This window comes from Thalassophryne amazonica, chromosome 11 (genome assembly GCF_902500255.1).
Source record: "Thalassophryne amazonica chromosome 11, fThaAma1.1, whole genome shotgun sequence".
Taxonomy (NCBI): domain Eukaryota; kingdom Metazoa; phylum Chordata; class Actinopteri; order Batrachoidiformes; family Batrachoididae; genus Thalassophryne; species Thalassophryne amazonica.
The window spans coordinates 20,617,708-20,761,886 of record NC_047113.1 but is presented as its reverse complement, the minus strand read 5'-3'; the positions used below and the strand labels follow the sequence as shown (position 1 = coordinate 20,761,886).

At 40.7% G+C, this 144,179-nt stretch overlaps 5 protein-coding genes and 1 long non-coding RNA gene across 11 annotated transcripts in view; 3 read left to right on the top strand and 3 right to left on the bottom strand.

Annotated features, from left to right (window-relative positions):
- The first annotated feature begins 4,627 nt into the window (after window positions 1–4,627).
- Window positions 4,628–5,477, top strand: map1lc3cl (microtubule-associated protein 1 light chain 3 gamma, like). The gene is made up of 4 exons (XM_034181865.1): window positions 4,628–4,790; window positions 4,882–4,937; window positions 5,043–5,149; window positions 5,267–5,477. The coding sequence occupies exons 1-4, from the start codon at window positions 4,733–4,735 to the stop codon at window positions 5,475–5,477; spliced, it is 432 nt and encodes a 143-aa protein (XP_034037756.1). The 5' UTR covers window positions 4,628–4,732.
- A 13,103-nt stretch (window positions 5,478–18,580) lies between these two features.
- Window positions 18,581–62,888, bottom strand: ehd1a (EH-domain containing 1a). The gene is made up of 6 exons (XM_034181141.1): window positions 62,202–62,888; window positions 44,508–44,605; window positions 27,319–27,560; window positions 21,502–21,672; window positions 20,045–20,209; window positions 18,581–19,727 (listed from the first exon to the last, which is right to left on the bottom strand). The coding sequence occupies exons 1-6, from the start codon at window positions 62,588–62,590 to the stop codon at window positions 19,194–19,196; spliced, it is 1,599 nt and encodes a 532-aa protein (XP_034037032.1). The 5' UTR covers window positions 62,591–62,888; the 3' UTR covers window positions 18,581–19,193.
- A 23,109-nt stretch (window positions 62,889–85,997) lies between these two features.
- ubxn1 (UBX domain protein 1) lies at window positions 85,998–92,683 on the top strand. 4 transcript variants are annotated; one of them, XM_034181872.1, is made up of 10 exons: window positions 85,998–86,100; window positions 86,553–86,617; window positions 86,718–86,771; window positions 88,799–88,926; window positions 90,862–90,946; window positions 91,148–91,339; window positions 91,544–91,595; window positions 91,658–91,765; window positions 91,849–92,032; window positions 92,113–92,683. In XM_034181872.1, exons 2-10 carry the CDS (start codon window positions 86,559–86,561, stop codon window positions 92,151–92,153), a joined length of 903 nt encoding a protein of 300 aa, XP_034037763.1. In that variant the 5' UTR covers window positions 85,998–86,100; window positions 86,553–86,558; the 3' UTR covers window positions 92,154–92,683. The 4 variants fall into 4 exon arrangements, with proteins under 4 accessions (XP_034037763.1, XP_034037765.1, XP_034037764.1 ...); XM_034181874.1 differs by having other exon boundaries at window positions 86,006–86,100; window positions 86,556–86,617; XM_034181873.1 differs by having other exon boundaries at window positions 86,043–86,128; window positions 86,556–86,617.
- Window positions 92,684–92,929: 246 nt separating this feature from the next.
- On the bottom strand, window positions 92,930–132,311 carry si:ch211-114c17.1 (pre-mRNA-processing factor 39). Of its 2 annotated transcripts, none has more exons than XM_034181870.1 (15): window positions 132,232–132,311; window positions 118,874–119,112; window positions 118,671–118,796; window positions 117,891–118,009; window positions 112,943–113,110; window positions 108,718–108,898; window positions 108,433–108,537; window positions 107,146–107,263; window positions 106,889–107,043; window positions 106,617–106,743; window positions 105,403–105,674; window positions 96,832–97,016; window positions 96,634–96,708; window positions 94,940–95,108; window positions 92,930–93,404 (listed from the first exon to the last, which is right to left on the bottom strand). In XM_034181870.1, the coding sequence occupies exons 1-15, from the start codon at window positions 132,287–132,289 to the stop codon at window positions 93,333–93,335; spliced, it is 2,169 nt and encodes a 722-aa protein (XP_034037761.1). In that variant the 5' UTR covers window positions 132,290–132,311; the 3' UTR covers window positions 92,930–93,332. The 2 variants fall into 2 exon arrangements, with proteins under 2 accessions (XP_034037761.1, XP_034037762.1); XM_034181871.1 differs by having other exon boundaries at window positions 106,889–107,022.
- A 5,347-nt stretch (window positions 132,312–137,658) lies between these two features.
- The window catches only part of ganab (glucosidase, alpha; neutral AB), an 80,674-nt gene continuing 74,153 nt past the window's right edge, over window positions 137,659–144,179 (bottom strand). For both annotated transcript variants that reach the window (XM_034181867.1, XM_034181868.1), the window contains 8 exons: window positions 143,735–143,978; window positions 143,394–143,458; window positions 142,973–143,049; window positions 142,739–142,813; window positions 141,375–141,488; window positions 141,160–141,269; window positions 140,953–141,053; window positions 137,659–139,400 (listed from right to left, as the gene is read on the bottom strand). In XM_034181867.1, the coding sequence (XP_034037758.1) occupies window positions 139,291–139,400; window positions 140,953–141,053; window positions 141,160–141,269; window positions 141,375–141,488; window positions 142,739–142,813; window positions 142,973–143,049; window positions 143,394–143,458; window positions 143,735–143,978 (896 nt within the window). In that variant the 3' untranslated portion in view covers window positions 137,659–139,290. The remainder of the gene's footprint in view (window positions 139,401–140,952; window positions 141,054–141,159; window positions 141,270–141,374; window positions 141,489–142,738; window positions 142,814–142,972; window positions 143,050–143,393; window positions 143,459–143,734; window positions 143,979–144,179) is intronic.
- LOC117520564 overlaps window positions 141,499–144,179 on the top strand; it is a 22,730-nt gene continuing 20,049 nt past the window's right edge. The window contains exon 1 of the long non-coding RNA XR_004563687.1: window positions 141,499–142,311. This is a non-coding gene — a long non-coding RNA (uncharacterized LOC117520564). The remainder of the gene's footprint in view (window positions 142,312–144,179) is intronic.

Here is a 144,179-nt window from a genome sequence, read left to right as displayed (position 1 = left end):
GTGGTCTTTTCCTAATAAACATGTATCCCTTGTAAAAGGGTTCTGATATTTACATTATAAAACCAGCAATCATATCCAATTATGATTTATCTCTCTGGCAGAGTAGGGTCAGTAGGCCAGTAGGGGAAGCTGGGAGGGAAGGCTGAAGGTGTACAGCCCCGGCCCCATGACAGTGACCAGTCACCAGTGTCCTCACACCTCACTATCACTGTAGGCAAAGGCCCCATCACCCTGGAAAACTCTCATTTGGTGCCAAATTTCCATAAATGTGCAGTTGTAAAAAATCCTTAAAAAAAGCCCTGAGTCAAGTTCCGTGCTTTCAAACTCAAAACATACTTATTTTTCTGCTGTTGCAAATTGCTGATTCTATTTTTGGTTTTCATCCATTTTTAATATTGGACTTCTCAAAATTTTACTCCACTAATGATGTTTTCACCCCTGTTTTTTGTTTTCTTTCTGTTTGTGAACAGCTTGGAGCCCACAATTTTTCATATATCGTTATGAAATTTTTTTTTACCAAAGAGTCATATCCTGATAGGCAAGAACTGATTCATTTTTTAAGGTCATAGGTCAAAGGAAAAATCTTGGAAACTTGGCAAAATCCCTATCTTTAACATTGAATGAATTTTCAAAAATGTATAACTCCAAAATTCTTTCACATTTCTCAAAACGAAGACCTGAAAGTTCAGCTACAATTTGCCAGAAAGTACATCTGAGATGCAAGCCTGGAGTTTATGTTTTGGTGAAAGAAAATCCTCCTCTGTACCACGTCATAATACAAAATGCAAAACGTGCATTAAGCCTGTAACTTCTTCTGGGGTGTCTTGGTGTCTTTCCTCACTCTTTTCCTTCTTGCACAGTCGCTCCGTTTTTGATTATTTACAGGTATTATAACAAAGTGTTCAATTACTTATGCAACCTATCATCTAGGCCTTTATATTTTGTATTAATTTATATCACGTTGTAGAGATTTGCTTTGAGTTTGTGTTTAAGGAAGATCATTTTAGAAATTTTTGTATTGAGAAGGCTGGTTTACTTTTGTATTTGAAATGCCATAAACAAATGAAAATATGTGAAATACCAAGGGACCGAATACTTTTGTAAGGCACTGTACAAAGTTGTTATTTTCAGGCCCAGTGCCCAGATTATTTGAGTACCAAAATGTATTTGCGCTTGTCTGTGCACCCATGGGCACGCTGGTGTGTGGTTAGTTGCATTGCAGGTGCGCTGCTATCATGAGGCAGCAGAAGGTGATTGCTCTATAGAACATCAAAAATCCACTGTTACATCTAGTGTTTGTGTCTGTGGTGCAATATTCAGATACACTTTACACAAGTGCGGACACTCTACATGTACTCAAGGATGAGCATGAGCGTTCATCCACCTCCTCCTTCACACATCAAACAAAAACAAAACTGAACTGAAAAATTTTTAATCAAAAGTGGATTGTTATAAGAAAACAAAAAACTTTGATAATTCTGGTTTCTATCATAGTTTTGTAAGCAGGGAACACCATATGTTCTGTGAGCAACAGGGGCATGGGATGTGGAGATGATCAGGTGGTTGGCAAAGGAGGAGGAGGTGTCACAGGAATGAGGCACTCAGTTACTACACCTCAGGGAGCTTTGGTGGATGAGTGGTGTTCCCGTTAACCCTCTGGGCCCGACGCCGTCGTATACGATGGCTAAGATGAAGTTTTACTAAATTAGAAATACGTTTTTAATGATATGAGATAGAAACGCACTCTTTTTTTTTGGTGAAAAGTTAACTCAGCGGACTTTCAAGCCAGCCATCCACCATCTTTGTACTCCTCGTAGAAGCTGTGTGATGACGTGTGCAATGTGAGTGTCCAATCGTAATTGGTTCACTGTCACATGGTTTTCCAAAATGCAATCGTAGGGCAGATTTACCTCATGTGATAAACCAAAGATTGTTTTTAACAGTAATGTGCTACTAGTTGGCCCGTTTGAATAGCCCCCTGGCTGCTGGCTCCAATGCGCCCCACGCCATTATGCACAGCGATCAGTGAAAGTCATCAGAGGGATCTCACGTGCTCAAACAAAGAGTGTGTGAGTTTCAGAGATGCTCCACTAGTCATTACCTGTGAATGTTATTGAATAAACCTGTGGCAAGCTCTCTCGCTCTGGCATAAAGCACTGTTTACCATATCAATGGAGCGGGGGGGGGGGGGGGGGGGGGGGCGCTCCTCAGAGTGTAATGCTGCATTTACACATAACGACGACAAGTCACAAATGCCATGGCCGTTGATCACGAATGTGATGATTCGGAGCAAAGTGTCAGGTCTCCTCAGGAACTGCTGCAACCTGTTACAACCCGTTACGATTAATGGCACGTGTTACTGGAGAATTATTAGGAAGCATTACGCACGGTCAAGAATAATGTTGCGTGCTATTGCGCGTAACAGCACATCGTTAAGTTCTGTCACGTTGTGAACAAAGTGAATTGTCTCCACACACACACCCATAGTCATCCAACCGAATTCAGATCGCTCCAGTTTTTCAGAAGAACTTTGTGACTGCATGCGTAGTTGGACTCTGTGCCATGGAGTGGCGCAGAGAGGAGGAGGAGACGGACAGAGCCAGATGTGTGGCTTCATGTGGCTCTCGTCTCACGCGTTTTCCCAAACATCAGGCACATGCAGAAGATGGAAGATTTTTTGACAGACAAAAACATGCTCCACGAATATCAAGAATATCACGCACCAACACGCACTATTAAGAAACCTATTTAGATGCGTTAAGTCATGTTAAGAATGTCAGGAATGTGTCACGAATGACAGAAAAATGACATTCATAACACGTCTTGCTTATGTGTAAACGCACATTAAGGAGCCAAAGTGGGCCAAAGTGTGAAAGCTGCTTTCAGAGCAGGACATAACATGTTGTGAAAGTGACGTGACACGGACCCACAACAGGGGGCGTTAATGAACGGACAATGGATAAGCCAAAAGTAACAATTTAATGTTGTGAATCGCACAACAACATACAGACAATAACAATATGGTGGACTGTCAATCATACACCAGGTGACGTGTGGGCAGGCTCGACGATAGAAGACGCCTGGCGAGAGAAGAGCTGGATCCCCACACAGCTTCCACCACCAACGGAGCTGAAGAACACTGGAGCCGCCAAGCCCTGCGCCCCAGGTGGCCGCTGTCTTCAGCAGTCAGACCCGGTACTGCTGGCAGAAAACAGAGACAGTCCAGATGAGTGTGAGTTCGCACACTCAGTAATCCCACAGTCAGTGTTTAGTAAAGGAGGGAGAACCTCCACCTCCAATCACACACTCGTGCAGCTCCTGTTTAACCACTTATCTTGGTTTGGGGTGTGAGGCGAAGCCGTCGCTGATCACACCAAACGCCAATCCCACAGATAAGGCAGAACACCACAGGATAACGGCTGCAAAAGAAGTTCAGGTTATCACTCAATGATTTGAGTCAGCAGAGAAAGTTACCTGAATGGTAGCTGATTTCTCGGCGGGGAGGTGGAGTTGCAGTCCGGCCTTTATGGTGGTGGTGATGAGTGACAGCTGTCACTCCTGGTTGCTCCGACGCCCTCTCGTGCTTGAAGCCCGCACTTCAAGCAGGGCGCCATCTTGTGGTGGTGGGCCAGCAGTACCTCCTCTTCAGCGGCCCACACAACAGAACACTCCAAAACACAGTAGAAGTAGCAGTTTGTGATGTGACCTTTGTGTAGCGCAAACAGAAATTGCTTTCAGATGAAGACAAACAAAAGGCATAGACCATTTTGTATATATTGATCAAAATGTCCATTTGTGTTTATTGTTAAAACCTTTTTGTTGTACAGTATTTTATACAAGACCCCAAATTACCTTTATAAAGTGTCAAAACAGTTGTTTATTATAGTTTGCTGTGTGTTTTGAATAAATGTGTGTGGAAAATTATTTCCGCTTTACTTTTTCCTTTCTTATTTCTGATTGTAAACCTTTATTACACTTATAAAACACCACTATAGCATATATATTCTGAAAGTACAGGTTGTCCTGAAAAAAAGAGACAAAGAGACATAAAACTTGACTGTGGGATGCAGGGAGAGCTGTTAACAGCAATAATAAAACATTTATGCCAGGCGAGTGAACTGCCCAAAAACTGCCCTCAGACCCCAGAGGGTTAATGATCTGCTTATGTGCAATCCATTTCACCACCAGAAATCCTCTCACTTCTTTCACCTACTGAGTTTGGTATCTAAACAGAAATGCACCTTACATCATGCTCGGATTACGTGTTGAGTAAATAGCAAAGGAGAGTTGGACACACCCCAAATACACTTCTGCAATGCAAGTTGTGCTCTGTAGCTCATCATGATAGGGCTGCGTGTCTGAGCATGTGGACGCTCACCTACCAATAAGTCAAATTTCAGCCTGAAGAATCTCATTTGAGATTTCCATGGTCCATGTCTGCATACCTGCTCGCACATGTTGCTTGGTGGTCACATCCATTACCCGTCTTTACCCGTCAATATCACGTGCAGCTGTGAGATGACCCCTATGTGTCGGTCTTATTTGCACCAATAGTGAGGGCAACAACAAATACACACACAGAGCGTCCATGTACTGGTCACCGGGATGAGGACTGTGCATTTGTTTGTTGGTATTTGAACTCCTCCCAGCTGCAGCTCCTATAAAACACCAGTGTAAGAAACACCTCTCTGGGTGGTCACCAGCTCTGTGCACAGCACCCGAAGCCACCAACATGGCTCCTTTTCAGAGATCTATAGAGATGATGCCCTTCAAGCAGAGGAAATGCCTCGGTATGTTTCACGTTTGATTTATGTAACTGCTCCGTCTGGCTGCACTAATGGCGTCTCTGTTATAGTATCTGTCTGCTCTGTTTTTCTTCAGCAACAAGAAGAGATGAAGTATGCAGCATCCGTGCTAAATTCCCAAACAAGTTGCCTGTGAGTGGATTTTATTTCTTCTGTATTGTCTATAATCAATAACTGTTCATTTATTGTGTGTGCGGCTACAGCTCCAAGTAGTCATAGATGTCTTTTTGTGTCCAGGTGATTGTAGAACGTTATGTTTGTGAGAAGACTCTTCCCCTTTTGGACAAGACAAAGTTCCTGGTTCCTTATGAGTTGACCCTGGGTCAGTTCCACTGCTTGCTAAGGTAACAATCAGTTAAACCCGCTGGACTCATGGATCCTGTCACTCATCCTTTTCTTTATCAGACCAGCTATTCCTCTTTATCATGCTCACCTTCAGGCTTCCCTTTTCTTTCTCTCAGGAATAAGATTGCTCTGGACTCGAGCCAGGCTTTGTTTCTCCTGGTGGCAGAGAGGAGCATAGCCTGCATGTCCTCCAATATGGGGGAGGTTTACGCCCTCCACAGGGACGCTGACGGCTTTCTCTACATCACCTATGCCTCACAAGAGACGTTCGGCGCAGATCAGACTGCAGCCATGCTGCCCTGCCAAACCCAAGATGACAGCAACTAAACTGAACTTTGACCTTCTGTGGTGACAGCACACAACCAAATTGGAATAGTGGACACAAACAAACAAAATCAGCAAGCTGAGCCAAGAAGATTTTGGATTTGGTTATGTTTTTAGCCCCTCATGTCATTGAAACCTTGTGGACTCCATCCATTTTTGTAAATGGCTTTTGGAGCTGAGTTTGAACAAGTTCAGATCCTCCACAGTCATGAAAAATGATTTTACAAAATGTTGTGTGTACAGGTTTTTATCCCATAGGAGCAGGTTAGTATGTATCTTTTGGGAACAACTTATCTTTCACACACATGATAATTATGTTGTGAAAACAAGTTTTCTTGTGTGAACAAGTTGTAATGAAACTTATATGGGCTTAATCTTATTCTTATATGGGCTTGTTAATATAATTATGTTGGTCTCTTGGCTTAATTGTTTTGTTTGCACAATAAAAGTTAATTATTTTGTGGGAACAACTTTTTTTTATCTTGTGCATGCAAGACTGAGGGAACAAATTAAATATATTGTTTATTTTGTGGGAGCATGTTACTGTACTTTTTTTGTACATATGACAATCATGTTGTGGGAACAAGTTATCTTGTATCAACATGATGACAATCTGGTTAGAATTTATTATTTATTATTATGAGCACAACACAATTAAACAGAAGGAAAATTTAATATGCTGTGCAAAACAATGATTATCTTGTGGGAATAAGTTATTATCCTGTGTCCACATGATGATTATCTTGGAATAAGTTATCGTGTGTCCACATGATGATTATCTTGGAATAAGTTATCGTGTGTCTACACAATGATTATTGGAATAAGTTATTATCCTGTGTCCACACGATGATTATCTTGTTGGAATAAGTTATTATCCTGTGTCCACATGATGATTATCTTGTTGGAATAAGTTATCGTGTGTCCACACGATGATTATCTTGTTGGAATAAGTTATTATCCTGTGTCCACACGATGATTATCTTGTTGGAATAAGTTATCGTGTGTCCACATGATGATTATCTTGTTGGAATAAGTTATTATCCTGTGTCCACACGATGATTATCTTGTTGGAATAAGTTATTATCCTGTGTCCACACGATGATTATCTTGTTGGAATAAGTTATCGTGTGTCCACATGATGATTATCTTGTTGGAATAAGTTATTATCCTGTGTCCACACGATGATTATCTTGTTGGAATAAGTTATCGTGTGTCTACACAATGATTATCTTGTTGGAATAAGTTATTATCCTGTGTCCACACGATGATTATCTTGTTGGAATAAGTTATTATCCTGTGTCCACATGATGATTATCTTGTTGGAATAAGTTATCGTGTGTCTACACAATGATTATCTTGTTGGAATAAGTTATTATCCTGTGTCCACATGATGATTATCTTGTTGGAATAAGTTATTATCCTGTGTCCACATGATGATTATCTTGTTGGAATAAGTTATCGTGTGTCTACACAATGATTATCTTGTTGGAATAAGTTATTATCCTGTGTCCACACGATGATTATCTTGTTGGAATAAGTTATTATCCTGTGTCCACATGATGATTATCTTGTTGGAATAAGTTATCGTGTGTCCACACAATGATTATCTTGTTGGAATAAGTTATTATCCTGTGTCCACACGATGATTATCTTGTTGGAATAAGTTATCGTGTGTCTACACAATGATTATCTTGTTGGAATAAGTTATTATCCTGTGTCCACACGATGATTATCTTGTTGGAATAAGTTATTATCCTGTGTCCACACGATGATTATCTTGTTGGAATAAGTTATTATCCTGTGTCCACATGATGATTATCTTGTTGGAATAAGTTATCGTGTGTCCAAACGATGATTATCTTGTTGGAATAAGTTATTATCCTGTGTCCACACGATGATTATCTTGTTGGAATAAGTTATTATCCTGTGTCCACACGATGATTATCTTGTTGGAATAAGTTATCGTGTGTCTACACAATGATTATCTTGTTGGAATAAGTTATTATCGTGTGTCCACACGATGATTATCTTGTTGGAATAAGTTGTCTTGTGTGAGCAAGTTGTAATATAACTTTAGCTTGTTAATAAATTGTACATATATAATTCTTATCATGTTCCCTCAAAATAATAGTCTTGTGCCCAAAAGATAATTATCATCCTGACATCCTGACAGAAATTCCCCTTTCTTGACATAATTATTATTAGTATAATTCCTTCCCCTTGTGCAGGATGAATACATAACGAAAAGAGTTCATCAGAGTTGTGCAATGTCCAATTTTGTCAAACATTTTGTGCAATATATCTTCCAGTCATTTCATATAAATTTGTTGTATTTATTGTAAAAAATTGTTTTATTGATTTCTATTTTATACTAACACTTTCTGTAATTGTGTATTAAACTGACCACTGTTTACTGTTTTTGTATTCTGGTAAAATAATTTCCTTCAGGATAAATAAAGTTGATCTTTATCTTTCTTTATCTATTCTAATTATTTCTATAAAGTAATAAATTAGATACATTTTTCTTCATGTTTTGATTTGGAATAGAATTTGCAGTGTTGCCGATGCATTTGCATGTTTGGAAATCAAAGCTGTTTTAAGGATTCTGAGCTTTACTCACTTTTTTAAACACACGATTATTTTGAACATGCCTGTATATGAGTTATTTACTGATGTGAGCTTTTGTCTCTTGAAGCTGTATATGTGTAAATTTCATTCTTATTCATATTTCAGAAGTGTTTGCGTGTGTGTGTGTGTGTGTGTGTGTGTGTGTGTGTGTGTGTGTGTGTGTGTGTGTGTGTGTGTGTGCGTGTGTGTGCGTGTGTATGTGTGTATGTGTGGTGGTCATGGGCGGGCCGGGGGGCGGGGGGTGGGTGTGATGTCCAGATGTTAACATTTGTGGAATCAACTGTTCAGCTATGAATGCAATGAAATTATTTCAACAAAGAGCCATTTTTGTGTTTTTAATGTGGATGATTAATCGATGAATTGCAATGACATTTGTGTGCAGTTTTCCTCTTTGCACGGACTTCTCATTCCTCACCTACATCTGAGAAGTGACACGTGTTTCTACGTTCATCTGGCTGTAGTCTGCAAGGGTCAGGAGGTCATACAGAGAGGAGACACAGATGAACGGGTGGAGCGATTACACAACCCCAAATCAGAAAAAATTGAGAAGGTATGCAAAATGCAAAATAATAACTTATTAATTCATTTTTTAAAAATTATGTTCTTGTTTTTTCAATTGCTTTCATTTTGTTCAGGTCACCACAGCGGATACAGTGTGATACACATTGGTACTGTATTTGGCACAGGTTTACCTAAGTTGTATTTGTAATGCAAGTGGAATATGGCTTTGCATTGCCTTGTTGGAAACTGAATGGACCTTTCTGGAAAATAACTTTTCTTGAAGGCAGCATATGTTGTTCTAAAATCTCAATGTACATTTCTGCATTAATGCTGCCACAGAAGTGTAAATTACCTTAGCCAAAGGCACTGACACAACCCCATACCATGACACAGCCTGGCTTTTGGACTTATTGCTATTAACAGTCTGGATGGTCTTTTTCATCTTTGGTCCAAGCACAGTGTGTCCATTGCTTCTAATAATAATAATGATAACTAGAAGCACTCAGAGAGTGCAAACCTCCGCCAAGGCCATGGGGTCACTGACACCATAACATCTACACGCCATGGAATCAGTGAACCTAAAAAAGTCTAACAATGATGTTTGCTCAGTAGTAAAAAAAAGTTTCATATGCTGTGACTGGATAGCATGTATCCTTAGCGCTTGGCATCACAATTTATTGCAACTTGCACCATTCCCAGAAGCTACTGTCATCTGAGCACTGATATTGTGAATTTTTTAACATTTATGAAACACTTCTCTAAACAGCCATAGGGTCACTGACCCTAAAGAGATTCCCTCCTTGGCACAGTGATCTATTTCTTTTTGTCTGTTTCTCTAAAATTGTATATAATAATCATTAGATTATTAATATATAAACAAAAATAAATTTAAGAAATATTACAATTTGAAAACAAATGCACCCGAACGTGATGACAGCTGCAACTGCTTAATGCTAACTTTTAACATTGAAAATGCCATAGACATGCTAATGCATTAGCATCGGGATCCGGATCGTGATCTGGATCACCACCAAAATTTAATCACTTGTTCCTCTTGTCATTTCCAACCTCCTTGGCGTAGGTCAAAAATAAATTTAAGAAATATTACAGTTTGAAAACAAATGCACCCGAACGTGATGACAGCTGCAACTGCTTAATGCTAACTTTTAACATTGAAAATGCCATAGACATGCTAACGCATTAGCATCGGGATCTGGATCACCACTAAAATTTAATCACTTGTTCCTCTTGTCATTTCCAACCACTCCACAAAATTTCATCAAAATCTGTTCAAAGCTTTTTGAGTTATCCTGCTGACAAACAGACAAACAAACAAACAAACCCGACCGAAAACATAACCTCCTTGGCGGAGGTAATAAAAAAAGATCTGGAATACTGAATCGTCAGACAACAATACACATTTCCAATGTGTCATGGTCCAACTAGGTGCCTCTGAGCCAAGATAAATTGCTGCTTCGGGGCTAGGTTAACAAAAGCCTTCTTTTTTTGCACAGTAAAAAAATTTCAATCTTGTTTGTGAATGTACCTCTGTTTTGATGACAAAGGTTTCCCAAAGTTAGCCATTGTCCATGCGGTTATATCAGCTATTGATGAATGACGGTTCTTGATGCAGTGTTGTCTGAGGGATCAGACATCACAGGTGTTCAGCTTAGGCTTGCGCCCTTGCCCTTTACACACTGAAATACCTCCAGATTCCTTGAAACACTTACTGATATTATGAACGGTAGAGGGAGAAATATGTCAATCCTGTCCAGTCGTTCTTTGAGGAACACTGTTTTTAAACATTTTAATAATTTTCTCAAGCATTTGTTGACAAACTGGAGCTCCTCTACCCATCTTTGGTCAGTCTTTCGTGGATACTGCTTTTGTATCAAATCATGATTGCAATTACCTGTATGAAATAACATTTCATGTTCTTTTAAACCACATTACTAGCTTTAAACTGCTCTTGTCCAAACTTTTTTCAAATATGTTCCAGGCCTGTACAAATGTATATTAAATAAAATTAAGCTGATCACAGCAAGAATGAAATATCTTGGGTTCATGCTGTCTGCAACACAACAGAAGTCAAAGTAAATGTAAGACTTGTTCTGTTGTTTTGCATTTTCTGTACTGTCCCAACGTTTTCTGATTTGGAGTCATCTTTAGACAAAGACAGGCAGATACAACTCTCAAACTTTGAAGAGAAAAAGGTAGAAAGCATCAATGTGCAGAAGAATCACAGAGTTAAAAAAACAAAGGAAAAGCTTTTTTCCTCAAACGGTGGACAAAAGGAAGGGGGAGGAAGAGAAACTGTGGAAGATAGTGGTGTACTGAAGGAGGAAGGCAGGAAAAGGGAAGCAGGGAGAAGCGAGATAGTCAGTGAACACACAGTCATCCACCCAAAGTTCACACCACCATGAGCATTTCAGCAGCTCTGTGCTAAAATATATCACCATCAGAGAACATTTGGTTCCAACCTGCTGCTAAAAATGCATTTCAAAGTTCACTTCAGCACTTCACTGACTGTTATGAAGTTATGAAGTGAGTTCTAAAGCTGAGTGATTACAATCTAAATGGTGTTATGGATCATTTGCAGCATCATCAACAAATTAAAGATGAAAACAGAATAAGAGAGGAAAACATGTTTTTTTAACAGGTATTTCTTGTTTCAAATCTATCTGCATTGGTACCAAAAGTAGGATAATATTAAATTATTTGCTTTAATTAATTAAAAATTGAGACAGACTTACATCAGCCGTGTCCTTGAACAATATAACATGTGAGCAGATTAATTAAACTTGACATGACTATTCCAGATGATGACTTTTTGAAGCAGATTTGTCAAACATCAAACGCATCTAAAATGTAGCCCAAATAATATTTTTTCTTGTATAGATCCACAACCAATAAGGCTAGAGAGGTGATGCAAAGCTTAAAACACATGAACTCATTTGGCATTATGTGGTTTTAGGAACATCATGAAATGACATCACTATAGAACTAAAAGTGCATTTCCTGGAACTCATCTCAAGTCCCTCAACACTGAGGCATGTACATACATGCTGGATTATGCCAAGAACTAGAGACATTTGTCACAAAATGCCCTGCGCGCAGTACTATTTTCCATGTAAAGTGCAGTAATATGTACATGTGTGGGGTAGGTATTTGGCTGATGTGTTTGATGTAAACTGGGATACACGGTGGAAAAATTGGAGATTGACATTACATATGTATTTATTTAGAGGACGTGGCTAACAGTGACCATAAAAAGTCAGTAGCCTTCAAACAAATGCAACTATTAGTAATTTTTTAAAAGTAGGTCAAGGTCGTCGGCCTTCAAATCCATGCAAAGTACTCCTCCAAGGCAGGTACCCACCAAATATGAAGTTTTTGCAAGCAATAGGTGCAGAGGTACATTGTGGTGAACAAATTTCAGGCAAAGGATTTGACAGGTGTGACCATTGGTGACCTTAAAAAGTAGGTCAAGGCCACCGACCTTCGAACCCATGCAAAGTACTCCTCCAAGGCATGTACCCATCAAATATGAAGTTTCTGTGAGCAATAGGTGCTGAGCTACGATGCGGCAAAGGATTTGGCAGTTGTGACCATTGGTGACCTTGAAAAGTAGGTCAAGGTCCCCGGCCTTCGAACCCATGCAAAGTACTCCTCCAAGGCAAATACCCACCAAATATGAAGTTTCTGTGAGCAAAAGGTGCCGAGCTACATTGCAGCGAATGAATTGCAGCCGGACAGACGGACAGTGGGATAAAAAAAGTATTTAGTCAGCCCCTGATTGTGCAAGTTCTCCTACTTAGAAAGATGAGAGAGGTCTGTAATTTTCATTATAGGTACACATAGGTACACAAAATGATAAAAAAAAATTCCAGAAAATCTTATTGTAGGATTTTTAAAGAATTTATTTTTAAATTCATTCATTTCATTCATTCATCTTCTACCGCTTAGTCCAATTAAGGGTCGCGGGGAGCTGGAGCCTATCCCAGCAGTCATAGAGCGCGAGGCGGGGTACACCCAGGACAGGACGCCAGTCTGTCGCAGGGCCACAAATAGACAAACAAACACAGACACACCCACACACAAACCCACGGACAATTTTAAAGATTCCAATCCACCTAACCCGCATGTCTTTGGATGTGGGAGGAAACCGGAGGACCCGGAGGAAACCCACGCAAACACGGGGAGAACATGCAAACTCCACACAGAAAGGCCATGGGAATTGAACCCATGACCTTCTCACTGTGAGGCAACAGTGCTAACCACTAAGCCACCGCACTGCCCTATTTGTAAATTATAGTGGAAAATAAGTATTTGGTCAATAACAAAAGTTCAACTGAATACTTTGTAACATAATCACATAATCTTTGTTGGCAATGACGGAGGTCAAACGTTTCCTGTAAGTCTTCACCAGGTTTGCACACACTGTAGCTGGTATTTTGGCCCATTCCTCCATGCAGGCTGTCACTGGGCAACACGGACTTTCAACTCCCTCAACAAATTTTCTATGGGGTTGAGGTCTGGAGACTGGCTTGGCCACTCCAGGACCTTGAAATGCCTTTTACAGAGCCACTCCTTCGTTGCCCAAGTGGTGTGTTTGGGATCATTGTCATGCTGGAAGACCCAGCCGCGTTGCATCTTCAATGCTCTCACTGATGGAAGGAGGTTTTGACTTAAAATCTCACAATACATGGCCCCGTTCATTCTTGCCTTAACACGGATCAGCCGTCCTGTCCCCGATGCAGAAAACAGCCCCAAAGCATGACGTTTCCAACCCCATGCTTCACAGTAGGTATGGTGTTCTTGGAATGCACCTCAGCATTCTTCTTCCTCCAAACACGACGAGTTGAGTTTTTACCAAAAAGTTCCATTTTGGTTTCATCAGACCACATGATATTTTCCCAGTCCCCTTCTGGATCATCCATATGCTCTCTGGGAAACTTCAGACGGGCCTAGACATGTACTGGCTTAAGCAGGGGGACACGCCTGGTACTGCGGGATTTGAGTCTCTCTCTGCGTAGTGTGTAGCCTTTGTTACTTTGGTCCCAGCTCTCTGCAGGTCATTCATCAGGTCCCTCCGTGTAGTTCTGGGATTTTTGCTCACCATTCTCATGATCATTTTGACCCCATGGAATGACATCTTGCGTGGAGCCCCAGATCGAGGGAGATTATCAATGGTCTTGTATGGCTTCCATTTTCTTACAATTGCTCCCACAGTTGATTTATTCACACCAACCTGCTTGACTATTGTAGATTCACTCTTCCCAGCCTGGTACAGGTCTACAGTTTTCTTCCTGGTGTCCTTCGACAGGTCTTTGGTCTTGGCCATGGCTGAGTTTGGAGTCTGACTGTTTGAGGCTGTGGATAGGTGTCTTTTATACAGATAATGCGTTCAAAAACGTGCCATTAATACAGGTAACAGGTGGAGGGAAGAGCTTCTTAAAGAAGTAGTTACAGGTCTGTGAGAGACAGAAATCTTGCTTGTTTGTGGGTGACCAAATACTTATTTTCCACCATAATTTACAAATAAATTCTTTAAAAATCCTACAATGTGATTTCCTGGATTTTTTTTTCTCATTTTGTCTCTCACAGTTGAAGTGTACCTATGATGAAAATTATAGACCTCTCTCATCTTTCAAAGTTGGAGAACTTGCACAATGAAGGACTGACTAAATACTTTTTGGTCCCACTGTAAGTTGAAACAAGTGTCAGTTCTGACCATCCTTCACTGTGTAACATGTTGATCAGTTATTACAAAAGTGACAGGAGGCACCGAATTGATCTGGGTGGAATCATGAGTGAGCATGATGCATTACACTGCTGAAATTGAAAGTTGCTGCCTGTCTGTGATTCAGGTGCTGCACAACAGCTGCAAAGTAAATGTAGCAACAGTAGAAACACCAGCATAGTCCCACGGTGCACCTGTAATAACATGTTCAGACACAAGAGAGCGCCTCTGGACTTTATCTGAGATGAAATCTCTTGGGGTCAATACAGCTGGGACACAGCAACTGTGCCAAATAATGTGGTGAGTCAGTGAAGAATGTTCTTGAGCATTCTGAAAGAATGAGTGAGGTGACGACAGACATATGACTCTCCAGGCTGGCTTGAACCCAGAATTTACGATGGGGAAAACCGCTTTTGAGTGATATTCACAGTGAGGGCCCTCATCTAAAGCTCAAAGATCATGTTGAGAAAGGAACATTTACTGAATTCTTGGCTCTGTGCTTGTCACCTTGTTTCTATTGAAGCAAAAAGAATACATTCAGGGTTGTTCCATATCCTTATACAGTAGTGTTCAGAATAATAGTAGTGCTATGTGACTAAAAAGATTAATCCAGGTTTTGAGTATATTTCTTATTGTTACATGGGAAACAAGGTACCAGTAGATTCAGTAGATTCTCACAAATCCAACAAGACCAAGCATTCATGATATGCACACTCTTAAGGCTATGAAATTGGGCTATTAGTTAAAAAAAAAAAGTAGAAAAGGGGGTGTTCACAATAGTAGTGTGGCATTCAGTCAGTGAGTTCGTCAATTTTGTGGAACAAACAGGTGTGAATCAGTTGTCCCCTATTTAAGGATGAAGCCAGCACCTGTTGAACATGCTTTTCTCTTTGAAAGCCTGAGGAAAATGGGATGTTCAAGACATTGTTCAGAAGAACAGCGTAGTTTGATTAAAAAGTTGATTGGAGAGGGGAAAACTTATACGCAGGTGCAAAAAATTATAGGCTGTTCATCTACAATGATCTCCAATGCTTTAAAATGGACAAAAAAAAAAAAAACAGAGACACGTCGAAGAAAACGGAAAACAACCATCAAAATGGATAGAAGAATAACCAGAATGGCAAAGGCTCACCCATTGATCAGCTCCAGGATGATCAAAGACAGTCTGGAGTTACCTGTAAGTGCTGTGACAGTTAGAAGACCCCTGTGTGAAGCTAATTTATTTGCAAGAATCCCCCGCAAAGTCCCTCTGTTAAATAAAAGACGTGCAGAAGAGGTTAGAATTTGCCAAAGAAGACATCAACTGGCCTAAAGAGAAATGGAGGAATATTTTGTGGACTCATGAGAGTAAAATTGTTCTTTTTGGGTCCAAGGGCCACAGACAGTTTGTGAGACGACCCCCAAACTCTGAATTCAAGCCACAGTTCACAGTGAAGACAGTGAAGCATGGTGGTGCAAGCATCAGATGCTTGCACCAAAAGCATGCTTTTCTCTTTCAAAGAGAAAAGCATGTTCAACAGGTGCTGGCTTCATCCTTAAATAGGGGACACCTGATTCACACCTGTTTGTTCCACAAAACTGCCGAATTCACTGACTAAATGCCACACTCCTATTATTGTGAACACCCCCTTTTCTTTTTTTTTTTCTTTTTTTTTTTTTAACTAATAGCCCAATTTTATAGCCTTAAGAGTGTGCATATCATGAACGCTTGGTCTTGTTGGATTTGTGAGAATCTACTGAATCTACTGGTACCTTGTTCCCATGTAACAATAAGAAATATATTCAAAACCTGGATTAATCTTTTTAGTCACATAGCACTATTATTCTGAACACTACTGTATATATCACATACCAGGTATCATGGATCAGTTTGGATATGTCAAAATACTTGAAGAGGTCATGTTGCCTTATGCTGAAGAGGACATGCCCTTGAAATGGGTGTTTCAACAAGACAATGACCCCAAGCACACTAGTAAATGAGCAAAATCTTGGTTCCAAACCAACAAATTAATGCCTCGCTGATGTGAAGAAATCATGAAAAACTGTGGTTATACAACTAAATACTAGTTTAGTGATTCACAGGATTGCTAAGAAAAGCAGTTTGAACATAATAGTTTTGAGTTTGTAGCATCAACAGCAGATGCTATTATTGTGAACGCCCCCTTTTCTACTTTTTTTTTTTTTTTTTTTACTAATAGCCCGATTTCATAGCCTTAAGAGTGTGCACATCATGAATGCTTGGTCTTGTTGGATTTGTGAGAATCTACTGAATCTACTGGTACCTTGTTTCCCATGTAACAATAAGAAATATACTCAAAACCTGGATTAATCTTTTTAGTCACATAGCACTATTATTCTGAACACTACTGTACATGTCCTCATCTAAAGCTCAGAGATCATGTTGAGAAAGGAACATTTACTGAATTCTTGGCTCCATGCTTGTCACCTTGTTTTAAGCAAAAAGAATACATTCAGGGTCGTTCCATATCCATATAGGTGAGCATGCAAATTAACTTTTACTGATTTTGATTTTATATTACAAAAAGTACACATACAGGCTTTTGCATTTTTATCATAAATAATTTAAAGTAAGTCCCTTCAGCTGCTCCCTTTCTTCACCCGGTAGGTAGATCTGCACGTTGGGTTTTGGCACAAATTTTACACCGAAGTGCTTCCTGACACAACTCCACATTACATGGAGTACTGTGGCAGGGGTGGGGTTTGAACTGGGAATCTTCCACACAGAAACCAAGCACACTAACCACTTGGCCACAACCTCCGCACAAATAATTTAAAGTGTTTTTTAAAAAATAATGATTAAAAAAAATGAGCCAGAGGTTTGTGCTCATAGGCCACAAACCTCCACCAACACAAGTCTCTAATTCCACAAATTTTTTACCTTGGAAAACATTTTCAAGGTCAAAGTCCTGTTAGAAGTAGCTTTTCATAAGCTAAACCATAATACAAAATATAGATCAAAATGGATTTTCAATATGAAAATCAAGTATCTGCTAAATCCACAATATGGATCAGACGCAGATGAAACTTATGTCTATTCACTGAGAGTGCCTGGAGTCTTTGGAGCTCATTGTCACAAATGAGAGTGATTGAGGCACTTTTGATTGAGATATAATGCAAAATGTACAACAAATGGGCTTTTCTATATTAAATTCAAATGTCCACAAAATCCACAATACGCCTCTTTTTCAGGTGATAATGTCAGTCTGCACCTCTTTCAAACATGAGTGATTGGGGCACGTTTGATTAAGATAAAATGTAAAATATACATTAAATGGGGTTTTCAACGTTAAATTTAAATTGACACAAAATCTGTGATCTGGATCAAATCCAAATCAAACTGCCAGTCGATAAAGGATACCAACCTACATAACACTTAAATATGAAATATGAGTTTTTGAAAATCTGTTCAATATTAAAGGATAGGGATTTCTTTTTTCCAATTTTCCAATATCTTTCCTGACCTTGAAAATTGAATCAGTTCTTGCCTATCAGGATATGAATCCCCTGTAAAACTTGCATAACAATATATGAAAAATTGTCAGTTACAGGCTGTTCATAAACAGGGGTGAAAACATACCATCCGCCCAACTTTGTCAGCAGAGGTAATTATGAATTCCAGAAGTACTCCATGATATCACACAGACAAATCAGTTGTTTAACAGGCAGTTGATGAATTCAAATGTGGAAGCTTAGAGATGAGTACTTTTTTGTAGACACTGAATCTACATCTTGTTTGAATTATGTAAATAGATGGAAGAGTCAGTCCGGTTTCCAGGTTCCAGTCAGGTTTAACAAGCTCATGCAAACTGGTTAGTCTGTAATAACCTTTAGCTTTATTCAGCAGACTATTCACTTGAAAGTGATGAAGTTCTGTTTATTGAGCTTTGCTCATCACTGCCTGTGGACTCAGATCTCCTCCACGTGTCCTCCACAGAATCTCAGATTCTTTAGTTTACTCGTCCCTTCAGCCATTTATAACGAGTAGAGTAATCATTAATTTTAAAAGGTGACTAATTTTATGAGTGATTTTTTTTCTCCTCCTCCTCAGACATTGACTGGTTGCTGCTGTGGTTCCGGCCTGCAGAGGGCAGTAATGAGTATGTTTAACTCCTAAAAGAGGCATTTCAAAATAAAAGCCTTTAACGTCAGCTTCAAACACAAGTGAAACTCCAACATGAGTCACAGATGGTAAATACAGACGTGACCACAATTAAGAAGGTAGAGAATTGACTTTTATTCATCTAGCTTAACAATAAAATGCAAAGCACTTGGAGAGTTAACAGCAAGGAAATAGAAAAATAAATTCTAATAGCTGTTTCATTTCCTCACTCTCCAACTAGACAGAAGGGTTTTATTTCTTTGGATCAACATATTAGACTGAATACTTTTAAGACACCTTTTACACAGGATGCACAAATCCATCTTCAACCTGTCACACAACCTTCAACAACCATGTGAATCAATTCATGATCCAGTCATGTCCTTTAAATACATTGCAAATAACTCCCACTTTTTATTTTTTAATTAAGAGATACTTGAACATTTCTTCACTAATGCACAAACTGCACCATCCTCCCAAACCATCAGAAACCCCCAGTCTCTCTCTGGTGGAAAAGATCACAGCTAATCTCATCACATGTTTCAGAAAGCCTGGAGATAGGTTGTTCTTTTTTTCCTCCCTCTCTCTCTTTTTTTTTTATATGACGATGCCCCTGCTGTTCACGCTCAGCTGAGGGCTGGACTTTAGTCTGGAGAGTCCTGAGTAAGCACTGAAGCAAAGCGCTGATGTGGCTGGGCTCCAGGCTGCTCCCCTCCTCTCCAGATCACTAAGCATGTAGCGCTGTCCCGCGCTTAGATGGAGGCACTAGGTGTTCAGGCAGTGAGGGAGGCAGCTCATGGCCCTCCAACTTCACTTTGATCAGGTGGTTGGCCAGGGCAAACTCTTCATCGTCAAGAAGGCCATCTTTATCCACATCTGCAAGCTTCCAGATTTTTCCCAGGACTGTATTGGGCAGCTTGGACTTCACCATCTCCTTCTTAGCTGCAGCACCAGTCACTTTCCCATTGATTGGGGACAGGGTGTAGAAAATCTCATCGTATGTAGGCTTATCACGACCGACCACCCACTCCAGCTCATCGATACCTTCGCTGGCACCCTCACCATAACCGTGGCCAAAGGGCCCGCCCATGGTTCCCTCAAACGCGCCGCCCTTGACGGTTTGGCTGGGCATAGCAGCTTCCTCCTGGCGTACCACAGCCATGAGCCGAGCAATGTCGTTTGCGAGCATGTCCTCCACTGCCTCCATCAGCTTGGGCTTCAGTGCAACAAACTTGGAGAAGTCCTGGCCAAGTAGCTGGTCCTGAAGGGATGGGGGATATGGAAAACAGGAATTGGTGATAGAAATAGATCATTCTTCAATGGCTACCAATGGGAGTAACATACGAGAGGCAGGATTTCCTGGTAAACCAGGAAAAATAAATCTCATCCTTGTCCTGAGTCATCACAGAGAGTAAGGACAGGAAAAGAGCATAAACACGCAAGGATAAAGTCAGGATGGTCACTTTGTAACACTTACTGCTACCGTGCGCAGAGGACAGTCAACATCATACACCGACTCTTAAGATCACATCACTGCTGGTGTCTTATTGGCTTCTTTATAGCCTGATTTATTCTCACCTGCATCTTGGTAATTTTGGGGAAGTCTCCAGGTGAAATCTGGTGCTCCTTCTCAATCTTGTGGTAGATCTCTCCAAGGTTTGCGATTAGCTCCTTTTTCTTGTTGTCCTTTCCAAACACACTCGGCATCTCCTTCTTCAGGGAGCTGATGATGTAGGCGTGCACCTAAACACCACGTAAAAAAAAAAAAAAAAAGTCAATATGCAGCTGCTAAAGAGGAATGATTTTTGCTTCAATGAAAACTAAAATGAGCATTCTGAGAAGTCAACATCCACACCTTTGACACAAATTCATGTGAACTACTACATTGGGACCGAGTGATACCACAATATAGACAATTATGTGTGGCAGTAACATTGGATTAATTTGATCTAAAATTGAGGCTCTTTATCCTTGATTAGCACACAGTGCTTCCATCATATTCATTCATAGTTTTGAAACTATTTCAATTAAACATGCAACTGAGCAAGGTCACCGGAGGTCAAAGGTCATGTGACAAATAGAAACTTCATATTGTGTTTAAATGTAATGATAGCTGCATCTTTAACCAATTCCTTGAACTGGTCATTATAAACTTTCACTGTGGGTGGTGGCAGGCAAGTGGTTACTGCGCTTGGTTCCAGTGTGGAAGGTTCCTGATTGAAACCTCACCCCTGCTACATTTCTCCATGTAATGTGGAATTGTGTCAGGACTCAGGAAGGCCATCCGGCGTAAAACTTGTGCCAAATCAACATGTATATCCACCTCGGATCTGCTACGGAGATCCAGAGTGAAAACAGGGAGCAGCCAAAGGGACTTACTAGTCATTATAAAACTTTCACTATGAATAAGGTCTGGGTCAAAATCTTGACCTTCAAAAGATTTTTCTCAAAACTCAAGTCACTCGGTCTGAACTTGACCCTCAATCAATCCACAACTTTGGTGTCAATTGGATCCAAACTCAATGACTGAAAACAATACCACCACATGCACTAATAAAATAAATACCCACTAAACCCCATGCGTTTGTGGCAACTACTAGAATGCTCTGATAACCACACAAGTGGACATCTATTCAGACTCCACAATTATGTTGAAATAATGTTTTCTTCACAGACGTGAAATAAAAAGAAAAAAAAAAATCAGTTATGTGAACTGAACAGACAAATTTTAAAAAGGCACCAAAGGAATCGAAATGACCAAGATTTCACATTAGTCACAAGAACAGCAACATTCTGTTTTGGTAAGTGCATGTTGTTTCACATGCACTGCTGTCGTCACTTCTGTCTGTAGCCAATTTAGAAAGTACAAAACCGTAGTTACATAAAAATGGGACTTTTGTGTGCAATTCTCTTTATACAGACAAAATGCTGCCAAAAGAAGAAGTCGTAATTTAATTAGATGACTAAACTCATGCAGCATTCAAACAAGACTCCTTCAGGGGGGTCTTTTTAAATGTGATTTTGTTGATGCTGACCTTGGCAAGTCGGGCACGTTTGATGAGGTCGTTGAGTTTACGGAGAGCCGCGTTACGTGGCAAAGACTGAATGTCCAAGAACAGGTCCTGCTCCTCTGCTTCAAACAACTTTCTGTTGTCTGGGACCAATAGGGGCTGAGCCCAGAATGACCCGATGTACACACGCACTACCTGCAATAAGATTTACACGAGTCAGATTATGCGCCACAGTCAAGCAGGTTGTCCATTAATGCCTGCACACAAGGGGAAATTATTTCACATGTAACACTAAATCTAATATTTTATATACATAAACAAAAATACATTTAGATACAAGAGTTACAGAACACTTCACAAAGTAATAAAGGAGGCAGATACTGAACCAACAATTATTCAATTAGTTTCAAGTTGTAAAGAGGCATCAGAACACAATGCACTCTCAAAGTCAATGAATAATTCTTCAAAGTGATCCAAAGGTTTCTTTGCAACAGGCTTATGAATATGGCCTTGGCTCAAACATTAACTAAGAAAATAAATCAAGTACAAGATGTGGAGTTAAAGTGGTTTCACTCGGAAGAGGATTTTCCACTTGCAGGCTGCAGTAAAAACAAGCTGAAAACCAGGGTCCATATCCACGAAGTAGCCTAAGGCTAAAAAATAGCCCCCAGTGACATTATTCTAAGAAAAATGTCAGAATTCCTCAAATTCTTAGAATTTTCCCTTGGTAAGATAAAAATTGTCCGCAAAGCCCCTCAGGCCTTAAGATAGCTCTTAAAGTGCCAAACTGGTAAAAGTAGGGAGGAGGACTTTTAAGAAGCCCAAGAGTATCTTAAACAAAGAAGATGGCAGAAAAGACAGAGGAAGGAAAGATAGATATTCTACGTATGTAGGATGACAGTGAGTCAGTAACACGCGACCGGCTTGATCTCTGTAATTACGGTTGTATGTAAAAGTTTTGGCACCCCTGATGACTTCCATGATTTTCCATTATAAATCACTGGTTGTTTGGATCAGCAATTTCAGTTAAATATATCATATCATCACCTTCCTAAAATAATGGCCTAAGTCATATTTTCCAAAACATGACTTGGGTCATAATTTTTGATAATGATATATATTTATGTTCTCTAATGTCATATACCAACACAGAGCAGAGTAGCTACCTAAACTCTGTAAGGGAGTTAGAGTATCTTGTCAATAGTTTTACATCCTCATTGAAGACAACTTTGGATGCTGTAGCTCCTCTGAAAAAGAGAGCTTTAAATCAGAAGTGTCTGACTCCGTGGTATAACTCACAAACTCGTAGCTTAAAGCAGATAACCCGTAAGTTGGAGAGGAAATGGCGTCTCACTAATTTAGAAGATCTTCACTTAGCCTGGAAAAAGAGTTTGTTGCTCTATAAGAAAGCCCTTCGTGAAGCTAGGACATCTTTCTACTCATCACTAATTGAAGAAAATAAGAACAACCCCAGGTTTCTTTTCAGCACTGTAGCCAGGCTGACAAAGAGTCAGAGCTCTATTGAGCTGAGTATTCCATTAACTTTAACTAGTAATGACTTCATGACTTTCTTTGCTAACAAAATTTTGACTATTAGAGAAAAAATTACTCATAACCATCCCAAAGATGTATCGTTATCTTTGGCTGCTTTCAGTGATGCCGGTATTTGGTTAGACTCTTTCTCTCCGATTGTTCTGTCTGAGTTATTTTCATTAGTTACTTCATCCAAACCATCAACATGCTTATTAGACCCCATTCCTGCCAGGCTGCTCAAGGAAGTCCTACCATTATTTAATGCTTCAATCTTAAATATGATCAATCTATCTTTGTTAGTTGGTTATGTACCACAGGCCTTTAAGGTGGCAGTAATTAAACCATTACTTAAAAAGCCATCACTTGACCCAGCTATCTTAGCTAATTATAGGCCAATCTCCAACCTCCCTTTTCTCTCAAAGATTCTTGAGAGGGTAGTTGTAAAACAGCTAACTGATCACCTGCAGAGGAATGGTCTATTTGAAGAGTTTCAGTCAGGTTTTAGAATTCATCATAGTACAGAAACAGCATTAGTGAAGGTTACAAATGATCTTCTTATGGCTTCGGACAGTGGACTTATCTCTGTGCTTGTTCTGTTGGACCTCAGTGCTGCTTTTGATACTGTTGACCATAAAATTTTATTACAGAGATTAGAGCATGTCATAGGTATTAAAGGCATTGCGCTGCGGTGGTTTGAATCATATTTGTCTAATAGATTACAGTTTGTTCATGTAAATGGGGAATCTTCTTCACAGACTAAAGTTAATTATGGAGTTCCACAAGGTTCTGTGCTAGGACCAATTTTATTCACTTTATACATGCTTCCCTTGGGCAGTATTATTAGACGGTATTGCTTAAATTTTCATTGTTACGCAGATGATACCCAGCTTTATCTATCCATGAAGCCAGAGGATACGCACCAATTAGCTAAACTGCAGGATTGTCTTACAGACATAAAGACATGGATGACCTCTAATTTCCTGCTTTTAAACTCAGATAAAACTGAAGTTATTGTACTTGGCCCCACAAATCTTAGAAGCATGGTGTCTAACCAGATCGTTACTCTGGATGGCATTTCCCTGATCTCTAGTAATACTGTGAGAAATCTTGGAGTTATTTTTGATCAGGATATGTCATTCAAAGCGCATATTAAACAAATATGTAGGACTGCCTTTTTGCATTTACGCAATATCTCTAAAATCAGAAAGGTCTTGTCTCAGAGTGATGCTGAAAAACTAATTCATGCATTTGTTTCCTCTAGGCTGGACTATTGTAATTCATTATTATCAGGTTGTCCTAAAAGTTCCCTAAAAAGCCTTCAGTTGGTTCAGAATGCTGCAGCTAGAGTACTGACGGGGACTAGCAGGAGAGAGCATATCTCACCCGTGTTGGCCTCCCTTCATTGGCTTCCTGTTAATGCTAGAATTTAAAATTCTTCTTCTTACTTATAAGGTTTTGAATAATCAGGTCCCATCTTATCTTAGGGACCTCATGGTACCATATTACCCCATTAGAGCGCTTCGCTCTCGGACTGCGGGCTTACTTGTAGTTCCTAGGGTTTGTAGGAGTAGAATGGGAGGCAGAGCCTTCAGCTTTCGGGCTCCTCTCCTGTGGAACCGGCTCCCAATTCAGATCAGGGAGACGGATACCCTCTCTGCTTTTAAGATTAGGCTTAAAACTTTCCTTTTCGCTGAGGCTTATAGTTAGGGCTGGATCGGGTGACCCTGGACCATCCCTTGGTTGTGTTGCTTTAGACGTAGACTGTGTTTCATAATTGTTGTATGGCCTTGCCTTGCAATGTGGAGCGCCTTGGGGCAACTGTTTGTTGTGATTTGGCGCTATACAAGAAAAAAGTTGATTGATTGATTGATAACAGACACACACAGTAACATTTGAGAAGTGAAATGAAGTTTATAGGATTTACAGAAAGTGTGCAATAATTCTTTAAACAAAATTGGCCAGGTGCATAAATTTGGGCACCCGACAGAAAAAAAAAAACATCAATATTTAGCAGATCCTACTTTTGCAGAAATAACAGCCTCTAAACGCCTCCTATAGCTTCCAATGAGAGTCTGGATTCTGGTTGAAAGCGTTTTTTCTTTACATCTCAGGTTTGAAGGTTTCTGAGCATGGACAGCCCGTTTAAAACCACACCACAGATTTTCAATAATATTCATGTCTGGGGACTGAGATGGCCATTCTAGAACGCTGTACTTGTTCCTCTGCATGAACGCCTTAGTAGATTTTAAGCAGTGTTTAGGGTCGTTGTCTTGTTGAAAGATCCAGCCCCGGCGCAACTTCAACTTTGTCACTGATTCATGAACACTGTTCTCAAGAATCTGCTGATACTGACTGGAATCAATGTGACCCTCAACTTTAATAAGATTCCCAGTACCTGCACTGGCAACACAGCCATGCAGCATGATGGAAACACCTCCAAATTTTACTGTAGGTAGCAAGCATTTTTCTTGGAATGCTGTGTTCTTTTTCAGCCATGCATATCGCCCCTTATGTCCAAATAACTCAATTTTAGTTTCATCAGTCCACAACACCTTATTCCAAAATGAAGCTGGCTTGTCCAAATGAAATTTAGCATACCTCAAGCGACTGTGGCATGTACGCAGAAAAAGCTTCCTCTGCATTACAGCATCTCTTTGTGCAAAGTGTGCTGTATAGTTGAACAATGCACAGAGCCACTATCTGCAGCAAGATCATGTTGTAGGTCTTTGGAGCAGGTGTGTGTGTGATTTTCTTGGCCTGCCACTTCAGGCCTTATCTAGTACTGTGCCTGTGGTCTTACATTTCCTCACTATGTTCCTCACAGTGGAAACTGACAGCTGAAATCTCAGATAGCTTTTTCTATCCTTCCCCTAAACCATGATGTTGAACAATCTTTGTTTTCAGGTCATTTGAGAGTTGTTTAGAGCCTCCCATGTTGCCACTCATTAGAAGAGATGAAAAGAGTGGAAACCTTTGCAAATGGCCACCTTAAATACCCTTTTTCACGATTGGAGTCACCTGTGTAAGGAGGTTAAGGGTCAATGAGGTTACCAAATCAATTTGTGTTCCAATAATTAGTGCTAAATGTATTCAAATTAATAAAATGACAAGGGTGCCCAAATTTACGTCCGTGCCCAATTTTGTAAAAAATTATTATTGCACTACTATTCTGTAAATAGTAGAAACTTACATTTCTGATCCAGACAACCAATTTATAAAGGAAAATCATGAAAATTATCAGGGGTGCCCAAACCTTTGCATACAACTGTATTTTATGTTAATTTACTGTTGTAATGTACTTATAAGTTGTTTAGGTTCTTGTTATCATATACACATATCATTTTTATTATTGCTATTATAATAATTGGTATTATTAATATTGTTATTTTCTTTTACTATTACTTCTATTTTGCCATTTGATTCTTAAATGGACCACAATGTAAATAAGTGTTTTCACTTTCTTGTGCTATGCATGTATTTTTAATGTTACAATTATATTATGTACTTACAATGAACTTACTAAATAAACTCACATGCACGCACTCTTTCAATAAATAGATATTCTGCATGTAAGTGAAGTACATTCAAACATTTTCAAGCTGTGTAACAATTCATTTAATTCTGCTGAGTTTCATCATCATGACAAATTATTTTCACGATTACATTTCTTAATACAATTCACCTAATATGATCACCTAATGGTTGATTTCACTGTCCATTCAGAACTAGGAGCGAGCACATTTTTTTAAATTTATCCTCCCCTTTCTGTGACAGCCAATCACAGCTCTTAGAGGACTACATCATACCTAGCAACGGGGTCAACCTTGCCTCTTCACAAAGGTAGGAGTTTCTGTCCACTCAGATCTGCTCTCAGACACCTCTTGGGTGTGTCTTAGGTTGAGAGTCCTTGCCAGGATATTTTAGGCTAAGTTAGGAGCTCTTTGAGAGGACTTTGAGATGCACCGAAGATACGGACCCAGATTTTTGGCATCCTTAAAACCTGATACCATTTCAACAGTGTCCTTTTGACTGATCTGAGCAAACCTGCTTAAGGCAGCTTTATTTTCATCAGGTTACACTGCCTCACTATACAACATGTACAGAATGATGCAAATAAATAAATAAATAAATATGTAATAATAATGCAGGTCCTTCCAGACATTCTTTCATTCAGTCAGAAGGTAGAAATGTTTGACATTGTGAAGAACATTTATCTGCCCTTGGGGCAAATTCAGTGAACGGCTAACGTGCATTAAAAACAAAAAGAACTGTCAAAGCAATATTTCAAAAGTTGCTCTTTAACCTTACTTCAGGCGTGTTTATGATTTTTCCCAGCGACCACATCAGTGCTCCATACACCCTCATCAGCTGCTGAGTACTGATCTGGTCAGCCTTGTTCAGTACCACACGCATTTTATCCTCGTGGTTCTTCAGAGCGCGGATAACTTCGGAGAACTCGTCTGAAATGTCTAGCTTGTGTGCATCAAAGAGGAGGATGATACGGTCCACGCGCTCAGCAAACCACTCCAGCACTGCAGCAAAGTCGTACCCTAGAATTGGGAGTGGGAAAAAAGCGCATGTTTAAAGTGAAAAAACCTGATCCCTACAAATAGGATGTTCTGTTTTCCAGTTATTACAGCTGATCCACTTTTCCCTTGTTATGCACCAACTTTAACAGGAAACAAGCAGAACTGCATCAAATGCAATGGAAAATTGATATTACAGTCTATATATATATATATATATATATATATATATATATATATATATATATATATATATATATATATATATATATATATATATATATATATATATATATATATATATATATGTGTGTGTGTGTGCGGGCGCACAATACCAGTACAGCGCTAACAGACTCCACTCAAATTAATATTTTCTTATTCACTCACACCCCAGTAGTACGTTTCAGCTGTCGTCGGAACGTACCGCTACGCAGCAAATAACAGACCATGCTCTATCGTCATGAATATCAACAGCACAGCAAACTGATCCACTGGAGATGTATTTAGGCATTTCATTGGCTGCACACCTGAATAACAATCAGCTTGTAGGGAGAGATGGAAAACTTGTGGAGTGGTGGTACTTGAGTACTGGGTTGAGAACCACTGACCTAGTTTACATACTAGAAAATTTTGACTGATCCCATATGAACCCAAGGAGGACGTACAGCTGATGGACAGACAGCAAATCATCAGCAGAAGTTTAAATATAACGCAATGCTAAAATACCCACGGCCATATAAGTATCGCCTTCTTTATAATTTGCAGCTGTTTAATTGCTATCTCAGTGCAAAGTGTGTGTATATATATAGGGCTATATGTAAAATTATACATTTATTGTCTTTACATTAATTATTAAGATCCCATTGTCTTATTTACAATATGTGCATGTTCAATAAAGCCCCTCTATCAATCAATCAATCAATCAATCATAAACAATATATATATTTTTTTAAGTTAGTTTTATATGTAAGACTTAAACAAGGACTGCATTATACGGTTTGAATGCACAACGCAGAGTCTAAAACACCACAACGCGAAGCCATGGTCCCACATAGTGAGCTAACACAAACATTTATTTAAGTTAACTTTTTTGTGTTCTCTTCTTCTTTCCCGTCTTCAATCTTGTCCAGTTCGTCCGATGTTAAATCTTTACGCCGTTGCTTTTGCTGTTCTTCTCGTTTGCTCTCCTCCTTTCCATTCCTCAAACGTTTTATTTTGGCCAAAAATATTAAAATTCACTTGGAAATCCATGTTTTATCACGTTTCTGTCATTCACCTGTCAAAACACAGCTGATCTGCGCCAACTGATTTGCGTGTTGCTATGGTGACAACCAGAGCGCAGTGATATTAGTGACTTAACTTGCCGAACTACGTGTGCGTATACACGAAAATAATGCACGCCAGTTAGACATGGAATTCTCACTGACCATGGTATAAGACAAAATAAACGGAACATGGAAACAAATTTTTATGGAAATCAGTATACAGAGGTTTTGCAGCCCTGCTCTTAAAATAAGTCAAGGTTAGCCATCTTTGAACTTATCCAAAGTCTGGGTGCCAATAATGTTACCTGTGATTTTTAAGACTGACAGTTAATTGGGCAGTGCAGTCTCGTTGTGGGGGGTGGAGCGGTTTATTACCGAACGACCCCCCCCCCCTAAAAATAGGTCCACCCTGCCTTCACTGCGCATGCGTCATTTCGGACCACAGCAGCATGTCTGAGTCTGACTCTCTACATCCAAAGTGATCAAAGGGAATAATGTTATTATTAACCATCAATTGACAAATTAAGTCTGTTTAAGCAGAAACGAGGCAATAATCTCATTTCACTATTGACGCACCGAAATGACGTAGGCGCAGCTGCATGCCAGACGCCTGCCGTGCTGCTGCTGCGCTCTGATCGGCCCGCAGTCTTATTATGAAATAATGATGAATTTATGTGGAAATGATTGTTGTTCCAAAGCTTCAGATATCTGTCGATGAGATAGATGATGACTGCAGTGCAGTTTGAAACAGAAACGAGGTGATAATTCGTGAACTGCGGCTGACTCTTAGAAATGACCATGCTGACGCTCCAAAATGACGCATGTGCAGTGAAGGCAGGGCGGACTGTTCGGTCGGCAACACCAGCGCGCAAATATGTCGAGGCGGTTGTGCAGGAGAGAGAACGCAGCTACTCTGGCTAGGTGTGTAGGCCAAAACTTACTGACATGATCTCTCTCATTTGCCTTTTCTTCCCTTCTCCACTGGGAAGTGAAAAAAAAACAAAACTACTTTTTATGACTGCTTCGTGATTGCAACTGACAACAAAACAGCACACCATCTGCAGGTGTGAGGTGATGCTGTGTAACTTCAGGCTGTCCCTGGAAGTGGTCAAATCCCACGATATCACGCAGGGGTTCAAACAAGACTGAAGCTGCCCTGTAGGACTGGATTTATGCTGAGCACCGACAGACGGACAGACGCAAAGTCTTCGCAGTACCCGATGGATATATTTGATGGCCTTGGGCAAAAAGCCTACTCTTGAGTGATTAGAACACACACACAGTTTTGTTTTGTTTTTTTTTTTTCTTTTTTCCTGGATCTTTGTTTTAAGTTGTTGAGGAGAGAGAATTATGATTTTGATTAGCTGATGTCTGTGTCACGTGACCAGAGACGAATGCAGCTGCTCTAATCATTCCACACAATCTGTGACAGATCTGCTGCAAAGGCATTTCAACTTTGCTTTGTGCCCGAGCCCTTTTACACAAAAGAGGTACAAACAGACAGACTGGGGGGGGGGGTTGATGTCAGAGCAAGTCCACTTGTGTGCATGACATGTGAACATTAATGGAGTTACATGAGTTAAAAGTGAAATATTTTAAGTCCAAGATTCCTGTGAGAGCCGGCAGAATATATTTGCTCATGCTGTCCAGTGGTTAACATTTCTCTTCAGGGAAACAGGCAGCTGGTCAAGCAGTTATAGCGCACAGCAACAGCAGCTGTGTTTCAAACATGCATCAGCAGAATAAATTTGAACAGTTCCTCTTAGAGGGCAAGAACTTTAATAGAGCTATAGGCATGTCTGAGAGCTGTATTACAGGGCCGTATATAGGAATGTGAAAGGGGGGGTTCAAATCCTTGAGTTGGGGGTCCAGTGGGCCGCAGGGCCCCCGGTGGGGTCGAGGGGCAACGCCCTCGTGGGGGGCTCAGGGGGGCAAAGCCCCCCAAAGCAGAAGTTTTTGAGGATTTCGAGGGGTAAAAAGCTACATAAATTTCATTTGAAACCCAAAATGTATCATTTTAGGAAATACATTTTTATATACAAATAGTCCTTGCTTGGGATTGGATCAGTTGCCATAAGAACCACCCAGGAAGAACCAAGATAACATTAATGCAAACTTTATACCTGCCTGTCAGTTGCGTAAAAAAAAAAAAAAAAAAAAATCACGCATGCGCACAAAGGTTCAAGCTTGGCTGATGCAAGCGCACATGATTCAAATCCATATAGTTTTTGCAAAAAATAAAAAGGTCGGATAGTTTTCTAACAGACCTCGTATTTAGCGGTATTAATATTCGCGTTTACATTATGAATATGTACGTATATGTACGTTATGTATTAAAATAGCGGTATTTAATTTGGCGACCTTGTTTAACTTGCAAAATTCGCATAATAAATCCCACACGAATATTTGCACCTTTACAGTATTTGCAACAGGAAGGAGAAGCTCCATTTATTTCTCAGCTTATACATACAAACATGTTTTTACAAACCAGACAAGTGTAATTGTGTGTCTACATGGGTATTTACAAGCCTACTAATCTGTTTGATATCAGAGGAGGATAGGGACCAGGGAGCAAAAATTCTCAACCCCCATGGGAAAAGTTTATCTAGCAGTTTCCCCTTTCATCACTTAAGGGATTACTCTGGCAGAGGAAATTGAAACGTGAGGGTGTGTGATAATAGCTGTGTAACAGTTAGTGCTTGTTGCTTATTATCAATGAAAAGAAAATACATAACGTTGATATCCAGATCAGAAAAAAATCAGCAGGGGAAAAAAAATAAATAAATAAAAAAAAAAAAAAAAAATCAGCAGAATTCTCGGTGGGGGGGGGGGTCGGTTGAACCCCCTGAACCCCCTCTATATACGGGCATGTATTACACTATAATCTCAGGAACAATCACTGCAGTTATGGTCTGGCCATCTACACGTTTAGTAATGTGCAGATGGTGGTTGGCTCTCACTGCGGTATTGTATCACTTCCTGTTCCGGAGCACAGCGGTGTTTTGCTGTATCTGTTAGCTGTTTAATCTGCGCAGTTAGATTGATCTAGTTAACTAGATAACGATTTGTTTCACAGTGTAATCTTCACGTGCCTTAACTAAAGCACTCCTTCTGCTGAATCACCTAAATTATTTACACATTATTCACTTTGTGTGTTTTTAGGAATCCGCTAGCTTAGCGCAGCTACTAGCTCTTAGCCGGTTTAGCATGGCGGCTTCTCCTGTCTCTCCCGCACTTTTCTGCTCTGGGTGTGAAATGTTTAGTTATTCCTCGGCCTCCTTTAGCAGTAATGGTACTTGTAATAATTGTAGCTTATTCGTAGCTTTGGAGGCCAGGCTGGGCAAATTGGAGACTCGGCTCCGCACCTTGGAAAATCCTACAGCTAGCCAGGCCCCTGTAGTTGGTGCGGACCAAGGTAGCTTAGCCGCCGTTAGTTCCCCTCCAGCAGATCCCGAGCAGCCGGGAAAGCAGGCCGACTGGGTGACTGTGAGGAGGAAGCGTAGTCCTAAACAGAAGCCCCGTGTACACCGCCAACCCATTCACATCTCTAACCGTTTTTCCTCACTCGGCGACACACCCGCCGAGGAACAAACTCTGGTTATTGGCGACTCTGTTTTGAGAAATGTGAAGTTAGCGACACCAGCAACCATAGTCAAATGTCTTCCGGGGGCCAGAGCAGGCGACATTGAAGGAAATTTGAAACTGCTGGCTAAGGCTAAGCGTAAATTTGGTAAGATTGTAATTCACATCGGCAGTAATGACACCCGGTTACGCCAATCGGAGGTCACTAAAATTAACACTGAATCGGTGTGTAACTTTGTGCAAAAACAATGTCGGACTCTGTAGTTTTCTCTGGGCCCCTCCCCAATCGGACCGGGAGTGACATGTTTACCCACATGTTCTCCTTGAATTGCTGGCTGTCTGAGTGGTGTCCAAAAAATGAGGTGGGCTTCATAGATAATTGGCAAAGCTTCTGGGGAAAACCTGGTCTTGTTAGGAGAGACGGCATCCATCCCACTTTGGATGGTGCAGCTCTCATTTCTAGAAATCTGGCCAATTTTCTTATCCAGGGTTGGGACCAGAAAGCAGAGTTGTAGTGTTATACACCTCTCTGCAGCTTCTCTCCCCCTGCCATCCCCTCATTACCCCATCCCAGTTGAGACGGTGCCTGCTCCCAGACCACCAATAACCAGCAAAAATCAATTTAAGCATAAAAATTCAAAAAGAAAAAATAATATAGCACCTTCAACTGCACCACAGACTAAAACAGTTAAATGTGGTCTATTAAACATTAGATCTCTCTCTTCTAAGTCCCTGTTAGTAAATGATATAATAATTGATCAACATATTGATTTATTCTGCCTTACAGAAACCTGGTTACAGCAGGATGAATATGTTAGTTTAAATGAGTCAACACCCCCAAGTCACACTAACTGCCAGAACGCTTGTAGCACGGGCCGAGGCGGAGGATTAGCAGCAATCTTCCACTCCAGCTTGTTAATTAATCAAAAACCCAGACAGAGCTTTAATTCATTTGAAAGCTTGACTCTTAGTCTTGTCCATCCAAATTGGAAGTCCCAAAAAACAGTTTTATTTGTTGTTATCTATTGTCCACCTGGTCGTTACTGTGAGTTTCTCTGTGAATTTTCAGACCTTTTGTCTGACTTAGTGCTTAGCTCAGATAAGATAATTATAGTGGGCGATTTTAACATCCACACAGATGCTGAGAATGACAGCCTCAACACTGCATTTTTATTTATATTGTTAGACTCGATTGGCTTTGCTCAAAATGTAAATGAGTCCACCCACCACTTTAATCATATCTTAGATCTTGTTCTGACTTATGTTATGGAAATTGAAGACTTAACAGTATTCCCTGAAAACCCCCTTCTGTCTGATAATTTCTTAATAACATTTACTCTGATGGACTACCCAGCAGTGGGGAATACGTTTCATTACAGTAGAAGTCTTTCAGAAAGCACTGTAACTAGGTTTAAGGATATGATTCCTTCTTTATGTTCTCCAATGCCATATACCAACACAGGGCAGAGTAGCTACCTAAACTCTGAGTGAGATAGATTATCTCGTCAATAGTTTTATATCCTCATTGAGGACAACTTTGGATGCTGTAGCTCCTCTGAAAAAGAGAGCCTTAAATCAGAAGTGCCTGACTCCGTGGTATAACTCACAAACTCGCAGCTTAAAGCAGATAACCTGTAAGTTGGAGAGGAAATGGCGTCTCACTAATTTAGAAGATCTTCACTTAGCCTGGAAAAAGAGTCTGTTGCTCTATAAAAAAGCCCTCCGTAAAACTAGGACATCTTACTACTCATCACTAATTGAAGAAAATAAGAACAACCCCAGGTTTCTTTTCAGCACTGTAACCAAGCTGACAAAGAGTCAGAGCTCTATTGAGCCGAGTATTCCTTTAACTTTAACTAGTAATGACTTTCTTTGCTAATAAAATTTTAACTATTAGAGAAAAAATTACTCATAACCATCCCAAAGACATATCGTTCTCTTTGGCTGCTTTCAGTGATGCCGGTATTTGGTTAGACTCTTTCTCACCGATTGTTCTGTCTGCGTTATTTTCATTAGTTACTTCCTCCAAACCATCAACATGTCTATTAGACCCCATTCCTACCAGGCTGCTCAAGGAAGCCCTACCATTAATTAATGCTTCGATCTTAAATATGATCAATCTATCTTTATTAGTTGGCTATGTACCACAGGCTTTTAAGGTGGCAGTAATTAAACCATTACTTAAAAAGCCATCACTCGACCCAGCTATCTTAGCTAATTATAGGCCAATCTCCAACCTTCCTTTTCTCTCAAAAATTCTTGAAAGGGTAGTTGTAAAACAGCTAACTGATCATCTGCAGAGGAATGGTCTATTTGAAGAGTTTCAGTCAGAGTTTAGAATTCATCATAGTACAGAAACAGCATTAGTGAAGGTTACAAATGATCTTCTTATGGCCTCGGACAGTGGACTCATCTCTGTGCTTGCTCTGTTAGACCTCAGTGCTGCTTTTGCTTTTATTACAGAGATTAGAGCATGCCACAGGTATTAAAGGCACTGCACTGTGGTGGTTTGAATCATATTTATCTAATAGATTACAATTTGTTATTGTTGAAGTTATTGTACTTGGCCCCGCAAAATCTTAGAAACATGGTGTCTAACCAGATCCTTACTCTGGATGGCATTACCCTGACCTCTAGTAATACTGTGAGAAATCTTGGAGTCATTTTTGATCAGGATATGTCATTCAATGTGCATATTAAACAAATATGTAGGACTGCTTTTTTGCATTTGCGCAATATCTCTAAAATTAGAAAGGTCTTGTCTCAGAGTGATGCTGAAACTAATTCATGCATTTATTTCCTCTAAGCTGGACTATTGTAATTCATTATTATCAGGTTGTCCTAAAAGTTCCCTGAAAAGCCTTCAGTTAATTCAAAATGCTGCAGCTAGAGTACTGACGGGGACTAGAAGGAGAGAGCATATCTCACCCATATTGGCCTCTCTTCATTGGCTTCCTGTTAATTCTAGAATAGAATTTAAAATTCTTCTTCTTACTTATAAGGTTTTGAATAATCAGGTCCCATCTTATCTTAGGGACCTCATAGTACCATATCACCCCAATAGAGCGCTTCGCTCTCAGACTGCAGGCTTACTTGTAGTTCCTAGGGTTTGTAAGAGTAGAATGGGAGGCAGAGCCTTCAGCTTTCAAGTTCCTCTCCTCTGGAACCAGCTCCCAATTCGGATCAGGGAGACAGACACCCTCTCTACTTTTAAGATTAGGCTTAAAACTTTCCTTTTTGCTAAAGCTTATAGTTAGGGCTGGATCAGGTGACCCTGAACCATCCCTTAGTTATGCTGCTATAGACTTAGACTGCTGGGGGTTCCTATGATGCACTGAGTGTTTCTTTCTCTTTTTGCTCTGTATGCACCACTCTGCATTTAATCATTAGTGATTGATCTCTGCTCCCCTCCACAGCATGTCTTTTTCCTGGTTCTCTCCCTCAGCCCCAACCAGTCCCAGCAGAAGACTGCCCCTCCCTGAGCCTGGTTCTGCTGGAGGTTTCTTCCTGTTAAAAGGGAGTTTTTCCTTCCCACTGTCGCCAAGTGCTTGCTCACAGGGAGTCGTTTTGACCGTTGGGGTTTTTCCGTAATTATTGTATGGCTTTGTCTTACAATATAAAGCGCCTTGGGGCAACTGTTTGTTGTGATTTGGCGCTATATAAATAAAATTGATTTGATTTGATTTAATGTCAAAACACTGTAATTTCTGGAATTAATTCTGGCAGCCCCGCAACTGAATTAAAATTTGGCACAGTGGCTCTCGGAGATAGGCCAGTGCTACTGACTTCAATTTAACAGCAATCAGACCAGTGCCCTAAAACTTCTTAGGGTGTCATGTAACCACTACTGGTATGAATAATTCTCCAGTTATGTACTGTGACCTGCAAAAACCATTGAACTTGCTGATTTAAAAGTAGTACCCGGTTTAGTGGGTTTTGTCCATGTCCATAGCATTTCTCCTCCCAAGCCCAAGTGTCTTTTTCAGCTGCTCTAAATGAAAATGGAGCATATGTGACAACAAGCAGCTGCCTCCAGAAAACCCCGGAAGACTCATTTTTCAGCGCAGAGCAGCTTTGGTTTTTTTTTGTGCACTAGCGGCAAGCATGTTTAAATTTAAAATTCCTCAACTTTTCAGACAGCCGCTGTAACATCATTGCACATCACTTCCTTTTCGGGAAACTTGGGGGAGAAGATTATTAGTGCTGATTTGTCACTCAAAATCAATCACAAAAGAAACAAATTGGATGCTTTGTTTTGGCTGTGGGCAAGTACTTCTTAATTGTTGTACATTATAAGATGGTAGACAGCTGTTTATAGTTGTCAATGAGGAGAGTTCTCCCCTCACAACCACTAAAAACACAGAAATTGCCAGGAAGAAAGCATTTCTGAGTGCTCTCAGCACTTATCCTCTTGGGGGGGCACCATGGTATATAGACTCAGTGCTTTATATTAAGCCAAATTTACTGAATTTTCTGTTTACAATAGAGGCCAATTGATACAGATTTTTTGTAGGGGGGGGGGGGCCATTCGTGAATGCCACAAATCTTTTTTAAAAATTCAAGCAGGACTTAAGAACAAATTTGTTCTTAAGAATAGTGCATGAATGAGGCCCAATAACCCAAAGCACACAGTCAAGATATCAAAGGAGTGGCTTCAGGACAACAGCCAGAGCCCAGACCTGAATCTGATTGAACATCTCTGGAGAGATCTGAAAATGGCTGTGCACCGACGTTCCCCATCCAAGCTAATGGAGCTTGAGAGGTGCTGCAAAGAGGAATGGACAAAACTACCCAAAGATATGTGCACCAAGCTTGTGGCATCACATTCAAGAAGACTTGAGGCTGTAATTGCTGCCAAAAGTGCATCAACAAAGTACTGAGCAAAGGGTGTGAATACTTACGTGCATGTAACTCCTTAGTTTTTTTATTTTTAATAAATTTGAAAAAAAAAAAAAAAAAATTCATTCTGTTGTCATTATGGACTGTTGTGAGTAGAATTTTGAGGGAAAAAAAAAAATTATTTACTCCATTTTGGAATAAGGCTGTAACATAAAATGTGGAAAAAGTGAAGCGCTGTGAATACTTTCCGGACTTAATGGATACAGAAATACAGCTTTCTAAATCACGTATTCCACAGTGTTGGATTATTTTGTTTGAGCAACCAATCACGTTGCTTTCACTCTAATTAGCAGTTACCGTGTCTCATCACTCAGCATTTCCATGAAAGAGACTTATCTATTTTAATCACAAGTAGCTGGTGGCATATCGACAACTATTCTTTGAACAAATATGAATGGTAGCTGATCGCTTTTCCTGAGTCTCTCGTAGCTAATGTGGCCAAAGGATCCCAGGCATGCATGACAGCACTGTAAATAATGCTGATGGAGTGTCTTCTGCTCAACAATCTACTTAATGACACCATTTTGAACAGCCTAAGTGTTTACTTCCATTGTTTAATTCAGTCAAATAAAATATTTCATATTGGTAAAAATAATGCTGATACCGATATGTTTGAAAGGTTAATACTGGCCAATATTATTGGCCATCTGACATATCCATCGGGCTCTAATCCACACACTTCATAAGGTGTGGAAATGGAGAAAATGCCTGTCAGAAGCAACCGAAGCCAAGTTCATTCTTCTGATCAAAACAGGAACAAGCTTCTCAACAATTGACTCGTAATGTTACAGTGGAGGCTAGGGATGCTGAATGAGCAGGAGGCTAATATAGTAAATTGCTAACTGTATTACTGTAGGGATGGGAATCACTAGGAGCATCAAAATTCAATTAGAATTTACAGAGATGAGATTATAAAATGATTAGACATCTTGAAACATCTTTCCCCATCCCATACAAGATCCCCCCAGTGTGTGACTATTTAGTACTTTTTAAAGCCAAGTACAGGAGAGCCCGTTAACTTATGCACACGTAAGTCGAGATTTGGCTTTACTTGTGGTCAAGTTGTGTGCCGCGAAAATTTAGACTACCTATAAAAGTAAATTTTGATTTGACTGTTTTTGCAAGGGATCGTCAGCGATGAGGGCGGATGATTCTGTGTGGAAGATTCCTGACGATTCAAAGTTTTTGGATGCGACTCTTTAGCTCCTTACTGCCAGTTCAGATTGGGCCAGAATTTATACATGCACCTGACACACACGGGACCACCTCACATGTGGCAGGCGCGTGTACAAATTCTGTGGCTGTAACAAAAGCGATGCAAAGCAAATGTACATTACTGGCTAACACCCCCAAGTAAAAGTACAAATATTTATACATGCACCTGACACACACAGGACCGCCTCACATGTGGCAGGCGCGTGTACAAATTCCGTGGCTGTAACAAAAGCGAAGCAAAGCAAATGTACATTACTGGCTAACACCCCCAAGTAAAGTACAAATATAGGTTTACATAAGGAACATGAAAAGTGCTCGGTGAGTGGCTAGCACCTGTGTTCTTACCCAACACTGAAATTAACATTTTTAAAAATCAATATGACATTTTTTGCCCCCAACCCAACACCAATAATAACAATTCATTTTTTTATGATTCTTTTGTTACTAGTAAAGCATAATGTACATACATTTACTTCAGTAGAGATCCTCCATGCTACCACAGACTTCTAATAATACTTAAGCTTGTTCAGGGGCAACAAGAAACTCTTCAGTAAGTGATTTTAACTTGCCCTGTATGATTACATTTTCTAGGATCTTAACCCATTTGCATTTTTAAGTAAATACTGGGCCGATTAAAATAACTTTTGTCCCGATGGAAAAGAAACCCAAGAACATTGAAAGATAGAGCCCAGGTTGAAAAATCCCAGCGTTTACCTTAAACTGCACTCAATGTACATATTGTTGTTCTTCATATTTATTTTAAAAAAATGGCTGTGACAGATCTGACTCACACACTTTGCTATCAAGCCTGAAAGTACAGCCTGAAATAATAAACCATTTCCTGGAGCCCAGAAACCCAACAACCACCGATGTCCTACACATGCATGTTGCATTCTACACATACAGTATGCCTGTCACGTGAGCTGCACATCCTGTGAAGTCCTGCATGCAAGACGGCAGACAATTGGGTTTGTGCAGAAACGGGGATTACAGATATAAAGATAGTGAGCACATGCTTAAACAATATGAGTGTCTATAGATAAACTTCAAAGTACTCGTATGTCTACACATGAAACCGTCTAAAGTGTAAGGCAACAGATTTAATTTCCATCCTGTCTTTCGAACAAGTCACTACACATGCCAGTTTACTCACACACACACACACTTTATTACAGGCGAGTCCGGACCAACGTCTGGACTGAACTTCAAAGTTAATCAGGGCGAGGCCATGTATCACATTACTACCGGTGTGGCTATGAAATGCCATACAAAAGTTTCAGGAACATTTAATATAACCCAAGCTTAAAATAATTGCTCAATATTAATTATTTATACAGAAGACTACTATGGCTACTTTCCCTTAAAAGAAATAAAATTTTTTTTAATACAACTACATAACTTGTTCTTGATGGTCTCCCGTGTATTTAAAAGGGGTTAACTGCAGCTGTTTGTGGTATACTTAAGACAGTACACCTCCAATTAATTATAAAAGGGCTTTGGAAATTAAATGAGTTAGTTGAATACACATTTAACTAGTAGTTTTGCTGAAACACCAATTCGAGGGAGGAACTCATCAAAATTCCACAATAAATTCAATTTATATCGCGCCAAATCACAACAGAGTTGTCTCAAGGCGCTTCACACAAATAAGGTCTAACCTTACTAACCCCCAGAGCAACAGTGGTAAGGAAAAACTCCCTCTGAGGAAGAAACCTCAAGCAACCCTCTGCTTGGGCCATGCTACAGACATAAATTACAGAACAATGCCTAAAATATTTACTCAGCACTGTGTGGTCTTGCATGAAACACTGTTTTTGCTCTTCAAACTACCAACAGCAGTTATTGCATAGATGGGTACAGAATGTGACATGGGGTGCAAATAGTGAAATTATACAGAACACTGTGTGCATGGTCATATGTGCGAAACGTACAAGTGCCACGAATGCTGTCAGTAAGATTCTGCTCTCAAAGCTGTTTAACAGAACACATTCCCTGAGCTAATCCTGTACACAGTTGCAGTCGGAGGTTTACATACAGGTGATATGGTCATATAATTAGAATGATATGGTCATATAATTAGAATATCATGAAAAAGATGATTTATTTCAGTAATTCCATTCTAAAAGTGAGACTTGTATAATGTATATATTCATTACACACAGACTGATATATTTCAAGTGTTTATTTCTTTAAATTTTGATGATTATAACTGACAACTAATGAAAATCCCAAATTCAGTATCTCAGAAAATTAGAATATTGTGAAAAGGTTCAATATTAAAGACACCTGGTGTCACACTCTAATCAGCTAATTAACTCAAAACACCTGCAAAGGCCTTTAACTGGTCTCTCAGTCTAGTTCTGTAGGTTACACAATCATGGGGAAGACTGCTGACTTGACATCTTGCCTGGGCTAAAGACAAAAAGGACTGGACTGCTGCTGAGTCGTCCAAAGTTATGTTCTCTGACGAAAGTAAATTTTGCATTTTCTTTGGAAATCAAGGTCCCAGAGTCTGGAGGAAGAAAGGCGAGGCACAGAATCCACGTTGCTTGAGGTCCAGTGTAAAGTTTCCACAGTCAGTGATGGTTTGGGGTGCCAGGTCATCTGCTGGTGTTGGTCCACTGTGTTTTCTGAGGTCCAAGGTCAACGTAGCCGTCTACCAGGAAGTTGCAGAGCACTTCATGCTTCCTGCTGCTGACCAACTTTATGGAGATGCAGATTTCATTTTCCAAAGGACTTGGCACCTGCACACAGTACCAAAGCTACCAGTACCTGGTTTAAGGACCATGGTATCCCTGTCCTTAATTGGCCAGCAAACTCACCTGACCATAACCCCATACCCCCATGGGGTACTGTGAAGAGGAAGATGCGACATGCCAGATCCAACAATGCAGAACAGCTGAAGGCCATTATCAGAGCAACCTGGGCTCTCAAACCAACTGAGCAGTGCCACAGACAGATCGACTCCATGCCACGCCGCACTGCTGCAGTAATTCAGGCAAAAAGGAGCCCCAACTATGTATTGAGTGCTGTACATGCTCATACTTTTCATGTTCATACTTTTCAGTTGGCCAACATTTCTAAAAATCCTTCTTTGTATTGGTCTTAAGTAATATTCTAATTTTCTGATACTAAATTTGGGATTTGCATTAGTTGTCAGTTATAATCATCAAAATTAAAAGAAAAACAGTTGAAATATATCAGTCTGTGTGTTATGAATGAATATACAAGTTTCACTTTTTGAATGGAATTACTGAAAATCAACTTTTTCATGATATTCTAATTATACCACCAGCACCTGTACACTCATCATGGGTATGACTGCCATGTAATTTTTAATGAACTGTTCTTTTGCCAGGGTGGAATGATTGTACAGCATATATCATTAGTAAAAAGCAAGTCCCTTCGGCTGCTCCCTCGTTTTTTCATGAGATCACCACAACAGATTGAAGGCGGATCTGCATGTTGATTTGGCACAGGTTTTACGCCAGATGCCCTTCCTGACGCAACTCCACATTACAGGGCAGGGGTGTGGTTTGAACCGGGAATCTTCCGCACTGAAACCAAGCGCACTAAGTACTTGGCCATCATTAATAACTAAAAAAGCAACTGAGCACACAAGTTTGAATTTATTTTGGATCATCTCTAATCCACACAGGGTCAAAATTACTCATACAAGTTCAAATATACACTTATTCAGTTATTTTTAATAAGTGGTGCTGAAAGTTCTACAATGTCTTAACATGACAAGGCCAAGGTCTATTAACTCCTCATTACTGATCATGATTGATAACAACCAGTAGTTTCTCTTTGCCAGTATATAAAGGATGTGTTTGATAGCACTTATTAGTCTGACCAATACTCAGAACAATGGGGAAGTCCACAGAACTCAGTAAAGATCTTAGAAGAACAACTGTAATTTTATAAAACTTGGGAAGGTCTCTGAGCCATTTCTACACAACTGCACATTCCAAGATCATCAGTTCAAACAATTGTATTCAAGTACAAGTTAGTCAGATAGGACCCCATGCTATGACAGATCCCGGCTTTTGTACTTGTTGCTGATAATAGTCTGGATGGTCCTTTTCCTCATTGGTCTGGAGCACACAGGAGTCATTTCTTCAAAATAAATCAATAAAATAAATAAAATAACATAAAAAATCTGGAAACCTGTTTCCCCTGTGTAACATCCAACCCAGATGCCTCTGAACCCAGAGAGGTCCAAGCTGCTTCCGGACAAGGTTGACATAAGGCTTCTTTTTTTGCACAGTAAATTTAAGTGGCATCTGTGAATGTAATGCCATACTGCAGTGCTTGGCAAAGTCTGACTGGTGGTTTGTATGTCACATGACATGGATTATTCATACCATTTGCCATTGTGTTCCATTTACCATGCAATTTTAGTGCTATTTAGTATTCAATTTTGGTGCTATACATTTTGTGCTATTGTACGCTGTGACCATTGCGCAGACACACTAGCACAAACAGTGCTTAGCAGTTTATTGACACTGCTCATTCTTTCAACACAAAAGAAAAAACACACCGTAAGCAGTCTGGAGGCATTTGCAATAATCGCTGGGACGTCTTTATCCAAGTCAGAACTGGTGTTAGATGAGGAGCTCAACAAATTTCTGTCGTGAATTTTCACTGGACTGAGAAAAGCAGACAGCATGTACACGGCATCAGCAGTTTTTGAGCTATCTGACTGTTTTTTGCAAGTTGACCGAGAACAATTTTAGATTGGACTACTATTTAAAATTCATGTTGGACTGTTTGGAACCTCTTGACGTCAAAGGACCTTAGTGACGTACAAATTTTGTTTATCCAACCATAGAGCAACTCATTAATATTAGCAACTAAGGTACACAAAAGTTAAAAAGAAACCTTGTGTCTAATATTAGGACCTATTTGAGCTTAAAAAACCATCAGGGGTTGCTATGCACTTCTTAAAATACAAATTATAATATTAAACCAAACGCTATATTCTGAGGAGATTCGGTTAACGGTGACCTCTTAGCCTTTCCAGTCTCCATATAAAGCATTCAAATTCTCTAACTTTACCCCCTCTCTCGTTGTGTCATGCGGGAAATTTGAGTCAAGACAGTGTATCACCGCCCAACATGAGTGATGCTCTGATGGAGGGGAAGGGGTGTCTTGGGAAATTGCCTATGTTTGCCGTTTTATTACACTTCCTTTTCCGATACATGTAAAACTGCAAAGCTGGATGTATGCTTCTGGTAAAAGAGGCACAGATTAGGTAGAAAAAGCAGAAGTTATATTACACATATGTTCAGTGTCCTTAATAAGAAAATGAATTAATTTTAAAAAGTTTTTAAAAAGCATAAGGGAAAACTGAATAAACCGCATATGTGTCAATTCTTAAAATGAAAAATTTGACCAAATAAGCAACATAGAAAAAAAAAACTTTGACTGTTGGAAATTGTGTCAGTTTGTCCAGAGGAAGGCGCTCAAATGTAAGCACAAGACAGTTGCCATTTATTTTACAGCAACACGAGACAAATGGTCAACATGCCACCAACTACACAGGTTCAAAACAGACGAGAAGTCTGATGAAAATGCTGAGCAACATGACACAGCAATTGTCAATTCAAGTGAAAGCAGTGTGATGTATGCTGGTTGTTGGTTCATAAGAAAATTCATATTTCAAACAAACAAACATCAAGACTCAACTGCATGTCATAAGAGTTCAACACCAAAATGTTAGGAATAACTGCCTTTTTTATGTATATATCAGTAGACATATATGTTTTGTAAATGTTGTACTTTCTAATATCGGTATCATAACACACTGCCCTCTAAATAAATACAAATCCATATCAGTCAAGCTCTACACAAATGCTTCATATCCAAGTCTGTGCAACTTCTCAGGGGCCATTTTGAATACTGCCCGAGAGAGTCTTCATCAGCATTTAATTCTCAGTTCTTGAGCAGAGAATGTAGCTGTGTTTTTTTTTTTTTAAGTAGGTATGAGTGAATGAGTCTGGCAGACCTCTGCTTATCCGCTGTTTCTCCCCTGACAGGATTCCAGGCGTATCAATGATACTGATGCTCTCCAGGACAGGATTCGGCATCTGTGCACACATGAACCTGTCAAAAAAAAAAAAAAAAAAAAACACACACAAGAGGAGAGCAAAGAGAAGTGAAAGGAAAGAGCAAGGACCATAAGAGAGAAAGTTGAGAACATGAGATAGGTTGAAAAGAAGAGCAGCAAGGCAAAAAGAACAGTAATAATGGTGAGTGTTTATCCACAAGTTTGGCATTAAAGAGACATGTGTTTCCTTATACACACCAACAATGGTGGTATACGAGTATGCAGTAAAAATAATAATTTAAAATAGAAAAGCATCAATCCAGCTTACATAAACAAAGGGTGCAGCAAAAGCCCAAATTTTCCAACACTTACAGTTACTAACTGCTCACATTCAGAAATAAGCTTAATAAAATGGTGTGTGTTTGTTTCCAACATACTTGCATAGTTTTTTTCCCCCCCAAAGAAAGCTGTGGGAGTGGGACTATCTTTTGTGTGTGTACGCATGTTTGTGTGTGTGTGTGTAAGGAGTACAGTTGAGTGAGACTTTTGAGTTATGATAGGTGACGTATGATATATGATTATTAGGGAAACATGCTGACAATACATCAAAAAAGTACATTTCCAGTGTTGCACAACAACCTCCTGAAACACTGCCGTTTCAACTTTATTCTACAAGAACCAGGTGTGTGAATTTTTTTTTTAGGCACCTCACAATTAGATTATGACTCAGAGGGCGGTAATTCAATTATAAAATTACTGATGCATCTTAGGCCATGTAATCAATATCCCCCTCAATTTTTTTTTAAGACCCTAACATGCATGGGGGGAGGGGAGGCGAAAATGTTGGCAAATGAAAGCCTATGGTACCCCAAGCAGCATAATTTTTTTTCCCCCCACAATGTGAATTTTGATGCATGAGTGAGAACCGCTGGTCCAAAATGTAAACATACATCAGGTATGTTATTTTCAAAATAAATAAACAAATGAAGCAAAATAACACAGAAAGCATGCAATTGACTTTTTAAAAAAAATACTTTGATCAGTATTTATGGATTTTATTATTAAATAAGTTTTAAAAAAAACACGGTGATCAGTTACTCCATCAGAATTTTCTTCACTGTCATCATTATCTAAAGTATGACAATCATTTCTACATTTGCACAGATTTGTGCAGGGAACATTGTTTTGCAGACATGTACAAATGTCTACATCTCTGCATTTAGTAGTTTTTTTTTTTTTTTTTTTTTACAAATACCACTGCAATATGCAAGTTCCATTACATCATGCAACTGCATAAAATCACAATTAACTTGAAATCAATTAGCCATGAGATATGGTATTCCAATTATGCAATTGCTGAGCAGTAAAAACAAAACAAAAAAATTGGCTAGAGGTTCCCCATGCGTACATATAAATAACTAAACGAATGAATGAGGGTGGCACGGCGGCTTCATGGTTAGCACTGTTGCCTCACAGCACAAAGGTTGTGGGATGGCTTCCCACTCTTTCTGTGTGGAGTTTGCATGTTCTCTCCGTGTCTGAGTGGGTTCCCTCCGGGTGCCCCGGCTTCCTCCCACATCCAAAGACATGCATGTTAGGTGAATTTGAAACTGTAGGTGTGCAAGTGTGTTTGTCTACATGTGGCGTCCTGTCCGGGGTGTGCCCTGCTTCATGTCTACATGTCTAGCAGTAAAGAGAAAAAAAAAAAAAAAAAATCATTATAGTATACCTATGAATTAGAAACGATAGGCTGTTTGTGATCGTGAATATGTCTTTCATGATGTCAATCGATGCATCAAGTAGTGGTCTATTCTAATTTCTTTGAATATCAATGTGGCATACATAAACAGAATTTACAGACAAAAACAGCATATCTTCATTGTTTTGTATCACCATGACCAACACGTTATATTAATACTTCACAAGCTTCAAAAACAGCCACCCAAGCAGACATAGCCAGTGATACATCACTATATATATATATATATATATATATATATATATATATATATATATATATATATATATATATATATATACACACACATACATACACATACACACACACACACACCATATATAAAAACTTAAGCTCACATGAAATATTAAGCTTACCTATGTAAAGAAGCTGCAGCTTCTGCTTTTCCCTTGCTTTTGATGCTCTTTCTAGTTCTTTCAACCCGGTCTGAGTCAGTAAAGCTTGACTAGCATGTCTTCTGTAAACCACCATTGTCGAGTATTGGAGATGTATTATTATTATTATTATTATTACTCAAGTGTGCCAACATGGCCAGGAACGATTGGATAGATCCATTCAAGGCTTAGCGGGTATTTTTGAACATGTAAACAATGAATTACAAATCTAAATTACTTCATTAATGCACCCAAATATTGCATGTGAGAAGAAACTGAACATTTCCTGTAATATTCTCTACCAAATATGGTAGAGGCATCAGTCCCATCGTTAGGAGGGACAGCTACCCTGTCATTAGGAAGGTGCTAATTAAAGCAATTGTTTAGTCACCAGCCAATAGCAGTCTGCCTCTCGGTAGGAGGGGTGTGGTTAGGTCTAAAACTCCAGCTTTTGTGGCTTCTGTTTGTTCTTCTCTACAAGGGTCAAGACAGAAGTCAGACTACCAGAGCAAGAATTTTAGCTGAGGAAGCTTCTGCGATTTGAAGCGAAACGTCCTCCCATCAAGCAACCCAGTCCAGTCAAAGATTCAAGCTTCTCTACTATGGAAACCACCTGGACAACTGAGAGCCTTCACAGAAACATCTACCAAATATGCAAAAATCATGCCCACCCTTTTTATAGGTCACGCAAAGTCATAATATATTGAGTCGGCTCGGTGTCTCTTTTATCCCCCTCACAATGTGCCTACTTGGTACTTTTCAAATCTGAGTGCAGTGGATCCGGAAAGTATTCACAGCACTTCACTTTTTCCACATTTTAACGTTACAGCCTTATTCCAGGATTGATGATTTTTTTTTTAACGCAGTGCTCTACACAAGACTGCACTACTGTACACCATGCCTATGCAATTGTACGCTACCCTACACCAGTCTGGCGAAATATTACTTTAGGTTCTTTATCAGTACATACCTACATTGCTAGATTTTACTCATCCCACTGAACTTTGCTAGCAGTGAACTTTCAAAACCACATAAGAGGCAGGCCAAGCTTCCCCTGCGTGCAACATTTTTTTTATGACGCAGCCATTCCGGTGTACCTGATACACAGCACAATGTAACGATACGCAGGCCCAGTGTGAAAGAGGCTCCACTCTTTGGATTATTACCACTCCAGAGCCAAAAATAAATAAAATGTCACACTCATCTGCAGCTTCTCCCCATCTTTATGCACATCTCATCACAATGTGCATGCACAGTGGCTGTGCTGCACTAACGCACTGCTTTCTTCTGTCAGAATAATTAAAACAAGAATGTTTATGTTAATAGTGACACTTTGATGCACTATCGCTTTGCTGACATTTAAAATGCAGAAACCATTGAACGAGACATCTGTTCTCATCTAGTGCATGCAGAATTTTAATTGCCGCTGAGGTTCAGAGGGACAAACTGCACACATACCCTCCACCACAATGTGGTGCCCAGTACAAATTAATTGAAAATAGTTTTGTAGACGATTTTAGGTGATCAACCATGATATTTGGCAAATAATCTGGATTCTTTCTTAGCCTTTTATGTGACAACATGAGTCTACTTTCAGTAGAACCACCAGCATGTTGACAAAGGGTGACGATAGAAGCAGACATTTTCTTTTGTGGTACAAACAAGCACTTTGTCACATAACTCTTGTTTAGTTTGAGAGAGATATAAATAAATATTAATTGCAAATTTCCTTAAAATATCATGATATAATTTTGAGGCTATATCACCCACATTATAAAGCATGACGTGGTATTGAATAAGCCTACGTTGTACCGTTTGAGACAAAGAAAGGGATTGTTAAGACACCCTGCAGCTCAGAGTACTGCTTCTCACCCCACTGCTCACTCACCCACACTAAACCAATATTCACAACATGAGCTCAAAGGCACCACTAGGTCACAAGACCAAGAGAACCTTGCCTTTACATTCCTGATACAACCACACAGATACACCACAAATCCTCACAGTAAAACACATGCAGGGATAGGGGAAAAATCCCAAGGAGAAAGAACATCATACATACACAGATTACATGCATGGCCTTAAATTGCACTAACACTGACAGCCAAAGATAAACATCAAGGCTTTGTCCTTTCTCTCTCTGTCAGTGGTGTAAGATATCCTACTGGAATTTTGACACTGTTTTTCCACTAAGCTATCTATTCCAAAATTTCCACACAGGAAAAGGAAGGAAAAAAAATGTTTAAAATAACGTGAGCTGTTATTCTAAGAAATGTAGAAGATTCAGGCATGAGAAAGACCTGGAACAATGTACAACTGTCATCTTTCCTGGGCTGCAATCCTGGCAGGCTGCTCAGGGTTAATGAGCAATATCAGATCTGTGCTAGGATTGAAAATGTATCACCAGTTTATGACAAAGGTCTTCTCCTGCTGCACCTCTGACCTGTTCTCACACTATAACCTCAACTTCCACAAAGAGGAGGAAACAGGGTAACTGGTGGTAGTACTGGGTGGACAGGAAGGTTACAGTTGTGGCATTTCCGTGTGCGTGTGTGTTTGCGTACATATTTACCCATATTTGTGTTTGGTTGTTAGGTGTACACTCTCCACAAGACAGTTCATTCATCAGCCACTGCATCGCAGTGAAGTGCAGCGTCAGTGTTGTGGGTTAACAGCACAGGACAGGCCAGGGTGGGTCAATAAGGAACTTATGCTTTGCTGACTCTGGTTGTAATAGCTCAAAGAGAGCACACAAACAAAGTGAGGTCCTCAAACTGCAGACCTGAGACTCCACTAACTGAGAAAACTGCTGGACAAAGTTCAGAATCAACTCATAAAATTGGCAGTGCCTACGTTTGTCAATCAAGGGCCATAACTTCGCAAAAATGTGTCAGTCTTCTGCAATATTACAATATGCGTATTACCAACCTATAACAAGGATTTGATCAAGTTACATGAAATTCAAACTACAAATGTGAGTGAAATTGATTTCAGACTGAAGGCACCCAAGCTTGAAACTGACAGTGTTAATCAAGGGCCATAACGCTGGTAAAATGAGCCCAACTGGAAGAATATGAAAAAATGCGTATTACAACCGATAAGGATGTGTACCATGTTACATGAAATTTAAAGTGTGAGAAGTAGAGCTGAAACAACTAATCGAATTAATCAATTAAAATCGATTAAAATAGTTGTCAACTAATTTAGCCATTGATTAGTTGCTAAATTTACCGCAAATGTTTAGTTTCTTCCATATAATCAACCGAGCTTTGCTTTGAATCTTGAACCAATGAAGGAGTGCTTCGAGCTGCTGCTTCATTGGTTTCATTTGTTTTATTTCTCTTTATGGCTTGCCTCTACTGGTGGTTGGCTCTCACTGCGGTATTGTATCACTTCCTGTTCCGGAGCACAGCGGTGTTTTGCTGTATCTGTTAGCTGTTTAATCTGCGCAGTTAGATTGATCTAGTTAACTAGATAACGATTTGTTTCACAGTGTAATCTTCACGTGCCTTAACTAAAGCACTCCCTCTGCTGAATCACCTCTAAATTATTTACACATTATTCACTTTGTGTGTTTTTAGGAATCCGCTAGCTTAGCGCAGCTACTAGCTCTTAGCCGGTTTAGCATGGCGGCTTCTCCTGTCTCTCCCGCACTTTTCTGCTCTGGGTGTGAAATGTTTAGTTATTCCTCGGCCTCCTTTAGCAGTAATGGTACTTGTAAAAAGTGTAGCTTATTTGTAGCTTTGGAGGCCAGGCTGGGCGAATTGGAGACTCGGCTCCGCACCGTGGAAAATTCTACAGCTAGCCAGGCCCCTGTAATCGGTGCGGACCAAGGTAGCTTAGCCGCCGTTAGTTTCCCTCTGACAGATCCCGAGCAGCCAGGAAAGCAGGCCGACTGGGTGACTGTGAGGAGGAAGCGTAGCCCTAAACAGAAGCCCTGTGTACTCCGCCAACCCGTTCACATTTCTAACCGTTTTTCCCCGCTCGGCGACACACCCGCCGAGGATCAAACTCTGGTTATTGGCGACTCTGTTTTGAGAAATGTGAAGTTAGCGACACCAGCAACCATAGTCAATTGTCTTCCGGGGGCCAGATCAGGTGACATTGAAGGAAATTTGAAACTGCTGGCTAAGGCTAAAAGTAAATTTGGTAAGATTGTAATTCACGTCGGCAGTAATGACACCCGGTTACGCCAATCGGAGGTCACTAAAATTAACATTGAATCGGTGTGTAACTTTGCAAAAACAATGTCGGACTCTGTAGTTTTCTCTGGGCCCCTCCCCAATCGGACCGGGAGTGACATGTTTAGCCGCATGTTCTCCTTGAATTGCTGGCTGTCTGAGTGGTGTCCAAAAATTGAGGTGGGCTTCATAGATAATTGGCAAAGCTTCTGGGGAAAACCTGGTCTTGTTAGGAGAGACGGCATCCATCCCACTTTGGATGGTGCAGCTCTCATTTCTAGAAATCTGGCCAATTTTCTTAAATCCTCCAAACCGTGACTATCCAGGGTTGGGACCAGGAAGCAGAGTTATAGTCTTACACAACTCTCTGCAGCTTCTCTCCCCCTGCCATCCCCTCATTACCCCAACCCTGTAGAGACGGTGCCTGCTCCCAGACCACCAATAACCAGCAAAAATCTATTTAAGCATAAAAATTAAAAAAGAAAAAATAATATAGCACCTTCAACTCCACCACAGACTAAAACAGTTAAATGTGGTCTATTAAACATTAGGTCTCTCGCTTCTAAGTATGTAAATGGGGAATCTTCTTCACATACTAAGGTTAATTATGGAGTTCCACAAGGTTCTGTGCTAGGACCAATTTTATTCACTTTATACATGCTTCCCTTAGGCAGTATTATTAGACGGCATTGCTTAAATTTTCATTGTTACGGAGATGATACCCAGCTTTATCTATCCATGAAGCCAGAGGACACACACCAATTAACTAAACTGCAGGATTGTCTTACAGACATAAAGACATGGATGACCTCTAATTTCCTGCTTTTAAACTCAGATAAAATTGAAGTTATTGTACTTGGCCCCACAAATCTTAGAAACATGGTGTCTAACCAGATCCTTACTCTGGATGGCATTACCCTGACCTCTAGTAATACTGTGAGAAATCTTGGAGTCATTTTTGATCAGGATATGTCATTCAAAGCGCATATATGCAGGACTGCTTTTTTGCATTTACGCAATATCTCTAAAATTAGAAAGGTCTTGTCTCAGAGTGATGCTGAAAAACTAATTCATGCATTTATTTCTTCTAGGCTGGACTATTGTAATTCATTATTATCAGGTTGTCCTAAAAGTTCCCTGAAAAGCCTTCAGTTAATTCAAAATGCTGCAGCTAGAGTACTAACGGGGACTAGAAGGAGAGAGCATATCTCACCCATATTGGCCTCTCTTCATTGGCTTCCTGTTAATTCTAGAATAGAATTTAAAATTCTTCTTCTTACTTATAAGGTTTTGAATAATCAGGTCCCATCTTATCTTAGGGACCTCATAGTACCATATCACCCCAATAGAGCGCTTCGCTCTCAGACTGCAGGCTTACTTGTAGTTCCTAGGGTTTGTAAGAGTAGAATGGGAGGCAGAGCCTTCAGCTTTCCGGCTCCTCTCCTGTGGAACCAGCTCCCAATTCAGATCAGGGAGACAGACACCCTCTCTACTTTTAAGATTAGGCTTAAAACTTTCCTTTTTGCTAAAGCTTATAGTTAGGGCTGGATCAGGTGACCCTGAACCATCCCTTAGTTATGCTGCTATAGACTTAGACTGCTGGGGGGTTCCCATGATGCAATGAGTGTTTATTTCTTTCTTTCTCTTTTTGCTCTGTATGCACCACTCTGCATTTAATCATTAGTGATTGATCTCTGCTCCCCTCCACAGCATGTCTTTTTCCTGGTTCTCTCCCTCAGCCCCAACCAGTCCCAGCAGAAGACTGCCCCTCCCTGAGCCTGGTTCTGCTGGAGGTTTCTTCCTGTTAAAAGGGAGTTTTTCCTTCCCACTGTCGCCAAGTGCTTGCTCACAGGGGGTCGTTTTGACCGTTGGGGTTTTTACGTAATTATTGTATGGCCTTGCCTTGCAATATAAAGTGCCTTGGGGCAACTGTTTGTTGTGATTTGGCGCTATATAAATAAAATTGATTGATTGATTTATCTTAATGTTTCCCAACTAAAACCCTAAAGAACATATGTCTGTGAGAAATATTTACCTTTTTATGTTCAACTGATCTGTTATGGTCTTCTGAAACAGTTGATAGATGTACTTTATACTAACGCGTTAGCATGTCTATGGCATTTTCAATGTTAGTTACCATTAAGCTGCTGGCATTTCAGGATGTTTGTGCATTTGTTTTCTGTATAATAATTAATAGCTCAGCATTTGTTGTTGTAAAAGAGTCAAATGTATTACAAATAATATTTTTAATTTATTTTTATTTATATATTAATAATAGCAATAATAATAATATTAATAATAATAATAATAACTAATAATGCTACAATACAATTTTAGAGAAAGAGACATGACTCACATGTGTCATTGTGAAATGACCACAGTTTACAAGTTATACAGAGAATGTTGCACATATAATGAGTCAGGCTACAGTTTTTGATTTAGGTTTTATGGTTAACTGGTTATGCTATTGCTCATTTGCGGCAACAAAAATACCTTTTTTCACCATATATTTTATAGCATTTATATGTTTCAATGTTGTTTTATGGCAACTCACACTCAAAGCAATGTCATTTGAAATAATTATTTTTGTTCTTTATTAAAAACTGTTTTATTCTTTATTATTTTATATTTCAACAGCCAAGGGACATTTGACAATTTTTTTGATTTTTCAAGTATTTTAAGTTTTCAAATAATGTTCTGTTGTTAAATAAAGTGATGGAAGGACAGAAAAATTGTTTCCCTGGCACTTTTAAAAAAAAATTCCCCACGAATCCAATTAATCGATTAATCGTGTCAAAACCCCATCAGATTCATTGATGATCCAAATAATCGTTTGTTGCAGCCCTAGTGAGAAGTTGATTTCAGAACGCTTATACCTGTTTTGGGTGGGAGGGACAGACTGACCTTGCCAAAACATAATCCCCCTTGGGGCCTACAGCCAGCGGGGGATAATAACTGGTTATAGAATAAGACAGACTTATCTGAGCCTGGTCATTAAAAGCTAACCTGCATCTACAATAACTGGGTAAAGCGTGATTCCACGGAACTGCTTCACACACAGAACCCAGCCCCTTTCAACTTAAATGTATTTTCTGTTTCACTATAAAGCAGCCATCTACTCTTGATAAGACCTTATAAGTTAAAACTCAAATCAGTCAACCTATGAACACTAATCCAAATATTTCTGACATTCTCAAAAAACTGGATTGCCTGAAGCAAAAAAAAAACAAAAACAAAACGAAACAAAAAAACAGCTCGATCCCAAAATGCATCTAGATGGTGTTCTTGACAAAGAATGAATGTACTGGAGGCCTGCCCTGACGTCACATATACCACAAATCATTGCACATCCTGTTGCATATAATGTGTTAGAAAAAGTTTTCATTACACCAAAGTAGCTTGCTTAACCCTGGCTACAGTCTGGGACAAACATACAGGCTTAATTCAAGAGTCTGACAATGCAGCAGGACCACTCTCAGCAGTTTGACAAATGATGCTCCGAAGGACAATGGACTTTATTTACAATCTTATCCATTTCCCCCTTTACTCCATAATAATCTGCAAGGTCGGCGCAGACTGTGAAACCCAACACCATCAATCAAATCTATGACATTTCTGAATAGAACTGATGCAGTTTGGCAGTTACATCTGAACATTCCACATAGTGAGGAAAGAAATTTCAATGAGTAATTATTAAAGGGTCAATTGTAGCTCCAAGTGGACTAGCTTCAGCTCAGTTGATCACATGGCTGTAGGAGACACCAAATTTACATATATTGAATGTTTGAGTGCACTGGTAAGAATATTTGCATGAGTCGAAATATGGAACAAGCCATTTAACAAGGCATTAGCCGAGGTGAATGGTACATAGACCTTTGGAGCACGATTACTTGACACTAAACTGGTAGCGCTTCAGTCAATTTAAGATACAAGTTAAGTGGTAAATGACTGCACATCTAGGTATTCACAGCGCTTCACTTTATCCACCTTTTTTTTTTTTTTTAATGTTACAGCTTTGACAATTTTTTCCCCTCAAAATTCTACACACAATTCCTCATAATGATAATGTGAAAAAAGGTAAGAGAAGTTTGCAAATTTATAAAAAAAAAAAAAAAAACCTAAGAAATCGCACGTACATAAGTATTCACAGCCTTTGCTATGAAGAGCAAAATTGAGTTCAGGTGCATCTTGTTTCCACTGATCACCCTTGAGATGTTTCGACAGCTTAATTCGAGTCCACCTGGGGTAAATTCAGTTGATTGGACATGATTTAGAAACATTTCTGCTGCTTTGAAGGTCCCAATGAGCACAGTGGCCTCCATCATCCATAAATGGACATTCAGATTCACCAGGACTCTTCCTAGAGCTGGCTGTACATCTAAACTGAGCAATTGGGAGAGAAGGGCCTTAGTCAAGGAGATGACCAAGAACCCAATGGTTACTCCATCAGAACACTGGCATTCCTCTTTTGAGAGAGGAGAACCTTCCAGAAGGACAACTATCTCTGTAGCAATCCACCAATCAGACATGTATGGTAGAGTGGCCAGACAGAAGCCACTCCTTAGGTATAGGCACATGGCAGCCCACCTGGGAGTTTTCCAAAAAGCACCTGAAGGACTCCGAGACCACAAAAAACAAAATTCCCTGGTCTGATGAGAGACAAAGATTGAACTCTCTGGTGTAAATGCCAGGCATCATGTTTGGAGAAAATCAGGCACCATCCCTACAGTGAAGCATGTTGGTGACAGCATCAAGCTGTGGAGATGTTTTTCAGTGGCAGTCATGACTGAGGGAAAGATGGATGCAGCAATGTACAGAAACATCCTGGATGAAAATCAATCAATCAATTTTTTTATATAGCGCCAAATCACAACAAACAGTTGCCCCAAGGCGCTTTATATTGTAAGGCAAGGCCATACAATAATTATGTAAAACCCCAACGGTCAAAACGACCCCCTGTGAGCAAGCACTTGGCTACAGTGGGAAGGAAAAACTCCCTTTTAACAGGAAGAAACCTCCAGCAGAACCAGGCTCAGGGAGTGGCAGTCTTCTGCTGGGACTGGTTGGGGCTGAGGGAGAGAACCAGGAAAAAGACATGCTGTGGAGGGGAGCAGAGATCGATCACTAATGATTAAATGCAGAGTGGTGCATACAGAGCAAAAAGAGAAAAACAGTGCATCATGGGAACCCCCCAGCAGTCTACGTCTATAGCAGCATAACTAAGGGATGGTTCAGGGTCACCTGATCCAGCCCTAACTATAAGCTTTAGCAAAAAGGAAAGTTTTAAGCCTAATCTTAAAAGTAGAGAGGGTGTCTGTCTCCCTGATCTGAATTGGGAGCTGGTTCCACAGGAGAGGAGCCTGAAAGCTGAAGGCTCTGCCTCCCATTCTACTCTTACAAACCCTAGGAACTACAAGTAAGCCTGCAGTCTGAGAGCGAAGCGCTCTATTGGGGTGATATGGTACTACGAGGTCCCTAAGATAAGATGGGACCTGATTATTCAAAACCTTATAAGTAAGAAGAAGAATTTTAAATTCTATTCTAGAATTAACAGGAAGCCAATGAAGAGAGGCCAATATGGGTGAGATATGCTCTCTCCTTCTAGTCCCCGTCAGTACTCTAGCTGCAGCATTTTGAATTAACTGAAGGCTTTTTAGGGAACTTTTAGGACAACCTGATAATAATGAATTACAATAGTCCAGCCTTTCTGATTTTAGAGATATTGCGTAAATGCAAAAAAGCAGTCCTACATATTTGTTTAATATGCGCTTTGAATGACATAGACAAAATCTGCTCCAGAGTGCTCTTTGACCTCAACCTGGGGTGACGGTTCATCTTTCAGCAGGACAAATACCCTAAGCACACAGCCAAGATATCAAAGAAGTGGTCTGAGGACAACTACGTGAACATCTCTGAGTAACCCACCCAGAGCCCAGACCTGAATCTGATTGAACATCTCTGGAGAGATCTGAAAATGGCTGCGCACCGATGTTCCCCATCCAACCTGATGGAGCTTAAGAGGTGCTGCAAAGAGGAATGGGCAAAACTGTCCAAAGATAGGTGTGCCAAGCATCATATTCAATAAGATTTGAGGCTGTATTTGCTGTTAACAGAGCATCAACAAAGTATTGAGCAAAGGGTGTGAATACTTATGTACATGTGATTTCTTAGTTGTTTAATATTTGAAAAATTGCAAAAAAAAATAACAAACAACTTTTTTTTGCATTGTCATTATGGGTTGTAAGTACAGTTTTGAGGGAAAAAATGAATTCACTCCCATTTGGATTAAGGCTGTAACATAACGTGGAAAACGTGAAGTGCAGTGAATACTTTCTGGACGCTCCGAGCGGCCATCGACAGGCTGAAACGACCAGATCATTTCCAAAGTGAAGGCTGTGTTGATCCGGGACATCGTGTGACTACCAGAGAAATAGCAAGGAGAGGTAGACATAGCACTTTTTCGGCACATTCCACTGTTGCAGGAGATTTTGTAATGAAAGACGTGCAGCAGAATTCGCGCGTCAGGACGGAGCCGCGTAATAGCGCAGAACAAAAAGCACCTTCGTGTTGGAAGTCTCACAGGACATGCCCAGCTCTTCCACCATTCGGAAGATTCAGACGGCTTTGGGTGGCTTTTCAGTCGAGTGAGTATCCGAGAAATTGTGGAAGAGCTGAGCATGTCACAACATGTCCTGTGAGACCAACACGGAGGTGCTTTCGTTCTGCGCCATTAGCGGCTCCGTGGTGAATTCCTCCGCTCCCGTTTTCATGACAAAAACTCCTTTAACAGTGGAATGTGCCAGAAAAGTGCTGATGCCCACCTTTTCTGCCATTTCTCTGGCCAGACGACGTCCCGGATCAACACAGCCTTCGCTTTGGAAATGATCCAGTTGTTTCAGCCTGTCGATGGCCGCTGGCGCGCCCTCAGCCACTGTGGGCCGTCTTTAATCCGGTTGTAATGCTCCTTAATCTCTGTGATGCCCATAAGATCTTCGCCGAAAGCCATCTGAATTTTCCGAATGGTTTCCACCTGGCTGTCTCTCACAGTTTCTGGAAAAATTTGATGCATTGCTGCTCCAGCCGTTCAGACATTTTCCTCACAATGAAAATCCGACGAGGGGGGAGTACCAGTGCTCACTCAAAGCCTGCTCACAGGCGAATGACGCAACCGACAGGCGTGAAAAAAAACTCACGCATGCGCACGACGGTTCAAGCTTGGCTGATGCAATCATACATGATTCAAATCCATAAGGTTATTGCAAAAAATAAAAAGGTCCGATACTTTTCTAACAGACCTCGTATTTAATTAAAAGTTAAAAATAAATCTAACATCTTTCTGTGTAAATATCTCATGTTACAACATGGAGACCCGCAGCTTATAGACAACTGCGGCTTATTTATGTACAATTTATTTTTTCTTTTTAAAATTGGTGGGTGCAGCTAATATTCAGGTATGCTCTATAGTCCAGAAATTACGGTAAATACAACTCACCCGTGCACAGCCCTGTAACAACAAACGTCCTGTACCGAAACAGTTCAATACAAATACATGTATTGTTACACCCTTATATATATATATATATATATATATATATATATATATATATATATATATATATGACATTTTTCTTGTCTTACAATGCATTTATTTATCTAGTATTATTATTACTAATATTATCTTTCTTATGTTAGAGGTCGAGAATGTTGTTGTTATAAATATAATAACTTACACAGATTGCTTTGGAGTCTCTCTTTTTTTAAATTATTACTTATTGCTGTTGACTGTTTTTTAATGTGTGTGGGTTTGTGGGGATGCCACCTGGAATGGGGAGGGGGGGGGTATGTGGGTGTGTTTTTGGTATGGAAAAATGATAAAGTTGTTTAACAAAAGGAGGGCTTCTTAAAGAAAAACTAACACATCTGTGAGAAACAGAATTCTATACTTTTTCCATGCAATAAAATGCAAATTAATTATTTAAAAATCATACAATGTGATTTTCTGAATTTCTTTTTTAGATTCTGTCTCTCACAGTTGAAGGGTACCCAAGATAAAAATTGCAGACCTCTCCATTCTTTGTAGGTGGGAAAACATGCAAAAAATAGACATTGGATCAAATACTTATTTGCCTCACTGTATGTCAAATCAAATGTGAACGAGAACTCCATGTCACACTGTCTGCAAGTGATTGGTTTTCCATGTGCAACACACAACAATCTACAACTAGCTCGAGAAGATGGGGAAAATTTGGATGGGGGTGGGGGTGGGAATCACATACACTTTTTCATCACCCCACAAAAAAAAGACTAAGCAATTACAACAACAGCAGAAATCCTGGAGAGGATGTTGACATGTGGACGCCAATCACTCTTTTGATCATGTGCAAGAACACAAGAATTTTGGAAGAATGTCATTCAAATGAAGGGGGAATTTCAAAACATAAAAATACCCAGGGACCCACGGATTGCATATCTGGGTCTTATACCTGGTGAAATAATTAAAAAGAAAGATACTTACCTTTGGCCTCGACAAGAAATTGGCTGAAAAGCGACACCCCCCACCCTCCCCAACACTAAGACAATGGCTGGATATTGTTAAGGAAATGTATATCATGGACAAATTAACTTTTTGCTGGAGAATCAGAAGAGGAGTTTGAACAAAAATGGCAGAAATGGACTGCATTCAAGACCAAATTTCAGCCACTATGGACTTAAAAAAAGAATAAGAATAATACAACAACATACTTTTGGAGGGCAGTATGCATTTTCAGAGTCCCTCTGTCTATGCCCAGTCGCCCAAAATGACCGATATTCGCCTGAGTTAATGTCATTTCAAAACGCACGACACCCCACAAATGTATACATAAAAAGTTGGCTCACTTTAACTTTTGTCGTGTTGGCTGGTACCGCGCTGCTCTCCAAATTCGCCAGGGCGTCCTCATCAAGCTGGCTGCTTTGCCTGCTGTTCACTGTCAGACTATCCATGATAAAAATCATCCGGAATATCCATATTGGGACCAACACACACTTCTCGCCTTTTCATGTTATCGTCTGCGGACAGTTCTTGGGTTGCGCATGATATATCACTTTATGCACATCGGGCGGGTATTGGGATACCCGCCTGTTACTGCGGGTAGGTATGGACAGGTAGTGTAAATGTAAATCTATGTTACCGGCCCAGCAACGCCTCAGTAAACGATAATAATGTGGAATACATCCCCCAATTTGTTGCTGTTTTTGTGTTACCATTGTTGTTCTACTGTTTTTGAAAAATAACTAAATAAAAAGTATTTAAAAAAGTTATTTCCTAACAATAAATAAATAAAAATCAACTTTTACAACAATATGCGAAACACTGAGAGCAACAAATGGAAATTTGCCATGTCTGGTATGACCACAGACTATGTTTTGGGTTTTTCCAACCACCCTGGTCCCATCCAATGTTTGCTTTCACTTTGAAGGCTTGCACTTGATCCCCCCCACCCCCCACCCAGCACCTTCTTTCCATTGCCTCTTCCTCATCCGAGTCTATACTCACCTCCACTTCTGCCTCTCCCTTTCTCCTCACCAGTGTTTCTTGGCTCTGGTGTTTTGGAGAAAAATGTCTATTTGACTTACTAGCCAGCACTCTTGCCTCAAAACAAGAAGGTCATGAGATTGCTTCCCTCCTAGTCCTTTCTGTGCAGAATTTGCATGTTCTGCCTGCATATGTCTGCTCTGGGCAATTCCGGGGGGGGGGGGGGGCATTTTAACTGTTTAAGCTCCAACTTAATTGTGTTTTTGTTTTTCTGTTAAACTGAAAAGTTGTATTCACTGTTAAAAATGTCTTTTTTGTTGTTGCCATTTGTTGTTTTTTTCCCCTCAGTAAGGATAGCATGTTTCAAAGGTCAACAGTAATAGAATATATTTTGAAAATGCATAAAAAGTTTGGAAGTGTTTACAATAATTCGACTTGAGGAGCAAGGCTTTGCACACTTCCTGAAGTCTTGCGCAACAGTAGAATTCCAAAATGGTCCATGTCCAATTCCATAATATTGCTGATTCACACACACTTGTGTTGAGCATATAACCCAGTAATGTTAATGACTGAAGAGCCAAGTGGATAAATATATCATCTAAATAAATCTCCAGCTCTGTTGAACAAATGACTTATCAGGATGTGTGCCAATGGAAGCTTCTCTGGAAGTCTCCAGGTGTCTTAATATCTGTGTTCTTGAAAGAGCAAGTTTACATTGCAACTGAAGCCTCAAAGAACACAGCTTGCTCATGAACTACTCACCTCTGAGCAAGGTGGACTTTTTTAAATCAGCCATCAGTTGGTGCAGTCAGTGGTAGCCAGAAAACCTGCATCTAATTGTGCTATATAGCACAAATCTGGAGATCTCAGCTAGACCATGATTCACAACAAACTGCAATATGGTGACATTCCACTCAAAACCTGCCACACAGTAGTACACCTGCTGACTCAGCAGCAATGCCAAAACTGCTAAAAGATAGAGACAAAAACCTTTAATCTGTTGTGATAAGCTTTTATAAGACCTGCTGTGGAGTGGGAGGTGTCTCCTTGGGGAGCTAATGGCGAGGCTTAACATAACCAGAACACAAGACCTGAGGACAGGGCAAGGTCAAAAGTGTTGCTTGGCACCATCAGCTGCCATTTTTCTGGTTGAGAAGCCACAATGTGACACAGGCACAAAACATCCTGTCAGGACTGACAGTCAGCTGTTTAAGGGAGGAAAAAAAAGTGGCTAGAGGGGTGGTGTCCAAAGTATTCAAGAAAGGGCCAACAGGGTGTAGGTGACTTCACTGATGAACTCATCCCATTTGCTCAAAGTGATGCTAATCGGTGAAATCACCTGCTAAAGTCAGTGGCTGCAAAAAAAAAAAACCTTCCAGGCCCTTTCTGGAATACTACGGACACCACTGGTCAAGAGGTAGGGAGAAAGGTTCAATACTAACCTACAGGTTTTGATCCAAAGTGAAACAAAAACAGTTTCACAGACCTGACGGAGCCAATGATGTAAAATGTTGGAAAGATCCAGCGGTTGTTTTGTCGTACACAGGCCGGTTCATTTGCTTTGACACTAAAATTCTCTCATGTAGAGATGATGAAACATGGGGAGAAAGGCCACACACGCTTGGCTCACAACCTAGGAAGAATATTGTGTAACAGTATTCATTCAAGTGCACTACGTGTTCGAGTGTGTAAAGAGGATGTTGGTCATGTCTACTAATAAGACTTACTGGCATTTTGACAGAATCTCTCTCCCACACACACGTGTAGCCAACTGCTCGGTGTTAAGCTCTTTAAAATGTTCTGGTAATTTGTCACTGGCTTTACCTGTTGAGGAACGCGTTACCAAAGGCGTTCAGTTTGCGGAAAGGCTTCTTGGGGTCGACTACCAGAGCGTTCCCTGGTATCACGCCCTCCTGCTCGCCGTGCATCACCGCGATGAAAGAGTCCGTGGTCGGCTCGGGGCCAATGCGCATACCGGGGAAGTCCTGTTCCATCAGGTGCCGGATGAACGTGGTCTTCCCGGTGGAGTACTGCCCCACCAGGAGAACCATGGGCTTGTTATCGAAGTCGGCATCTTCGAGCGCAGGGGAGTGGAAGTCGTGAAATCGATACGTGTCCTCTAACGGGAACAGTTTGGTCCGGTACAACCGCCGCAGCCCCTCCGACACATTCTGGAACAGCTCCGGGTCTTTCTTCAAGGTTTTTCTGAACATTGTTATTTATCTGCCCTCGGACACGAAAGTGCCGGTGTCTCTGGAAGGAATACGCGTTGTTTAATGGTGTGGATGTGTCACACCGTCAAGCAGTTGGGATGAAGCGACGCTATTTTTTTTTTTTTTTTTTTTTTTTTGGGCGAGGTCTTAAGTTTTTGTCTCCACCCTCCGCTAGCTAGCGAGTCACATACAGGAAGACCTTTTTCTAGACGGAACGCTTTATTCCACAGCTTCACAACGGCAGCTTTACGGGTTAATGATAACGTTTGTCTATGAACTAAACTTTTATTTGTAGTTATATGTTGCCTACTCACTGTAAATCCGTTAGCTGATGGTTACTATTAGCTAGCTAGCTTACCTCCCGGTGACTCCCGGAAATATAGGGGGAATTTCACAATAAAAGCTTACTATAAAGTTTTATTCTGTACAATATGTGGTTTGAAATGATATAAATCTTTTGTTCTACTGATCGTAATCGCATTTTTATTTGCCATTTAATTGGTGGATTGTTTAATTCGCAGTCCTGCTCCTAATTGCACCAGTTAAATATATTGTCCCTGATCAGGTGTGTTCAGTCAGTCAAAGCTGGAATCTTTTGATCAACTGGGTACACCTGATTTATCTTATTACATGTTTATCTCATTACATGTGGTTATGGTCACACATGAAAACATGATGCCCAGAGGTCTTCCAAGAATAGGACTGAGATTATTTAACTGCCAACAAACAATTCTCAACCATTGTGGTGGTTTAAAAAAAATTGAATTTTGATGTCCAACTTCTCAGTTGTAGAAGTTTGTCTATTTTTAAACATGTCCTTTATTTTACTTAATTTTGCACTAACTCGTTTCTATCATAAAGGATAGTAGACAAGCTGTGCTTTTTGACTTTAGACAAGATATCTAAAAAAAAAAAAAAGACTAAAAACATTTGTGGGGTCATGTTCTGCGTCTTAGGAAAACGTTCAGTAAATTTTGCTGGTGATCGGAATCTGCATTAAGGTGTTTATTTTTTTATCTCTTTCTTTAATATTGTCTTTACATTTATTATCACCTTTTTCAATAACTTTATGATGTCACAAAGATCTATAGATACCTGCCCTTCTGCATTGTTGGCAGAGGTATGTGGTCTCGTGAGTGGCCCCTTGAAGTCGTAAGTGTTATACAACAAATGTAACAATGTTTTAACTATTTATAAAACATGCCGAAAACCTGTTTATGTCAGTTTATTATATTTTTCAATTTTTGTGGTGCAAAGCCACCATTAAAATGTGTTAAATAGTCTTCATACTTAATAAACTAGGACTGCTTTTTTCCATTTGAGAAATATAGCGAGGATCCGCCCCATCCTGTCCATGGCTGATGCTGAGACCCTGATTCATGCTTTTGTTTCTTCTAGACTAGATTATTGGAATGTTCTATTTTCAGGGTTACCACAGTCCAGCATTAGGGGTCTTCAGCTGGTTCAGAACGCTGCCGCCAGACTTCTGACACGTAGCAGAAGGTCTGAACATATCACACCCATTTTGGCATGTTTGCACTGGCTCCCTGTCTCTGTGAGAGCAGATTTTAAGGTTTTGTTATTGACTTATAAGGTTGTTCATGGACTGGCGCCATCATATCTGGCTGATCTGGTGGAACTTTACGTGCCGGCCCGGGCTTTGCGGTCGCAGGATGCGGGACTTCTCTGTGTTCCCAGAGTGAAGAAGAAGTCAGTAGGTCAAAGAGCCTTTTCATATCGTGCACCCACCCTGTGGAACAGTCTTCCTGCGACCGTGAGGCAGTCTGAGTCTGGACATTTTTAAGTCAAGACTCAAAACCTATTTTTATTCTCTTTCTTATGGATAGTTTTGATTTTTATTAGTTTTATTCTTTTACTTCTGTTTTTATTTATATATTTGAATTTTTTATTAATTTTTCATTATTTATTCAATTTTATGTTGACTTGTTTTATGTAAGGCGCCTTGAGATGGCTTTTGCTGTGATTTGGCGTATTATAAGATAATTAAATTAAATATATTACAATTAGTATTTTTAAATGTTTTTTTATACAGTTCCTGTGCCAACAACAGACACAGTTTAAAGGTTTTTTAATATAATAGTCATTTTTAGAGTCAACTGTAGATGCTTTTGAATTATTTTTTATTAAACAGCTGAAAGTTAATGGAAAGTTTTTAAAACTAAAATGTCTGTGAGAAACTTAAAATAAAAATGTTGTTTAAAGCTTGCAATCTACAATTGCAACTTTATTGAAGATGTCTTATTGAGTTCTAAGAATTTATACACTAAATGATAACACAGTCAATCGACAGATTAATCAAAAATGAAAGTTTTTTTAATTGTCAATTGAAGCTCTAATTTACTTTGTAAACTGATTTTTATGTATATAAACACACACACAGATTTACTGACTGTAAATTGAGTTGGTAGCTGTAGGAATATTGATTAATTGATTTTGTTATGTCCTATACTCTGGCATTGCCTCCAATTGTCATCAAATACTCATATATATATATATATATATATATATATATATATATATATATAAGCGTTTTCAAGTCTATGTAGTTATTCACCAGTCGTGATGAATCAAAAAGTGGTTGATATGAGCCTCAAACTTACACTGGTTCTGGAGCTGCTTTGCATTTAGAGGTCAAAATGTCAGTCTCCATGGTCACAAGGGTCATGACTCTAAGTCTGTCTGCTCTGAATATCAGCTTTAGCTGGACCGCAGAGTACTTTCAAAAGCAAAGGTCATCAAGTCTGAAATTTAATTAGAACGTATGTAAACTGTACATATGCTCTCATCAGACTGAATAAATTGGCAGTAACTTTAAGATATGAAGGCTGAGAAAATATTTAAGGTAACCAGTGATGCCGGTAACGCGTTACTCTAATCTGACCACTTTTTTTTAGTAACGAGTAACCTAACGCGTTAATCTTTCCAAAACAGTAATCAGATTAAAGTTACTTCTCCATGTCACTGTGCGTTACTATTATTTTTCATTGTGGGTTGATAGCAGCATTAAACTTGGTCTGTGGGCAGGAGGTCGGGGTTCGACTGAACTGCCCACTTTAAGCGAGCTGTGAGCTTTTCATCCACGGTTTTTTGCAGCTCCTCGACTCGTCCTCACCTCTTAAAGCGCGGTGATCAGCACACCTGCACTGAGCAGGTGAGACATTTTTATACTTTTTTCCCTCCTTTATTTAGAATTCTGAGCTGAGCCGTTCCGTATCGTCTCGTTAAAAACAGCTGATCCTCCGCGACGCGTCAACAACTAACACTATTTTCCACTCAAATGCACCTAAACTCTCTTTCTGAGGACCACATGATGTGAAAACGCAATAAAACTTTCTTACCTGTAAATCTGGTCCTGTTTTCTGCATAAATAAATGTTATCCATTCTTTGTGCTCAAACGCCAAAGCAGGGGCGAATCCAGATGGGATGGGGGCGTGGGGGAGGGATGTGCCCCCCCACAACACCCCTAGATTAAAGGTCCAGTTTTGAAGCTGTTTTTTACTACAACTACTAATATTGCTTAAAATAATAATAACTTCGACAAGTAAAATGTTTAGAGAGAATTTAAATGTTAGAAAAATGTTAGAATTTAATAGTTACATTTATAAAAAAATGTAGGTTTGAAATTGCAAGTTTTACTGTTACAGTGCTGTCAACAGTTAAATATGAGGTCAAGAAAGAGGTCTTTATTTTACTTTTTATAAAACAAGTATTTATTTTCATTGAAGTCAAGAAAGGGTGACTATAAAGTGAGTTTTGGCAAAACAGGTATCATTGTCATGTTGACGTGGGTTGTTGTCGGCAGCTGGGGAAAGTAACTAAAAAAGTAACTAGTAATCTAACTTAGTTACTTTTACAATTGAGTAATCAGTAAAGTAACTAAGTTACTTTTTCAAGGAGTAATCAGTAATCAGTAATTGGATTACTTTTTCAAAGTAACTGTGGCAACACTGAAGGTAACAGAGGTCAAGGCCAATTGTTAAGATTTGCAAACTTTATAAAATGTATGATTTGCAGATAAAGGCTATATGCTGCATGGGTAACTTCAAACGGAATGACATAGTTTAGCTTGCTGGACCTTTATACATTCAGTGACTGTACATTACTGTTCGCAACATCAGAGACACAAGTCTGTTCAATACTGTTGCAATTTTGTTGGAAAATCTCAGGCTCTCAGTCAAAGATTTCAGTTTTTATTGTCTCTGTTTCATTTTTACATATTTTTATGAGTCACACAATAATTATTGATCTCAGTCTAAATATCTTTTTATTTTCCCACCAGTATTTAAAAAAATCTTTAATTCCTGTCATCTGATCTGAACTAGTTCGACATTATGTCAGTGAAACCTCCACTAACATGCAATGATTAACTGGAGATTTACTTTAATATTTAATAATGACAAACCTTTACACTAACCTGACCTTAACCCTAAGTAAAAACAAAGACTTAACCCTAACAGTTCATGGTTGTCCTTGTGAGGATCAGGTCTTGTCCCAAAATGAGAGATGAGCCTGTAGAGTATGACTGTAAACCACAGTGTGTCAACACAACATCATTAATACAAATGCAAACTCAAATGGTAAATGTGATGTCTTGCAATGTGCGTTTTTGTTTGTTTGCTTGGTTTTTGCACAAGTGGGTGCATTGTTTTCAGTTCCACGAGCCTATCAGGTAGTGAACATGAGTTTTGATTTGATTCAGACTAACCTTGGTGGAATGATTGAGCGTCAGGTAAGGACAGCTTTGGCAGTCGCTGACAGATTTTTCAGTAGTCGTGTCAGTCTCTTTGTGCACAGTACATGATGTGTGCCCTCTTGACTTCGTCTTTTGCTTTTGTCTCTTCCATTTATGTTCCAGTGTATTGATTTTCTAAATGCTGAACAGCCAATCGAAGTAAGCTGCCTCATCCACTGGTGCCAATGTCGTTTGACGAGTGCAGACATGTCAGCAACAAATGACACACAGGGCCTAAGATTATGCATTTCCAATAACACATTCATTTAAACCCACATCTTAATATATTAATATATATTATACTATATAATAACACAATCTAATTATTTTGTGGTAATTTCAAACTTTATTTCAAAATGTTAAACCGTTTTATTTATTCCCACTGCCTACCTGCAGCGCCTTCATTGTCTACTTTGGGAATTATCAATGTAGAGGTTGAAGCAATGGTCTTGACAACAGATGATCCTTGGTTTGATTCTCTGTCAAACAGGACATGACTATGATCGACTGGGCAAGGTCCTTAATCCTCAAGTTGGTTCCAATGTGCAGATGAGCATCTTGAGTGATAGCATGCTGGTGTGTGTGTGTGAGTGAGAGAGAGAGCGAGAGAATGGGTGAATGTGAGGTGTCACTGGAAAGCACTTTGAGCATCTGCATCGGATGAAGAAGTGGTATAGAAGTCCAGTCCATAACTTAATATGAAGTTCTGTATCAACTTTAGTCACATGACCTTTAACCTTGGATGACCTTGAAAGGTCAGTCTGAATGTCATCATTGTTCAACATAAACAGTTTGGAGCCTGTGTGGTTTATAGACAGCAGAAGGATTATGTGTTAAATATGTTCATGTGATAAACTGTTTCAGCCCTAGATAGAAATGATCAAATGTCAAGGCCACAAAGAACCATATATTTTAGTATCACTGAATCATAAGGGGGGGAAAAACATTTTGCATGGCTCTCAGATGTGTTGCAGACTCTGTGTGCCTCTTCTTGCTTTATTTCTGATTAACACAGTCAGCAGTAGGATGTTACTGTTCACTTCCATTTTATTGCAAATAGCAAATTCCACAGAAATTACACAAATGAATGAGTAATACAATGCAATTACACATGCATATTAACATTTGGATATTAGACGTGCAGCGTATACACTCCTTAGAACCCCAGCACCATGTTGGATGGCTTTAGGTGCCCCTCCACAGATAACAGCAGTTCCACTGGAAGCCAGAACTGTTCCATATGGAGATGCTGTTACAGCTGGTGAGACCCGTAGGCAGTGCTGCCAACAGCACAGAACACCACGCTGGTCATAAAACAATGGACTGGTTGCATCATTTTCTGCAGATACCTAGACAAGGAAAACAATTTGTGACTGTAAATTACTTGGTGACCAAGTGGTTAATGCACTTGGTTTCAGTGCAGATGGTTCCTGGTTCAAACCCCCCACCCCTACCACATTTCTCCATGTAATGTGGAGTTGTGTCAGGAATGGCATCCAGTGTAAAACCTGTGCCAATTCTACATGCAGATCCACCTCGGGTTTACTGTGGCGACCCTTAGTGCAAACAAGGGAGCAGCCTTAAGGACTTACTTAAAAAATATGATCATTAAAATACACACTAAATGTTCTCCTCTGATCTTTGTGTTGGAATTCATGAGAAAATTTTACAACTTACAATATTTTCTGGCTGTTCTAACCAACAAATCACAAAAGTTTTTTGTTTTTTTTTTTACACCAAACACCCTACTGTTGACGTCTGTCAAGGCTCATGCCTTATAATATATTGCTGCCACCTTTTGGTCAACCTCTTCCCTTGCTGACTCTAAAATCAAATGATTTTATTGCAGTTTTCATTCCTGAACGGTTATGTGATAATACCACCCACACCTAATAAACGGTCAGCAAAAATGTCATGAATCATATCTTTATGTTTCCTGATCTTCATATTTACTGCCACTAAGATTACAGGTTAACCTTATGACACCAATAAAATCAGGGTTGTTCACTGACTGAATGAAAGTATGTGTTTATGAGGGTGTGCCATCTCAGCAAATGATTTTTTTTTTTTTTTTGTCATGTAGATCATTAAAATGAATTTTTCACATACAACATGATATTCCTTCAAACAGATCCCTCCTTGTGCAAGCGTTATCTCTTTATTTCTCATCTTAACTTGTCTGGGCTGAGCTTTGACCCGTGGCTATCTGCTTTTGTGAAAAACAGAACCATAAAATAATTTAAGAGTAGAAAAAGTGACCTTTGCTCACGTCATCTCCTTCAACGTTATTCACCGTGTTATATTTCTCAACAGATAAATCCACAGTGAAAGTGTTATCAGTTATTCAGAAACAGACAATCTTTGCTCATTCTGGACAACAGGAATGATGAATTCTGGAATAAGGAACTGAGTTCATGTTTGAAAATGAGTTTACTGTAGCACATATGACTGAGCCCACAGCGAACACTGTTCAGAATACAAGGAATTTTATGATGTCCCGTGACATGGTTTTGTTGTTTGCAGACCAATATCACAGTGAGAATGTCGAGCCATTCTTTAGTTAAAAATCTACAAATTTAACAATCTTTTGCAGTCCTTTGTGGTTGTGGTTAAATCCTTACACATTTTGAAAGTTTCACCTTTCATCACAAATTGAACTGAGAGTCAGAGCTTTTGCTTATTTTATACATTTTCCTTGAAAGTGATTTTGTGTCTTTTATTTTATGGCTGTGTGACACCTTTGAGTCAAACCAGTGTCAGGTTCACCAATTTAGAATGATAAAACATTTCAATATTTATTAGATTATATTTATATATTTTATGACAATGAAATTGCCCTCAGTATGGTGCTTAGATTATACTTAAAGACAACACACTACCAAATTCATACATTTACAATGGAAATTAACACACACACACACACACACACACACACACACACACACACACACACACACACACACACACACACACACACACACACACACACACACACACACACACACACACACACACACACACACACACACACACACACACAGATGGATAGATGAGAGATAAGACTAGATTCAATGCACCATACTGTAAAAGCTGTAGGCACATTTAATGCTTGTTGCACAAATAATGAGAAGATGCTAAATATGTAATTACTATTTAAAAATAAATGTCTGTCCATTTGTATCTTGAAAATGTGGTTTCCTTCCTTTTAGTAATGTCTCGGGTTCTAATTCAGCAGGTTTTTGAATTATTTTATTATTTTGAGGTCATCTGAAATTGTCTTTGTCATGCAATGGGCATTAATACATGACCAAAACGTAAATAAATAAAATAGAACCAAACACACACACAGTATATATATATATATATATATATATATATATATATATATATATATATATATATATATATATATATATATATATATATAAATTCTACTCACAACACCCCATAATGACAACATGAAAAAAATCACATGTACATAAGTATTCACACACTTTGCTCAATACTTTGTTGATGCACCCTTTAGAGCAATTACAGCCTCAAGTCTTCTTCAATATGATGCCACAAGCTTGGCGCACCTATCTTTGGGCAGTGTTGCCCATTCCTCTTTGCGGCACCTGCCAAAGTCCATCAGGTTGGATGGGGAGCGTCAGTGCACAGCCATTTTCAGATCTCTCTAGAGATGTTCAACCGTATTCAGGTCTGGGCTCTGGCTGGGCCACTTGAGAACATTCACAGAGTTCTCCTTTGATATCTTGGTTGTGTGCTGAGGGTCATTGTCCTGCTGAAAGATGAACCATCACCTCAGTCTGAGGTCAAGAGCACTCTGGAGCAGGTTTTTATCCAGGATGTCTCTGTACATTGCTGCATTCATCTTTCCCCCAATTCTGACTAGTCTCCCAGTTCCTGCTGCTGAAAAAAAATCCCCACAGCATGATACTGCCACCACCATGCTTCACTGTAGGGATGGTGCCTGGTTTCCTCCAAACATGACACCTGGCATTCACACCATAGAGTTCAATCTTTGTCTCATCAGACAAGAGAATTTTGTTTCTCATGGTCTGAGTCCTTCAGGTGGCTTTTGGCAAACTCCAGGTGGGCTGCCATGTGCCTTTTACTAAGGAGTGGCTTCCATCTGGCCACTTTACCATACAGGCCTGATTGGTGGATTGCTGCAGAGATGGTTGTCCTTCTGGAAGGTTCTCATCTCTCTACAGAGGAATTTTAGAATTCTGACAGAGCTTCATGGCAAAGGCTGTGAATACTTATGTACGTGTAACATGTTAGTTTTTTTTTTTTTATAAATTTTCAAAAGCTCCTCCCAGGTGACCACTCGGGAGGAGCTCGGAGTCGAGCCACTGCTCCTCCACGTCGAAAGGAGTCAGTTGAGGTGGCTCGGGCATCTTTTCCGGATGCCCCCTGGACGCCTCGCTGGAGAGGTGTTCCGGGCGCGTCCCACTGAGAGGAGGCCCCGGGGAAGACCCAGGACATGCTGGAGGGACTACATCTCTCGGCTGGCTTGGGAACGCTTTGGGGTTCCCCCGGAGGAGCTGGAGGAGGTGTGTGTGGATCGGGAGGTCTGGGTGGCTTTGCTTGAGCTGCTGCCCCCGCGACCCGACTCCGGATAAAGCGGAAGAAATGGATGGAATTTGCAAAAGCCTCAAAAAAGCTTTTTCACATTGTCATTATGGGGTATTGTGTGTAGAATTTTGAAGAAAAAAAAATGAATTTCGTCCATTTTGGAATAAGGCTGTAACATAAATGAGGAAAAAGTGAAGTGCTGTCAATACTTTCTGGATGCACTATACAAGATATATAAAGATTTTAACTTGACAATTGCTTAATTCCTATAGAAATGTCTAAAATGTATTACATTTGATTTTTTTAATTGGAATTCTGATTAAGAAAAATCAGCAAAATACATTTTTAGAAACAAAATTATGTTGTGCATAAAACCTTTGTACAGCAGTGTTTTCTTATTTCTTTATTACAAAAAGCAGAAATCACAATTTGACTTTCATTAGTCTCACTGAAATTAAATAATAATAATAATAATAATAATAATAATAATAAAACCTTATACTCACTCAGCAGGACCTTCAAATGAAGCTGTTTCACTCATTAATGCAGGAAAGCAGAGCAGAAATTAAATAAAAATGCCAGATGACAGTGACTGAGTCAATCAAATGAAGTGGACAGGACACAAAAATCACTTTGTGGGTGGCAAGAGAAAGAGGCAGAAAGAAGCCTGCGGCAGAATGCCGGGTGAGCTTCTTAATACTGCAGGGGGGAAAAACAGAAATCAATCATTACACTTACTGTAAATGTGTAACGAAGCTGGTCATAAAACTCAGCAAATTGCACTCAGTTTGAACGCCCACAGATACAGGATAACATCATGCAATGTGGAGCAGAGCCAAAAAGAGACATCATCAAGGCCTGACCCCGCTGCCGCACTCCAAGGTGTATATGTGGTGCACCAGTTAGAATTAAATGTCTAAGTTGAGATCTTATTCCATCAAACACATTAAAAATATAATACTTTCAGATTTTTTTTCACACAACTGCAAAAAGTGTAATGCACTATTAATGACAGCCTATTTATAATTTCTTATTCAGAAGTTTTTCAAATTATTACCTTACAAAATAAGCAGCAGTAAACTTGGTGGCCACCAGACACGGGCTTTGGAAAATAAAGAAAATGGCAAGCAAGCTACATGTACCTTCAAAACCACATCGGTACCATTTAGGAAGACTAAACAACACTTACAATCCAGCCTCAATGTACCATGACCTGCAGAAAAATGGGGTAGCTACAGCCAGATAGGGGTCAACATTTAAAAATGCTCCAGTCATACTGAAACATATACCCTAATCATAAAGTTTACAAAAAGGTATAGTTTTTAATCTATGACTGAATAAAAACAGCAAAAATGTAGACAAAGTTCAGTTTCAGTTTGTATGTACAGGGGTCAAATATTAAGGTGGCTGCAATTTGAAAAAGAAGTGGTACAAATTATAGGTTGAGCTGAGATGTTTTGTTTTTTTTTAAACAATAGTTTGCACCAACTGCTATGCTTAGTTGTCACATTATGGGGTAACATAAGTCATATGTCATAGAACCCAATTTCTATAACTTTGAAGACCAAACATTCAACACAAAACTATTCCATTTTGTTAATCCTAACCTCCTGTATTCCAAACCAGTCACCCATCCAGCAGGTGACAATGTTCAGCAGATGGCAGGCAGGACCATAGGATATTGTGTGTCTGCCACAAAAAGTATTGATGTGTAAAAATTGGTCTGTGCTACCAAAGTTCACTAGATATCATACATGCCAGTTTCTTTTGGAGATGTAGGGGATTAGTGAATTAATAGTGTACTTAAAATTTAGTGACATTACGTATTTATTTATTCAGAATTAAAGAAAGTTTTGTGACTTAATCTAAATCCAATTTTGGAGCATAATTTAAGCATAATTATGTAATTTATTTATGGTTAACTGACACTGTGTTAATTGTTTTTATTTACTGAAAAGGAAAATGTTATTCGTTTATAGTGAATAGTTAAGATTACATGCACTGAGTTAAATTAAAGTTTGTTTGTTTTTAACTAAACACAGATATTGTAAAATAATTTAGTCAGTCAAATATATTTACAAAGTTAATGTGTTGTACAAAAAATGAAGTGGTTACTAGGATGAATCGCGTTATTATGTTTGTACGTTTTGACCTACTTGGGATTCCGTACTGTTGATGCCGTGGGTGTTGTTCATTGGTGAGTAGCTTGCGAACATCACTGCAAAAACGAATAAATTAACCTCTGTGTGCACTTGTACATGTGAAATACAAACATTAATAGCTTGAAGTTACGGACAATATGAGTGCTCCTGTCTGTTTTAACCGCGTTAGAATTTATGAAATGAAGTTTTCTTTCCAGTCATCAAAAGCCTCTAAACAGCTCCTTACTGACTACTTCCACCTGGTGGTGGGAATATGTAGTGGCAACTAATGTCTTAATCAATGTCCCTAATCACATCTTAAAAGTATCAAGACGTGCAGCGTCAGTTTTCAATCAATCAATCAACTTTTTTCTTGTATAGCGCCAAATCACAACAAACAGTTGCCCCAAGGCGCTCCACATTGCAAGGCAAGGCCATACAATAATTATGAAACACAGTCTACGTCTAAAGCAACATAACCAAGGGATGGTCCAGGGTCACCCGATCCAGTCCTAACTATAAGCCTTAGCGAAAAGGAAAGTTTTAAGCCTAATCTTAAAAGTAGAGAGGGTATCTGTCTCCCTGATCTGAATTGGGAGCTGGTTCCACAGGAGAGGAGCCTGAAAGCTGAAGGCTCTGCCTCCCATTCTACTCTTACAAACCCTAGGAACTACAAGTAAGCCCGCAGTCTGAGAGCGAAGCGCTCTAATGGGGTAATATGGTACTATGAGGTCCCTAAGATAAGATGGGACCTGATTATTCAAAACCTTATAAGTAAGAAGAAGAATTTTAAATTCTATTCTAGCATTAACAGGAAGCCAATGAAGGGAGGCCAACACGGGTGAGATATGCTCTCTCCTGCTAGTCCCCGTCAGTACTCTAGCTGCAGCATTCTGAACCAACTGAAGGCTTTTTAGGGAACTTTTAGGACAACCTGATAATAATGAATTACAATAGTCCAGCCTAGAGGAAACAAATGCATGAATTAGTTTTTCAGCATCACTCTGAGACAAGACCTTTCTGATTTTAGAGATATTGCGTAAATGCAAAAAGGCAGTCCTACATATTTGTTTAATATGCGCTTTGAATGACATATCCTGATCAAAAATAACTCCAAGATTTCTCACAGTATTACTAGAGATCAGGGAAATGCCATCCAGAGTAACGATCTGGTTAGACACCATGCTTCTAAGATTTGTGGGGCCAAGTACAATAACTTCAGTTTTATCTGAGTTTAAAAGCAGGAAATTAGAGGTCATCCATGTCTTTATGTCTGTAAGACAATCCTGCAGTTTAGCTAATTGGTGCGTATCCTCTGGCTTCATGGATAGATAAAGCTGGGTATCATCTGCGTAACAATGAAAATTTAAGCAATACCGTCTAATAATACTGCCCAAGGGAAGCATGTATAAAGTGAATAAAATTGGTCCTAGCACAGAACCTTGTGGAACTCCATAATTAACTTTAGTCTGTGAAGAAGATTCCCCATTTACATGAACAAACTGTAATCTATTAGACAAATATGATTCAAACCACCGCAGCGCAATGCCTTTAATACCTATGACATGCTCTAATCTCTGTAATAAAATTTTATGGTCAACAGTATCAAAAGCAGCACTGAGGTCCAACAGAACAAGCACAGAGATAAGTCCACTGTCCGAAGCCATAAGAAGATCATTTGTAACCTTCACTAATGCTGTTTCTGTACTATGATGAATTCTAAAACCTGACTGAAACTCTTCAAATAGACCATTCCTCTGCAGGTGATCAGTTAGCTGTTTTACAACTACCCTCTCAAGAATCTTTGAGAGAAAAGGAAGGTTGGAGATTGGCCTATAATTAGCTAAGATAGCTGGGTCAAGTGATGGCTTTTTAAGTAATGGTTTAATTACTGCCACCTTAAAGGCCTGTGGTACATAACCAACTAACAAAGATAGATTGATCATATTTAAGATTGAAGCATTAAATAATGGTAGGACTTCCTTGAGCAGCCTGGCAGGAATGGGGTCTAATAAGCACGTTGATGGTTTGGATGAAGTAACTAATGAAAATAACTCAGACAGAACAATTGGAGAGAAAGAGTCTAACCAAATACCGGCATCACTGAAAGCAGCCAAAGATAACGATACATCTTTGGGATGGTTATGAGTAATTTTTTCTCTAATAGTCAAAATTTTGTTAGCAAAGAAAGTCATGAAGTCATTACTAGTTAAAGTTAATGGAATACTCAGCTCAATAGAGCTCTGACTCTTTGTCAGCCTGGCTACAGTGCTGAAAAGAAACCTGGGGTTGTTCTTATTTTCTTCAATTAGTGATGAGTAGAAAGATGTCCTAGCTTCACGAAGGGCTTTCTTATAGAGCAACAAACTCTTTTTCCAGGCTAAGTGAAGATCTTCTAAATTAGTGAGACGCCATTTCCTCTCCAACTTACGGGTTATCTGCTTTAAGCTACGAGTTTGTGAGTTATACCACGGAGTCAGACACTTCTGATTTAAAGCTCTCTTTTTCAGAGGAGCTACAGCATCCAAAGTTGTCTTCAATGAGGATGTAAAACTATTGACAAGATACTCTAACTCCCTTACAGAGTTTAGGTAGCTACTCTGCTCTGTGTTGGTATATGACATTAGAGAACATAAAGAAGGAATCATATCCTTAAACCTAGTTACAGCGCTTTCTGAAAGACTTCTAGTGTAATGAAACTTATTCCCCACTGCAGGGTAGTCCATCAGGGTAAATGTAAATGTTATTAAAAAATGATCAGACAAAAGGGAGTTTTCAGGGAATACTGTTAAGTCTTCTATTTCCATACCATAAGTCAGAACAAGATCTAAAATATGATTAAAGTGGTGGGTGGACTCATTTACTTTTTGAGCAAAGCCGATAGAGTCTAATAATAGATTAAATGCAGTGTTGAGGCTGTCATTCTCAGCATCTGTGTGGATGTTAAAATCGCCCACTATAATTATCTTATCTGAGCTAAGCACTAAGTCAGACAAAAGGTCTGAAAATTCACAGAGAAACTCACAGTAACGACCAGGTGGACGATAGATAATAACAAATAAAACTGGTTTTTGGGACTTCCAATTTGGATGGACAAGACTAAGAGACAAGCTTTCAAATGAATTAAAGCTCTGTCTAGGTTTTTGATTAATTAATAAGCTGGAATGGAAGATTGCTGCTAATCCTCCGCCCCGGCCCGTGCTACGAGCATTCTGACAGTTAGTGTGACTCGGGGGTGTTGACTCATTTAAACTAACATATTCATCCTGCTGTAACCAAGTTTCTGTTAGGCAGAATAAATCAATACGTTGATCAATTATTATATCATTTACCAACAGGGACTTAGAAGAAAGAGACCTAATGTTTAATAGACCACATTTAACTGTTTTAGGCTGTGGTGCAATTGAAGGTGCTATATTATTTTTTCTTTTTGAATTTTTATGCTTAAATAGATTTTTGCTAGTTATTGGTGGTCTGGGAGCAGGCACCGTCTCTACGGGGATGGGGTAATGAGGGGATGGCAGGGGGAGAGAAGCTGCAGAGAGGTGTATAAGACCACAACTCTGCCTCCTGGTCCCAACGCTAGACAGTCACAGTTTGGAGGATCCCAAAAAATTGGCCAGATTTCTAGAAATGAGAGCTGCTCCCTCTAAAGTGGGATGGATGCCGTCTCTCCTAACAAGACCAGGTTTTCCCCAGAAGCTTTGCCAATTATCAATGAAGCCCACCTCATTTTTTGGACACCACTCAGACAGCCAGCAATTCAAGGAGAACATGCGGCTAAACATGTCACTCCCGGTCTGATTGGGGAGGGGCCCAGAGAAAACAACAGAGTCCGACATTGTTTTTGCAAAGTTACACACCGATTCAATGTTAATTTTAGTGACCTCCGATTGGCGTAACCGAGTGTCATTACTGCCGACGTGAATTACAATCTTACCAAATTTACGCTTAGCCTTAGCCAGCAATTTCAAATGTCCTTCGATGTCGCCTGCTCTGGCCCCCGGAAGACAATTGACAATGGTTGCTGGTGTCGCTAACTTCACATTTCTCAAAACAGAGTCGCCAATAACCAGAGTTTGATCCTCGGCGAGTGTATCGTCGAGTGGGGAAAAACGGTTAGAGATGTGAACGGGTTGACGGTGTACACGGGGCTTCTGTTTAGGGCTACGCTTCCTCCTCACAGTCACCCAGTCAGCCTGCCTTCCCGACTGCACGGGGTCTGCCAGGGGGGAACTAACAGCGGCTAAGCTACCTTGGTCCGCACCGACTACAGGGGCCTGGCTAGTTGTAGAATTTTCCACGGTGCGGAGCCGAGCCTCCAATTCGCCCAGCCTGGCCTCCAAAGCTACGAATAAGCTGCACTTATTACATGTACCGTTACTGCTAAAAGAGGCCGAGGAGTAACTAAACATTTCACACCCAGAGCAGAAAAGTACGGGAGAGACAGGAGAAGCCGCCATGCTAAAACGGCTAAGAGCTAGTAGCTACGCTAAGCTAGCGGATTCCCAAACAGGGAATCCGACACTAGACAGGCTGTGGAGCAGCACAGGTAACGCACGACAACAGTGCTAAAATAAAATAAAATAAAAATAAAAATCCACTGGACAGGCTGTGGAACAGCACAGGCAACGCACGACAACAGTGCTAAAATAAAATAAAATAAAAATAAAAATCCACTGGACAGGCTGTGGAACAGCACAGGCAACGCACGACAACAGTGCTAAAACAAAATAAAAATCCACTAGACAGGCTGTGGAGCAGCACAGGTAACGCACGACAACAGTGCTAAAATAAAATAAAAATCCACTAGACAGGCTGTGGAGCAGCACAGGTAACGCACAACAACAGTGCTAAAAAATAAAATAAAATAAAAATAAAAATCCACTGGACAGGCTGTGGAGCAGCACAGGCAACGCACGACAACAGTGCTAAAACAAAATAAAAATCCACTAGACAGGCTGTGGAGCAGCACAGGTAACGCACGACAACAGTGCTAAAATAAAATAAAAATCCACTAGACAGGCTGTGGAGCAGCACAGGTAACGCACAACAACAGTGCTAAAAAATAAAATAAAAATAAAAATCCACTGGACAGGCTGTGGAGCAGCACAGGTAACGCACAACAACAGTGCTAAAAAATAAAATAAAAATAAAAATCCACTGGACAGGCTGTGGAGCAGCACAGGCAACGCACGACAACAGTGCTAAAACAAAATAAAAATCCACTAGACAGGCTGTGGAGCAGCACAGGTAACGCACGACAACAGCGCTAAAACAAAATAGAAATCCACTAGACAGGCTGTGGAGCAGCACAGGTAACGCACAACAACAGTGCTAAAACAAAATAAAAATCCACTAGACAGGCTGTGGAGCAGCACAGGTAACGCACGACAACAGTGCTAAAACAAAATAAAAATCCACTAGACAGGCTGTGGAGCAGCACAGGTAACGCACGACAACAGTGCTAAAACAAAATAAAAATCCACTAGACAGGCTGTGGAGCAGCACAGGTAACGCACAACAACAGTGCTAAAACAAAATAAAAATCCACTGGACAGGCTGTGGAGCAGCACAGGTAACGCACGACAACAGTGCTAAAACAAAATAAAAATCCACTAGACAGGCTGTGGAGCAGCACAGGTAACGCACAACAACAGTGCTAAAATAAAATAAAAATCCACTAGACAGGCTGTGGAGCAGCACAGGTAACGCACAACAACAGTGCTAAAAAATAAAATAAAAATAAAAATCCACTGGACAGGCTGTGGAGCAGCACAGGTAACGCACAACAACAGTGCTAAAAAATAAAATAAAAATAAAAATCCACTGGACAGGCTGTGGAGCAGCACAGGCAACGCACGACAACAGTGCTAAAACAAAATAAAAATCCACTAGACAGGCTGTGGAGCAGCACAGGTAACGCACGACAACAGTGCTAAAACAAAATAGAAATCCACTAGACAGGCTGTGGAGCAGCACAGGTAACGCACAACAACAGTGCTAAAACAAAATAAAAATCCACTAGACAGGCTGTGGAGCAGCACAGGTAACGCACGACAACAGTGCTAAAACAAAATAAAAATCCACTAGACAGGCTGTGGAGCAGCACAGGTAACGCACGACAACAGTGCTAAAACAAAATAAAAATCCACTAGACAGGCTGTGGAGCAGCACAGGTAACGCACAACAACAGTGCTAAAAAATAAAATAAAAATAAAAATCCACTGGACAGGCTGTGGAGCAGCACAGGCAACGCACGACAACAGTGCTAAAACAAAATAAAAATCCACTAGACAGGCTGTGGAGCAGCACAGGTAACGCACGACAACAGCGCTAAATAAAAATCCACTGGACAGGCTGTGGAGCAGCACAGGTAACGCACGACAACAGCGCCCAAAAAAATAAAATAAAAATCAAAATCCACTGGACAGGCTGTGGAGCAGCACAGGTAACGCACGACAACAGTGGTAAAAAATAAAATAAAAATCCACTGGACAGGCTGTGGAGCAGCACAGGTAACGCACGACAACAGTGCTAAAAAATAAAATAAAAATCCACTGGACAGGCTGTGGAGCAGCACAGGTAACGCACGACAACAGTGCTAAAAAATAAATAAATAAATAAATAAATAAAATAAAATAATAAAATAAAAATCCACTGGACAGGCTGCGGAGCAGCACAGGTAACACACGACAACAGTGCCAAAAAAAATAAAATCAAAATCAAAATCCACTGGACAGGCTGTGGAGCAGCACAGGCAACGCACGACAACAGTGCTAAAACAAAATAAAAATCCACTAGACAGGCTGTGGAGCAGCACAGGTAACACACGACAACAGTGCCAAAAAAAATAAAATCAAAATCAAAATCCACTGGACAGGCTGTGGAGCAGCACAGGCAACGCACGACAACAGTGCTAAAACAAAATAAAAATCCACTAGACAGGCTGTGGAGCAGCACAGGTAACGCACGACAACAGTGCTAAAATAAAATAAAAATCCACTAGACAGGCTGTGGAGCAGCACAGGTAACGCACAACAACAGTGCTAAAAAATAAAATAAAAATAAAAATCCACTGGACAGGCTGTGGAGCAGCACAGGTAACGCACAACAACAGTGCTAAAAAATAAAAATAAAAATCCACTGGACAGGCTGTGGAGCAGCACAGGCAACGCACGACAACAGTGCTAAAACAAAATAAAAATCCACTAGACAGGCTGTGGAGCAGCACAGGTAACGCACGACAACAGCGCTAAATAAAAATCCACTGGACAGGCTGTGGAGCAGCACAGGTAACGCACGACAACAGCGCCCAAAAAAATAAAATAAAAATCAAAATCCACTGGACAGGCTGTGGAGCAGCACAGGTAACGCACGACAACAGTGGTAAAAAATAAAATAAAAATCCACTGGACAGGCTGTGGAGCAGCACAGGTAACACACGACAACAGTGGTAAAAAATAAAATAAAAATCCACTAGACAGGCTGTGGAGCAGCACAGGTAACACACGACAACAGTGCCAAAAAAAATAAAATCAAAATCAAAATCCACTGGACAGGCTGTGGAGCAGCACAGGCAACGCACGACAACAGTGCTAAAACAAAATAAAAATCCACTAGACAGGCTGTGGAGCAGCACAGGTAACGCACGACAACAGTGCTAAAATAAAATAAAAATCCACTAGACAGGCTGTGGAGCAGCACAGGTAACGCACAACAACAGTGCTAAAAAATAAAATAAAAATAAAAATCCACTGGACAGGCTGTGGAGCAGCACAGATAACGCACAACAACAGTGCTAAAAAATAAAATAAAAATCCACTGGACAGGCTGTGGAGCAGCACAGGCAACGCACGACAACAGTGCTAAAACAAAATAAAAATCCACTAGACAGGCTGTGGAGCAGCACAGGTAACGCACGACAACAGCGCTAAATAAAAATCCACTGGACAGGCTGTGGAGCAGCACAGGTAACGCACGACAACAGCGCTAAATAAAAATCCACTAGACAGGCTGTGGAGCAGCACAGGTAACGCACGACAACAGCGCCCAAAAAAATAAAATAAAAATCTAAATCCACTGGACAGGCTGTGGAGCAGCACAGGTAACGCACGACAACAGTGGTAAAAAATAAAATAAAAATCCACTGGACAGGCTGTGGAGCAGCACAGGTAACGCACGACAACAGTGGTAAAAAATAAAATAAAAATCCACTGGACAGGCTGTGGAGCAGCACAGGTAACGCACGACAACAGTGCTAAAAAATAAAATAAAAATCCACTGGACAGGCTGTGGAGCAGCACAGGTAACGCACGACAACAGTGCTAAAAAATAAAAAAAATAAAATAAAATAATAAAATAAAAATCCACTGGACAGGCTGCGGAGCAGCACAGGTAACGCACGACAACAGTGCTAAAAAAAAAATAAAAAAATAAAAAAATAAAAAAATAAAATAAAATAATAAAATAAAAATCCACTGGACAGGCTGTGGAGCAGCACAGGTAACACACGACAACAGTGGTAAAAAATAAAATAAAAATCCACTGGACAGGCTGTGGAACAGCACAGGTAACACACGACAACAGTGCCAAAAAACAAAACAAAAATCCACTGAACAGGCTGTGGAGCAGCACAGGTAACACACGACAACAGTGGTAAAAAATAAAATAAAAATCCACTGGACAGGCTGTGGAGCAGCACAGGTAACACACGACAACAGTGGTAAAAAATAAAATAAAAATCCACTGGACAGGCTGTGGAGCAGCACAGGTAACACACGACAACAGTGGTAAAAAATAAAATAAAATCCACTGAACAGGCTGTGGAGCAGCACAGGTAACACACGACAACAGTGGTAAAAAATAAAATAAAAATCCACTGGACAGGCTGTGGAGCAGCACAGGTAACGCACGACAACAGTGCTAAAAAATAAAATAAAAATCCACTGAACAGGCTGTGGAGCAGCACAGGTAACACACGACAAAGTTTTTCCCCTAATGTTGCAAGCAGTGTGGAATATTACTCTACATTTACTAATAAACTCAGAAAATATGCTTATTTATTTTATGCCAATTTATGTCCTGATCTGTTTTTTTATGGTTCATATATTTAAACCAACTCAAATAAACACATACAAAACTGAAAATTTTATGAACGCTATTTAATTTTGTTTTGTAATGTCAACAAATAAGAACTCTGTGATGGTGATCGGTGTTCCACTTCGTGTTGTGATTGAAACGGACAGAGAAAGTAAAGGATGAAGAGTTATCTTCTTTTTTGGGGGGGGTGGAGGTGCAGATGATGTTTATTGAACAAAAATGTCAGTCAAAACCAAACTGTAGCAAAGCAAGGAAAAAAAAATACAGGATGGGTTTGGTGTTAGTTAAATAAAATTTATTGTTTTGTTAAATTTTGTTTTGTTTTATCAGCTGTTCATCTGGTACTTCCTGTTGTGCACGTGCAGTGGGTCTGCTGTAAGGTCCACACATCACCACATGCTTCCATTCTTCCAGGATTTTTGCATGTTAGACGTCTGTCACACAGCAGAAAGTTTGACCACATTACACCCATTTTGGCATCTCTTCACTGGCTTCCTGTCCCTCTGAGATCAGATTTTAAGGTCCATATTCCATGTCCATATTATTTCCAAATAATATGGACATGTAGCTGGGCCATGGTGAGTTAGTGGTTAGCACTGTAGCCTCACAGGTTCCTTTCTTTGTGGAGTTGGCATGTCTCCTTGTGTGCTTCAGCTTCCTCCCACTTCCAAACACATGCAGGTTAAATGAATTGGTTACTCTAAATTAACTACAGTACATCCAGGAAGTATTCACAGCATGTCGCTTTTCCACGTTTTGTTAAGATCCAGCCTTATTCCAAAATGGAGTAAATTCATTTTTTTTCCTTCAAAATTCTACTCAAAACACCCCATAATGACAACATGAAAAACATTTTTGTTTAAATTTTTGCAAATTTATTAAAAATAAAATACCAAGGAGTCACCTGTACATAAGTATTCACACCCTTTTCTCAGTACTTTGTTGATGCACCTTTGGCAGCAATTATAGCCTCAAGTCTCTTTGAATATGATGCCACAAGCTTGGTGCACCTATCTTTGGGCAGTTTTGCCCATTCCTCTTTGCAGCACCTGTCAAGCTCCATCAGGTTGGATGTGGAGCGTCGGTGCACAGCCATTTTCAGATCTCTCCAGAGATGTTCAATTGGATTCAGGTCTGGGTTCAGGCTGGGCCACTTGAGAACATTTGCAGAGTTCTCCTGAAGCCACTCCTTTGATATTTTGGCTGTGTGCTTAGGGTCATTGTCCTGCAGAAATACGAACCGTCTGAGGTCAAGAGCACTCTGGAGCAGGTTTTCATCCAGGATGTCTCTGTACATTTTTGCATTCAACAATCCTGACTAGTCTCCAAGTTCCTGCCGCTGAAAAACATCCCCACAGGATGATGCTCCCGCCACCATGCATCACTGTAGAGATGGTGCCTTGCTTCTTCCAAACATGACACCTGGCATTCACGTCAAAGAGCTCAATATTTGTCTCTTCAGACCACAGAATTTTGTTTCTCCCTTACTAACCCCCAGTTTGCTCTGGTTAAGGTTAGACCTTACTTGTGTGAAGTGCCTTGAGGCAACTCTGTTGAGATTTGACGCTATATAAATGAAAATAAATTGAATTGAAATTGTTTCTCATGGTCTGGGAGTCCTTCAGTTGCCTTTTGACAAACTCCAGGTGGGCTGCCATGTGCCTTTTACTAAGGAGGGGCTTCCGTCTGGCCACTTTACCATACAGCCCTGATTGGTAGATTGCTACAGAGATGGTTGTTCTTCTGGAAGGTGCCAATATGAAGAATTACAAAGGGTCAGAATTTTAAAATCTTCCAATCATATTGAAAGGTATACCATATTATTTGTCTGATCATAAAGATTCCAAAAAGATATAGTTTGGGCTAACTATGACTGAATGTTATGGGGTAAAAACAGCAAAAAAGATGACAAAGGTCAATTTTAGTTTATACAGAGGTCATTTACTCCAATTTTGTTAAAATGTGATGCAAATTATTGGTTGAGTTAGTAGGGTTTTAAAAAGGAATACGTTGTACCATCTGTCATGTTTAGTTATCTTATTACGGGGTAACGTGTCACATGACGTAGAATCCAATGCATGTCAACCTACTTTGGAGACCAAACAGTCAGCACGGACAAAACTATTACATTTGTTAATCCTATTAGCTATTCCAATCATTTGCATCAATGTATTACCAAAATTGGCCAACTTTAACTTTTGACACCTGTATAAACTGAAATTTATCTTTGTCATTGTTTTGGCTGTTTTTACCCTGTAACTCCACAACATTTCATCAAGGATAGTCTAAACTATACCTTATTGGAGTCATTATGATCAGACAAATAATATGTGCTATCTCACTCCAGTCAATATGACAAAAATAATACACGGTTGAAAGTTATTGGTAGAATTTATGGTTATGAGGATGAATCAACTATTCAGAAAATAATCAATAGATTTGTTGAAAAAATAATTAACATAATCAGTGACAAAAAATAACAGCAGTTGTAATGCTGTGATAAATGGTGTGTGTGTGTGAGATGAAGTGTTCATTAAAATGGGGGGGGGGGGGGGCACTGGTTATCAAACAGTGTAAAAAATTATTTTATACCTGAATAAATATAGCTGTAACACTCTAGGTCTTTCGGCTTCACCTTTATTCACTTGGGGTCGCCACAGCAGATCTGAGATGGATCTGATCTGTATGATGATTTGGCGTTTTACGCCGGATACCCTTCCTGACGTAGCTCCACATTACTGGTCTGGGAACATGTTGAACATGTGTACTCAGGGCTCAGCCGCCACGCTGTAGACATGTGAATAAAACAGAAAGTCTCACGCAAAGCGCGTCATCTTGTCACGTGACTTTTTCTTTTTTTTAAGCGGTCCAAGGTTCGAATCTGTGTTCGGGAGAAAACTGTCGTCGGAACACAGTTTTCGAACCAGCTTTGGTGTCAGTCATAACATTAAGATTGTGAGGTAGAGTTCCACATTTCAGTTTTAGCTGCAGAAATGCTAATTTTAGCTCTGATGCTAACGTTAATATGACACGAAAAAGCTAAAGCACCGCTTTTATTTTTGTCAGTCTCTTCTTTCGTGAGTTAACGTGCTTGCATGTTTGACACTCCGATCAATGTGGCGGCATTAAGATGAAGAAATGTGGGTTATCGACTTCAGATTTAGCTTAGCTAAAGTTTAGCATGGTAGACGCACTGTGGCTGTTGCTAACGACAGTTGTGTAGCTGTGTGTTAAAGTGTAATTTGTGTGTGACTACACAGTGTCTTTGGGGTATTTTTTATTATTATTATTTCCTTGCTTTTCTGGACGCAGGCCCTAGATTGTGGGCCTGTATGTGCAGATCTTAGTGTAGGTTCCTCTGCTTACTTTCTTCCATGGTTTCAGCAGAAGATGGCAGAGCTAACAACACTGGAGAGCCTGCTGGAGATGGGCTTTGACAAAAACAGAGCGTGAGTGACATCACCTGTCTACACACTGGTCTAGGAAGTAAATCGAAAGAAAAACTGTCTGCCATCAGAGTTATTAATCTGCTGATTTTGGTGTTTACAGGGAGAAAGCCGTGTCAAACACAGGCAACCAAGGAATAGAACAAGCCATGGACTGGTGAGTAAATGTGATGCTTGAGAAATGGCACACTGAATCCCCCAGACAAAAACAGCAATCATCACTGACAAAAGTACAACAGTCAGCAGTTCCAAAGGGCAGTCTGTTTATTTCTTCTTCATGTAGCCTGTATGTACAGAAAAGGTCTAGAAGCATTCAGTGGTCACCTCATCCACCACACTATGGAACCACCCAGGAATCCTGTCCCTCTATGCCCAGTTCTTGAAAGTATCCGTGTATCGGCCACAGCCAGAAGAAATGTGTGGGTCAGCTTGGCTTCTCCAGCCGCTCGGGTCATCAGCACTGAGGCATGTATGTGCTGGATCAGGAACAGAGAAGTGTGCCACATGGCCAAAATATTGTAGCTGGTATTCCTTCACATTGGAAGTGACTCTCCTGAGTCTCTTAAAGTGCATATCTCACTCCAGTCAATGCTAGCTTTTAAAAAAAAATATATATATATATACCAGATTGTAAGTAATTTCTTCCAAGTCTTTAACGTGTCTCTACTTTCCAATCCCCTACCCACTACCCAATCCATGAATAAATGGTAAATGGACTGCATTTATATAGCACTTTTCCATCTGCACCAGATGCTCAAAGTGCTTTACATATAATGCCTCACATTCACCCCAATGTCAGGATGCTGCCATACAGGGTGCTCACTACACACCGGGAGCAATAGGGGACTAAAGACCTTGTCCAAGGGCCCTTAGTGATTTTCCAGTCAGGCTGGGATTTGAACCGAGGAGCTTCTGGTCCCAATGCCTTAACCACTAGACCATTACCTCCCCATGTACAGGTTAGGAGCCATAACACATCCTTGGCAAACACCAGAACTCACTGGGAAGAAGTCAGGTGCCCCTGCTTTACACAGTACGTGTGTGTGTGTGTGTGTGTGTGTGTGTGTGTGTGTGTGTGTGTAGACCGGGTGTGATGTCCAGCAACTTATTGAGGATCCTGTAAATATTCAGGATGTCCCAGAGTGCAGTCCAGACAATTGAATCAAACACATTGCAAGACTCAACAGAAGCTCAAAAGATCAACACCAGTATTCAAGCTTGAAGTTACTTACCACTCATATAGCCAGGATGCCGTTGATGGTTGGCTTCTTGGGCGTACATTTTTTATTTATTTAATATGGTTCATCCCATTGAGATCGAGACCCCTTTATAAGGGAGACCTGGATAATTATAAAGTTCACCTAACCTGCATGTCTTCAAATGTGAGAGAAACCGGAGGACCCAGAGGAAACCCACGCAAACACAGGGAGAACATGCAAACTCCACACAGAAAGACCACAGGTGGGAATCGAACCCATGACCTTCTTACTGTGAGGCAACAGTACTAACCACTATGCCACCGTGTAAAGCCCAAGCAGACACTGTGATTGTGTAACTTAAATGTCAATTTACTGAAACATCAAATATGGGTACGTGTTGCATTCAGACAGGATATCATTACAGATTCTGAGTCTCATTTGAATTCTCTCTATGTGAACACCATCCATGACGTTTGTGGAGATTACAGATTACACATCTTTATGGCATCTTGAGGAGATGTTGAATGTCACAGTATTGCATCAGATCACAAAATGTGAAAACTCTTGAACTTCCTCATGTCACATGAGTTTCTGAGAGAACAAACTGGTCCTGTTAAAAACAGTTAACATGTTGACCTTTCCGACCCGGTCAGATAAACTGTTGTCCTGTACCTCCTTCCCTCCATTTTCACTTCCACTTGTAAGCTGATTTGAGAACGTCAATATGACTCCAGGTTAAAGACACCAGCTGTACTATGATTGGCTGTGTTGCAGTGTAGAATCAGTGATGTCACAGAGTTACAGGAGTGATTTAGATTTGTCTGCCCCAGAGAATTCTTTTGAAAGCATTTTAAAAATGTAAAAACAAAGTACATCAATATGTTGTCAGTCATATTTTGGTTTGATATTGTGCACTACCTACAAAGGGACATATGGGAAGAGATGGCTTTGATTTTTGGAGACATGTTCATTGCACTTTCCTCAGGCTGATGGAACATGAAAATGACCCAGACATTGATGAGCCCTATGTACCACCTGTGGAGAATGTCCTAGGAGGATCAGAAGACAGCCAGCCCAGCACAGAAGAGTCGACAGTAAGAGATACCGCTGAAGGTAAGGGCTCCTACATCTGTTTGGGGTCAGGTTCACTGTGTTTTCCAGAAGTATTTACGTATAATTGGTTCACATCTACCTGTTTATGTACAGACTACAAACTTTTCGTCTCTGCATAGGAATTCTTTTAGGGCTGAAACAATTATTTTCATAGCAAATAGTCTTGATTGTGTGAACATATCACAGGGCTGTGAGAACTCTGCGGATCCGTGGGATTCCGCAGATTTCATCATGGGGGGGGGGGGGGGGGGGTGTTAGTGTTCTGTTCTTTAATTGTGAACATCACTGAGTTTTTAAAATGCTTATCGCAAAGCGCTTTTTTTTACGACATCGCGTAAGTTTTATAAGTCCGCGGACACTGATCTGTGTGTTACAGATACAAATCAGTTTCCTCGGATCCGTGGAGTTTCGTGGAGGAAAAATGCCACTCAAAGCATAGCTGTTACGACAGATGTCGTAAAGCAGGACTGGTTGGTTGCTGTGTGGCTCCTGTGCGACAGTTGAGCTAAACTTAGCATGTGGACATCCCAAACTTCTAGAGCGTTCAAATTTTTAAGACTTGTGCAGCATGTCTATGTCACGGACCGATATCGCACAGAGAGAAGATGGCGAGGAAGACTGTTTGAAAAAGACTTAAGGACAAGAATCTGTGGAATTATTGCTGGCTTCATCAACACACCTGAAAGATAAAAGAAATGGGAAAAATGAACTGTGCCCTCTCAGGAAAACATGGTAAGAATTTTTCTCTCCCTGGAAAATAAACATTTTGCTGTTCAAACAGGATTTTAGACAAGATTATGACTTTTTTACACTAATCTAGACTTTCTTTCATTGTAAAAAAGACATTGTGGCTTTGAATGGATTTAGGCTCCATGAATTTACACAAGAATGTGAGACTTTACTATAAGGTATGTTATTGATATTTTAGCCTGACTTTTAAAATATTCTACAAGCTTTAGTTTTTGAAATGCTGTAAGTCTTTTCAGACTTCATAAATTTCATGTAGTTTAATTGTTCTGAGTTAATGCATAATTTGGTTTACAGTTAAAAGGAAAATCATTCCAGGTCCTACTTCCACGTCATATTCTGTTATTTCAACATTATCATTGACAGGTCAAATAAAAGATTGAATATAGGATCATTTAAATATCCACTAATTTTGAGATTTGTTCTTCCAAGAGATGCTGAAAAAGTATCATTAGATAAAAATTTAATTCCGGGGCTCCTGGGGAGCTGTACCCCTCCCCAGACCCCCTGCACATTTTTCCTCGGATTTCACAGCACATCATTTCACAGATATCAGAAGTGTGGTCACAGAACTTTAGAAAAAGTTCAGTTTTTTCATAGGCTGCACTTACTCTAATGGGAAAGTCTTTTGATGTAGTTTGAATATGTTGATGTAGATTATTTACAAGCAATATCCATATCAAATTTATAGCTTTTAATTAATTACATTTATAATTTATGGACGTAAATTCCTGGACTGTTAAGCAGGTGGCAGCATCGCATGACATGTACTCTAGCCCAACAACCGGCCCTGAATTGGGCCAGATACTGGCCTCTCTCTCCTAGCCTGTGATTGGTTGGCGACCGAGACGCTGACATCAGCCTCACTTTGGTGTTGCACGAGCGCTGCTTTCCTGTTGGTCGTTTAGGAGTGGGAAATCTCACTCCAAGATGGAGGCCAGTATCCAGCTTAATTCATAGCCAGGCCGGTTGTCAGGCTAAATGTACAGTACTCCTGTTGCTAGGACTCCAGAGTAGTGTTCAGAAACACGGTTGTTTCAAAATGTTTCAGAGCAGCGTGTCGAGTTTGCGGTCACTAATTTACAGTACCAACAAAAAGTTTTTGTGTCATCCTTAGCACCGGAGCGATACATCGTTCAGGTCTAGTCATCCCCAACTGCACGTTCTACCTTTATGTTTCTGTGACAGGGAGTGGACAGAGCGTCGACAATGATAATGAAGAAAATACTAAACAGCCAATGACAGAGGAGGAAAAACGGGAGCAAGTCAAAAGGTCAGTGTGCACACATTTCTGTTCCTTACTGCCAGTTTATTGGACACTACATTTCATTAAAATCTTTTAATTTGGTCCTTTAGCTTTGGAGCCAGTAATGGAGCATTTGTACAGACATTCAACTTCCATTTGTTAAAAAACAAAACTGACACGTTTTAGATGAAGACTGAGCTGAATGGTAACGCTTGGTCTTGTTTCCAGGCTCGAGGAGCTGATGCGAGTGAAGCAGGCAGAGAGAAGAGAGCGAGAGCGGGCAGAGGAGGTCGAGAGGGAGAAACAGAGGAGGAAGCAAGGCCAAGAACTGCAGCAGATCCGCCAGAAACTCCATGAGGAAGATATGAAAAAACTGGCTGAGCAACGCAGGAGAGAGAAAATGGAGGACAAACTGGCTCGGTAGGTTTTCATTCAAATCTGTCTGAGTTAGGAAATGTAGATTCTAGAAGTCATGACATTTGACTGCCTGTACTTTGAGAAAGTTTCCTTATGAACCTGACTCATCAGCAAAATAATCAAATGAAATTCAAGTTGTTTCTACCGTATATAAATGTGTAAAATCAATAATGCAGTGATCTGACACTGACATTGTTTTCCCATCAGGCAAAGGGTCAAAGAGAAGATTGCACGTGACCGAGAGGAGAGAGCACAGAAGGTAAACATTCTCAGTGACCATGTTTCTTTATTTTGCTCATACTGATACTTTCATCACATCAGTTTGGAGGCGGTGGATCTGCCTGCACGCCGACTCAGCCCAGCCCGTCGTCACCCACCAGTCAGGGGCCGCCGCCCACTAAAAAAGAATATGATGAATCCAGGATACAGGTACAGGCCTCCTGCTCTCCACATTACTGAAGATGTCGAGGAGGAACTTCTCCTTTACCTCCTCTTCATCCACTTGCGTGCAGGTACGACTTCTGGACGGCTCAACGATTACCACAGTTTTCAAAGCCCAGGAGCCGCTGGCAGCAGTACGCGTCTACGTGCAGATGAACGGAAATACGCCTGAAGGTCAGGACTTCACGCTGCTGTCACCTTACCCACGCTACGTTTACACTGAACTAGACATGGAGAAGCCCCTCAAAGAGCTTGGTGAGCAGCACTTCTAGTGAAAGCACATTTGAGTCACTGAATTAAACATTTAACCCAAGGCTGCCTTTGCTTTTCTTCAGGTTTGGTGCCTTCAGCTGTGCTGGTTGTTGCTAAAAAGTGATATCATGAGAATCTGCCCTGTGAGCCTACCTCACCACACACCCACCACCCAAAAAGGACTGACCCCGGAACAGCACATGCACCTTACAGTATCACTCAATAAGCCAGCTGACTGATCTGAGGCAGGGAGGTTGAGGTTGTGTGTGAGAGGTGATGCTTAAAGTCCAGTTCTACACAATCTACATGGAAAATGACTGAGAAGTCCAGCCTGTCTTCCTGGACCGTGTGCAGTGAACTGTAAAAGGTGTGCTTGAAGAACACACTGAGCTGGCTTCTGATTGATACTGCTTTGAATAACGCTGTTTGAGGCATCACAAATACTTTTAATAAAAACTTCACAGAATCACCGTTCAATTTTAACCTGAAAACATACAACAGAGTACCACATAAGACTTGGCCTTAAGTTCAACTCCGTTCTTCCTGACTTTGTGATGTTCTACTTTTGCCACTTTTTTTTTAAATAAGTTTAAATATAATGAGAGATGTGTCTGTCTAATCACCGAGCTACATCAAATAAAGTTTGGCGAATTGTGACAGTGGACTGAATTTCTGAAAGTTAGTTTTTGACCAAGTGCCAAGTTATATCCCAACAAAAGTGTTGTTTATATTTTCGTAAGATTACAGAGAGTGCCTTAATGTGAAGAACGGTTTACTCCTCTGTTCAGGAAACTGGTAAAAACAGCAAATGACAAACCACTTTACACTTTAACAGGTGAAGTCTGAGGATTAAAGTTAACTTTTCATGCACAAAGCGCAGAGAAACCAGACGACTGCTATTGTGACACTATAAAACACCTTTATATACACAGGAAAAACTATCCTAATTTGTGGAATGATACAAAACGTCAATCATACATCAGCAGAAAAATTGAATAAACTGCATAACTTTAAAACTGAAAGCCAGCTTGCCTACAAATACAAAAATATTTATGTTTAAAATTGAGTCGCGGTGATGTGCTGACAATGAGCATCAGTCTTTCATCTTCTCATCTATCCCAAACTAATGATCAGGTATCTTCCCCGAGCCAAAATCCAGACCTGTGTTTTTACAGGTCCAGGTCAGTGAAGTAACACTGAGGAAGGACAGAGAAGAAAGGATGCTGGGATATATATTAAGAGTCTGCATTCAAACCAGCAGGACTGGATGGTTTCCTGCATGAAACAGTCTAAGCCACCCACTTTAACTGGGGGGGTAGTATCCCTGGTTGTAGTTCCAAGTGTTCTGGTAGCTGTAGTTGCCATATTGTGGTTGCTGGAAAAGATTAGCAACAAAGTGTTGATGAAGAAATGAGGTAGGAACAACTTTCACATGTACAATTGCATTGAATGTTCTCAAACAACTCTATCACACTATCCTGACAGAACTAAAAGCAACTCACACTTTGGGTTTTTAATCTGCTAAATTTACTATCATGCAGTCCTTTTTGAAACCATTTATAACTGTGCTATCTGTTAGGCCCTGTTCCCACCTACATGATTTTCTGACTGTCCATAATACCAAATCAAAGTTAATGTGAATGTTGACCACACTGTGTCACTGCACAAGAATTCTCTGACAACACAATTACCTTATTACAACATCGAAGACGATTCAACACGAATGGACCAAGAACCAAAATGACAGCAGGAAACAAGACTCTTATGGTACAGTGTTGTATAGATATTGTGCAGGTGACATCACAGATCACGTGTTTACGCAGCAGCCATACTGGACGGCAGCTCTCGCATGGCATGGATGTTAAATGATAAACCTTATGTTTATTAGCTGTGCTTTTTCGCGTAATTTATGACTGTCTAGACCAGTGGTGTCCAAAGTATTCCACAAAGGGCCAAGAGGCTGCAGGCTTTATTTGCAGTCACTGAGTCCAGCAGGTGATTTCACTGATGAACTCATCCCATCTGTTCAAAGTGATGTTAATCTGTTAATTTTAGCCACTGACTCAGGTGGCTGCAATTAACGCAGCCTCTCGGCCCTTTCTGGAATACTTTGGACACCACTGGTCGGTCTACTAGACAAGTTATATCAACGTGGTGTTTCATTGCCGTGCATACAATCGCATGAGCCGTCAGAAGATTGGTTCCAGGGTACATTTTCATCGTTTTCTCGTTGATAAAGAGTGGTGTGAAAAGTGGGTGGCTGCCCTGACAAGAGACTTGGCTCCAACCTGGTACTCCTAACTATGCAGCAAACGCTTCATCTCGGGTGAGTAGATAGAATTTCAGCCTTGGAGTATTTCCACATCCAGCACCCATCCAGCTATGAAGAAGCCTTAAGCATCCAAACTTTTATATGCCTTCAGGGCTTCTCCTGTGTAGGGTGATGGAGTGTTGATCAAGTAGCTGAAAATGTCTTGATACCGCACGTCTGGTTTCCACTCAAAATCTACAAAACTGGTGAACTTCTTGAGGGAAATATTGTAGGGATCAACACTATTTTCTCTAAATATCTCTTCTGATGTTCAGGATCAAGCACTTTTGCTATATGAGACAAAATATCTTGGCTGTCCACAGACAATCCAGCATCAGCCACAGTGTAGTGCACACAGAGCTTGCTGTCCATTATGGCTGCGTAAACATAACTAAGAATGCCCAGGATTGCCTTCAAGATGGCAACAAGGCTGCAGGATGACAGCAAATCCATTTCTAAGTTAACTTGTGGCAGCAACCTGTTCCATCAGGACTTACCAAGAGTGTTCAAGAGTAAGGACCTGCCCAAAATTGATAGTTGTGGGGTTGTGGCCAAAATCGTGTCTGTGGGAACAGGGCTTTATGAAATCAGCACTGTACCTGATACCAGCTCCCGTATGCACCGTAACCAGCCTGGCTGCTCATGTCGGAGCCCATCATTGGGGGAGGGGGCGTGGTGATGGGTACGTGAGGCATGGTGGGTGGGGCTTGTGTAGCTGCAACATCAGAGGCGTCATCATTTTTGCTAATCTTCTCTGGGTCTTCATCCCTTTAAAAAAAAAAAGTGATTCCATGACAGTCAGCAGAGCAGCTGCAACAAGAAGTCCAAAAATACATTATGCACTCAAAATAACAGCATGTAACCATAGTAGCCTACAGCTTTTTTTGGTTTGTTTTAATTGCTATTATGCTAGTGGTACAAAATATTTGAAGAATTATTACCAACTGGGTGCATTTTTTAACATACCAGTTTATATATAATGCAACAGTGCGCCAGTTTTAGAAGAGAATTCCAATCAAGTTTTTCATCACAGACAGCATGCATGGTAAGTTAATATCACCAGAAATGTGTTGTAACTAATCATTAAATGCAAGAATGCATTAATAACTACATGAGGCAATTTTAAAGCCGGAGTTCTTTTTGGATTTTTGATTTAAACAAATGAGTCGCCATTTTATGTGTCATCAATATGCTCAACATTCATCATGTCTAAAAACAACTTAGAATTCCAAACCACACACGTTAAAAAATACAAAATGCCACAACATGCAGGAAAACTCCCAACACGCTGTTGCCCAGTCAAACTGCACTGCTACACTACCTATTATCGTACTAGCATAACATAGTTAAAGAAACAGTAGATCTTTATTTGTGACTGAAACTGTTAAAATGTAAACGGCACATTGTATACAGCTAATAAATGGTACCAGAGATACTGGTAGAAAGAACAGATAAAATCTGAATATTTTGCTGGATATCTGCTGGCCAGTTAAAACAATTGAGATGGGTCTGCTCTGTCAGTTGTCAACTCAAATGTTAAGTACAGTTATGTTTTGAATTGCCAAAATCAGTCAGTAGGGAGACTTAACATTTTAACATAGTTTTGTTTGACTATTATTCCCAGTTTGAAGTTCCAGGTTACCCTCAAATGTAGCATCAACGCCAAACCTTAGTGATGTGCACATGCACTTCCTCCTCCATGTCATCTGCAAAATCTCATGGAGCATACTTAATATATTAGTCATGGAAACCACCAAAATACTTTATAAGCAACAAAAATTAGCTGTAACAAAAAAAGGACAACACCTTTAAAGTTTGGTGGGGGTGGGTGCGCCTCAAATTAATTTAGCGTGACAATGAAGTCGGCCTGTTGACACCTGCATATTTTCTGTTTGGCAGTTTTTGTAAAAAGAAATTCATCTCAATGTTACAGTCTGAGGTGAGTAAAGCACTCACTGTGGACTTGTCATTTATAGGTGTTTTACTTGATCAATGTTATCCATTTGGCACAAAATACATGTGATTACAGTGTTGCCCAGTAGGTGGCAGTAAAGACTGGCCTGATAAATCATCTATGAAAGAGGCCCATTTGGTCTTATGGAAAAAAGTCTGCTAATTTCTTAACAAGAAAACATTGGAACAAAATAAACAAAACATTCTGTACCTGACAAACCATATGCTGTCTTATGCAAAAGCCTGCCTTAAAAATCAACCAACTTTTATGAGAAAATTATTTCCGTACCCAGACAAATGCTTTTGTACTTTATTTAATTGTCTTTTTATGTTCTCTAACCCATTTTCTGCTTCTCTTTTAGATCCACCCAGGTCCTTCAGCAGTTTCTGGTGCTCTTCATAGATAGACAGCACACTGTAACACAGAAAGGCCACTGAGCAACCAACTAGTAATAAATACATAAATTATTAAACCAACAATTACAACAAGTAATCCAAACTGTGCATGTAGCATGCACAGCATCATGTGAACCCTGACCTCTGGATGGAAGCACTGTAGTCCTCAGCATGCTGCAGGCCCATTTGAGAGAAGAGGATCTTTGTGTGTGGAGAGAGAGGAGCTGCCAGAGCTCGTGATACACACACCTGCACCGCCTCGGCCGACAGCCATGGGTCTCCTGATACCTCCAGCTCCAACAGGTTCAGGTGCAGTTTTTCATTATCCTGAGAGGACACACGGACACAAACGTCCAATTCAACTTAGTGTCTTTTGTAGGCAGTTCATAAAGTTTGGCTGTTGTATTCGACCACAACTTTAAGCAAAAGGCTGCTCAATTTCCCAAAAAAACCAACATTTTCAATTCTTCATCTATCATCAGACTGCTGGCCTGGATGAGCAAGACCAAGCAAGCCGGCCCAGACATTATTCTTTTTTTCTTCCTGAGGCATTCCGGTGCATTTCCAGTCCAGATGGGATCAAAAATTGATCCAGCGTGGCAGAGCTCATTCCACTCCAGACTGACAGAGGAGGTTATGTATTTGCACCTGGCTGTAGCTGCTTTAGCTAAAACTGGTTTGTGGATGATGATGAAATTTTTAGCAAGATGTTCTCAGGTTAAAAAAAAAAAAAAAAAAAAGACACAAATGATGTCTGATCTTAATTTGCCTCAGAATGACTGATGATGACAGACGTCTAAGTAAAAACTGAAATTCATCTATCACTCTAGACCAACAATTGGTCCCAAGGTGTGGGACTGTGGCTGCCCCCTGCTCCAACTAGTTGATGGACTGTGTCTGACTACGGTAATTAAGATGGGTTGAATGGTGGTGTAAAAGTTAATAAACTTGCATCCAAACAAAAAGATCCCTGGTTCAACACCACCTGTACCACATTCTCCTTGTCCATCTGGAGTTGCGTCAGGAAGCACATCATCACTCACTCAAATTTAAAAAATGTATTAATTTCAAATTTATTAATTAATTTATATAGCGCCAAATCACGACAAACTCGTCTCAAGGCACTTCACACAACATAAAACAAAAAAACTGAAAAATTTAAAACACAATAAAAAGATGACCATAAAAGAATACAAGAATAAAAACACTTCATGACACTAATGATAAAACAGGGAAAACAAATGAGTCCTTAAAGGAGACCTGCACTGAAAAAAATGCAGTCAGATTTTTTGAACAAAAAATGACTTACATTTACACATGAGATCCTTCTGAATGTAGTAAAGTAAATCTGCAAGCCCAGATCTGTCATTCAACGGAGAAATCTTCATTTGAAAATGACAACTTTACAGCTAACATTTAGCCCTCCGCAAATTGTCCCTCTCATCATGGACGCTGCCGAGATGTCACGGACAAGACCCTCTCTCCCAGCATGCATTGCGCCAACTGTAATTTGTGGATTTACGTCAGTTTGCATCTGAACCTTTTTCTTGTCTTATACGGAAGGATTTACTTTTTTAAAAACTTCATATTGTCTTGCGGCATGTTTGGTGAGTACACATTTCTTTTATTTGTGCTTGAAAATTATTTTGGGGACTTTTTCATACGCCCGTTTGAATGAGTGGTGTCGCAATGAAAATCTGTCTTTCGCCTCCAGTACCATCACGGGATATGGAGGCGAGACTTGCAAAGAATCCCAGTCATTAAAAATATATAAACCTCTTTCAGCGTCCATGGAGCTCTGGGGCTCCCATTGCCGAGACGTGCGGTGCTGTGGATTTTGCCGCAAGAAGTCTGCCCTTGCAGCAACAGGTGTACCGGCCGCTTCGCATTAAAACAGCGAGCGTAGCGGAGGCAGAGCGGGAGAGGAAGAACGGCGCCCGCTGTCGATGTCGTTGCTGATCTGAGCACACAGATCTGTATCTCACATTCGTTGCAGCTTACTTTTGGATGTTGAAACCAGGACGTGTATAAGTAACATTACTAACAGATAAAATCAATTTCAATGTGGGATCGGACTGAAGGCGGGAGCGCATCGTCTTGTCCCTGACGTCATGGAAATGATACGGCTGTACAAACTGTTTTCACAGAGAGCTAAATTTTAGCTGCAAATTTGTCATTTTTTAAACGAAGATTTCTCAGCTGAATTACACATTTGGGCTTACAGATTTACTTTACTGCATTCACAAGGGTCTTATAAATACATATCAGCTATTTCTTTCTGAAATCTGACCACATTTATTTCAATGCAGGTCTACTTTAAACGTGACTTAAAAGTCTCCACAGTATCAGACAGCCGATTGTGTGCTGGGAGATCGTTCCACAGAGCTGGAGGACGGTAGGAGAAAGCTCTGTGACCGGCAGACTTTTTATTCACCCTGGGAACACAGCACCCTGCACCCTGAGAACGAGCCGGTACATAGGGGCTTACCAGATCAGCCAGATAGGGAAGTGCAAGTCCATGAACAATTTTATAAACTAATAACAGTACTTTAAAATCCGATCTTGCAGCAACTGGAAGCCAGTGCAGGGATGCCAAAACGGGCGTAATGTGGTCAAACTTTCTGCTTTGTGTCAAAAGTCTGGCAGTAGCATTTTGAACCAGTTGAAGACCCCTAATCCTGGACTGCGGTAAGCCAGAAAATAGAGCATTACAATTGTCCAATCTAGAAGAGACAAATGCATGAATCAAAGTCTCAGCATCAGCCATAGACAGGATGGGATGAATCTTCGCTATATTTCGCAAATGGAAGAAGGGAGTTCTCGTAATGTCTCTAATGTGGAGATCAAAGGACAATGTAGGATAAAAAAAATTACTCCAAGGTTCCTCACTTTATCCGTATGATGTATAACACATGAACCTAAGCTAAGTGCTAGCTGATCAAATTGATGCCGATACCTCCACTCACTCACTCGCTCACTCAACCGCTTTTCCAGGTTCGGGTCGCGGGGGCAACAGCTCCAACAGGGGACCCCAGACTTCCCTTTCCCGAGGTACTTGAACTCCTTCACTTGGGGCAAGGCTGTATTCCCTACCCGGAGTAGGCAATCCATCGGTTTCCTGCTGAGAACCATGGCCTCAGATTTAGAGGTGCTGATCCTCATCCCCCCCGCTTCACACTCTGCTGCGAACCGATCCAGTGAGTGTTGGAGGTCACCGGCCGATGAAGCCAACAGGATCACATCATCTGCAAAAAGCAGTGATGAGACCCTGAGCCCACCAAACCGGAAACCCTCCTCCCCCCGACTATGCCTCGATATCCTGTCCATGAATATCACAAACAGGATTGGTGACAAGGTGCAGCCCTGGTGAAGGCCAACTTCCACCGGAAATGAGTCCAACTTACTGCCAAGCATCCGAACATAGCTCTCGCTTTGCGAGTACAGAGACTGGATGGCCCTGAGAAGGGACCCCCTCACTCCATCCCCCTGCAGCACCTCCCACAGTATCCCTTCAGGCCTGTCCTCCAGGAACCATCACCTTATTGTGGAGAGGTTTGTGTGCACCTATGAACCTGAGAGCGGTGTTGTCTGGAGCCTTTGTGCTCCTGGTAGGGTCTCCCATGGCAAATTGGTCTCAGGTGAGAGGTCAGACTAAGAATGGTTCACAAGACACCATGATAGAATCAGGTAGAGGAAACGTGACCCAGCCTGGAGGAAGCCCAGGGCCCTCATCTGGAGCCTGGCCTGGATGTAGGGCTCGTCAGTGAGTGCCTGGTGGCTGGGCTTGCCACGGAGCCCAGTCGGGCACAGCCCAAAAAAGCAATGTGGACTTTCCATCTCCACCCCGTGGGCTCACCACCTGCAGGGGGAACCGCTGGTATCGGGTGCGCTGTCCTTTGGGTGGCAGTGAAAGTCGAGGGCCTCGGCCGACCAGACCCCGGCGGCAGGGGCTAGCTCTGGGGGTGTAGAACGTCACCTCGCTGTGGGGGAAGGAGCCAGAGCTTGTGCGGGAGGTGGAGCGATACCAGTTAGATCTGGTGGGTCTCGCCTCCACGCACAGCCTCGGCTCTGGAACCACTCTCCTTGATAGGGGTTGGACCAGGAAGCACATACGTGTTTCAAATTAATGTGGTAATCTGAGCAGAATGGAAACTAAGGGGAAAATAGTAAATGCAAGGGAGGAATTTTGTTGAATATAATGTACAATGACAGACATTCTTCTAAAGTCTGTTTTCTGACTGCGATATTAATTGTTGCTCATCAACAGCATCTTCTAGATCTTGTCTAACCATAATTTCTATCACAAATTTATCCATTAATTTTCTGCCACTTATCTGTGACTGGGTCACAGTGGCAATGGACCAAGCACTTCATCCCACACTTCCCTATCCTCGGCCAAGTCCTCTATAACTTTTCTGATTGAATTAAAGCTAGTATTAAGGACTTGTCACACCCTGACGATTTAGCCTGCGTATGCCAACTTTTTGAAAAATAAGCTGAATACGCTGGTGGTCTAAGTAGTTATGAGAAAGTTTTGTGTAAGTTAAGAGCATGTTGACGCACGCTGGTATATGTCATAGTACGGTGAGTTCATCGAAAAACTTTGGCCATGCACATTTTCAACGCATGCCAGCGTATGTCTCATATGCGGTCCATAAATTGTAGGTAAGTTATGTGACTGTTGACAAGTTTCTTGTAAGTTACTCATAAGTTGAAATATGTCCATTAATCTTGCTTAAAAGATGGTTAGGTTAGCTGGTAAGCTTTCAATCTGTGTGTTTTTTGTGATGCTGTTTAGATATTTATGGAGTATGTTCACGTCTGACTTGGTTTTTCTAATCGTTTTTAGCTTTCTGGTTTGTAACGAATGTGATACGTGATCCAGACCGATTGTCATGGTAACAGTCTGATATGGGAAAATATCAGACCGGAAATCAGCCAATCAGAGCACACGCAGCCATATAATAAAAAGTCTTAATCTTACCTGTTCATTTCAGTCTGATTCATCACCACAGCCTGACGAAAACGTATCCACACAAAGAGTCCTGATTTTGGAAAATATTGTCTTAAAATACTTTAGTTCCTTGTCGTGGCTGAAGAAACGTCGTGTTTTAAAAGAAGTCCATCTGTGTTTGTCTGCTCCCAGTGCATTTCTCAGCCTGAACCAGAGAATGCCAACGCATTATGGCACAACAAGAAAACTGACATTTTAAAAGTTGAAAGAGTCACAGTGCCTCATTCATTCACGTCAGCATATTAGTCGATTCTTCAGCATTCTATATGCAAAGAAAATAAATCCTACGATCCACCAAGACAAAAATAAAATGATATGAAATTATTCTGTTTGGCTTCCATGGGGATAGAAGAGGTCGCATGACAGTGTACATGCAATTGATGACGTGCTTGTCAACATCTAAGTACGCCACCTGCCAAACCAAAGAATTCTGCCAGCGGTAGAAATGCAAGCCAAGCCAGACTGAACTGTTCCGGCCTGTACTGCTCAGTGGAAAGGGCTGTCAGCATATGCTGGCTAAACGGTCATGGTGTGACAGGCCTAATAAATTTCCAGTTTATTTTAGATCATATTTAAATGTTTTACGTTCAAACTGTCCAGAAATGTTTAACATTTCATTCCCCACCGGTCACAGCAGTTACAACTGAAAGCACAAATAAACAGGGCCACACCTACACACAACCCTGCAGAAAGAACTGTGTGTAAATACACCTGAACATTTCATGTGCTGTCAACGTCTGTACACATTTGTAGCTCAGCTCTGTCCTTGTTCAAACAGATGCACAGAGCTCAACATGGATGATCAGCAAAGAGAGAAAGTGATGAGCCATTCTTGGCAGCACGGTGGCTTCGTGGCTAGCACTGATGCCGCACAACAACAAAGCCATGGGTTCACTTCCCACCTGGTCCTTTATGTGTGGAGTTTGCATGTTGTCCCCAAGGGTTTCCTCCGGGCACTCCAGATTCCTCCCACAATCAAAAATATGCTTATTGAGGGTCTTCTCCTTTCTCTGCTCCCGACCAAAACAGCGTCTCTACATCTGGACTGTGGCTGCCCAGTGCTCCTAGTGGTTGGATTGTGTCTAACGGTAATTAGAATGGGTTAAATGCAGAGGATAAAATTTATTGTATGTATGTACAGTGACAATAAAGGCTCCCTTTTTTGAACACCTCTCAGAAAGGAATGGCTCAGGTACCCTTCAAAGAGCCGTTATTTTTAACTTTAAGTACAGCACAGACGCATTTCACAAAAACTGACACAGGAATCTCCTCAGCCCTCGTCACATCACATGGGGAATGACTGCATGACGTGGCGAGCAAGGTTTGTCTGAATTGACACAATCTTGAATATTTAGGATAAAAAAGAATAGAAAAGGTCTGGCAAAACACAACCAAAAAAACAAGGCAAACTAAAAACTATGATTTCTGTCCTTTTTTGATGAACATGAAAACCCTTTTGTGCCCTGTGCTGCGCTCTGTGTCCTCCCTGTGGGCAGCACTGACAAAGAGTCTCTGTGCTTCCACTGACAGAAGAGTAATTATTTATCAGTTTACTTAAAAACAGATTAGGATAGGTTTTCTCATTAATGGACCAAGGCCCAAAGTCACATAGGGGACTCACATTAATGTTCACCAAAATTATTTGCAGAACATACAGGAACACACACACGTAACACATAACACAGAATAATTAAATACTATCACAAGCAATGACCACCTTATCACACAGATTGTATTAAGCAGAGAGACAGTTCAGACAGATTGAGTGAGGCACAGCGGAGCCTACAGACAACAAAGCAGCATAGAGTGAACTAAAATGTACTGCTGACAAGTATTTTTTTTATTTAATGCAGTTTATCCTGAAGTTGGTAGGATGTATTGAATATTGTTTTGAATTTCCACTTGTGTATATTAGCATTTTTTCTTTTGATTCGATGTGTAGCTACTCAACGTCCCATGTGGCTAATTGAAACTGCCACCAATTAGCCACTGGCACTAATGCCTTGTCGTTGCCCTATGGACTATACCCGTGGCAGAAACTGTCTGCCACTGTGGTTAATTGAAATTGCCACCAATTAACCACAGTGGCAGACGGTTTCTGAACCACAGAGAGAACCCTGTGGATATGTATGTGTAACCTACCATCCTGGTTCTCAAGACCACGCACCGAAGTGGCAACACACACACACACACACACACACACACACACACACACACACACACACACACACACACACACACACACACACACACACACACACACACACACACACACACACACACACACACACACACACACACACACACACACACACACACACACACACAATCCCTGGTTCTCAAGACCAGGCACCTAAGAAGCTCTACTGTCTTTCTTTTTTTTTTTTTAATATTTAGGTGTACCTTAGTATACACTAGTAGAGTTCCACCTTAGATCTGCAGTGTATAATAGAAGATATACCTTACTGAATTTTCATGAATGTCTTGTCATTACCCTATGGACTAAAGTGGAGCCTAAGGGCCCTGTCCCACTGGGGAGAGGATTAATTGTGCATGAATTGAGTATACAAATTGTGGGCGTTCATTGTCGTCCGCAACAAAAATAACCAAAAATGACAAATGTCCCAGTATGAATTACGGATATATTAATAATATATAGCGAATATATGATGAACAATCACGGTTATATAACGCATGTAGTGAGGAAACTGATCCGACATATTGAGATTATCACGGCAGTATTACAGGTGTATTATGAATGCATCGCGCACGTGTTGCGCGTGCACGGCATCTGTATTGCGGTCATAAAATAAGGCCCGTCGGCATCAGTCTTCACACTAACAATACAGCCTCTAGAGCATTTGCTGGACTTGGACAAGTTGATCACAGAGTGTTGTCATGCAAGGGTTAACTGTTCATGAGTTTGGGGACTGGGAGGGGGGAAGCTGCTCGGGATGTGAGACGGTGTTTTTTTTGGGGAGTGTCACAGAAAACAGACATCAGCGTGAGTTGTGGCAGCAACTCTTCCTTTTGTTGGTGTTAAATAAAAGTCCTGGATTGCAGCAGTCATTACGTATTTGTGGATTTACACAGCCGGACCGGCACTGACTGGCAGGTATGTCGCTTTCTGCCACATATAATACTTTGGGTTTACGTGACGTGTTTGTTATGCATTCACAGATTGTCCGCAAATCAGCTGCAAAACAGATGTAATAAAACCGTTTTATTCATGGCCAATTTGTATACATTCGCTACAACATATTTTAGTTTGTGATGTGGACATGATGTGCATGATATACATCTGTTTTACACACTGTCCCGGTCCGCTGCCAAGCTGCAAATCCCCGTCAGCTGCAGATATCAGCGGTTAACGGCAGATATACAGTGCATAGAGTGAGTATGTATTGTGTATGAATTGAGTATATATGGAGTATGTAAGGCGGATGTCATCCGCATTCAGATTTTTGAACAGCTCAAAAATCCTGGTTGCGGACATGCGTGCCTCTGCGGATGATGGCGGGCGTGTTCGGATGACGGCCGACTCATACAGGCATGTTACACGGATATTGCGGATGTCTGACAAATATGGGCCAATTTTGTGCGCAATCCATACGCAAATCCTCCTAAATGCCAGTGGGACAGGGCCCTTAGATCAACTGTGAGCTCTTAAGGCCTTTGTGTGTTAGGTGGGGGTCTCACCGGACTAATTTCCAGAGCCTCCTCTAAAACTCTGCGGGCTCTGGTGGTGTTCCTGCCAAGCTTCAGCAATAGTCGAGCCAGCTTGATGGAGTAGAAAGCATGTAACATAGGCTTCTCCTTGGACTCTGTCACCACCTCCCAGAGCAAAGCTTCTGCTTGGTCAAGTTGGCCTGCCCGCCTCTCTAATGCAACCCTGCGAAGGCGGACCACTGCCAACCCTGGTAGACTTTTCTCCAAGGTCTCCAACACACGGCGTGCCTCCGTGAGGTGTCCTTATGAAGACATGAGTGCTTCCGTAAGTGTGGAGGCAACAGAACTCTTAATAATTTATTAGTTTCTCTGAATATAATACCCCAGATACCATAGCATGACAAGGATGAGAGTACTTACGCACTCTGCATAGTACAAGGCATGACTGAAAAGTTTTGAGCCTGACCATAAAACATGGAGCATGGTTCTCCATCTTTTGCATTCTGAGAAACAAACATTTCTCAATAATGTGTGACTTTTTGACTCACTGGGTGCAATGTTGAAAAATGTTTTCTCAGAATGCAAAAGATGGAGAACCATGCTCCATGTTTTCTCAAAAATGGAGAACCACAACCTTACTTTTTCTGAGTCAGGCTAAAAACATCTTAATCACCTTTCGTACACCATCACAGGTCACTTCTACAGCAAAGGTCAGTACATATTTACAGCTGGGTCCAAGGACACGGACAGGTAGTGCGATGCACAGACCTGGAATAAAACCTGTCTATGTACTGGTATAGGCGATAGGATTTGATTCCAGTGATAAGACTGCAATTCAATATATTTGTGCTTCATGCTGCCTGTCCGTGTTCTTTGACAAAACACTGCATCATCCTGGTCCATCTACCAATAAATAGGTATTGGCATTCAGAGGGAAAGTAACCTGCAATGGACCAGCATACCACCTAGTGGGAGTTGTGGACTATAAGTCACTTCAGGCTACAGTATCCGGGTATAAGCAATGGGCATCAGGCCCTGTAAAGGACTTACTTCTTCCACTTAATTCTGACTGTACACACACATGGTAGGTCAAGTCAACGACAATGTTATGACACATATAACAATATAACATATTCTAAAACTAAAGAAAGAGACACCAATAAATGCGTGGGTCAGGTATTTCTGCATTAAGTTCCAAAGTGTAAAGTAGATGTGTTTGTCTGGGTGACCATGTTCTGTCGTACCGTGCCTCTCCTCAAAGGTAGCCCACTGCATGTGGATGTTGGGTTTGTTTGTCAAGTGGATCTCGCAGGCTCGTTTATAGACAGCCTGAGCCTCATCCACGCTCTGTGGCTCCAGGTACTGAATGTACTGAGCAAAACACATTAAAGTTAGAAACAGTGCGCACATGCTGTATGCACACACACACACACACACACACACACACACACACACACACACACACACACACACACACACACACACACACACACACACACACACACACAATCCTTACCCTGGTCCAGAATTCCTCATACAAAGCACAAGCAATGAGGCAGCGTTCAAACAGGATGCGAACCCTGTGGTCGTCATGGACAACCACACCGGCCTCTGATCCTTCCTCACCTTGAGTTGTGACCTCTGACCCCTCTGTGTCTTCCTGATTTGGATCTAGGAGGAGATAACACTGTTATAACTGCAAATACTTTGTGATCTGACACACACTCACAGTACCATGAATAGAGGTGACTGATAACATCAAACCACTATCACCTTGGTTCGGGTCTTTGGTGTTTGTGGTGAGCTGAGCAATTTCCCAGTCCAGGTAGGAGTGCCACGCTCGCAGCTGGAGGCGATCCAGTGGTTTCACATGGAAGTATGGTCGCTTGATCTTTAGAATGGTGAGAAAGAGCCACAGAGAAAATGAGAGGACAGTGTGACTCTGAAGGACTGTGGCAGTTTAAAAGCCCAACTTCTACTCCAGGCAATTCAATTAAAAAAAATAAATAAATAAACATTTACATAAAAGTAAGTTCATGCTGTGTCTCCCTTTTTCCTCAGGGTTGCCACAGCAGATCCAACATGGATCTCCATGTTGATCTGGCACACTCTTTACACTGTATGCCATTCCTGACACAAGTCTACATTACATGGCGAATGGGTACGGGTGGTTATTAAACCAGGAAGTTTCTGATTTCAAAGCAAGTACACTTGTCCCTAGGATGAATAAAAAGTCTGCAGGCCACAGAGCCTTCTCTTATCGTGCCTGTTTTGTGGAATGCTCTCCCTACAGAGATAAAAAAAAGTCAGATTCGGTATAGACATTCAAGTCGAGACTTAAGACGCATCTACTCTCCCTCTCGTATGGCTACCATACTGCCATAGTATAGTATTATGTTTCTTATTCCTTTAAATCATCTTATTATCAGTGGAACAGGTCTTGGCCTCACTTCATCTAAATTCTGGGTCTGTTAGTGAAGCTTGGGGCTAGCGGCCAGAGATAACCCTAGTGTTCTCTATGCTTCCCTGTCAATTTATTGGTGGTAAACTCATATCTTAGGTGTCGTTTTTCAAGCCGACTGATTCTGCTCTTTTTCTCTCTGTCCGAGGGACTGAGAGAAAAAGAGCAAATAAACAGGTGGGTTGTGAAACAGATTTGACACATGATTGGAACCATTTGCTTGCAGCAGTACCACAAATTTCCTCCACATACAGCTGGGCAGAATGATCTGGGAAGTTACACAGGTGCTTGGGGGACAACAGGACACTTTAGATAACTTTCAAAGTTTCGTAAAGCAGTGTATTCTCTACTTATATCTACAGGAAACTCGGGATTATGTGAATCAAAATGAGAGCAAGACCACCAGTTCTCAATCACATCACCAGTCTCACATTTTACAATAAATAAATAATAATAATGATAAAAAAAATAAAAACAAGAAGAACAAAAATAATAAAAAGAATGAACATAATGGTAGTAGGGAGACATGACAATGTAAGAGACACTACTGTCAGAGATAAAAGTGGACAAGAGAACAGTAAAAACAAATCTCGACTCACTGCATCTTCAAACTGCCATCTATTTCGCACTTCTCCCTCATTCTGCTGGTACACTTTATCCCTGTTGGCCAGCACTTGATCTCGAATCTTCTGCTTCAGTTCCTCCTAGAAACATACAGAATAACTACAGTATAACTAATTGTCTATTAAAACATCTCCAAGTTATTCCTCATGAAATAATTTATTATTAATTAATAATTTGAATATTTATTCATATTTCTGAAATCAGCCATTAGTATTTAAAAAACTGCAGGACTGCGCATTAGATGTTTGGATGTTAATTACCGAGTCTGTACCCTCAGGTGTGGCTGGCTCTTCCTCCCCCGGTGGCCTCTCCTGCGCCTCCTCCTGGGCTTGTTCAGCACGCTCTGCCTTCTGCGTCTGACGGCACAATGCCCTCAGTGTCTCGTACTCTGCTGTGGAAAGCACCTCTTTGGGTTCATTGCTGCTCAGATGGGTCTTGAACCTGGAAAATATTGAAGATGTGATTTGTGATTCCCAAACAGTTATTACTTTTTAGCAGTTCAAATTTTGTGGCTTTTTTTTTTTTTTTGTCCTGTCATGTTGTGCTCCTGTCAAGCTGTAAGTCAGTGACAGCATCAACTAATAACCAAACTGTGACATCACTATTATACAGTCCAAATGTGTGCAAGAACAGATTTTTAAAAGTACTACAAAGTCTTAGTCACATTAACTACAGGACACAGAGGCAAAGCTGCCATTCATTTTCAACCAGAGGGCATTTTACAGCAACAAGAGACAGGTTGTCATTATGCCGCTATCTAGGCATCCATCCATCCATCCATTTTCTTCCGCTTTATCCGGAGTCGGGTCACGGGGGCAGCAGCTCAAGCAAAGCCGCCCAGACCTCCCGATCCACACACACCTCCTCCAGCTCCTCCGGGGGAACCCCAAGGCGTTCCCAAGCCAGCCGAGAGATGTAGTCCCTCCAGCGTGTCCTGGGTCTTCCCCGGGGCCTCCTCCCAGTGGGACGTGCCCGGAACACCTCTCCAGCGAGGCGTCCAGGGGGCACCCGGAAAAGATGCCCGAGCCACCTCAACTGACTCCTTTCGATGTGGAGGAGCAGCGACTCGACTCTGAGCTCCTCCCGAGTGACCGAGCTCCTCACCCTATCTCTAAGGGAGCGCCCAGCCACCCTGCGGAGGAAACTCATCTCGGCCGCTTGTACTCGCGATCTCGTTCTTTCGGTCATGAGCCAAATCTCATGACCATAGGTGAGGATCGGAACGTAGATCGATCGGTAAATCGAGAGCTTTGCCCCCCTACTCAGCTCTCTCTTCACCACGACGGTCCGATACGGCGACCGCATCACTGCAGATGCTGCACCGATCCATCTATCGATCTCACGCTCCATCCGTCCCTCACTCGTGAACAAGACCCCGAGATACTTAAACTCCTCCACTTGAGGCAAGGACACTCCAGCGACCTGAAGAGGGCAAAGCACCTTTTTCCGGTCGAGAACCATGGCCTCGGATTTGGAGGTGCCGATTTTCATCCCAGACGTTTCACACTCGGCTGCAAACCGCCCCAGTGCACGCTGAAGGTCCTGATTTGACAAAGCCAACAGAACCACATCGTCCGCAAACAGCAGAGATGAGATTCTGTGGTTCCCAAACCAGACCCCCTCTACACCCTGGCTGCGCCTAGAAATTCTGTCCATAAAAATAATGAACAGAACCGGTGACAAAGGGCAGCCCTGGCGGAGGCCAACGTGCACTGGAAACAGGTTTGACTTACTACCGGCAATGCGAACCAAGCTCCTGCTGCGGTCGTACAGGGACCGGATAGCCCTTAGCAAAGGACCCCGGACCCCGTACTCCCGGAGCACTCCCCACAGGGTGCGCCGAGGGACATGGTCAAATGCCTTCTCCAGATCCACAAAACACATGTGGACTGGTTGGGCAAACTCCCATGAACCCTCGAGCACCCGATGGAGCGTGTAGAGCTGGTCCAGTGTGCCGCAACCAGGACGAAAACCACACTGCTCCTCCTGAATCCGAGGTTCAACCATCGGTCGAATTCTCCTCTCCAGTACTCTGGAACAGACCTTACCGGGGAGGCTGAGGAGTGTGATCCCCCTATAGCTGGAACACACCCTCCGGTCCCCCTTCTTAAACAGAGGGACCACCACCCCGGTCTGCCAATCCAGAGGCACTGTCCCTGATCGCCACGCAATGTTGCAGAGGTGTGTCAGCCAAGACAGTCCCACAACATCCAGAGACTTAAGGTACTCAGGATAGATTTCATCCACCCCAGGAGCCTTGCTACCAAGGAGCTTTCTAACCACCTCGGTGACTTCGGCCTGGGTAATAGATGAGTCCGCCTCCGAGCCCCCAGTCTCTGCTTCCTCTTCGGAAAACGTGACAATGGGATTGAGGAGATCCTCGAAGTACTCCTTCCACCACCCGACAACATCCCCAGTCAGGGTCAACAGCTCCCCACCCGCACCGTAAACAGTGCTGGTGGAGAGCTGCTTCCGCCTCCTGAGGCGTCGGACGGTTTGCCAGAATCTCTTCGAGGCCGACCGATAGTCCTCCTCCATAGCCTCCCCGAACTCCTCCCAGACCCGAGTTTTTGCCTCTGCGACCGCACAGGCTGCGGCACGCTTGGCCTGCCGGTACCTGTCAGCTGCCTCTGGGGTCCCACCTACCAACAAAGATAAGTAGGACTCCTTCAGCTTGATGGCATCCCTTACTTCCGGTGTCCACCACCGGGTTCGGGGATTGCCGCCGCGACAGGCACCAGAGACCTTGCGACCACAGCTACGAGCAGCCGCATCGACAATGGAGGTGGAGAACATGGTCCACTCGGACTCCATGTCTCCAACCTCCCCCGGGATCTGGGAGAAGCTCTCCCGGAGGTGGGAGTTGAAGACCTCGCTGACAGAGGGTTCCGCCAGTCGTTCCCAGCAGACCCCCACGATACGGTTGGGCCTGCCAGGTCTTACCGGCTTCCTACCCTCCCAGCGGATCCAACTCACCACCAGGTGGTGATCAGTCAACAGCTCTGCCCCTCTCTTCACTCGAGTGTCCGAGACACATGGCCGAAGGTCAGATGATACGACTACAAAGTCGATCATCGACCTCCGGCTCAGGGTGTCCTGGTGCCACGTGCACTTATGGAAACCCTTGTGCTCGAACATGGTGTTCGGGATGGACAAACTGTGACTAGCACAGAAGTCCAACAACTGAACAGGAGTCCCCAGTCGGAGCGCTATCTAGTACCCCTCCCAGGGACTCCAGGAAGGTCGGGTACTCTGCACTGCTGCTCGGCCCATAGGCCGAGACAACGGTGAGACACCTGTCCCCGACCCGAAGGCGTAGGGACGCGACCCTCTCGTTCACCGGAGTGAACTCCAACACTTGGCGACTGAGGTGGGGAGCAATAAGCAATGCGACCCCAGCTCTCCGCCTCTCCCTGTGGGCGACGCCAGAAAAATGAAGCGTCCAGCCCCTCTCCAGGAGTTGGGTACCAGAGCCCAAGCTGTGCGTGGAGGTGAGCCCGACTATCTCTAGTCGGTATGCCTCAACCTCCCGCACAACCTCAGGCTCCTTCCCCCCTAGCGAGGTGACATTCCACGTCCCAACAGCCAGGGGCTGTGAGCATGGACCGGGCCGCCGGGCCACCCGCCCTCGACCGCCACCCAATCCTCTCTGCACCCGACCCCCATGGCCCCCTCTGCAGGTGGTGAACCCACAGGAGGGGCTATCTAGGCAGGGTCAAAATATTTATTAATTGTTTGTTTATTTTATTAATATTTATAATTATTTATTAAACCTTTATGGCTTAAAATATTGAAAAACAGATGTGCTGTTCAAATAAAAAATAAAAAATCCCCCGTTATAGTTGTCATGAATGAGAAAACTAGCTATAGCGACGAAAACTGTTTTATGTATCAGGCTGTAAACACGTGTACTTCTGCTGAGAAGTTGAACATTTTAAGATGACCTTTTGCAGGAAGTGACTCACTTTTGGAGTCACCCTCAAGTGGCCATTCAAAGAACTGCAAGTTTTGGCACTTCCACGTTGACTTCATTTTGCCAGCACAGGAATGTCAGACAATTAGAAATAACTGATGTCCAAGCTGAGAAAGGATGTTCCAGGTTTCAAAAACTTAAAGTGTACCCGTACATCTTCTGTGTCGCCATGGAGAATGCAAGTTTAACACAAAATATCTGCTCGGTTAAACAGACCACAACCCGAATATTGATTTAAGTTGAGTTGATTTGATCTTATCCCAAACATTTCAATCTTCTACACTTGTATGTAAATAGAAATTGTAGCATGTTTGCTGTTGTTTCTACTTGTTTCTATAAAGTTTCTTATGAGTTGTCAGCATATACATTAATTTTTGGGGACACAGATTATTACTGTAAATCATTCCATTCAATCTGACCTTCAGCACATAACTGTCAACTTGTTGCATAAGTCCTAGTTCATACCTCCTCTTTTAGATTGGATGCTGTTGCACATCTATATGTGGTCTTACTTGTCATAGTGGGTGTTGTAGAGCTGGGTGGGGACCTTCATGACTCTGTCCAGTACGGCTGTAGCATTACTCATGTTCCCCTGCTCCTTTTCCCACTCAACATAAAGATCCCACAGCCGATCTGAGTGGAAGTCCAGACCTGCGGCTGCAACAGCGTCCTCAAACACACTGAGGGAAGATGTTGGATAACAATGGAACACGTTTTCTCTGAAGAAAAATTCATGTATTGTTTTTTTTTATTAAAAATAGATTCACACAAACTACTAATTTACAAAATCCTTCACGGAGTAGCGCCTCCCTACCTGGCTGAGCTAATTAAACCTTACGTGTTGGCCTGTGTTCTGTGTTCTCAAGATGCAGAATTACCATGTGTCCCTATTATGAAGACGTCAGCAGGCCACAGAGCGTTCTCTTAACATGCTCCTGTTCTGTGGAACAATCTGCCTGCTGAGGTAAGAGTCTGAATCTATGGAGTGTTTCAAGTCTACATTAGTCCTTTAATATCCTCACATTTTCCAACAGAATGTAGTAGATATCAATATGCTCTATCAAATGGTTGAGTTGATATTAAAAGGTCAAAGATTCAGCTGTTTTCCCTTGCACATGGCTATCATACATGCATAGTATCAAACCATTTTTTTGTCCTTTTAAATTGTCTTATTAACAATGGAGCAGGTCTCGGCCTCATTATATCTAAATTCTGGATGTGTTCGTGAAGCAAAGGACTAGCTGTTGGCGACCACCGTAGTAACTTGTGCTTCTCTGTTGGTTTATTGCTTTAGGTGCTGTTAGTTCCAACCAACTTAAAGCACCTTGACACTTGCACGAATCTGATCCCATCACTGCTGCACAATTCTTTGTGCCAATGTGTCCCGCTTGAAGCCACGCTATATAAAATAATCTTTTCGTAGCCAATGACGCAATCGCTCTCTGAACTTGGCTGATGAAACCATTCTTTCATCGCTCCCAGAATCACAGAGAAATTATCTACAGCTGCAGGTTGTCTCGTGCACGTCATGCATTGAAGAATGCACTTGGAATCCTGTCTCAAAGATTATTTAGAATATATATACTGTAATGGATTGGTAAAACAACTGCATTTTCATTCCTTCTTATGAGTTAGATCACGTATCTGTAAAGTTATGTTTATTATACAGTATTTGTAACATCTTGTCATAATCGTTCAGATGCGCTACAAGCAATGACACGCAGTGTTTTTGCATAGGTTGAGCAATGTCCACGACTAGTTCACAAAATTAATGCGTGCCAGAAGTTTTGAACATTTCTAAATGTTCTTTGCACATTGGCATGCAGCCACGCAGTTTACATAGCGTTTACTCACTGACAGGCAAGACTGCGCGCCAGTGCGGAGATTAAATTTGTGCAAGTATCAAGGTGCCTTAAGTCGGCTGCCACTAACAGCACCTAAAGCACTAGTTCCCAGCAGTTTTCTAACAGAGAAGCACCTGCTGGAGCACTGGATGAAGTTTTCATCTACCACTTGCCCATCACAACCTGCCGATAGGAAAATACTGACCTACAACATTTAATAATGACGAAAAATTGGGACTTAATAGAATCAAATCCGCTCTGGATTGAATGCTGCTGACTTTTTGTCTGCCCTTGTTCATTTGCACTTTGTTTCATGCACTCTTGTTACTGTTAGAATGGCCTAAGCAGTAGGTCACTCCTCTGAGTCTGGGCTGCTTGAGGTTGCTTCCTCAAAAAAAGGAGCTTTTCCTTACCACTGTCGCCTATGTGCTTTCTCAAGGGGTTTGTTAAGAATAGAGCTGGGCAGCAAGTAAAAATTTTAATTGCGATTAATGGCATGATTTCCACCATTAATCGCGATTAACCGCATTGTTATATGCAAAATCCAAAAATGAATTCAAAAGTATTAAATAGCACAATTTTATTTTAAATGTTCTGCCATAAAAACGAAAGTGATGTAACGTATGTTCTGCAAACACTTAACAACAGCATTTTGTTTATGCAGTTGCAGTTAACAACAGGATTTTTTCTCAGCGTAATGGGATAGAAAAATCACCTTAAAAAGCCGGGGGTTCGGGGATGCTTCGGTGGCTTTTGCATTATGGGCTTATAAAGGGCCTTCTTGGTTAGTCTACATAAATATACCAAAAATTTGAAGTCCGGATGAAAGAAGAGAACATTTCTGCATTTAAAAATGTGAGGAAAGTGTTTCCAAAAATGCCACCAATTTGAGGTTGAAGCTGCAGAAGAGACCTTCATCTGGTTAAATGTGTTGAGAGTTCAGCTCACCTGTCACTGTGGAATTGTTTTGTGTATCAGTTTTTTGTTACTGTTGAGTTTGTGTGCCAAATAAATTCATTCATTCATTATTATCTATTATTAGAAAAATAAATGTCCAAGGGTCATTATCATGTTAATCAAGAAATCATCTCACCTGAAACAACAACCACAACAGTTAAGTTATGATTTTAATTTACAGACAAACATCAAAGATTTCTAAAGAATCATCTTTTTTTTTTTTTTTTTTTTTTACTTAAAATTATTTTAATTACAAGTTATTTAATGTAAGAAAAAAAACAAGGATTTTCTTGAATAAACTGCTGGGTATAAATTAGCAGTTCTGATGTTCCTGACACACTTATACTATTCTGTGTTTTGGGCTGATGCCTTGTTTCTTGTGGCTTTAAAGTAAGGCTGTAACAAAGATTAATTTAAGAAGAAAAAAAAAACAACTATGGCTTTCCTTCACACAATCTGGTGCTTAGGCAATAGTGCTTGGTGCTTTAAAAAAATTTATGGTTCTAAAAAAAAAAAAACAACACAGAAGTCAATGATGTATGCACATTTTTGAGAGTTGTGCAACTGGTTTAGTGTGTAGGGTTCAAAGATCCATTTTACTTGAACATTCTGATTGATTCCTCTCTGCATTGTGCTGCATTTGTATTTGTATTTTTCTTCTCCCATTTGCTCGGGGTCAGCAGGGGGGGTCCATTATGGATCCACGTTGATTTGGGGAAAAAAAAAATAAAAATAAAAAATCATACAATCAACAAATCAAGGATATATTTTGTGATTCCCTCACAACATTACAGGCAGTAATTTAGAGGTAAATTTATAAATCAAAGTACTGAGAAGAAAAATGAAAAAAATCTATTTGTAGTCATCGCAGCAAAGAGTGAAATCAGTCAACTAGCAAATAATGAAAATGTGTTTCAGTTCACCTTTTAAAGTACAGTGGGCCAAAAAAGTATTTAGTCAGTCCCTGATTGTGCAAATTCTCCTACTTAGAAAGATGAGAGAGGTCTGTAATCTTCATCATAGGTACGTTTCAACTATGAGAGACAAAACGAGAAAAAAAAAAATCCAGGAAATCACACTGTAGGATTTTTAAAGAATTTATTTGTAAATTATGGTGGAAAATAAGTATTTGGTCAATAACAAGATTTCAACTCAATACTTTGTAACATAATCTTTGTTGGCAATGACAGAGGTCAAATGTTTCCTGTAAGTCTTTACCAGGTTTGCACACACTGTAGCTAGTATTTTGGCCCATTCCTCCATGCAGATCTCCTGTAGAGCAGTGATGTTTTGGGGCTGTCACTGGGCAACACGGACTTTCAACTCCCTCAACAAATTCTTGTTGAGGTCTGAGGCTGGCTTGGCCACTCCAGGACCTTGAAATGCTTTTTACGGAGCCACTCCTTTGTTGCCCAAGCGTTGTGTTTGGGATCATTGTCATGCTGGAAGACCCACCCAGGTTGACTCTTCAATGCTCTCACTGAAGGAAGGAGGTTTTGGCTTAAAATCTCATGATACATGGCCCTGTTCATTCTTCCCTGAACACGGATCAGTCGTCCTGTACCCTTTGCAGAAAAACAGCCTGAAACAAGCATGATGTTTCCACCCTCATGCTTCACAGTGGATTAGTGTTCTTGGAATGCAACTCAGCATTCTTCTTCCTCTAAACATGACGAGTTGAGTTTTTACCAAAAAGTTCTATTTTGGTTTCATCTGACCACATGATATTCTCCCAATCCTCTTCTGGATCATCCATATGCTCTATGGCAAACTTGCGAGAGGCCTGGACATGTACTGGCTTAAGCAGGGGGACACGCCTGGTACTGCAGGATTTGAGTCCCTCTCTGTGTAGTGTGTAGCCTTTGTTACTTTGGTCCCAGCTCTCTGCAGGTCATTCATCAGGTCCCTCCGTGTAGTTCTGGGATTTTTTTCACCGTTCTCATGATCATTTTGACCCCACGGGATGAGATCTTACGTGGAGCCCCAGATCGAGGGAGATTATCAATGCTCTTGTATGGCTTCCATTTTCTTACAATTGCTCCAACAGTTGATTTATTCACACCAACCTGCTTGACTATTGTCGATTCACTCTTCCCAGCCTGGTGCACATCTACAATTTTCTTCCCGGTGTCCTTCGACAGCTTTTTGCTCATGGCCATGGTTGAGTTTGGAGTCTGACTGTTTCAGGCTGTGGATAGGTGTCTTTTATACAGATAACGAGTTCCAACAGGTGCCATTAATACAGGTAACAGGTGGAGGACAGAAAAGCATCTTAAAGAAGTTGTTACAGGTCTGTGAGAGCCAGAAATCTTGCTTGTTTGTGGGTGACCAAATACTTATTTTCCACCATAATTTACAAATAAATTCTTTAAAAATTCTACAATGTGATTTCCTCGATTTTTTTCCTCATTATGTCTCTCATAGTTGAAGTGTACCTTTGATGAAAATTACAGACCTCTCTCATCTTTCTAAGTAGGAGAACTTGCACAATCAGGCACTGACTAAATACTTTTTTGCCCCACTGTAAAAGTACAAAATTTTTAAATCAATTTTTAAAAAATCTTAAATTGATCAGTTTTATTTAGAAAAAATAAATAAAGGGTTTTTATTATTGGGGGAGCGGGGTTGCAAATCAATAAAACACAGCAACCTTCTCTACCTGCGGATCCGTACGGGCGATTCAGGCAGGTTCATGTCCAGTGTTCCCAGCAGCAGATTGATGTAGTGGATCCACAGATCAACGCTGAGCGGGATTGCCTGAAGACCCCAAACGCACACCTACAACAACACACCACATCCAAGAAACAAGCTGATGAAAGCAACCAATAAAATACTTCCTTAGTATGCCTAAAATTTAAAAACACTTCTGAAGCCCATGTCAGAAACAATGAATAATTATTGTCTAGAGTACAAGTCACAGGATTTTTACTAGTTTGGGAGGTCCTGTGATGTACACTCTTGTGTGACCTATATACAGAAAAATCACATTCGTTATAATATAAACTATAGTTATCAGGTTTTCCCACGAATCAACACACTGAACAAACTAAACTCCAATATTAATGAACAAAAATTGTTCATGTCTCCACCTGTGCCCATCTGACGATTCTTTTTGTCAAAACTGCATCAAATAACATGTTGTCCAAAGCACGTGGATGAAATAAACACCACTGCTACTGAGTTCATGTCGATAGTTAAATTGCCCCCAGTGAAAAGTAAAAATTAAGTTCCGCATGCTGAAAAATAAATAAAATAACAACTTATACTCAGGTGTGACTTGTGTTTTTAACTCAAAAGGCATTTTTTTTTTTTTGACAGGTGCGACTTATACTCTGGAAATATGGGCAGAGTAATTTTCTAATAGCCACTGTTTGAATTCATCTATGTGGTTTGTGGAAAATGAAATGCAACATTGGAAAGAGTGTTTCTCCTTATTTACCTCCTCTGCTTTGTTGTTGTATCCAGCACGCCGTTCCAGATCAGCAAATTTCTTCCAATAGCCATAGCACAGTGGGTAGCGAACAAGAAATGCTTTGAGAGCTCTGCGTGAAGCTGTGACATGACTCTGGACAAACAAGTAAAATTATACATGAACAGGCTGCCGTTTCATCTTGATGTCCACAGACAAATTAACACTCAAACCTCTTGCTCGCAGTACTGCAGGAGATCAGTCCAGCTGCCAAAGTCTTGAGAGTTATCATGAGCGGCCTTCCACAGGCGCTCAAAGTCAGCTGGGAGATCCCCTTCATCATGTGCTGCTGGGGCTATTAAGGACGCAGTGTCAGGGTCCACGGGTCCATCAGGGGCCACTGCAGCACTGCCATTTTCCTCTGACACTTCAGTTACAGGCTGTGCAGCAGCGATGCCAGGAGTCTCTATTGCTAAAAGGTGGTGAAGAGATTAAAGATAAGAGTTAGACAGCTGCCACGGACACGAGTGAAATCTATACCATAATTTTCTAATATGTTAAGCCCCGTTTACACAAAGACGGTAAACTCTCCCGGAAGCGTCCCGGCAGAGATTTTGCCCCCCTCCGGGCCGTTTTAGGGATCAAACGCCGTAGTTAACGCCGGCGCACGGGGGCGTGGTTTGGTTCCGGCTTCACCGGGAATCGTCGAAAAAATTATTCAACATGTCGAATAATTCTGGAGCGCTCCCGGAGAAGTGGCCTGATGACGGAGACAACGCGAACAACGGCGTTTGATACTTTTTAAACGCCATGTCATCCCGCCCCTTCCTGTAGTGCCGCAGTTTACACCGCCGTAATTGGCGGCCGGCATTGTATCCCTAACCAACGCCATGTAAAACAGCGATAGAGCCCACATCGGCATCCTCAAAGGCGTTTTAACCGGCGACAGAGGCAGACAAAACGGCAGCGCTAGTGGACAGTACACTGTTCTAAACGCCACCTCCCGGTTAACGGCATTCCAAACGACCGATAGGTGGCGGTCAGTATAAAAACAGACCTCTCACTCGCGGCCAGCTCCAGATATTTTTGCAGGGAAGCTCCAGTATGCCTCCTAAAATAAAACTGGTAGCGGCAAGGACTTACCAAGAGGTCTGGTTCAGAAGCAGAGGGTAGCCCTGTGGTGGAGACGGAGCAACACGTTGAGGAGGGGAAAAGGAGAGAAAAGAAAAGGCTGAGAGATGAGCTCCCTCCCTCTGCACTGACAGCTGCTTCAGCCTATTATACTCTGGGGGCGGTGCCTATATGTAAAAGTTCCTGGAGTAATGCAGGATTTGCCTGGATAAATCCAGCGGTACACAGGGCATTATCGGTGGCAGCAGAACATCGCCGTTCTCACGCGCGTCTTAACCTGCGATTGTAAAGGATACAACTGAGTATTAACCCCCGTTGCCCGACGTGTGCCGGATGCTACGGCGTCAAAACGCCGCTTTATTCGGCGGATTTAGCGCCATTTTATCCGCGTATTTGCGGCTAGTACGGCGCTCAAAACGCCGGCGGAATGCTCTGCCCCTTTCCACCGCAAAAACAGCCGGAACTACCGTGAACTTCGGTCTACGTACTGCTCACCGACAAAACTGTCCATGTGTAACCTGGGCTTTAGTCTGTCCAGCGAAATGCTCAAAAACACGTTCAAACTGATAAACTTTACTGTTTTTGTGCAAATATTTGCTCATTTTGAAATGGATGCCAGCAACACATTTCAAAAAAGCTGGGACAGGTCAACAAAATACTGGGAAAGTTGATAAATACTCAAGGAACACCTGTTTGGAACATTCCACAGGTGAACAAGTTAATTGGAAACAGGTGAGTATCATGACTGGGTATAAAAGGTGCATCCCCAAAAGGCTCAGCCGTTCACAAGCAAAAATGGAGCGAGGATCACCACTTTGTGAACAACTGCATGAGAAAAAAAAAAACAGTCCAACAGTTTAAGAACAATGTTTCTCAACGTTCAATTGCCAGAAATTTGGGGATTCCATCTACAATCTATAATATAATCAGAAGACCCAGAGAATTTGGAAAACTTTCAACACGTAAGCGGCAAGGCCGAAAACCAACACTGAATGCCCGTGACCTTTGATCCCTCAAGCGGCACTGCATTAAAAACTGACATCATTGTGTAAAGGAACTTACTGCGTGGGCTCAGGAACACTTCAGAAAACCATTGTCAGTTAACACAGTTCGTCGCTACATCTACAAGTGCAAGTTAAAACTCTACCATGCGAACTGAAAGCCAAACATCAGCAACATCCAGAAATGCCGCCGCCTTCTCTGGGCCCAAGCTCATTTGAAATGGACAGACACAAAGTGGAAAAATGTGCTATGGTCTGATGAGACCACATTTCAAATTGTTTTTGGAAATCATGGAAATTGTGTCCTCCGGAGAAAAAAGGAAAAAGACCATCCAGATTGTTACCAGCGCAAAGTTCAAAAGCCAGCATCTGTGATGGTATGGGGGTGTGTTAGTGCCCATGGCATGGGCAACGTACACATCTGTGATGGCACCATCAATGCTGAAAAGTACATCCAGGTAGGTTTTGGAGCAACACACGCTGCCATCCAAGTAACATCTTTTTCAGGGACATCCCTGCTTATTTCAGCAAGACAATGCCAAGCCACATTCTGCACGTGTTACAACAGGGTGGCTTCGTAGTAAAAGAGTGCAGGTACTAGACTGGCCTGCATACATGTCAACCCCTTTGAGGGTCCACCTGTATAACCAAGTGAGAAAATCCATAAAATCAATACAAAATCCTTATAACCTCTAAATCGCACCAAAATCAGTTTTATTACAGTCTTTAAATGTGAGAGGAAATTGGAGCACCTGGAGGAAACCCACACAAACATGGGGAGAACATGCAAACTCCATACAGAAAGGCCACAGGTGGGAATCGCAATGACCTTCTTGCTCTGAGGCAACATGCGCTAACCACAACGCTATACAGACGGATATCAGGGATGGTGGCCAAGTGTTTAGTGCACTTGGTTTCAGTGTTGAAGGTTCCTAGTTTGAACCTCACCCCTGCCACATTTCACTGTGTAATGTGATGTTGCGGCAGGAAGGGCATCTGGTGTACATCTTGTGCCAAATCCCTCCCCTCCTTGCATCTGCTGTGGTGACCCTGAGTAAAATCAAGGGAGCAGCCAAAGGGAATTAATATATTTGTAAATTTTACAAAAAAAAAGAAAAAAGAAAAAGGTTTATTATCAGCATGGCCATGCCAATTCAACACGAAAAAGACCATCAAAATTACAGATGAATATTTTTTTAATTACAGGTTTAAACTGTAAAATTTACATAAATATGTATGTGCAAACCATTTACATATTTATTGTAATTTCGACAGAATTCCCCTGGAACAGCTGACAGAATTTTTCTGTAAAAACAACTGGATTGTTTTTACAGTGTAAAAGCTGAATTTTATTTCTTGTAAACCAAAACAACCCATCACCCACATCACGTTTACCTGCTTATCTTTTATTTAAAACAGAAAAAGTCACAGACAAGTACAAGAGTGTACAGTTTATAACTGTTCATATTTTATTCCTCGGCCTCCTTTAGCAGTAACGGTACTTGTAATAAGTGTAGCTTATTCGTAGCTTTGGAGGCCAGGCTGGGCGAATTGGAGACTCGGCTCCACACCGTGGAAAATTCTACAGCTAGCCAGGCCCCTGTAGTCGGTGCGGACCAAGGTAGCTTAGCCGCCGTTAGTTACCCCCTGGCAGATCCCGAGCAGCCGGGAAAGCAGGCTGACTGGGTGACTGAGGAGGAAGCGTAGCCCTAAACAGAAGCCCCGTGTACACCGCCAACCCGTTCACATCTCTAACCATTTTTCCCCACTCGACGACACACCCGCCGAGGATCAAACTCTGGTTATTGGCGACTCTGTTTTGCGAAATGTGAAGTTAGCGACACCAGCAACCATAGTCAATTGTCTTCCGGGGGCCAGAGCAGGCGACATTGAAGGAAATTTGAAACTGCTGGCTAAGGCTAAGCGTAAATTTGGTAAGATTGTAATTCACGTCGGCAGTAATGACACCCGGTTACGCCAATCGGAGGTCACTAAAATTAACATTAAATCGGTGTGTAACTTTGCAAAAACAATGTCGGACTCTGTAGTTTTCTCTGGGCCCCTCCCCAATCAGACCGGGAGTGACATGTTTAGCCGCATGTTCTCCTTGAATTGCTGGCTGTCTGAGTGGTGTCCAAAAAATGAGGTGGGCTTCATAGATAATTGGCAAAGCTTCTGGGGAAAACCTGGTCTTGTTAGGAGAGACGGCATCCATCCCACTTTGGATGGAGCAGCTCTCATTTCTAGAAATCTGGCCAATTTTCTTAAATCCTCCAAACCGTGACTATCCAGGGTTGGGACCAGGAAGCAGAGTTGTAGTCTTACACACCTCTCTGCAGCTTCTCTCCCCCTGCCATCCCCTCATTACCCCATCCCCGTAGAGACGGTGCCTGCTCCCAGACTACCAATAACCAGCAAAAATCTATTTAAGCATAAAAATTCAAAAGAAAAAATAATATAGCACCTTCAACTGCACCACAGACTAAAACAGTTAAATGTGGTCTATTAAACATTAGGTCTCTCTCTTCTAAGTCCCTGTTGGTAAATGATATAATAATTGATCAACATATTGATTTATTCTGCCTTACAGAAACCTGGTTACAGCAGGATGAATATGTTAGTTTAAATGAGTCAACACCCCCGAGTCACACTAACTGTCAGAATGCTCGTAGCACGGGCCGGGGCGGAGGATTAGCAGCAATCTTCCATTCCAGCTTATTAATTAATCAAAAACCCAGACAGAGCTTTAATTCATTTGAAAGCTTGACTCTTAGTCTTGTCCATCCAAATTGGAAGTCCCAAAAACCAGTTTTATTTGTTATTATCTATCGTCCACCTGGTCGTTACTGTGAGTTTCTCTGTGAATTTTCAGACCTTTTGTCTGACTTAGTGCTTAGCTCAGATAAGATAATTATAGTGGGCGATTTTAACATCCACACAGATGCTGAGAATGACAGCCTCAACACTGCATTTAATCTATTATTAGACTCTATTGGCTTTGCTCAAAAAGTAAATGAGTCCACCCACCACTTTAATCATATCTTAGATCTTGTTCTGACTTATGGTATGGAAATAGAAGACTTAACAGTATTCCCTGAAAACTCCCTTCTGTCTGATCATTTCTTAATAACATTTACATTTACTCTGATGGACTACCCAGCAGTGGGGAATAAGTTTCATTACACTAGAAGTCTTTCAGAAAGCGCTGTAACTAGGTTTAAGGATATGATTCCTTCTTTATGTTCTCTAATGCCATATACCAACACAGTGCAGAGTAGCTACCTAAACTCTGTAAGTGAGATAGAGTATCTCGTCAATAGTTTTACATCCTCATTGAAGACAACTTTGGATGCTGTAGCTCCTCTGAAAAAGAGAGCTTTAAATCAGAAGTGCCTGACTCCGTGGTATAACTCACAAACTCGTAGCTTAAAGCAGATAACCCGTAAGTTGGAGAGGAAATGGCGTCTCACTAATTTAGAAGATCTTCACTTAGCCTGGAAAAAGAGTCTGTTGCTCTATAAAAAAGCCCTCCGTAAAGCTAGGACATCTTTCTACTCATCACTAATTGAAGAAAATAAGAACAACCCCAGGTTTCTTTTCAGCACTGTAGCCAGGCTGACAAAGAGTCAGAGCTCTATTGAGCTGAGTATTCCATTAACTTTAACTAGTAATGACTTCATGACTTTCTTTGCTAACAAAATTTTAACTATTAGAGAAAAAATTACTCATAACCATCCCAAAGACGTATCGTTATCTTTGGCTGCTTTCAGTGATGCCGGTATTTGGTTAGACTCTTTCTCTCCGATTGTTCTGTCTGAGTTATTTTCATTAGTTACTTCATCCAAACCATCAACATGTTTATTAGACCCCATTCCTACCAGGCTGCTCAAGGAAGCCCTACCATTATTTAATGCTTCGATCTTAAATATGATCAATCTATCTTTGTTAGTTGGCTATGTACCACAGGCTTTTAAGGTGGCAGTAATTAAACCATTACTTAAAAGCCATCACTTGACCCAGCTATCTTAGCTAATTATAGGCCAATCTCCAACCTTCCTTTTCTCTCAAAAATTCTTGAAAGGGTAGTTGTAAAACAGCTAACTGATCATCTGCAGAGGAATGGTCTATTTGAAGAGTTTCAGTCAGGTTTTAGAATTCATCATAGTACAGAAACAGCATTAGTGAAGGTTACAAATGATCTTATGGCCTCGGACAGTGGACTCATCTCTGTGCTTGTTCTGTTAGACCTCAGTGCTGCTTTTGATACTGTTGACCATAAAATTTTATTACAGAGATTAGAGCATGCCATAGGTATTAAAGGCACTGCGCTGCGGTGGTTTGAATCATATTTGTCTAATAGATTACAATTTGTTCATGTAAATGGGGAATCTTCGTCACAGACTAAAGTTAATTATGGAGTTCCACAAGGTTCTGTGCTAGGACCAATTTTATTCACTTTATACATGATTCCCTTAGGCAGTATTATTAGACGGTATTGCTTAAATTTTCATTGTTATCTATCCATGAAGCCAGAGGACACACACCAATTAGCTAAACTGCAGGATTGTCTTACAGACATAAAGACATGGATGACCTCTAATTTCCTGCTTTTAAACTCAGATAAAACTGAAGTTATTGTACTTGGCCCCACAAATCTTAGAAACATGGTGTCTAACCAGATCCTTACTCTGGATGGCATTACCCTGACCTCTAGTAATACTGTGAGAAATCTTGGAGTCATTTTTGATCAGGATATGTCATTCAAAGCGCATATTAAACAAATATGTAGGACTGCTTTTTTGCATTTACGCAATATCTCTAAAATCAGAAAGGTCTTGTCTCAGAGTGATGCTGAAAAACTAATTCATGCATTTATTTCCTCTAGGCTGGACTATTGTAATTCATTATTATCAGGTGGTCCTAAAAGTTCCCTAAAAAGCCTTCAGTTAATTCAAAATGCTGCAGCTAGAGTACTGACGGGGACTAGAAGGAGAGAGCATATCTCACCCATATTGGCCTCTCTTCATTGGCTTCCTGTTAATTCTAGCTTATAGTTAAGGCTGGATCAGGTGACCCTGAACCATCCCTTAGTTATGCTGCTATAGACGTAGACTGCTGGGGGGTTCCCATGATGCACTGTTTCTTTCTCTTTTTGCTCTGTATGCACCACTCTGCATTTAATCATTAGTGATCGATCTCTGCTCCCCTCCACAGCATGTCTTTTTCCTGGTTCTCTCCCTCAGCCCCAACCAGTCCCAGCAGAAGACTGCCCCTCCCTGAGCCTGGTTCTGCTGGAGGTTTCTTCCTGTTAAAAGGGAGTTTTTCCTTCCCACTGTAGCCAAGTGCTTGCTCACAGGGGGTCCTTTTGACCGTTGGGGTTTTACATAATTATTGTATGGCCTTGCCTTACATTATAAAGCGCCTTGGGGCAACTGTTTGTTGTGATTTGGCGTTATATAAAAAAATTGATTGATTGATTGACTGATTTTAATCTCGAATGAACAAACTGAACTGAAGAAAGAGTGAAAATCATTTGGTTATCTTGTCAGTGGTGCGATCATAAATGTCTTAAAGTGTGTTTTTTTATGTTGGACACCGTTTCTGTGCTGTGTGTGTAATCAATGTGAAGATACGCATGCATTAAATGTCGTCAAAAGATTATGAAAGTTATTTTTTAATGTCATGTATTGAACAACCAACATGTCGTTATTTTTGTCTGGGAGCAGCTGCAGAACGTCTATAACCGCTGCACTGAGTGAGTGCGCGCTCCCGTGCCAGGGGATACAAATTCTGACGGAGATAATTACTTTGGCACGACACCGGCAGACCAGTCTAGAAGTTACAGTAATGCACGAGACTCGGAAAACAAGCATCCGGTTTCACAATCCTTTGTTTAGAACAATGTCTTTGTGTCTTTTTGTGACGATCATTTGACGATGTTTAAGAAAAACAACAGTAAAATACATTTACAACAGAAAACCCTGAATATCCATAAGACTTTATTTGTACGTCCGTATGACTCTGAAACTCGGAAAAATCCGTATAATTTATGGACAATCCGTATAGGTTGACATGTATGGGCCTGTCTGCAGTCCAGACCTGTCGGCCATTGAAAATGCGTGGTGCATTATGAAGCGCAAAATACGACAACAGAGACCCCGGACTGTTGAACAACTGAAGTCGTACATCAAGCAAGAATGGGAAAGAATTCCACCTACAAAGCTTCATCAATTAGTGTCCTCAGTTCCCAAACACTTACTGAGTGTTGTTAGAAGGAAAAGTGATGTAACATAGTGGTAAACATACCACTGTCTCAGCTTTTTTGAAAAATGCTGCAGGCATTCATTTCAAAATGAGCAAATATTTGCACAAAAAACAAAGTTTATCAGTTTGATCATTAAATATCTTGTCTTTGTGGTGTATTCAATTGAATATAGGTTGAAGAGGATTTGCAAATCATTGTATTCTGTTTTTATTTACATTTTACACAACATCCCAGCTTCAATGGAATTGGGGTTGTAAAAACTGGCGCTTAACCCTCTGCGGTCCTAGGGCATTTTTTGGACAGTTCAATCGCCTGGCATTAATGTTTTATTATTGCTGTTAACAGCTCTCCATGCATCGCACAATCAAGTTTTATGTCTCTTTTTTCAGGACAACCTGTGCTTTCAGAATATATATGGTTTTTGTTGTGTTTTATAAGTGTAATAAAGGTTTATAATCAAAAATAGGCAAGGAAGAAATAAAGCGAAAAATAATTTTCCACACACATTTATTCAAAACACACAGCAAACTATAATAACTGTTTTGACACTTTATAAAGGTAATTTGAGGTCTTGTGTGAAAGACTGCAAAACAAAAAGGTTCAAACAATAAACACAAATGCACATTTTGAACAATATATACAAAATGGTCTATGCGTTTTGTTGTCCATTGATATGGTAAACAGTGCTTTATGCAGAGAAAGCAACAGAGTTATCCAGTAACATTCACATGCAAACTAGTGGAGCAATCTTGATAGTTACACACTCTTTGTTTGAGCATGTGAGCTTGTCATCAGAGGCTCTCCATCTGCTCCTCTGCTTTCACTTTCACTGTGCATAATGGCGCAGGGCGCACTGAGTATGTACTAATAGAATGTACTCATTGGAGCACCCAGGGGGCTATTCAAACGGGCCAACTAGTAACATATCACTCCAGAAAACAATCTTTTCATGTGAGGTAAATCTGCCCTACGATTGGATTTTGGAAAACCATGTGACGGTGAACCAATTCTGATTGGACACTCACATACACTGCGCACATCATCACACAGCTTCTATGAGGAGTACAAAGATGGCCAATGGCTGGCTCAAAGGTCCGCAGAGTTAACTTTTCAGCAAAAAAAAAAAAAGAAAAAAAAAAGTAAGTTTCTACCTCATATCATTCAAAAGTTATTTATAATTTAGTAAAGCTTGGTCTTTGCCGTATACGACGGCTAAGACCCCAGAAGGTTAAGTAGGGTGTAACATCTTGGTTTAAAACATGTCAGACATTGACCATTTGAATAAAGTCATGACTAATGCCTGAAATTAAGTTTCATGATATGTTCAAAGGTCATGAGGTCAAGATGTGTACTGCAAATAATATTGTTGTTGCCTCTGTTTATAATCAAAGGGTTTGTACATTTATGTTTGAACTATGCTGATCAATAATGTACAGCTGAATGATTGTACTGTTCAAAATTAATTGCTGCTTGCTGTATTCTGTAAAATGTGAGTGGTCTCATACTTTGACTGTGTGAAAGAGTTTTGCTCCCAAAGGCAAAACAATGATTGGGTTATTTCTTATCTGAAGCCAACCTTGAGAGTATCTGGAGGAATACAATAATGTTGCTGTGAACTGATCTGAACTCGTGGACCTGTTTTTTGAAACTGTTGTAGGCATCCATTTCAAAATTAGCAAATATCTGCACAAAAATAAAGTTTATCAGTTTGAACATTAAATATCTTGTCTTTGTGGTGTATTCAATTGAATATAGGTTGAAGAGCATTTGCAAATCATTGTATTCTGTTTTTATTTACATTACACACAACATCCCAACTTAATTGGAATTGGGGTTGTAAAATGTTGGCAGCGGACAGCATGAAGCCAATTAAATTAAGGCGTCACTTAAAGACATTACACCCCAATCACGTAGATAATCCGCTTGAGTTTTTTCAGCGAAAACATGCTGAATATTGCCAGCATGCTGCTTCAGTAAACCAGCAAGCACCGTTAGCAATATAGCACCATCGCAGAAGAGCTGAGTAGCAGTTGACACGGTCTCTGTCATGCTGGATGACACAAGTGCTGCAAAAAAAAAAAAAAAAAAAAAAAAAAAAAAAAAATCCTTAAAAAAAATCAGCACAAATTGTTTTATTCATTTTGTTTTGTCTGTTAAAGTGTTTTATATATTCTGCTCATGAGTTAGTGTTCTAACCAATTTGAATTTCTCATTATTTATTGATTTTATTTAATTTTGTTTTTCAGTATCCAATGTCAGTCGGTCAAAAAAGTTTATAGTTTAATGATTTTTTTTTTTATTTAAAGCACTTTTTTTTCTGTTACAGACTAAAAATGTTTATAAAGTTATTCTTTGCTGTAAGGTGATCTAAATTTCTTTCTTTTTTGTTTTCTTTAATGTTAATAAGGATACAATGTTATGCAGAGGCGTACTTATAACAATTTTTTGGACAAAAAAATGATACTATGTATAGTCACGGTGGAGAGTGGGGGGGGGGGCGCAAAATGTTCTCTTCTTCCTGGGGGAGCGTAACGGAAAATAATTGAGAAACACTGAATTATATGTATAATATTCACTAAGGTTTTGACAGGTTTCTTAAAACACTTCATATTTTCAGCTTTAGTCGCAAATTATATCTTTTGCACAGTGTTCTAGATATGTCACACATTCAGAAAGATGAGACTGTTCTGAATATTTTGATATGCAACACATGCACATTATACTATAAGCAAGTACCTTAAAAGGGAAATTACCGAAGGTATGGTAAAATCCAGAAAATGCCTTTGGACCTCAAGCGGTTAATAGAAATATGACAAAAAAGTACACTTGGATATGTTGGTGCATCATGTACTTCAGAGGGTAAATAGATCAACAACGGAACATCACAGACATTTTGTTTGAACACTTCCCGAAACTACAAATTCTCAGCTTCAATATTAATCTATAAACAATCTGACACAGCCAATCCTCAAAGCCGGAGAAGGTCATATGGGTATGTCTCCTCTCTCACCCTGCGAAAGGCTGCACTCTGGCGCTCAGAGGATTAGGGAGGGCAGTGAAATTTTTGCACACTGACAGATTAGATGAACACATGGAATTTCACACATTTTAATTTGTTTATGCCATTTTAAATACAAGAAATACAAAAACAATAATAAAGAATAAAAATTTCTAAAACGTTCTTCCACAAACTCAAGGCAAATCTCTAAAACTTGATACAACCTGTAAATAATAATCGGTTTTATTGCCAGTTTTCTTTAGACAAGTCGGGATGGAAACATGAACATTTCCAAGTCACCGAATGTCAATTATGAAGAAATACAAAAGTTTCTTTCATCAAAACATTAAATCTCGGCTTTCATCTCAAGTGTACGTTCTGTCAAATTGTAGCTGAACTATTGGGTCTTCTTTTTAAGAAGAACTCATTTTTTTAAAGAAAAATGAGTTAAGATGATTTTAGAAAAAAATGTATTTGAAATGGAATAAACAAATTAAAATGTGTGAAATACCAAGTGTTCCAATACTTTTGAGGGCAACTGAGAAGCACTGAGGAGCAGCATCTTACATCGCATATATAGTGCAACAGGTAAGAGAATATTTAGAGTGGAATCCTGCAGATGGTGATACAAGCATCAAATTTGACACAAATTTGGCATTTGCCTGATCAGAAAGATTCAAAAAGGTATAGTTTGGACAATTTGTGACTGAATGTTATGGAGTTATGAGGTAAAAGCAGCAAGAATGGTGACAAAGGTCAGTTTTAGTTTGTACAGAGGTCAAAAGTTAAAGTTGCTCCATTAATTTTGCTCCAGCTGTATTTGTGCTGAATTTGACGCTTGTATCACTATTTGAAGGACTGTTTCAGTTATCTGCTGCACTAATAAGCCAACAGAGCATGAACCAGCTGCTGTCTGTTAGCTTAAACATGTGTATATAAGGCAACCCGAATTAAAGGAGAAATGCTGCTTTTAACAACCTGGACCTCATTTCTGGCATAAAATACGGTCTTTTACTCACCAATATAAGTTTGGTGTGAGTAGAAGTCCATAGTTCAAACGACGTGTTCAGTTCAAATTTGAAGCAAACATTTTTCTTCTTCTACTAAGGTGGATTAGAACTTTTTGTGGAACACAGCACTAACTACTGGACAGGAGGAACCTAGCAGTCAATGTGACTCACTGATTTGAAAATGCAGGTCTTTCAACCAGACGTGTGGTGCCGTGACATGTCAATCATCTGTCTGCAATCAGATTTCAGGGGAATCCAGTGAAACCCCGGCCTCCGCTCTAGCTCCAGCCATGCCAGAAAGTGTTCAGTATTGGACATTTCCTGTTTCACTGTGACTGAGAATTTGGCACTTCCTGTTTGAGTGTGAACTTGCGACTGAGTTCCCGTGAGATTCCATGGGATCTCATCTGTCAATCCAGGAAGTGTTTGACATTTGAACATTTCCTGTTTTACTATGGATTTTAATTTTGGCACTTCCTGTTTAGGACACCCTGTACCATGAGTGAGCTTCGCGCTGCGCGACGCTTCGCTCATATAACTATTAAAGAGGTCATACTATGGAAAACCAGTTTTTACCTATGGATTCCGTTTTTATATGTTTGAGGTTTCATGTTACAAATCACTGACACCTCTCAGTTCTGTAAGTGTTTTCATATAAATTCTCCTGCTATAAACAGAACTTAGGTTTGACACAACTTGTTTGAGAGACCTGTGACAAACGTAACAGAAATACACCAGAAATGCTGAAATTTTAACTTAGCTTATTAAGAGGCCACCCCTACTAATCATGGGATATCAATCTACTCCAAAATTCTAGGAAAAAAAAAACTGATATGAAAAGTGAAAATTGGCTACATCACACAGCAATGCCACTGATCATGCATGGTGCTGACTTCAGTACATAAAGTCAGATTATTTTTGTTTTGCACTCCTACTGCAGCCTCTGCAGTTGTGACGTGTGTCACGCTGTGTGTTTAGCACATGCAATCAGAATAGTTTTCTTTTTGGCACCGACAGCACCCTGTGCAGCTTGAAATAACGTTAGCTAGCCCAGATCGTCATGCTAGCTCTCAAATTTAAGCGCTTATATGCTGAGACTGTGCATGAAAACAGCGGCTGACCACACAAGTGGCTCAGCACGTGACATAACTGTCCTATATGTCCTCATATTATTTAACAAAAATACCTGGAGACTCTTCGATCTCTCCGTTGCCGCTTAACTCCTCACAGCCCTCCGACGCCATGGCTGAAAATAATACTGACGTCACTCTTGGGCGACTTTTTATTATTTATTTATTTTTACTTACACAAAATGAGAATTTCCAAACCTCTTCCGTGTTTTCAAATATTTCTGGTAGAATTTAACTGACATACAAATACGTTGGACCTAACACATAAGAAAAGTGAATATACACTGCAATAACAAGGTTTACACGCTTTTATATTTTTTTTTTTTTGGGGGGGGGGGGTCCTCTTTTTTTTGTATTTTGAAATGCCAAATAATTTTTTGGAAAAAAATCTTTCTGCAGGTGCTATGGGGGAGTTATTGTTGAAGTTATACAGCTTCCAAAGTGTATAAAGTGAAAGTGGTATAGAGTAGGATTTTCTTAAAAAGAAGACCTGAAAGTCAGAAGGTACATCTGAGATGCAAGCCTAGAGTTGATCTGTTTTTGAATCTGTGCACAATTTCTCCAATTACTGCTACATAAACTTGTGGGCACTCTGCTCAGAGTGCCACTCTCACTGGACCGACATCTCTGCTATTTTGGCATTGTGGGAACTCGCTCACAGATTGAGCTCGCCGGACTACTTTCACCACCCTGCTCAGCGTGCCGCTCTCGTTGGAGCGATAACACAGAATGTGTCTCTTCCCAGATAGATCTCTTTCAGTGAAAAACAAATCTCTTCAGTGCAGCTTCTTGTTCTGACTTTAACTCGAATTTAACACCCAAGTCTTTCATTGCCAACTTTAAATAGTAATCAAACCATTCCAATCGTATCTTTCTGAAGTCTTCCGCATCAAACGCCATCGTGTCAATGTTTACAGTGTGCTTGAGCGATAACTGGTGAAGTTGCTCATAAAACTCTTCTTAAATATTTATTACGGCCACTCTTAAAACTTCAGTTATTTTTATAATTATATTACTGGATGAGATGTCACAATTATCTGGGAACTACTTTTTGCGCAGGAATTCATCAATCACGTCGGCCGCCGACGCGTACTAATACAGAATACCCAGAAACCTGGACGGTTGTTCGGCCATAACGAGAGGGTCCACTTTTAGCTTGTCATAAAGTAAGCTAGTAATGCTCGTGACAGTGTGACTTATGGGTTGCCGCGGATCGAACCAATGTTTACAGTGTACTTGAGCGATAACTGGTGAAGTTGCTCATAAAACTCTTCTTAAATATTTATTACGGCCACTCTTAAAACTTCAGTTATTTTTATAATTATATTACTGGATGAGAAATCACAATTATCTGGGAACTACTTTTTGCGCAGGAATTCATCAATCACGTCGGCCGCCGACGCGTACTAATACAGAATACCCAGAAACCTGGACGGTTGTTCGGCCATAACGAGAGGATCCACTTTTAGCTTGTCATAAAGTAAGCTAGTAATGCTCGTGACAGTGTGACTTATGGGTTGCCGCGGATCAACCAATGTTTACAGTGTACTTGAGCGATAACTGGTGAAGTTGCTCATAAAACTCTTCTTAAATATTTATTACGGCCACTCTTAAAACTTCAGTTATTTTTATTATTACTGGATGAGATATCACAATTATCTGGGAACTACTTTTTGCGCAGGAATTCATCAATCACGTCGGCCGCCGACGCATACTAATACAGAATACCCAGAAACCTGGACAGTTGTTCGGCCATAACGAGAGGGTCCACTTTTAGCTTGTCATAAAGTAAGATAGTAATGCTCGTGACAGTGTGACTTATGGGTTGCCGCGGATCGATCCACGTCACTTCGGGCGAAGTGGCCAATCCGAAAGCGAGAATTCGTACCTCCGCGACTGGTCGCCCGATGAAAACAAGGTCGGGCTGCATTGTCTATTGAAATCAGCTGGTTTTGTTTAGGCTCTAATTTGCTTCTATCAGCCAGCTAGCCAAGCTGACCTGAAATGAACCATTGTACATTAAATTGACTTTGACGAGTGTGACCCCTTTCAAAAGTGACCAAATTACCATTTACCATCCTCTATGGCTGAGTAGGCTGGGGTCTCCAGCCTTTTAAAAAAGCTGCTCTGAGTTCATCCGGATTACTTAATATACTGTTTGTGTGGGGGAAGTTGCTCTAAAGTTAAATATAATTGGGTGAGTCTTAAAATGAGTGTCGAGGTTGTTGTTAAAGTTGTTTATGCTACTACTACTAATGATGGATGCAGGTAAAGAATTCCACCAGACTGCTGTTCAATTCGCGAAGATGTGCCTATGGCGCTCTGTTCTGCAGTGGTTGGGAATTAATTTATCGTGTCCTCTTGTGACATCTGAAGAGGCCAGCTACAGGCTAGGTGGAATTACAGGAGAATCTTCAGTGATAAATTTATACACTGTAATAAGATCACCTCTCAGCCGACGAGGGTGGGTAGCTTTAACCTTTTCAGTCGTTCTTCGTATGAGTTTTTTTTTTTTTTTAGAGATGGAACTCACTTTGCATCCCTCCGTTGCACCTTTTCTAATTCTTCAGCGAGGCCCCACATATAGAGAGACCATACTACCGCTGCATATTCGACGTGAGGACGAATCATGGTCTTGCATAAGGCGATGAACATCCTCTCGTCCACAGTCGAAAGACCTCCAGAGGAGGCCAACCAGTTGATTGGCTTTATTGGCTATTTCATGGATATGGGTCTTGAAGTGGAGTGACTTATCTACTATTACCCCTAAATCTTTCTCCTAATCCACTGCCACTAGTTTAACTAGGGTCTGATTGTCTTGCATATCATAATCAATGTCAGGATGGTTATGTCCAATCCCTAAAACAGTACACTTGCTAGGGTGAAAGCATAGCTGCCATGTCTTGACCCATTTCTGAAGTGAGTTTAGTACCTGTTGAAGTTTTTACAGTCATTGGTGTCCTCGACTCAAGTAGATTTTGGCTTTACACATTTTGCTTGCCACATGTCATCTGCGAATAGAAGGGCAATCAACCGTATCCGGCATGTCATTAATATAAATCAGGAACAACAGTGGCTCAAGAACACTACCTTGGGGCACACAACTTCTAACATCCGTCCATGTAGAAGGGGCACCATGGACCACAACCCGCCAAGACCGTTCCAGTAGGAAGGCTATTCATTCTAAAACACGTCCCGTAATGCCGTGGCTCAATATCTTCTTCAAACGATGCTGGTGTGGTATTGAAAATCGAGGTAGGCTACGTCAACTCCTAAACTTTCATCAAGTGCTTCAGACCAGTAATCTAGGGCTGTAAGAAGCTGGGTGCAAGAGGATCTGCCACACAGAAAACCATGCTGGCAGTCCGTAAATCAGTTATTTCTGATCATGTAGTCCAAGATTTTGTCACGAATCAGACTTTCCATCACTTTGCAAAGGACTGATATGAAGCTTATTAGCTGATAATTTTGAGCAAGAGAGTGATCACCTTTCTTGAAGACAGGCACGACATTAGCTTGCTTCCAATCTTGGGGTAATCTACCCGGTAACTACACATTGAAAATAAGGCAGATGGGTTTGGCAATTACATTACAGGAGAGGTGATGGTCTAGTGGTTAAGGTGTTGGATCATGGGTTCAAAATCCCCATCTGACTGGAAAATCACTAAGGGCCCTTGGGCAAGGCCTTTAATCCCCTATTGCTCCCGGTGTGTAGTGAGAACCTTGTATGGCAGCACCCTGACATCGGGGTGAATGTGAGGCATAATTGTAAAGCGCTTTGAGCGCCTGATGCAGATGGAAAAGCGCTATATAAATGCAATCCATTTACATTAGCAATCAACGCCAATATGTAAGGGTCCAAGCCATCTGGTCCAGAGGATGAATTTTCTTCAAGTGTTTTCGTTTAACACATCTGCCTCTGTAAACTGGAGATCGCCAAGTTCCTCAGTGCACTCGGCCTTGATCGGTGAAGGGATGTAGGAGAAACCCTCATCTGTGACTACTTCGGCAAAGTAATTATTAAGTAGCTCGGCCTTATCTCGATCTTCATGTGCCAGAGTGCCATCAGATTTCTGGAGGTCAGACACTGGCTGCCGAGACTTCACTTTGGTGAATGTTGAAGTTATCTGCAATCATTTTTTCATGGGATTTAACTGCTTTCTGTATGAGCCACGTCACCTGATTTCTAGCTCTTGCATATTCCAAATAACTTTATCCATCCTTTAACACTAAATAGCGCTTCCAAAGACTAAACTTCTTGATGATTTTTCTCATGATGGTTTGGTTAAGCCAAGGAGGACGGGTGGGGACAGAGGAGTCAAATGTATATGGGGTACATGAAGGTTTACACTGTTTGTCAGAGCATCTTGAAAGGTTACCCATTTGTCATCTGTGTCATCAAATTACATTTTGTACTGAGCTCAGCGATGTTTCATCGGTCAAAAATGGCCACCGGAGGGCGCTCGTAAAGTGCGTGGCTGTCTGGGAAGTTCTGGGTTGTGTGGGTATCTTTTCTCACTCTTCTTGCACAGTCACTCAGTTTTTGAGAACCGTCTGTATTTCTTCAAAACTGATGTAAATAACGTTCAAGACAGTAAATGGTAGATTTATCATAAGATACCCTCAACCACCACAAAAGACTACAGTACGACGATATCATCAAACATAAGGTTGAACATCACATTACTCATTTTGTGTGAAAGAATCAGATCTGTCGAATGTTTATTTTCTAAACGCTGACACCAATAAATCAATGCAATATTTTGTTTAGTTTGATTTTTACCAATTTCATTCTTTCCTGCTTGGTCAAGGAAACTGAGACATACACTCACTCTCTTCAGTACACATGGGAAAAAAAAATCAGTCCTTATTCCTTTATGCTTGCTTTTAGATTTCATGCAACACACACACCTCTCCCACTGGAAAACTGAAGTTTCCATTAACTGAAACATTTATGAGATTTACAGTCGCTGTCATCCTCCCATAATCGTATCTAAAAAATGGAATAAAAATTACACAAGATATTGCTCCTGAAAAGGATATAATTTCTGATCATCTTCTGACAGCCATTTATTTTGTTATATATACAACATGAATTGTCAGTAAGAAGGAAAATGTTTACTTCAAGAAACTGTTCATGCAACTCATTTTTATCCTTCAGATTTCTTTGACCCTGCTCGTGACCTCAGCAGTCAGTTCATGGACAACGTGATGTTGAATTTGTTTAACTTGAGGGTTGAGTTTTTAGACTCCACCCCTGTAGGAGGCCATGGATCCTGTCAGTCAGAAGCAGGCAAACTAAGTCATTTCAAGGAATTGCTGATATATTCCACAAAAAATGATCAAGTTCTTAACTTCATTATGAGCAGTTCATATAGCTATAGACAATAGTACATCACAAGTCAAAATTGACCCATTTTGTGAATTTTATTTGTTAAACCGCTAATTGTACAGCACCTTGGTGGACTGACCCAGATTTGCAAACTTTATTCCAGATATCACTGCTCCCCAACCCAATTGAGAGAATAACAAAAAATGCCTTTGTATTTATTTTGTCAACTTTATTTTCACTTGGTCTGTTACGTCTGACAATTTTGATTCTGACAGCTGAAGTTTGTTCCTTTACTTCTATCTCAGGCCATCTCCAACAAAATCGTGCAGCAACATGTACATCGTGGTCATAAAAACAATCCAGGTAACAAAACAAAAGGAAAAATTAGTTCTTAAAATGTTGAATGTTTGACGAAACAGGACTGCCTCGGACTCAGAATTGCTCAGCTGAAACTTTGGAATGGAGATGAGATGTCAGTAGTAAAAACACAATCAGCAGATATGCAAGTCTTCTGAGGATTTGAATTTCATCCATATAGATCCAAACACATGACACCCTGGAAGTCCTGGGCAGTCCTGATACCCAATGTGAAAATCTAACCAGCGTTTCAATTTGCACACTTTCTGACATTAAAACAATCTAGTACATAACAGGAAAAAGTACATGATAAAACAAACGACACAGCAGCAGGATGACCCACATAAACCAGTGGTTCAGCCCCCTAAATGATTCCAACAGCAAAGGATCATCTTGTTCATTTCAACAGCCTGATTGCTTCCAAAATAAAGTCAATAATCAGGCGTGCACATAGCTGGTGCTCGTGCATGCTACAATCAAATATGCAGCAGAAAACAGAGGGAAGCACTTTTCCTACGACCTCATCCTCCCTTTCCTCATGAGAAGCACTTCATGTTTTCTGCTGTGCATAATATATTTTAACACACACACAAGCACTAATGTGCACATCTGATAATCAATTCCTCATTCACACACATTTAGGATGAAGCTGAAGAAGCATGAACTTGATGAGGATGCGTAACAAGGCTTTTTTTTTTTTTTTTTTTACATTTTTGTGGAGTCTCAAAATTAGGAAAATGCACACAATGACAGATTAGCAGGTTCAGCCACATGGCAGATTACTGGCAATCCCCAGATCCCATCTGCATGACATGCAACATATCAAGCAGCTTGAGTTCAGCTCACCTGAAGTGCTTACCTTAGAAGAGTGATAATGTGGGGGGGGTGTCAGAGAGGTGTGGAGGGAATCATTTAGTGCAGCCTGTGCATTTGAATGAGAGCCTTCATCTTAAACAGAAAAAAACTCACCTACCTTTGGTCCAATACTAGACAGACAACTAAGAGGACAAAATTATATCTTCTAGTCTGATGTTTTTTTGTTGTTTTTTGCATTCACAAACAATTACAAGGGCAGGATTTTAGCAGTTGTGAGAAGTCTTGTTTTTAGGGGCCACTGGGGTGTGTTATAGTAAATCTTGAGTGACTAAATATTACAACTTGCTGGAATAGAGGAGGGACAGCTGCAATTATTTGGCTCAGTTTGAGTAACAGGTCTACAGCACCTTTGTGTGTGGATTCATGTAAGTAGTGTGCAGGAACAAAAGCTCTGTTGACATGATTGCACATGTTTGCGTTTCCTGTGCGTTCTCCTTGTTCCATGATGTATGATTTTAACTTAACGTCTTCAGGGCCCACATATTGTCATTCCCTTGTTTCTGCTCTTGTTCAGTCATTTTCTTTTTATGCTCAGCTGTGCGTGTCTGCATTACTGAAACAGCACGCTCCAGTCTTCGCCTGCATTCATCCCAGGCTTACGCAGCATCAACACAGACATGGAGGGATCAAACGTGAACTCCAGCTGGCCCTCCTGACCATCTGCAGAACATAAAAAGAAGAGTTAAGTGACTCTTGAGTTGTATGCAATTATCTTCATGGATTAATATGCCAGACAGGCTGTTTAATTTGTAAAATGTCAAGTTAAAAATGGCCAATTTCCAGAAATTCAAAACATTACCTACAAACTACAATGTTGTTCAGCCAACAGGCCAAAACTCAAATGTGCTCTAGAGATACGACTAGATCTTGCACTAGCATTGAGACCAAAACAGTTGCTTTCCACCTTGTACACTCCTGTCCCACCCCCCACTAATCCCCAACAAGCAGAAGGGACACCAGTTGGAGCCTGTTAAGTTGAATTGCTCTCCATGTGTGAAAAGCCAGACTAATGTTGATTCTACTCAGACCATATTCTTGATTAGAGGATTTTTTGAATCCCTGAATGTGGTTTCTTAGAGAAATTTCTGGAAAGTTGCTGCTGTTTGCGACCATGAACACGCAGCTATGTGGTGAGTACCACTCTCTTTATAAATGTGAGGGGCAACGGTTGCACAGGGTAGGACTCAAGTATGTACAGCCAGTATGGCTATGTACCCATGGAACAGAAAAACTAAAGAAGAAATTGAGGGAATACGATTTTATTCTCTGCACAGGACCCCATTAATGAACTAGATCATTGCAAAGAAAATAGTTGGGTACTTCACTCATGTTTTCAAATTTAATTTATAGCACCTTAAAAATCATTTCATTTATAATGGTAGGAAACAACACAGCAGTAAGCCCCGAATAGACAATCTGAAAACAGCCAATACCTGGTAGTTTCATAAATCGCAATGAATTAAAACAGATTGTTATTTTGCTGCAGATTGTCTATTAGAACAAGTAGAAAAATAAGTAGGGTTTATAAATAACCCCAAACCTGTCAAAATCCACAAATCGATGCCTCCCTCTATAGGTCAGAATTCACGAATACCTTTATTTATGCATGCTATAGATATCTACTTAAAAAAAACCTTTATTAAGAAGAAAATAATCCTCAAAATTCAATGCCTGACAAGATATCCTCGGGTATAATGTTCTTAGAGAAAAAACAGGAGAAACTGAAATATCTTACTTAAAAGTCAGTACATTATGAATATTTGTTGGCAGTACAAAGGCATATCTTCTGTTTCAAATGTAAAATAATAATAATAAAAAAAGCTTTGCACTGCACCTCTCATAGGGACAGAGATTATAACCAAATTCAGAATAAAATCCATTTTTATAGTTTTTGTAATACCACCTGCACAACCAAAAAGTCTTTGGATGGACAGATGAACAGAATTCCTTGACATTACAATATACTCACATCCTTTTCAAAGGGGGTATAATAAATGTTTCACCAGTACCATCTCTGCTGAATTAAATACATCACCACAACAACCTGCAATCAACTTGCACTGACCATACTTTTTTTTTTGTCCTGCTTAATATATATAACACCACATTAACATCCCACAGTGAAAGAGCTACAGGTATTTAACATTTGTATATTTTTAATGCATTGTATAAACTGGAATTTAATAAGATATCAGGTGCCTCATGGACTCACCAGCAGTCTTGAGGGTAACTTTGCTGGGTTTACTGGCACCAACCACAACAATGCGTTCGACCCAAGAACGGGTTGTAAACTGGGCATCTGTAGCCAGGTTGCTGTGGACCAAGAAAAATACATCTCTCATATTTACATAGCATACAGGAGAAAAGATGGCCAGAATGCACAGCCGCAGTCTATGCTTTTTGGAGCTATTTTACTCACATGGAAGAGAGGACATTTTTGCTGAAGGACAGCCTTCTGTGGATGAACTTTTTCTTTTCATAGTTGAAAGTGTGGCCATCGTCAATGTAGAGTTCACCCTCAGCAGTTCTCTGTAAGGCAGCAACAGTTAGATATTTCAAGTACTGTAATACCACATGCAATTAGAATAATGCTGGACTAATGCAGCAGCAGCAGAGTGTACAGATTTGGGTTACCTGGGGATTGAGAGCCACAAATAAAGTGTAGGGATCGTCCTCCATGCAGATGGAGGACCTGCGAACTCTGAGCTTCCTGCAAATAATGGATCCGCCACGCTGGAAGACAGGGATCTGACACAAACAAAAAACTCCACATGAAAAACTGAAACTGAACTGTTTAAGGACACTTAAGAGTCAAGATGGAAAGTCATCATAAAGAATCAAAATATGACAAATGTGCGGTGACCCAACTGAAAATTAAAGGACATGTCGCATGTTATTTAATGTCTTGGCTAGCAACACATCAAAATATTCATGATTGTAAGTTTATCCGTACACATGCGGTAATAACTGGTGGTCACTGATGTATTTTATTGCTAATTATTCCTGAACGCAAATGCAGAATGTCTCCACGACGCTGTGTTTACAGGCTGCCTGAACATGCGGATGTATTTCTTTCATTGGAAAATGTCAGAATACATTACTTTCAGGAGATAAACTTTCTATCCAACGCACCAGAATTGTGAGAGAACTTTGTGAGGAGCTGCAGTGGGACATTATTCTCTGGCTGGCAATCGCGTGCGATCCGTGCATGATAACTTCTTTGATGGTCTGGACTTTAGATATTTAATCTTGGAAATAATTCTATAAGTGGGTGAGTGCCCTGTTCAGTTTTTTTTTTCCTTTTGTATTTTGTTCTTGACAGTGGAGTTGGTAGACTTTGTTAACTTTAGTTTACTTTGAGAGAGTCTGTAGGATTTTGGATCTCAATGTGTGCGGAGTTTGTTCTCCGTACCGGAGCAGCACGCTGTTCTAACCCCATTATAGCTTGGACCATGAAAGTGCACAAAGAGCTTTCACCTGTTTGATCACACAGATGCATATCTTAGATTTTTCAGTTATATCAATGACAACACTTATAAGCATGTACAAAGCTGAGCCTCTGGCAAAGACCGTTTTTAACAGGCTGCATTCATGGTGGATGTGCACGGTCTTCTTACAGTGGAGAGTGGCTGCTGCTTTTACTGTGACTGCATCAAAATTAACAGTTATCACTTAAAAAACGAGTCATCATAACAGTATATCACACTTATGTAAACACTGCAATTAATCTGTGGCTCGATTCTAACATTAGCAGCTACATTTCATTCAAGGGCGCACTGGGATGTTTTCCTCAAAGCTACGTAAACGCTGTCGGAAATACGTGTACTCACGAGTACTTCATTTTCAGCAGTCTCCATAGCTGTTTGCTGCAAATGCTCTTTACTTTGAGACTGGTCACAGAAGTGCATCTGGATGGTCACCAACACCCCAAGTCTAAGTTATGATTTCAGTGTGACAAGCCCTTTAACTTGTGCTGGCTGTAGTGTATTGTTGCTTACAGAACTCATTGTGACCGGGATGTAAAGGTTCTGACCGCCATTGTGTTTCTGAAAGTTGTGAACGTCAAACCAGACCTGAGGGACACAAACAAATCAGGACAAATCTTTAGTAAGAGTGCCAAACTTTTCACATGAAATCATTTGATAAAAGAATACTATAAAAGAATTAGACCCTGAACATGCTGTAAATTTCAGTCAACTATAAAATGCTTCTAATCTCTGCATGTTTCTCACCTCTTCTTTTCCAGGCAGGTAAGCTGTGACACCTCTTGCTCCCTCTTCTGTAACTGGGTGCACCAACAAATCTCTTCCTGTAGCAGAGACAGGTTGTCAATGAAGCTGTATATTATTTCAAACCATTTTTCTATAAATTTGTAAAATGTATGCCATTTCCCTGATTTTTCAATTAGCATAGCAAGTTGTTATTCAGTCAATCCAGACTACCCTAATTCATCATTCTCATTATTGGTAAACGAAGAGTAGACCGGAAAGTGAAAAAGGTAAATATTCAGGTCTTGCACAGCTTTGATGTCAAGCGGTGCAGACAGACATGAGCTTTCTGGGAAATATTTTTCATTAGTCATTCATAAAACATAAGCTCTTGATGGTTCAACCAAAGGAGAAGATGACAAACTTTTAGTGCAGCATTTCTCACCAATCAAGAACTGGTCATCTATAGCAAAGGTAGCAGGATCCTGAGGATACTCCACCCACAAAGGCCTACAACACACACACATGAGCAATGGTGGGGAAATATCAGATAACTATAATACAATAGTCACGCTCCATTTTCTAAGTTAAGAACATGTACGGTACTTGGAAGCAATGTGAGGTAATGAGAAATAGCTTCCAGTGAGCAACCATTTTAAGTAAAAAAAAAACAAAAAAAAAAACAGCATGTAGCATTTAAAATATAACTGCTGCTGATGATTATTTTGCCAATCACCCCTACAGGGTGCAATAAACCTACACTATCTTCCTTCAAGACATTTATACCTCATGATGGGTTGTCCGGTACGATGTGCCTGGTAGAACAGCTGATACCAATAAGGCAGGAGGGTGTAGCGCTGGCGAATTGCTTCTCGAATCAAAGCGGTGTTTTCTGGACCGAACAGCCAGGGCTCACGGCGGGGTGTGTCCAAGTGAGCATGGGCTCTGAAGAATGGTTGGTACGCACCTGTCTGATACCAACGCACCAATAGCTCGCTGCTTGGAGACTTGAAGAAACCACCGACGTCAGCTACAAGACAGAACGGGTCATTTTTGGTGAAACCCGAAGTAGTCCGGAGATGTTATGAGGGGAAAAAAAAAAAAAAGACAATGAGAACAGACGTCATGCAGCTGATGTGAGCAGTTTCACTACCACATCACACCAGCTGTTTACAAGACAATGTTGCCATGTTACAATTCATGCACAATCAAGCATCATCATTCTGCCTAC

What these genes read in the sequence shown, in the direction of transcription:
- ubxn1 (XM_034181872.1), top strand. Translation starts at nt 86,559, where the DNA reads ATGGCAGAGCTAACAACACTGGAGAGCCTGCTGGAGATGGGCTTTGAC. An exon ending in GAGAGGAGAGAGCACAGAAG is followed by an intron (nt 91,596 to 91,657) that starts GTAAACATTCTC and finishes TCATCACATCAG; the next exon opens with TTTGGAGGCGGTGGATCTGC. An exon ending in ATGATGAATCCAGGATACAG is followed by an intron (nt 91,766 to 91,848) that starts GTACAGGCCTCC and finishes ACTTGCGTGCAG; the next exon opens with GTACGACTTCTGGACGGCTC.
- si:ch211-114c17.1 (XM_034181870.1), bottom strand. Translation starts at nt 132,289, where the DNA reads ATGGCGTCGGAGGGCTGTGAGGAGTTAAGCGGCAACGGAGAGATCGAA. An exon ending in ACAACAACAAAGCAGAGGAG is followed by an intron (nt 118,010 to 118,670) that starts GTAAATAAGGAG and finishes GTGTTGTTGTAG; the next exon opens with GTGTGCGTTTGGGGTCTTCA. An exon ending in TCGCCCGTACGGATCCGCAG is followed by an intron (nt 113,111 to 117,890) that starts GTAGAGAAGGTT and finishes ATCTTCCCTCAG; the next exon opens with TGTGTTTGAGGACGCTGTTG.
- ehd1a (XM_034181141.1), bottom strand. Translation starts at nt 62,590, where the DNA reads ATGTTCAGAAAAACCTTGAAGAAAGACCCGGAGCTGTTCCAGAATGTG. An exon ending in AAATCATAAACACGCCTGAA is followed by an intron (nt 21,673 to 27,318) that starts GTAAGGTTAAAG and finishes ATCTTATTGCAG; the next exon opens with GTAGTGCGTGTGTACATCGG. An exon ending in CCAAAATTACCAAGATGCAG is followed by an intron (nt 19,728 to 20,044) that starts GTGAGAATAAAT and finishes CCATCCCTTCAG; the next exon opens with GACCAGCTACTTGGCCAGGA.
- map1lc3cl (XM_034181865.1), top strand. Translation starts at nt 4,733, where the DNA reads ATGGCTCCTTTTCAGAGATCTATAGAGATGATGCCCTTCAAGCAGAGG. An exon ending in CAAGCAGAGGAAATGCCTCG is followed by an intron (nt 4,791 to 4,881) that starts GTATGTTTCACG and finishes GTTTTTCTTCAG; the next exon opens with CAACAAGAAGAGATGAAGTA. An exon ending in CAGTTCCACTGCTTGCTAAG is followed by an intron (nt 5,150 to 5,266) that starts GTAACAATCAGT and finishes TCTTTCTCTCAG; the next exon opens with GAATAAGATTGCTCTGGACT.